The sequence below is a fragment of the Schistocerca gregaria genome, chromosome 2 (assembly GCF_023897955.1).
Source record: "Schistocerca gregaria isolate iqSchGreg1 chromosome 2, iqSchGreg1.2, whole genome shotgun sequence".
Lineage (NCBI taxonomy): Eukaryota > Metazoa > Arthropoda > Insecta > Orthoptera > Acrididae > Schistocerca > Schistocerca gregaria.
The window spans coordinates 869587647-869731825 of record NC_064921.1 but is presented as its reverse complement, the minus strand read 5'-3'; the positions used below and the strand labels follow the sequence as shown (position 1 = coordinate 869731825).

General features: G+C 41.0%; 1 protein-coding gene across 1 annotated transcript; it reads left to right on the top strand.

The window, feature by feature from the left end:
- Positions 1-32815: 32815 nt before the first annotated feature.
- LOC126335262 (sialin-like) lies at positions 32816-125184 on the top strand. The gene is made up of 10 exons (XM_049998306.1): positions 32816-32939; positions 45215-45444; positions 52052-52282; positions 54391-54475; positions 85817-86037; positions 94295-94441; positions 98344-98476; positions 101713-101868; positions 117803-117888; positions 124408-125184. Exons 1-10 carry the CDS (start codon positions 32924-32926, stop codon positions 124636-124638), a joined length of 1536 nt encoding a protein of 511 aa, XP_049854263.1. The 5' UTR covers positions 32816-32923; the 3' UTR covers positions 124639-125184.
- The last annotated feature ends 18995 nt before the right edge of the window (positions 125185-144179 follow it).

Sequence of the window (144179 nt, the reverse complement as noted above, 5' to 3'; positions counted from 1 at the left end):
TAGTCCATGCTGCACTTGGTTAAGTGATCAGTTCGCTGAAATCCTGCTTCTACTGTTCGTAAATACTTGTATACTTCAAAAATGGTTCAAATGGCTCTGAGCACTATGGGTCTTAAGTTCTGAGGTCATCAGTCCGCTAGAACTTAGAACTAATTAAACCTAACTAACCTAAGGACATCAGACACATCCATGCCCTAGACAGGACTCGAACCTGCAACCGTAGTGGTCGCGCGGTTCCAAACTGTAGCACCTAGAACCGCTCGGCCACTCCGGCCGGAATACTTGTATACTGACCATTCGTTATTTGACTAAATATGAACTACAATCTGATTCGCATATATATGGCATGGGTTAGCGCCCTCACAAAGCAATGACTAAGGGTTGGATGCCACTGAAGTCCCGTTACATTGATGGCAAGACAAATGTTCTCAATCCCCTCTATTGCCTCAAAAAACAAATGCATCTTAAGTATCAAAGGACCGATGTACACTGTCACTGCGCGTTGAAATACAGCAACGACGGCAGATGAAAATTTCTGACCGGCTTGGGCTTCGAAACTGGATCTCCTGATTACTAGACGGACGTGCTGATCACTGCACTATTTTTTTTTTAAGTTTGAGAAGACTTTCAGCACCAGGTAGGCGGAGGCAAAGAGGGCAGGGGTCGAAGACCCGAGGCCTGCCCACAATGCCTCCCCCATACCTGTCACTGAGTACCTGCATTATTCCCATGTATTCCATGTTTGCACCTGTATATTCCTTTAAATTGTAGAACCAAATTGAAGTAGTAATTAAAGTAAAATAAATTAAAAATTGCCACCTCCAATGGCGTGCGCTCCTTGTAGAACATAACTTATAACAGTGAAAATGGTGACGGAAAAATACATAACAAACATTCATTCAGAAATATATTCACAATTTAAGTTATTATGCACTGAATGCATATGACGTCTGTAAGGAAGCCATATATTTTTCAACAAATGAAACAAATTTCGGAGCCGGAGGTGTTTTGCCAAATTGTAACAGTTCTGATTTTAGAACCAATGTAAAAGAAAATTCCAGGAATATAAAAGAAAGTGAAAGAATATTATTCTGCTTCTAATCAATAAAACTGCCCACCTCTTTGTATCCCACATAAAGCCATAGATAAAATAATTTGAAACCATTCCTTATATTTGTTATTCTTCTTCAGCTTAAAATGTTCTTCTGCAATTAGAACATGTACTCTCCTAAGTTCTAAGTTTTGTTTGTTACGACCTAAAACACAAACTGTCCCAGAAGCCACGAATAACTTATTATTTGCGTACGGGTAAGCTTTCCAGTCGGGTTGTAAAGCTTCAGTTACCGGTATATGACTTTCTGCGGTTCTGTTGATAGTGCTAATTTATTCCTAGTCTAGTTCCAAATTCTGATTCTGTTTTCAAATAAGAAGATTTGCGCCACAGTTTCTACAAGCCGACATTTATCGCAGTATGGATATGGCCTCAATTTGATTTACCATAATCGTTCCGCTGAGAGTGTGGTTTCGTTTACAACGTCGCACCATGCGGCACTGACTCTAGTTGCTAGAATTTTATTGTTGATTTTCCAGACGTTCCTCGAGTTTTTTGTATGTTAATTTACCGGAATTGGTTTGTGATGACGATGTCTGGTAATATAATCATAGACTATTCTAGGGTTGGTTTGTGCTGGTGGATGTCTTATTATACAGCTCCAATCGCCATAGTACTTTCGGACGTAATCTAGGCTGGCATTCTACATTAACAGAAGCGTTCCTATCACCAGGATCTAACGAACAGAAGTTTCGTGGAGCCTGTCTTAGTGCTATGTATTAGTTTAAAAGCACGTCTTTAATTCTAAGTCCTCCGTTTTGCCTCTGCAAAGTCCTCGTGTGGAAGGATACTTTGAAGATATTTTGTTTCCACACATACCAAGAGGGTACAGCTAATATTTTATGTGCAGTGACCTGCAGTATCGGTAAGACTGCTGCGACTTGATATATATTACTAAGTATGTATGTATTTAAAACTGAACTTTCTGCAGTCGGTCTAACGATCGCTTGTCATTGTCCTTCAACAAGGTTCTGATGAGATTAAGTTTCCGCTCCCAATTGTTCGTGGCCATGCGCTTGGGATTCGCCCTTAACCACAATCCGAATTGGAGTCTCTCTTCAGTTACATCTAACCAGTGCGCGCATATTGCACTATTGTAAGAACCGAGATGCCGTATTTTGGATTTAAAATTTTGTAAATTCGTAGTAAGAACTTATGAGACCAAGCTGCTTAGGTCATCGGTCCCTAAGCTTACACACTACTTAATCTAACTTAAAACTAACTTACGCTATGGACAACACACACATCCATGTCGGAGGGAGGACTCGTACCTCCGACCGAGGGTACTGTCGCGACACAGGAGCCAACCTCTCTGCAGCACTTACCTACACACGATCCTCGTCAGACCCGAATCCCCACCTTTGCCGCATACCACATGCGCGGTACCCCCCCCCCCTCCCACTGCCTCCCCCCCCCCCTTTGACCAATATTCCACTCGCTTGCGGCCACACTGTATTCCCGGGAGGGTTCGGACGATAACGTGCGTCTAGCACTGAAAACTTTCGATGACCCGTCGAGACCCAAATAATTATACAGGATGTTTCAGGAGGAATAGTAAATATTGTAGGAGGTGGTAGTACAGACAGATTGCAGAAAAAATGGCATGTAACACCCTGTATATGGGTATATGTTTGATGTCTGATCTTTCGGAAATGTCCGAAAGAAAAGGCACTACGAACCCGGGTTCGAACCTGGTCAGGCACAAATTTTCATCTGATGCCGTTTTTCTATTTTAATGCCCATGACAGCCTGGACATCGGTCCTTCAATCTTTAATTGATTAACAAGTCTGTCTATTTCGATTCGTAGTGTCTGTTCTTTCGGAAATGTCCGAAAGAAAAGACACACACAGTTATTATTTTCCACAGTGTTAATAATTCAGGCCCTGTCATAGACAAATGATCTAGATTCAGCAGTCCGATTAAGAATGTGGTTTACCCAGTCTATCATTTGATGAGAGTGGTATTCGGATATCCACATTAAGACAGACTGGCTGAATCCGGTTAGAACGATCTGGTATCGAAATGAAATTACAGAAATCGGATAATTTGAACGTCTGTATTGCAACAATGCTGCGCACATAAATTCCTATGATGGAGTAACAGGTAGCAACTGTCTAAGAAAAAGTGTGAAATATGTCTACCAGCAGCAATGTAACATAATTATAGCCCATATTTATGTGATGGAAGTACTGAATCGAACAGTACACATCTTTTTCAGTGGTGGGAAGATACACCATATCTGATTTGCTGATGACAATAATAATAATAATAATAATAATACAAATCCAGTGTGGCCGATAGGGGAAACCCTCCCCCATATGGGTGGCAGCGAGGAAGCAAAATACTTGGGGTGAACCAAATACTAACACGAACCTGAACTGCTACTCAATCCGTTGAACACAAAATCCAGACACGTCTGAGGGAAAATCACTTCTACTCTGTTCACCGTCTGTTAGCTCAACGAGCTTAACTGAAAATATTTATTTCCAAAGGCTTCAACACCCTCTGGTCCTGTCCGGTCCTCTTGTCACCCAATGAAACACATGCAAATACGAACTATGGAAGCGAAGTCCACTTTACCCCAGGCGGTACACAACCCGCCCGTCGACAGGCGGCACCTGGATTTTCGGATTCTGGGGAGTCCAGGCTAGCACGGCAGAGAATATCGGAGATCTCTGGTAAATTTCCCTACAAGCAGAAAACATACATTTGAAAACTAAACATCGATGCATTGATACATAGATCCAAGCACGAAAACGAAATAATCTCACATAAGAAATCGACCGACAAAAAATTTTCATCCTTGCTCTTCAAGAACCACGACTAACTTACAATGAAACCGTGCATTACGGAAACCATTGTATCTTCAAGAGCAAAATACAACAAGAGGTAGCGAAAGGCGTACCAATCTTCGGCATAGCATTTCTCGAACACAGATCTACCATCAACACTGTCAAACAAATCTCACACATAAACAATCAAATGGTTCAAATGCCTCTGAGCACTACGGGACTTAACAGCGGAAGTCATCAGTCCCCTAGAACTTGGAACTACTTAAACCTAAATAACTTAAGGACATCACACACTTCCATTCTAGAGGCAGGATTCGAACCTGGGCCCGTAGCATCGCGCGGTTCCCAAGAGAAGCGCCTAGAACCGCTCGTCCACCAAGGCCGTCCCATCAACCATCGACTGATGACTATGCTCATTAGAGCCCCAATAAAAAATATACACTCATCAATGCACATGGCCCCAGCAACATCGAAAATAATAAAAACACCGAAAATGTCGAAAAATTCTGGAACACACTCGAAGATACTCTGAGCAAAATTCACCAGGATGACGTGAAAATACTAATGGGAGACTCCAACTCTGTATTTAGGACAGACGAAATCTGCATAAAAATCATTGGTACAAAGTCAACACACCGAAACGCTTAGACCAACGGCACACGTCTGACTGACATTTGCGAACAATTCAACCACAAAAGGATGTCTTCCTACTTTAGGAAAAAAAACAGTTCCCGGGTAACATACTTGGCTACCAGCTGCAATCTGCTTTCGTTCGCCTTTAGAGACTAGCTGAAAACCATATGTTTAATTCTTTTCTAGAAGAGCTACAAGCAGGTAGATACAAACTCAATAAGGGAATTGTAAGTCAATGCTCGTGCAAAATTTGTCTTGCTACTTTCCGTAACCCTAACAAGGGAACCTCCCAATCGCACTCCCCTCAGATTCAGTTATAAGTTGGCACAGTGGACAGGCCTCTCATTCCACAGCTGCTCACGCAAACCACAGGACCACGGCGCACTGGGCTCACATTCTTCTTGATGTTGCGTATCTTGCGCATGGACTACTCAGTTTGGATATTTTTTTTCATAGTTCCACACAACTACTTCCCGTTTTCTTGATTGATCAAGGCCTATCCACTGTGACAACTTATAACTGAATCTGAGGGGGAGGGGTGCGACGGGGGGGTTCCCTTGTTAGTGTCGAGCAAAAACCTTAAGGTAGTGCCAATTTCATAGTGCAATTTTTGTTTTCTTCCGACATACTTTTTATTGAATGAATACATAATTTTATCTATGAAATGCCACATTTTCATAATCCTTGCGAATGATAGAAGAAATGAAGTAAATACAGGTCTCTTCGAAGTCCAAAGTCGGTAATATCCTACCAATTCGTGTTAAAATAGGTTCAATCGTCTTAGTCCATTAATGCCCCTTAATGCTTTATTGAGATAGACTGCCGGCATGATGTTTCTATAATAAGCTGAATTTATTTGTATTAGTACAGTGAATATTTTAATTGCATTTGCCATTAGTTTACTTAACGCAACAGTAAACATCAAAGAGAAATTAATCATCAGCAGAATTTTCTTTCACAATATCTAAAACAATCTGACAATGCTAAAGTTGTTTTCAAATTCTACGCCCGTAGAAACCTACTGGTTCTAACGATGTCATTGAACCAGTGCAGTTTTAAGGGCATTTTCGTCTAGAAATGAATTTCCGTGATGGTTGATCGATCTAGAGCGGGAAAGGTAAAATTTTACGAATATATGACGAGAGGGACAAGTGCTTGAGAGAGGACTTCCCTACCAAAACAAGTGCCTGAGAGACAATTTTCCTATCGATCTGCTGGATAGTTCTGTTTCTCAAATCAACACAGTGCGTTATCATGCATTAGCACAGGTAATGTAGTTTTGTTGCTCGATTTTATTACACTGCGACCGAAAGGTGTCTCAGTTGTTGGCAACAAATTCCAGCTGTGTTGCACACACCCCTTGGGGCAGAATTCGTAGCCCAAAACACACTTTTGGAGCTATCAGATGTAAAACATTATGTTCAGTCTACTCTTTGCTCGAGTTTACTAGTTTTGGTGGAGCTCATCCTTTCATTTCTTCTTAGGAAGTTGACGATAGAGCCATCATAACATGTCACCAGTAACAATACTGCATAGGAATGCTCAATGAGCAACCTGATGACGTTCAATAATAGCCACTCCGTTGATTTTTGTTGTTTAGAATTATCCTACACCAGGCTTCTAAACTTTGCGTGTTGAATGCAAATGTCGTATGATGTTAGAATGATAATTATTACATATATCAGTAGTCGAGACTTTCTTAATGTGGAAAATCATTCATGCCAGAACGATCTTTGTTGAAACAAGAATATCTTTTTCTGGCGTATTTTTCCCAAAAGCACTCGCGCCACACACCGTTCAAATCATTCTAGCTGCCTCCTCTGTATTCACCCTTCTGTTACACCAAAAGTAAACGTTGTGTTGGAGATGTTACACCTTTTTCCACTTGCGACTCAATTTTACAATGCTTTACTGTAGTTCATGATTTTCAAGTAAGCAAACTCCAGTGATTAACTGCAAGATGATAACTAGAACTTCAAATTGGAAAATGACAGTTGATACACACACTGACAGCGCCGCACCACCTTCACATGGGCGGCGCCGGATTTCAGTCGGCGGGTAGCGTCTGGCCGATGGCCGGTAGCCGCTGGAGAGCGAGGAAACGCCCGAGCGTAAGCTGTTACGATCGCGACGCAGCCACGAGCTGTCCTGCGGAATTGTTTCTGGAATACTTGTTATTGCTGCTGGGTAGAATGGTAAGCGAACTATCTTCGATTTTCAATCAGACTCATAACATTAGACCGAAATGTGGTAAAAAAAAAAAAACAGTTGAATGCGAACTGGGGACTATAAGTCTAGAATGCACGATGATTACCACGAGACTACGGTCCACAACATACTCATCGTGAAATTGAAGTAGAAAGTGCAATACTTGGTTCCTGAGAATCTTTAAATAAACATTCTGGTTCATGTTCAAGGTAGACTGAGTGTGCAAATGTCATGGTACAAAAAACACCACAGAATGTCACGGAATCCCCTCTAGGATGAACCACACGTAACAGATTAAACATGTGATTGACTAAGTGGTACAGTCAATATCTTGTATCATTTTCCAAGAGGCAAAACTATGTCTTATTGGACCACAGTTCAGCCCATTGAAGACCTACAGCTTTGTGCACCACTGTGAGAAATATCTATTGCATGCACTTCCCTTTGCAATGTTCAACCATAAAGTAGTTTGAGATGGACATTTATTCACTGACAGCAGCAATTCCTAATGGATTTGAAACCAATTGTCATTGACAAGGCACATCACCCTTCTCTGGTCCCTAATGGTCAGGATCTTTTTATGAGCACTGCTCTTATGTCATTTTATTTGGATGTTAGTGGTACACCATTACTTGTATAAATATTTGACAGTCCATGTTGACATACTAATGAGTTGGGAAAATTCATTCACAAGGTAATCCTGGGCATGTCAAAACATAACTACTGGCTGCCATTCTGTCATGCCTCCACATTGACCCATACAATTGATTGACAAAAACTCATAGAAATGGCCTGAAAGAAGTGTTTAGCATCATAACACTTTTCCCAGGGAAGCAGATAGTATTGGGATAAAGGAATTCACACTCAACAGACCTTCCAGGACGAAAAGACAGAAATTAATATGTAATATTATCCATTTTCTGTGTGTTACAAATAATGGTGTTTGTATGTCATATAAATGCATCGCATTGCATATTTTATCTCTATAGCTTCTAATATTTTCTTATTTCCTTTGAATACCTTTTTAATACTGCATAGAGAAACCAATAGACCAGTAAAAGTAGTAGTTCAGTAACATATCAAGAAGTATATACGAAAAAGAAGTAAATAAGAGAGGTTTAAGACTGTAGACTACTTAGTCTTGTTTAATCTACTGTTGTAAAATTTTGATCAAAAACTCACAGCTTTGATGTATGAGCAAAAGTTTGGAACTCTGAATTTTTTATGGTTTGTTATTTTTTTAAACATATTTCTGCAGTGGTAAAGTTGAAATTTGTAATCAGTTCCCAAAATAGCATACAGCTTCAATGTTTTAGATCTTCTCTAACACTTACCAGGTCAATATTATGCTTTGTTGTAGTCATATGGAACAAACAGTAGCAGTCTTCAGAAAAGAATCACCCCATTTTATTATAAACGAAGACTAATGTGTAATGTAGTAATTTTGCTCACAATTGAATGTATAATTGATAGACACATTTCCATTGCAGCTCCCCATACCATGGTGTAAAATTCTTACAAACTGGCCACTGGTGGCAAATAAATTGCTTGCATGGGGCTGTATATGGGGACTGTTCTCTATTTTAACTCAAGCACCTACGTATTTTCACAATGTTCATGGGTGGAGTGTGAAGGAGGTAATTATGACCTTTACTTGTTTGCCCATTTGTTTTATACTTGTGTTCTTAATTGTTTTATGCGCCCACACTACGAAGTAATGCATATGCACCTGATTCAGTAAATAAACATATCCCATTTGCTGTAGTGCATGAAACACTGCAAATAACATTTAATGAACAAATGCATTGCACCACTAAGTGTAACAAAAATGAGATAAAGGCTATGCTGCAGGATCTTAAAAATTGAGATTAGGGTATGAATCAAGAATGAGCATCTAGAAGATCTTCCTGTAAGTTTTTAGCAAATTTCTCACAGTGCAGTGAATATTGGGTATTTTTAAGGTTAACTGAAAAAATGCATCAGTGAATTATCATCTGACTTAATATCTGCATGGATGAAAATGTAATGAAAATTAAAACAAAAATTTATGAAAGATTAGTTTTATGATAGATTGTAACAGATATCATAAAACCTTTCACAGATATTTGATTACCATGTTGCTTCTGCGCACTAATATATTCAGTGATCCAACATACTTTAAAAATTATAATTTTGATTTGATTCTGAAAACGTTATTGCTTGATTGCTGTTTTTTTTTTTTTCACTTCAGTAAGCAGGCCTAGAGCACCAAGCTTGGAGGTGCAACAGAGGTGCCACAAGTGTAAGATATCTGTATAGGATGTATAGAAAAACAGTGGCCTTTGTGGTGCCATGCAGAGAGGGTTGCCTGAGGTCTCCAGCTACAAGATCTGCTTATACTGTGTATCACAATTAGTAGTGTAAACTGACATGGGCGAAAGTGTATGAGAGAAAAGTGGAGAAGCAGTAGAGGGGCTGGGCATGAAATGGTAAATCATTTGTGTGAGAAAAATGTTTCAGACAGGTCCCATCAATAATGGGCATAAGTGGTTGTTTTCTGCCAAATTATCTTCAGAGGCAATCTTCGAAGAAATGACTGAATAAGAATTTAATTTACAGTCAACAGAAGTCTTTCATAATTATTAATACTCAGCAAGTGTAGACTGAGTGAAACATTAATGGTTTACAACTGAGGGGAAACATGTGAAATAAATTATTTCTCTGGGAAGTATCCAAGTTTTGACATAGTTAATAAATTAATGAAAACTTTACAAACAGAATGGTTAGTGAACTTTTTTGACATGTTTCCTCTTAAAGATTAGGATCCAGAATGGTCCTCTGTCTTTACTTCCATTACACCCACCTGAGTTCTTTTCACACAGGAACTGAAAGCTTAAAACTTGCTACTCTTACCTCTAGATCCCCAAAACCTCAAAGAGGCTCCCATAAACTGTTGTGGCACAAACACCAAAGGGAAAGGACAGAGCATAAATTATGGGTTTATCTCACTGCCAGCTTGTTTGTGGAATAAAGGTTGTTATTTCCTTGATCTGTAATGCACTTTGCAATACATTTTTGATAGTTTAACAGTGTGTAGTAGACTTGAATCCTGTCGCATTGCTTTTATGTCCAGTATTCAACCGTATATATTTGAATCCCTCAGTTTGAAGATTGTGAACTTTAATTCAAACTTTAGGAATTATTTGACTGTCCTCTTTCCCCAATTTTAAACGTATACACAACATTACATATTTGGTCAGTTTCCATTTCATCACTTTCAAGCAAAGAAGATTCCTAAAATTTATTCCATTCAATATTTGTCCATACTACCTGTGACAAGCTGACTGCAGTATTGAATGTTTTATTGTCATCATACATAGAGGACTTTAGTAGCTCATCCATTTTTTTTCCAGATGTGCATGTTTCTTTGGTTTGTGCTATGAATGATTCCAAAAACTTTCAGTAGATTCGTAACTTCTTCCACATTATAATTTTTTATGCGAACTTAACAGATATGCTGATGTTGTGTAAATGCATATTTGTTCCCTCTTTAGGTTGGCTTTCTCTGGTCTTCCCCATGTTTGTCAAATGATTTTAGCCATCTCAGTTGGTCATCTCTGTGACCACTTGCTGTCAAGTGAAAAGTTATCAGTTACTGCAGTTCAAAAGTTGACAGGTTTTATAAGTAAGTTAATTTACTTTGTGTGTTGTTTCCATGAGATATTAAGTATTTTATTTACTGATATAAAAAAACTAATGGTGCAGTTGAGGAAAACTCTTAAACCATTTGTTTTACATTAATTAAATAATTCATTAATCAATCAATTGTATCCTTTTCTTAACATCATAAATGAGAACCTTCATAGAAGTAGAGTCATTTAATTCAGTTGACATTTGATTTAACAAATCTTAATATACAGCAGGCTTATTAGAAGGAACTATTCTAAAATGTACATAGAATGATTTGGGAAATTTATGCAAAAATCCTGTTCTATTTGCAAAAAATTGTTATGAACGGATTCTTATCTCATTCCTTGGTAGAGCAATTTCATATTCAAGAATGAAAAACATAAATAAAACTTTGTACACTATCTATCCCAGAATGAATAAATATTTTTTGGTACCTATTTAACTTTGAACTGCATTAAATACACTTTTTTATTTTAAGTCTATAAAAGTTAGTAGCAAATGCAATAGATTTATACTATCACTGACTACTTTTGATGTCAAATAATGATTAATTTGTAATATTGCTTACCCTGTTTTATGTTAAATAGTGAGCTGTGTCATTGTATTTACCTTTCTTGCATTTCTCTGTTTCCAGTGATAACTCTGCAAGGAACCTTCATGCTGGGGTTGGCTTTCTCTGGCTGTAACTCAATTATGGCCACTATTTGTCTCACAGCAGCTCTTTCTATGAGCGGTGCTGAACCAAGTGGTTCTTTAGCTATGTACATTGATCTCAGCCCCAATTTAACTAGTAAGTATACAACCCTAAGAATGGCAATATATTTAGTTGCTTCAACGTGTGTCAGTCATTTATACACCATTTTCCATAGGTCCTGCCATGAAGTAGCACCTTCATTGCCTATTTTTAAAGTGGTACATTCTTGTTTCTGCCTGCTCTAACAGTAAATGAAAAAAAGTAGTAAGAAAGCTGTTAACATCATAAACAGATGCACCTTCCTCACTTTTAAATATTTTTCATCTAGTGCTTCTCCTTGACACACATTCTGCTCAATTTCTGAAACAATAGCAGTAACTTATCAGAATGAAGACATCCTCAGTTGTGGACCAGTTGTTGAAATTTCTGTACACATATTGATATATTTCAAGTTATGATAGACTTGTTGCATGAAACATTTCTTACAACTTGTCTCCATGTAGAGTAGGGATCATAATTTTAATTTTATGGCATTTTGTTGGTGAGAGTAATTTTCTACTATATTGTACCAACAAATTTATTCATTTTATAGCTATTGACTATGAGGAATACAGAGCATTTTTTAAGTGATACAGTAAATATTTTTTTGGGGTTCATTCCTCTTAACTGTGCAGATGTAAAGACTACATAAAGTATCTGGCCATTCACTGGCTTAGCTTACCATTTAAATTATTATCACACAATGTTGTTCTTACTCTTATGAAATTAGAAATTATTACTTTTACCTGGCTTCTGATTTTGATTCTGTCAAAGCAGGATTTATCCTGCTTGCTTAATATTTAACTGATTATTGATGAACAATGGTACTTATCCATGGACTGGACATTAATTTAGTTTTTGCATGTTGCAGCTCAACTTGATGCAGTATGTATCAGTAGGTTTCAAAATAATACATTTTCTTTGTGTAAACATGGCTACACAATTGACTGATTTTTATTAAATTACTTTCTGTACAAAGGGTGTATGGTAATGTCAGACAAATCAAAGAATAGGCCTACAATGTAGAATGTATCCTTCACATAATTACATTTCACAAACTTTAATCTACAAAATTTGATACATAATGTCTACTCAGATATTCATGTGTGAAGTAGAGGTTTTCAAGTATAAATCAAATGAAATTAATTTGGTTTTCAAACTTCATGATCTGTACAGCAAATTTTGTAAATGAGTAAAAGAATTGTGAAGCTTTGTTAGTGCCTCATTTTTTATACCACTCAATAAAACTTCTGAAAGTTTATTTATTACTCTTTTTGTTGTTGCAACTCTGTTAGGTTTAATTATGAGCACTATTTCTGCTTTATCAGTGTAAGAGAAAAGTTAATTCATAACAGCAAGAGCAACAGAGGTCGCACAATTGATTGCTGTAGAATGTTGGTAGTAATTTGTTCCCAGTCAGAAGCAGCTCCATCATGAAAGATGCAGGAAGCAACATGAACCTTTTTTATTGTTAAACATGAAGCAAATCACTGACTCATCTTGAAGCAGTACTGTAAAAAAAGGGAAAATAGGAGGAAGACCAAAGCTAAGACCTTCAAATGAGAAATACCCAGATGCCATAAGCTTGGAACATGGGGAGATGTGCAGTTATCTGCTACACATGATTTTCTTACTGCTCACGCACAATTTATTTGTTACAAATGAATTACCCAGAGGATTATTTCATCAGATAATACACAGAAAAATTATGTTAAATAAGTTAAAATTTTGCCACCATCTATATGTGTTGCCTGTGCTACCCATACAAGTAGTTGTAAATGCAATTTCATTCACTAGTTTACCAGAGAACATCCATCTTATCACGATAGGCAAAGTCTCAGACAATATTTACTCTCACACATTTTCTCAACTGTAAGTATTCAGTCACTTATCTGAATAACTTCCAGGAAATTATCATCTGACAATAAAGCATCACTGAATGCAGCAAAGCAGGTCATGGGATAGAAGTGCTATAATAGTGATATCATAATGAGAATATCTGCAAATGAAAAAGAAAGATATATGCAAGAGAGACCATGTTTTGGCAGACAGCATACAGTTTTCAGAGTTTTTGCAGTAGTCACTGTAGACCTCAGCAACTGGAATCACTGACTATGTCTGTGTGAGGGTTGTTCTTGTGTGAATTTGTGTAACTATTTCTGAAGGACTTCGTCCAAAAGTTTAAATATTTCAGTATTCACTTTCATTGCCTCTATGTGCTTAGTAGCAATTTATCCTTTGCAGGTTGTTGTACTGGCATCCAGGATTTTAGAGTGATTTGATATGCAATGGATCCTTCATTACCTGAAAAGACAACTTGTTTATGACTCTGTAGATAGATTTTTTTTAAAGTTATAAGTTGCAGTCTCTAAGGCAATAAAATTCCAGTTTGTGTAGGTGTGACTTATGTTCCACACAACTGATTGTCAATGATACCTTCCAATATTTTAAAAAACATTGAAACTGTGGAAACTAGTCTGAAGCTTGAAGGAGAATCTGTATCTTCTTTTTACACACCAGGAACATCTTAGACAATTTAACTACTTCAGGAAAATATTTTTGAAACATACACTCCTTTCTGCAATGTGTTAAGTAGTAAATAATACAATCAGTTACTTGCTCATGTTGAAAAATGTGTCATTTGTCACACTGTCTGGTGATTTTCAATTATTTGCTATATTTAGCATTAAAATAAATGAAATCTCAGAGAAATTAAATATATTCATATTATTTGATGAGCTAAAATTGTTTTAATGTGCCAGAGAGCTTCACAAATGCAGTTAAAATGTCTATATATTCCAAGTGTTGCCAGTTTACTGTCAAACTTTTTTGAAAAAATTGTGGAAGAGCAGTGTTTGTCAAATAATTTATTCTGAATTTAGACAATATGTCTGAAATCTTGTGCAGGTTCCATTCTTGTAACAGAAGTGAAGTGTTTGCCACTGAAAGTTTACTTTGTTCTTCTCGTATTAGGTGTACTCATGGGCATTGGTAACATGGTTTCGTGACTCCAGGATTTATGTTTGCTGCACTTGTTGGTGCTCTAACTTATAAAAATGTGAGTTATCTGTTTTTGATAATATGTGATAACTTCAGACTTTTAATAATGCTTTTGAAACTTAAATTTTGGCATGTAGGAAACATGTTGATATGAAAATCAGTGCCCAGCAATATCTTACACAATTTTCTATTTAAAAGGAACATGCTTATAATGCAAACTGAAATTTATTTATTTACATACATTCTATAAATGACAAATTATTCGTTATATATGAAACTAGACTCGTCCATTGAGAATGAAATCTAATACTTAACATTCTCCAGAGTTAACAGACAAAACACACACACACACACACACACACACACACACTCACACACACACACACACACACACACACACACACACACATGACAGACAAAACAAAATACATTTTCAGCATTAACATCCCTATTATATGTCTTTGGCATTAGCTTCTCCATTCTTAGCCCTTGGGCAACAACTATAATTTCATTAAGCACAAATTATTTACAAATAAATCTCAGATAGTTGCATTTCCTGACACTTCTGGAAGTAAACAAAACAAAAAACTTTTGGAGTGCATACCTCTTGTGCAATACAGCTCTGAAAATTTGTTGACTAACTCACACATTACTGCAGGACACACTGCTTGTGATTTCAACAGAGAAGCACTCAAATACTCTCAGTGCACCCATATGCTGTCATCTCATTCATTGAAAACACAAATGCCAGAGGAGTGCTGTGTGAAGACAGTACCACATTAGGCACACAGGCAAGCCGATGAGGTAAACAATTGTTGATGGTAGGCAACAAGTCCAAAGTGACAATCCAGCAGTGGAAAGGCATTATCAGTAGATACACCAGGGAGCTCATTGTAAACATCAGCTGGTGGCATGTGAGGTCTGTGGCAGCCCTTATATTGGCTACAGGTGTTTCACCAAATGATCTGGTGTGGGTGAATGTAGCCTTCACCACTGTGTCAATCTCACGAGATGTATGTATGTTTATATGAACAGATCCCTCAATACACTTGGTGGGATTACAATATATGCCAAATATATGCTTTGCATCCTTGAGTTCACAAAATGCGAGATAATTCTAGTAAATAGTTCAATGAAAATTTATGGACATTTCAAATAGATAAAACATTTATTGAAACTAGTTACTGTGAGAAAGTGAGTTTGGGTGCCCCACCCAAACTCCATCAATATGAATAAGGACTGCAGCAGGAATCTAGATAATCATAGAAATGCATGGACCATGAGATGCAAATTTGCTATGTTCTACATGATCAGATGGCAAATCTCAGTGATACTGAATTAGACATGCTTACTATTATGACTCTCTTATCCCTCTTAAGTTTTGCATAGTAAGCTGAAGCAACTTACTGTGACTTTTCGTATGGAATTACTTGAAAGACTGTTTGTTAATTTCTTTAATGTTGCATGATTTTGGACATCTGTGAGAAGGGAATGGGAAACTTATATAATTGATTCCCTGTTTCTTGGGGATATCTAATGGTAGGTGTAAGGTAGGTGTAAGGATGCTTTATGGGTTTGTTTTACTGAACAGGACAGCTGCATTGTATCTGCTATAAACCATTTTTTAGAAAAGATTTGAGCCTCCATAAACAACTGACTACATACCACCAGAATCTTTTGTTATGTGAACCACTTCTTGCTACACTGTAAACTGGAAAAAATATGGAATTAGGGGCACTGTATAAGAATGATTTAAGTCCTACCTAACCAACAAAAGACAAAGAGTGGGTATATCATCAAAGAGCGGAACTTAAACTTCAAAATGGAAAACCATTACACAAGGAGTACAACCCCAGGTGCTGTCTTAGACCCCATTCCGTTTCTGTTTCAGATAAATGATCTACCACTTAATGTTGAGTGTCACTCAGTGTTATTTGCAGATGGCACATCTGTAATCACTGAAAGTACAAGTACTAACCAGATTCCTCACACTGTATTAAATACTTTAGAAAAATTAGATACCTGGCTTGATTTAAATGGATTAAAATTAAACATGAAAAAGACCCAGTTAATGCAGTTTAAAACAAAACAAAATTAAATGCTGTGGAAATAGTGTACCACAGCTGCTTTGAATTAGTAATAAGCTTTGTATTTGGGGTAATTCAAACCATATATATTGGATATTAAAACTTCAGAAAACACTCATTAGAAATATATACAATGCAGGGTGAAGAAACCCATGTCGTCCACTCCTATAAAATGTGAGCACATTAAGTGTTACCTCACTATATATCTATGAGCTGATTATCTTTGTACATAATAATCCTTATTTATTTGTAGCAGATAATTTCCAGCATGATTACAACAACAGAAATCAAAATAATTTTATACTGCCTACCTGACCAATTAAAACTTCATGCTCAGGCTCCACAGCATATGGATATGAAAATTTATAACAATGTGACAGGAAGAGAATTGCTCAGTGTAAATTTAGAAGCACTGAAAAAATCCTTATATGAGAAACCAGAGTAGAACTGTTACAATTCAGTAGGAGAATTCATGAAGGCAACTTGAAAATCTGAGCAGGAGGGAGCAAGTACTTAGAACTATTAGTTTTTAAAATTCAGTTACTTGTTAAGAAAAGATATTAGTTGCATATTAATTACATATCCAATAAAGTATGTTATATTAATGACATTACAATAAATACTGAAAACCAATTTTTGTGTTTCGATGAGTCTCCTACACATTGGGTCAGTGACTTCAAATTGTATGTTATGAGATGATAAACTTCTATTCTATTATATCCTATCCTATCTGACATTTGTACAATTTGCTGAAAACTTGTAGAGAGAATCTATATACAGATGTATGTATAGTGTTTTGCTGTGTCTTGTAATCTTGGCACATCTTTGTTATAAAATCTTTGAGGTTCTGTGAAAAACATTAATCTAGTGAATGCTGAGAGTAAGGAAGACATATTTTATCAAGATAATATTGTAAAGTTTTGGGCTAAATGCAAATAATCAAAGGAGATACATTAATCACACACCAAATAGTTGCTGTATGGAGCTAACAATAGTGAAATTCTCTCTCTCTCTCTCTCTCTCTCTCTCTCTCTCTCTCTCTCTCTCTCTCTCTCTCTCTCCCATCTCCCTCACAGAGAGAGAAAGAGAGAGAGAGAGAGAGAGAGAGAGAGAGAGAGAGAGAGAGAGAGAGAGAGAGAGAGAGAGAGAGAGAGAGAGAGAGTGTGTGTGTGTGTGTGTGTGTGTGTGTGTTTTGTCATTTCATTTCTAATTTAGGAAGAAAGACCAGAAAAAAAACTTTTTGCAGAGATTGCAGAAATGACAGGGAAAGGACTGTGAGTAAGACAGCAAGAACATGAGTGAAATCCATTGCACAGGAAAGATTTTGGATGACCTCTTCATTACAAAAATTCTCTGTTATGTTTACATACCTTTTCATTGTTTTTCAGGGAAGAGTAACCCAAACATAAACACTAAAAGCTAGACAATGATGGTCCACTTGCAGTGACCAATAAGAAATGATATCTACATTACTTATACCCATTTTTTAGTCTTATCTACTTTTTAAAACATTTGTGATAATGTGGAATCCTGCATGAAAATAAAACAGACAATTATTGATCATGTGTAGTAAATGTTAAGCAACAAGAGTAAAAGAGAAGATGTGAGAATTCTACTAAGGCATGAAAACTCTTATTCTGCATTAGGGTGATCTCCCTTGTACCCTTACAGACTCAATGTGCATAGACTACACATATTCAAATGTATACAAAAAATCCTTTCCTGCAGCTTGCAATCTCTGGATGTTACATCTGTTATTAACCATTATTTCACCTATTACCTGCTCCCAAACCCAGTCTGATCAACTAAACCACAATCACAGCCATGACTTCTGGTACATTTTTGAGGTCACAAACATGATGTAGAACATCATTCTCATTTCCTCCAGGCTTGTATTCTGCTGACCACTTAATCTAAATAGCATTTTTGTACCACAAACTCTTCCTAATCCTTGCCAGGAGACTCATATACTTGTTGAGCACAATATGAAAAATGTATTCAATATGTCTGCCCACCACTTTCAGTTCCAGCATTTTTACTGTTACATTCCAGTGCATCAGGTAGTTATGAAGCAGGTCAGCCTCTGTCATATGGCTCTGACCATTAACCAACTGACCACTCATGTGAACAGTCACTAACAAACTATAGTGAGAGAGAAATTCTACCATTTGTATGCCATGAATGCTGCTCTCCTCTTTAGTTGATGTCACTAGCTGTTTCACAGGTAAGGCCATTTGGACTTTCATCTTCAAAGGGCATATTTTATTAATTGATTAAGTGGAAACTATCCACCCAACTGCCTAAGTTCTGCTAACCTCACACTTCACTTGTCCTTGTCTTGCTCCTACCTTTCCCCACTCCTATGGCTCCTTCCATGCTCTTTTTCTCAATATTGTCCCTCTCTCCTCCAGTTACCTTCATATTTCACCCTGCCCCTTACTTTTAGTTTTCTTATCACATTCTGTGCATTCTTTCTCGAGGCAGGTAAGGAATTAGAAGCAAAGAGTGAATAGGACATTGAATAATTCTATATTTTTGGAGTTAGTTTGTTAGTACAACAATCAACAAGCTTCCAACAGGTCATCAAATGGGATGTGTTCTGGGAGTTGTTTTTACGAACTGTCCTGGCATTAATCTCATTTATGATCCATACACTTTCTTGCAGATTGTTGTTTTACATAGCTTCAGTAACATTTTCTTTCCATCTACAGTTATCATATGTTAAAGGATCACTGTGCTTGTTTCATTCACTAGAAGGGATGAAAAAAACATTGCTTGCTTGCTTCCATTTTAAGTAAAATTGATCTAATTTGCTGTCTTAGTTATTACATAGTATGAATACAGAGGGTAGATAGTGTGTAGTATATTATTTAGTTCCTTTTACGTAAGAGGTCATTGATGTTTCATACTATACAAGAACTTTTTTTCAGCATCTCGCAGTCTCTTTTGGAACATTTCTCATTGTATGAATAACCTATTGTGAATAATGTTTCTCTCTCCTTTGAACCTTCTATCACTTCCATTAGTTTGGTTTGGCAATGTTATTAAACTTTGTTGTTTCCTAATGCACATTAGTGAACTGTGCCACTCGGTCACATTTTTTTTAGTAACTTTGATGTTATTGATAGTACACATTCAGTACAAGTAAGATTACTGTACTAGAGTAGGCAGCCACAGCATATTTGATTGACAGTTCTGTGGCATGAAGTGTTCTATTTACAGTACACTTTCTGTTGTTTTGGTCATTGTCAACAGTTACAGTTATCATAAATTACAATTAACATGGTCACTTAATTCTATAAAGTATTTGAATTCTGTGTGAAACAGAGACAAACACAATCTATAAGCTGTGTAAGCAAAACAGCTTAAGGGAGAAATAAAATTCTGTATGTTTTTAAATTAGGCAGTTAGAATAGATCATCATGTTACACTGAATTGTAGGCTGCACCTATGTGAGACACAAAACGTAGTTAGGCTTACATTTAGTTCTTTCATAATGTGTGACTGACATTATATTTGGATGATGCTGGGATTGATAATATGGATTTCGTGGGGAGTAGAATAGTACATATATTAGAGAGAGAAACTTTATGGCAATGTAAAAGTATTTCTTAAAACAAGTTTCTTAAGTTCCTTTACAAAATTCCTGTTATTAAGTCATCTGTAAGGAGCTGCATTAAGACATTTATCAAAAGTAAATTTCTGGCTAATGCGAAGATTAATTTGTTGCAGCAATCATCTGAAAAGTGGAGGAAAGTTTTCCTTATATCAGCAGGCATGCTTTTAGTTCCTGGCTTGCTACACCTTCTTGCATCTTCATCTTAAGTACAAGAGTGGAATTTCCCAAAGTCTGTGGCAAAAGAAATGAAAGATGGTGTTTCTGGAAAGGATGTGGAAGCTCAGAATTGTCTCACATCAGACTATGAAAGTAAAGATCATCAGGATTAAGAAGAAGAAAACAACCATAGACTGTGAAAAACAGTTACTTAAGCAAGTTCAAAAATATAAGACCATTATTTTATTGTTAATTTTTATACACATGTACCCGAGATGTTTAACAAACACCATTTTTACTCAGCCACTTTATGGAAAAAATATACCAGTAAGATAAGTTTTATAAATATCTATGCTATTTATTTATTGACCCATTATGTTCTGTAGATTCTATCATATGGAGAGTCTTTGAAAATGTGGAGTCAAGTTAACTTCAACAGGTAGAAGCAGTCACTGCAGATTACTACCATAAAATACACTAACAACCACTAAAACTTGTGGCTGTTTCTTTAATGGCCAACATTGCTTGGAGTACACCTGATTTTTCCATGTATGCTCTTCCTATGCTTTGTTAAATAACCCACCTAAATTCTTTCAAATTAGACTACAGGCTATAGATCTACATTTGCATCTACAGAAATAGTCTGCAATTCACATATAAGTGCCTACCATCAATCCTATATGGTAAAGATCCCATGCTGCCAAGCAATACTGTAACAGAGGTCAGACAAGCATAGCATAGGCAGTCTCTTTAGTGAGTTTGGTGCATCTTTAAGCATTCTGTCAATAAAACACAATTTTTGATTCAACTTCCTCATGGCATTATCTATGTGATAATTCCAATTTGAAGTTGTTTGTAGTTGTTATCCCTGGTATTTAGTTGGATTTACAGCCTCTAGATTTGTGTGATTTATCGTGAAACTAAAATTTAATGGATTTCCTTTATAATTCATGTGTATGATCTCATGCTTTTCATTATTTACAATCAGTTGCAACCTTTCAGGTCATACACATACCTCAACTATTTTTATTTATTTATTATGTTTGTTGTTGTTGTTGTTGTTGTTGTTGTGATCTTCAGTCCTGAGACTGGTTGGATGCAGCTCTCCATGCTACTCTATCCTGTGCCAGCCTTTTCATCTCCCAGTACCTACTGCAACCTACATCCATCTGAATCTGCTTATTGTATTCATCTCTTGGTCTCCCTCTATGATTTTTACCCTCCACGTTGCCCTCCAATACTAAATTAGCGATCCCTTGATGCCTCAGAACATGTCCTACCAACTGATCCCTTCTTCTGGTCAAGTTGTGTCACAAACTTCTCTTCTCCCCAGTCCTATTCAATACTTCCTCATTAGTTATGTGATCTACCCATCTAATCTTCAGCATTCTTCTGTAGTACCACATTTCAAAAGCTTCTACTCTCTTCTTGTCCAAACTATTTATCATCCATGATTCACTTCCATACATGGCTACACTCCATACAAATACTTTCAGAAAAGACTTCCTGACACTTAAATCTATACTCGATGTTAACAAATTTCTCTTCTTCAGAAACGCTTTCCTTGCCATTACCAGTGTACATTTTATATCCCCTCTACTTAGACCATCATCAATTATTTTGCTCCACAACTAGCAAAACTCTTTTACTACTTTAAGTGTCTCATTTTCTAATCTAATTCCCTCAGCATCACTTGATTTAATTCGACTATATTCCATTATTCTCGTTTTGCTTTTGTTGATGTTCATCTTATAACCTCCGTTCAAGATACTGTCCATTCCATTCAACTGCTCTTCCAGGTCCTTTGCTGTCACTGACAGAATTACAATGTCATCAGAAAACCTCAAAGTTTTCATTTCTTTTCCATGGACTTTAATTCCTACTCCAAATTTTTCTTTTGTTTCATTTACTGCTTGCTCAATATACAGATTGAATAACATTGGGGAGAGGCTACAACCCTTCCTTACTCCCTTCCCAACCACTGCTTCCCTTTCATGTCCTCCACTCTTATAACTGCCATCTGGTTTCTGTACAAATTGCAAATAGCCTTTCACTCCCTGTATTTTACCACTGGCACCTTCAGAATTTGAAAGAGAGTATTCCAATCTACATTGTCAAAAGCTTTCTCTAATTCTACAAAAGCTAGAAACGTAGGATTGCCTTTCCTTAATCTTTCTTCTAAGATGAGTCGTAAGGTCAGTATTGCCTCACATGTTCCAGTATTTCTGCAGAATCGAAACTGATCTTCCCCGAGGTTGGCTTCTACTAGTTTTTCCATTCATCTGTAAAGAATTCGTGTTAGTATTTTGTAGCTGTGGCTTATTAAACTGATAGTTCGGTAATTTTCACATCTATCAACACCTGCTTTCTTTGGGATTGGAATTATTATATTCTTCTTGAAGTCTGAGGGTATTTCACCTGTCTCATACATCTTGATCACCAGATGGTAGAGTTTTGCCATGACTGGCTATCCCAAGGCCGTCAGTAGTTCCAATGTAATATTGTCTACTCCAGGGGCCTTGTTTCGACTCAGGTCTTTCTGTGCTCTGTCCAACTCTTCACACAGTATCGTATCTCCCATTTCATCTTCATCTACATCTTCTTCCATTTCCATAATATTGTCCTCAAGTACATTGCCCTTGTATAGACCCTCTATATACTCCTTCCACCTTTCTGCTTTCCCTTCTTTGCTTAGAATTAGGTTTCCATCTGAGCTCTTTATGTTCATACAAGTGGTTCTCTTATCTCCAAAAGGTATCTTTAATTTTCCTGTAGGCAGTATCTATCTTACCCCCAGTGAGATAAGCCTTTACATCTTTACATTTGTCCTCTAGCCATACCTGCTTAGCCATTTTGCATTTCCTGTCGATCTCATTTTTGAGACGTTTGTATTCCTTTTTGCCTGCTTCATTTACTGCATTTTTATATTTTCTCCTTTCATCAATTAAATTCAATATTTCTTCTGTTACCCAAGGATTCCTACTAGCCCTCGTCTTTTTACCTACTTCATCCTCTGCTGCCTTCACTACTTCATCCCTCAAAGCTACCCATTCTTCTTCTACTGTATTTATTTCCCCCATTCCTGACAATTGTTCCCTTATGCTCTCCCTGAAACTCTGTACAACCTCTGGTTCTTTCAGTTTATCCAGGTCCCATCTCCTTAAATTCCCACCTTTTTGTAGTTTCTTCAGTTTTAATCTACAGGTCATAACCAATAGATTGTGGTCAGAGTCCACATCTGCCCCTGGAAATGTCTTACAATTTAAAACCTGGTTCCTAAATCTCTGTCTTACCATTATCTAATCTATCTGATACCTTTTTTTTATGAATCCATATTGTAGTGAACTAGAAGAATCTTAGATGAGTCAAAGTTACTTCCATACAGATATACAATAAACAAATGTACAATTGCAAAAATGTAGCAAATTGGTTAGTAAGCTTAAAAGTTGAAGTAAATTTAATAAGGGATGGATCTAGTAACATGACAAAAATGATTGAGAATAACTTAGTTTAGAAAAAAAGAATATTTGTATATTGGCCATCCACATTAAATTAGGAAGATGAATTATGGCACACATTATAAACAGAAAGTCTCAAAATACAATTGCAAATGACAATATAAATTTATGAAAATGACCACTGATTAATCTGCATGTACTCATCAAGAAAGAGGAATGATTTATCCATAAGGTATTTTGTTAATTAAGACTTGAATGTAGATGCAACATTAATGAGGACTTTAATACCTGATGGAAGAGAATTGAAATCTTTTGTAGCACAATGTTGAACATGGTTTTGCACAAGACTTAGGTGTTTTAGAAACCAATGTAGACAATTTTTAAACCTTGTACAGTAATCAAAGTGTGCACTATTAGATCTAGGATGAGTATGGTTATTAAATACAAAAATTATCAAAGAAAATGAGTATGGATGTGTGACAGTTAATATTTGGAGCTTATGGAATAGGCTTGTGCCAGGATATCTTGGATGAATGCTGCTTATGATTCTAACTACCCTTTTTTGTGCTATATAGATTCTTTTTGTCTGAAGTTTGATTACCCCAAAAAGTTATACCATATGACATAATGGAGTGAAAATATCCAAAGTAAGCAACTTTGATTGCATGAATATTATCAACAGGACTAATAACTCGCAGGGCATTTGTTGCCACACTGAGTCTTTTTTTAAAGTCTCGAACATGCCAAGACCAGTTTATCTTGCTATCTATTAGAATGCCCAGGAACTTAGAAAATTCGCTATGTAATATATTTTGATTATCACAGTTCAAGTAGATTACTTCATTTTCTTGCTGGGTTGCATTAAATTGCACATACTGAGTTTCTTCAATATTTAGAGTTAATCCATTAAACTTAAACCAATGTAAGATGTCTACAGCGTAGCACCCCAAGTATAGGAAGGGCCCTAAGAACCATGATGGTGTGCGAGTGGGTGGTGGAGGCATTTGGGAACCCAAGAGGATGCAGAGAAAAGTGGCTGCAAAGGTAACAAGTTATCTATTGAAACATCTGCACTGTGCAGTACACACCAGATCAGTGGCTGGCTGGCTGCTTGTACAACCGGCGATGCTGACACAGATTCTCCACAGCATGCTGGCAGCCTCATAAAGTCAGCGAGCTGTACAGAGCCCATGCCAGAGGTGTATGTACCCAATGAGCCACAACTGCTACAGATCTAGGAGGCAACTAGCTGCGTCATGGCGAGGGATGCTCAACATAATGAGACACCTGACCTGTGATGGCACAGGGAGTCATCCTCCGCCCCTCAGAATCAGCCGTGCCATTGAAGTTGACCAGCATGGCCAGATGCACCATGGCACTAAGTGTGGGAGGAATCGGGTGCCACTAAGTCCCTTCCAAAATGCTCAAATGTAAATTTTCAAATTCTAAAATGACATAATTAATAAAATATTCCAGTTTATTACACTGTGGTCAGATGTGTTTACCACTAAAACTCAATGTTACATCCTGATCTGTGGTGGACATTTTCAAGGGGGATCAAAGTTTCTTTGAATGTCCAATTCACTGTCAGTAGTGAACCAGTGTGTGATTCAGACGTTCAAAGAAGCTACAATCCCCTCGAAAATGTCTTCAACAGATGGGGAATAAATGTTGTGCTTAATGCAAAGTCCATGTAACCATGGCACAATGAACCAGAATATTTGATTAATTGTGAGTATGTGCAGTACCCCGTTCATTGTACATCTGCATTCCTTTTAAATATATAAGCAGAAACAACATTTATCATTTTGTAGTTACTAGTTACCTTAATCATTCATTTATGTTTTACATTGTAATTAACAAGGAGGAAATAATATCACCATTAAGAGATCCTAAGATCTGCTTCAGAGGGTAGTCAGACAGGGCCATATCTTCATTTTCGCATTCAGTATTTTCCATTGCACACATTCATTTTTACACCCACCTGGAGTAGCGTCTTGGAAAGTAAATATATATACCCATCGACAAATAGTCACTGAAGCACAGCTGCTGCCAACCATCTAAAGGACAACACACCCAAATTTCCCAATACAGTTTTCCATGCAATATAACATACAGAATAATTCACTCTCACAGGGCAAAATGATAAGATAATTTTCGGTAAAAAAAAAAGTAAATAATGTCAGTCACGTTCACAGCATAATAACAACAGTGTCACCTTCTATACAATGGCACATAAAAAATCAGTCACACTCATGGCACATAAGTAACAAAACTATTAGGGCTCTTTCTTTTAGAGGAAACATCCACATGCCCAGCGTGCCATCACAGAATAGCCATGTCGCACCACACTGAAACCATTTACCTTCCATGCTTAATGCATTGCCTTTACTCTTCACTGTAGACTATGTTGGACCACTCAAACGACCGTATGCTGCTGTTGGTCACTGTAACACACACTAAGTGCCACACTGCTACTTTGGAAGTACCTGTCTGCGTCTAAATCCTCTCACTCACTAAAACACACCGGTCACCCAAGTGGGTTCTTTGGGTCTGGACAGTGGACACACCACATGCTGACCTTTAGTGAGCTCGTGTGGGCCGCTCCTCTGTGTACCAGCTTCCTGTTCTCGCTCTCCAGCAATTCACTGCTCCAACTGCTTCGTGGATAAACACAGGACTGCAAGGACGAGACTGCTTACAACATACACAGGGCATCAGAAACTGCCCTTGTTGCCTGCAAGACAACTCCTGCGCGTTGCCGGTCGCCGCCGAAGGCCCCACTGCTCTGCGCGGCTCCACCTGGCCAATCCAAGGCTCCAGGTCGGCCAAGCAGACTCCCTACTGCCCCAGCCAGGTTCAAAAGACGCCAGCAGCGTTACAGGCGCCGCCGGCAGCGCCCCCTGTCCAAGTACTGTAGCTGTGATTACGGACAATGGCGGTCGAGTTTAGGCTTGCTCTGCGCACCTACGTCACCCATTTTGTGACAGCTAATGAGTCTTTAGCAGTGTGCTCAGCGCTCTGTTGTAAATGTTGTGTCTTGTATGCAATGTGATCATCATACGCGGTCATAGCGTGTTATTTATGAATGTTTGTTCAGTTTGTTGCGAGTTGTCATAGCTGGTGGTGGAGGTAAGCAACAAATTGTACACATGCAAGCGAGAGACATAATTTGCGGGATATGTGCTTTCATCAAGCGCAAAGCACTTATACGAGTGTACTGAAACTGTCGCTTGGAACCGCCAACAATGCTATACCTGTCCTTGTCTCGCCTTGTGCGAACAGCCATCGTTTGTGGATCGGACTACAGAACGAGAGGAATGTTAATGCTGCTGACTGGCCGGGGCAGGAAATGAAACGTGGAGCTCTGTGGCGCTAGACCATAGCACATTTTAGCTGGTCAACCCAGATTCTTATTTGATAGCCGCTGCATAATGCATTCCTATCACACAATAAAAGAAACAGAGCCTACAGTTTCAAGACGATGTTCCTTGTAATATTATCCCAGAATAATGCTTAGTTTGTGATGTCTCTCAGAGAAACTACAAACTCAGTATCTGTTGAATAGTAAAGTTTCTTGTATTTAGACTTACCCATTGTCCACTACCTTCTGCATGCCAACAACAAGCCTTGATCTTGTCCCTTGGACTCCTCTAGCCTCGCCTAGAGTGTCGTCATCTGACTAAGATATGGCTCCCCTCGTATAGACACATTGAAAGTTGGATGGCTATGAGGGGTGGTTATGAAGTTTTAATTACCGTCACCAAAAAAGTCAACTTGTGACAGTGAAACCTGATGATGGTCTTGGTCGTCCTCAACGTTCTCACTGTTCAATGCGATTCATTCTTCCCAGTGACGAATGACCTGGCAGAGATTTCGCTTTCAGAAGTCTGTGTTTTGGGTGTTCAGAGAAGGCTCCACACCTAAAATCGCATCATTCTGGGAATGTCTGATACATAAGGGCCATCCAAGGAGTGAGAAAGAAGTATGGGGGATGAGGGAAAAATTTGATAGCTCAATGAAATAGTGTGCGTTACTGTGTCCCGTGCGAAATGAGCTGAGGTGTTGGCATAGAGCAAAGACACCCCAATAAACAGTTTCCTGCAATGTTAATCTTGACAGCCACATGTAACATCGCCAGACGAGTTTGGTAATACCTTCCTGTTACGAGTGTGCTGTGAATCTGTGATTTGTGTCACTTGTTGTTTTATGTCCCGTGCAGCTGGCCGTGCTAGTGCTTGGACAGGGGACACGGTCAACGGCGTATGTGTGCTCTGAGCCTGGCTGGGACAGTGCCGGATGGGGAGTCTTCGGCCGACCAGCAATGGAGCCAGAGTGTTTAGTGCTTGAATGTATTTCTCATATGTAAGAGTTGCTTTTCCTCCCTCCACGTAACTGAACATCTTAAAACGATAGTTTTCATAGTCAACATACTTTTTTAAATTACTTTCGGCTTTTCGGTAGACTACAAATATTAAGAATGGTATACTAAAAATACTGAACAACTCATACTTCCATACCGCACACCGAACATGAGGCTGATGTGCCAAACAATTCAGTAAAAAATCGAACAGCTGGCAACCCAGTGACGATCACCTGAAACATGCTTACGTGATGATGATGAAGTTTGGTTTGTGGGGCGCCCAACTGCGCGGTCATCAGCATCCATACAAAGTCCCAATTTTTACCCAGTCCAATTTTTCACGCAATCCAATAAAGCCACTGTCACGAATGATGATGATGAAATATTGAGGACAACACAAACACCCAGTTCCAGTCTGAGAAAATCCTCAGTCCGGACAGGAATCCATCCCAGAACCCCATGAACCAGAGGCACCAGCTCTAGCCACTAGACCATGAGCTGTGGATATGCTTAGATGGCTTTGATTCCGCACACACTCACACACAGACACACGTGCGTAAACGCGCGCATGCGGCGGCGCTCTCTCTCTCTCTCTCTCTCTCTCTCTCTCTCTCTCTCTCTCTCTCTCTCTCACACACACACACACACACACACACACACACACACACACACACACACACACACACACATGAAAATAACCTTAACGATCAGCAAGAGGTTTCGAGTGGGGTCAGGATTTGGTGGGGGAAATACCTACCTGCACCACAGAAATTCGGGCAGCGTAGGGTGTTTCAAGAGAAATAGTGGAGATTGAAAAGGTGGTAATATATGCTAAATAGAATAAAATATGTATATAACATGTGTCCCATTTTATTGTGGTATTTCGTGGGCCCCATGGTTACTCTGCCAGGTCGCATTACTGCCAAGGATTATGTAACGGTTTTGGCTCATCAGATCCATCCCATACTACAATGTTTGTTCCCCAATGGTGAGGACAACTCCCCTATTCACATCGTATCGTCCAGGACTGGATTTGTGAGCATGGGGATGAACTGTCACATCTTCCCTGGCCAGCACAGTACTCAGATCTTCATGTTTTTGAGTCTTTGTGGTCTACCCTGTTGAGAGAAGAGTCCATGATTAGCCGCGCGGAGTGGCCTCACGGCTTCAGGCGTCAAGTCACGAACTGCGCGGCCCCTCCCGCCGGAGGTTCGAATGCTCCCTCGGGCATGGGTGTGTGTTGTTCTTAGCGTAAGTTATTTTAAGTAGTGTGTAAGTCTAGGGACCGATGACCTAAGCAGTTTGGTCCCTCGGGGAATTCACAAACATTTGATCATTTGAAGTCCATATGATCGCTGTCCACCTCCATCACTGTTGCCTGAACATGCCACCATAACAGGACCTGTGTTTGTTCAATCCGAGATGACACGAAGCTGTTTTGAAAGCCAGTCGAATTCCTGTGTTTGTTCAATCCGAGATGACAGGAAGCTGTTTTGAAAGCCAGTCGAATTCCTGTGTTTGTTCAATCCGAGATGACAGGAAGCTGTTTTGAAAGCCAGTCGAATTCCTGTGTTTGTTCAATCCGAGATGACAGGAAGCTGTTTTGAAAGCCAGTCGAATTCCTGTGTTTGTTCAATCCGAGATGACAGGAAGCTGTTTTGAAAGCCAGTCGAATTCCTGTGTTTGTTCAATCCGAGATGACAGGAAGCTGTTTTGAAAGCCAGTCGAATTAGTCGTGGTAATGTGTTCTGTTTTTGGTGTTTCAATATTTTTGTCCATCTTTTGTATGAGTGCTGGGAACTGCACTAGAACGAGCGAGGTGGCGCAGTGGTTAGCGCACCCAACTCTCATTCGGGAGGACAACGGTTCAATCCCGCGTGCGGCCATAATGATTTAGGTTTTCCATGACTTCCCTAAATCGCTTCAGGCAAATGCTGGGACGGTTCCTTTGCAAGGGCACGGCCGATATCCTTCGCTATCCTTCCCGAACACGATGAGACCGATGACCTCGCAGTTTGGTCTCCTCCCCCAAATCAACCCCAAGCCAACTGCACAGGCGTCACACAGTCTAATGAAAACACGAGAAAACACTTTTGAATATGGTACTCTGCGCTAGGGAATCATCTACCGTATTCTCTACAAGCCGCGCCAACGGTTCCACTACAAGTCTCCTACATAAGTACCATATCGACATACTCAGCATTTATAAAGACGCACTGCACGATTAAACGAATACAGCAGAATTACCTAATAAATAACAATGACAACCACTGTTGAAAAATTCATTTATCTAAATTGAAGCACAACTTAACAACTTGAACTTCAAAACAAAAACGAGAACTGGTAAACAGACCAAAGAAATTGGAGTACCAACACGCGAAATGAAGTCACATCTCCACAACAAGCTTTATCTCCCTAACCAATAAAAATTGGACATCTGTTATATGGAGTGCTTTAATGGAAATAGTCTATACTACCACCTCCTAAAACATCGATAATTTTCCACGATGAACTCCCCATATGTGTAATATACATTCATGTAAATCTATGCACAATACGTGATTTGAAAGACGACATTGTTGGAGAACGAAAGAAAATCGGAAACTACGGTCAGCCCCATCGCACGCATGGCCCTGCCAGTCACAGATCCACCAGCACTGCTGGAATCTTGCACGAGTGACCAGAAGTCGGAAGTGCATCTGGCACTCAGATGAAGCCGAAAAGCGGCCCAGGTGGCGTCGTTCACTCGTTTTGTCTGACCGATAAATCTGTGAAAGCGTTGTTAAGGAGTGGATCGTAGCTACATATTTGTGACAAGCAACAATACAAATACTGTTGCCCATTTCATTCGTAGGAATTTATGTTGTGCTCTTAGTTTCCTACTTAACCACACTCTCAAAAATCATGATATATTTTGAAAAAAAAAGTATTAGTGACAAGCAACACTATAAACATGGTTATCTCTCATTTTGCCCCCAGCAATTTAAGCTATTCTTAGATTCTTGTGAGTGAAGTCACAGTAGATAGTGTCGGAAGTTCCATGCGGCTTTTCGCGGATAATGCTGTAGTATACAGAGAAGTTGCAGCATTAGAAAATTGTAGCGAAGTGCAGCGGATAGGCACTTGGTGTAGGGAGTGGCAACTGACCCTTAACATAGACAAATGTAATGTATTGCGAATACATAGAAAGAAGGATCCTTTATTGTATGATTATATGATAGCGGAACAAACACTGGTAGCAGTTACTTCTGTTAAATATCTGGGAGTATGCGTGCGGAACGATTTGAAATGGAATGATCATATAAAATTAACTGTTGGTAAGGCGGGTACCAGGTTGAGATTCACTGGGAGAGTCCTTCGAAAATGTAGTTCATCAACAAAGGAGGTGGCTTACAAAACACTCGTTCGACCTATACTTGAGTATTGCTCATCAGTGTGGGATCCGTACCAGATCGGGTTGATGGAGGAGATAGAGAAGATCCAAAGAAGAGCGGCGCGTTTCGTCACAGGGTTATTTGGTAAGCGTGATAGCGTTACGGAGATGTTTAGCAAACTCAAGTGGCAGACTTTGCAAAAGAGGCGCTCTGCATCGCGGTGTAGCTTGCTCGCCAGGTTTCGAGAGAGTGCGTTTCTGGACGAGGTATCGAATATACTGCTTCCCCCTACTTATACCTCCCGTGGAGATCACGAATGTAAAATCAGAGAGATTCGAGCGCGCACGGAGGATTTCAGACAGTCGTTCTTCCCGCGAACCATACGCGACTGGAACAGAAAAGGGAGGTAATGAAAGTGGCACGTAAAGTGCCCTCCGCCACACACCGTTGGGTGGCTTGCGGAGTATGAATGTAGATGTAGACAAAATGGATCTCGTTACCGAGAGAGCATGTTCTTATATACCTGCGTAAATAACATTGACTATCGTGGAACATACTGTTACATGAGTAAGAAAATTCCAGAATGTGTTACAAATGCGAAGATGGAAAAAAAGTAGCAGGTACCTCACTTTGAACCTGCTACCTTCAACTCTACACCCACATGTCTTTAACAATGCTACCAGAATGAGCGCGTCGCCGAGAGTTCTTTATAATTGTTCATAGTAAATTTTCTTATGACTTATACAGAAAGTGTGTCATTTACTGATATTTAATTACTACAAATAGCATCTATAGTGATAAATTATCATTGCGTCTTTGCTTTAAAACGGCATACTTTCATAACACACAAGTTATAATACGGAAACAACCGAAATATGACAGAACCGGTATGGCATCTAATAAAGGTAGCGAGCGAGGGACGTCACATGACTGCTTTCCGACTTCAGCCGAATGCCAGACTCACTTCCGATTTTTAGTCACTCGCGAATCTGGCACTGTTCACTGACCTTACACCTCACAGACCAAAGATGTGACTGAGTCTCTGGCGCGAGCTATTGTACCGAGCATTCTCTTCCTCGTTACAGAGTCATCATTTCGGGGCTAAGCAATAAAGGTGACGAAATCATTACACAAAACAGACACAGCGGCGAGAATGCCGACATGGACACCTTTCACAAGTGTGAGTGAGTGTGGTTGTTGACTGATGATGATAAGAGTAGGGAGACGTGGTGCCACCATATAGCCTACTTCTCTCGATTAAGACCAAAACAGCTACCGAGCTTAATATCTCTTCCCGACAGATGGATCACCAACAATAGTGTCACATGCCCTCTTTCCAGACACTGAGAAGAAGATTAGAATTTCAGTGCTCTCGAAATGTTCGCCACCACCTCTTCTTTCCTAGAAGCCCAGAAACTTCCAGTGAAAAGTTCTTCCACCATCAGGTTCGAAACGACCCCCTCCACATCGAGCGGCGCCGGACAGGCGTGTGTCGACTATGGAGGCAAGCAGCGCCATTCAGACAGGGAACGTATTTGTGCTTTGCTCACGTTCTGAGTTTATCACTCCTTTTATAGCGCTGCTGCGTGTTCCTTCAGATTCGAGTCGGACACTGTATATATTTTGTCTTGACTCGCAACACGTGATGTTGGCACACTTCTACAGTTTTCTGTAGTGCCGACAGTTTTGAACACCATTTTCACGAAGCGGCCGTCACCTATGGCGCAAATGTGTGGTTAGTATGACTGCTCACTATGGCTCGGTGGCTCAGCGGTAAGTGCTACTGTGCCGTCTCGCGTAGCATCTATTACACGGCTTCGTTACGCGAAAAGTGATAGTCCTGACACTTTCGTGAGTGTGTGAAACAGTGTAAACGGCAATGGAAACCTAACCCCGGCAGAATACAGAGAAACTGGAATTCTCCAAGGACAACGAGCGGCCAACAGCTATCGAAATTCAGAAATAGGTAACTAGCTACGTGAAGCTAACAAGAGATCAAGTACACAGTGGTCAACTTAATGTTAAATAGTTAATCTACTATTTCAAACTTTGCTCTAACTTACTGCGCGAGCAAGTTAACCGTGGGTGTACTGGTAACTTTGAGTTGACATTAGTAACAGACCCTGTTTCTAAATTTACCGTTATACCAGTCAAATACAACTGAACAGATGTGCGCAGCTTTAACATCTCCATAGAAGTTCGCAACGAAATAATAAAACTCAAGCTGCAGACTTATGAAAATGTTCGTCCAATTCCGAATTAGTTACCGACCGAGGTGGCGCAGTGGCTAACACAATGGACTCGCATTTGGGAGGACGACGGATGAAACCCCCGTCTGGTCATCTGGATTTATGTTCTCTGTGATTTCCCTGAATCGCTTAAGGCAAATGCCGAAATGGTGCCTTTGAAAGGGCAGATTCCCTTTCCCATCCCCTTACGGCCTTGCGAGAGTAGCCCTGACAAAACTCTACCACCTGGTGAGCAAGATCTATGAGACAGGCGAAACACCCACAGACTTCAAGAAGAATATAGTAATTCCACTCGCGAAGAGAGCAGTTGTTGACAGGTGTAAAAATTACCGAACTATCAGTTTAATAAGCCACGGCTGCAAAATACTAACACGGATTCTTTACAGACGAATGGTAAAACTGGTAGAAGCCGACCTCCGGGCACATCACCTTAGGTTCCATATAAATGTTGGAACACATGAGGGAATACAGACTCCACAAATTAACGTAGAACATAGATTAAGGAAAGGCAAACCTACGTTTATGACATCTGTAGACTAAAAGAAAGCTTTCGACAACGGTGACTGGAAAACTCTCCTTCAAATTCTGAAGGTGGCAGGGGTGAAACTCAGGGAGGGAAAGGCTATTTGCAATTTGTACAGAAACCGGATAGCAGTTTTAAGAGTCGAGGGGAGGGCCTTGAAAGGGAAGCAGTGGTTGGGAAGGGAGTGAGACAGGGTTGTAGCCTCTCCGCGATGTTATTCAATCTGTATATTCAGCAAGCAGTAAAGGAAACAAAAGAAAAATTTTGAGCAGGAATTACAATCCATGGAGAAGAAATAAAAACTTTGAGGTTTGCCGATAACATTGTAATTCTGTCAGTGACAGCAAAGGACCTGGAAGAGCAGTTGAACGGAATGAACATTGTCTTGAAAGGAAGATATAAGATGAACATCAACAGAAACAAAACGAGGATAATGAACCGTGGTCAAATTAAACCAGGTGATGCTGAGGGGAGTCAATTAGGAAATGAGACACGTAAAGCAGTAAATTAGTTTTGCTATTTGGGGAGCAAAATAACTGAAGATAGTCGAAGTAGAGAGGATATAAAATGTAGACTGGCAACGGCAAGAAAGGCTCTTCTGAAAAAGAGAAATGTGTTAGCATCGAGTGTAGATTTAAGTATCAGGAAGTTTTTTCTGAAAGTATTTGTATGGGATGTAACCCTGTATGGAAATGGACGATAAATAGTTTAGACAAGAAGAGAATAGAGGCTTTAGAAATGTGGTGCTACAGAAGATTGCTGAAGATTAGGTGGGTGTATCACATAACTAATGAGGAGGTACTGAAGAGAATTGGGGAGAAAAGAAATTTGTGGCACAACTTGACTAGAAGAAGGGATCGGTTGATAGGACACGTTCTGAGGCATCAAGGGATCACCAATTTAGTATTGGAGGGTATTGTGGAGGGTAAAAATCGTAGAGGGAGACTAAGAGATGAATACACTAAGCAGATTCACAAGGATGTAGGTTGCAGTAGGTACTGCGAGATGAAGATGATTGAGCAGGATAGAGAAGCATGGAGAGCAGCATCAAACCACTCTCCAGACTGAAGACCACAACAACAACAGCTAAAGTAGAGGTGACAGATCGTTTTGAATGGTCACCATGTATGTGTGAACGTACAAGGGGCCTACATAATATTTACTAGAAACGTGAGTGTAGGCTTCAGTTTAAAGGCAAAAGGTGAAATAAATTACTTAATCCCACGATTCAAAATGAGATTGTTAAATTGCTTGCTACCGAAATTAGAGAGAATTTTGTTTTAGAAATTCTAAAAGTTTCATTTCTGGCAATTATTCGGATTGCAACTCAAAACCTGCCAAAAACTGACCCAGTTTTCTGTAACTTTTCGATAGCAGAAAATGATGATCCTGTGCCTGCGAGTCCTTTTTGGGATTATTAACAGTAGCTAATTGTAGTGCAGAAGGGCTTAAAACGGAAATTTTTAGTACTACAAGAGAATATGGAACTGAGTTGCCTAAATGCAGAGGGCAGGGCTACGATAGAGCAAATCTTGGGTCAGGTGTGTATGGAGTATTACATGCCCTAATAAATACCGTTTATATTCATTGTACGGCACACGCATTAAATTTAATTTTAAATGATGCTGCGGGGTGTGTTCCTGAAGTGTCAATTTTTACGATGATTTGGAAAAAAAATTACCTCTTTTGGGAATAGTACAAAACGCTGGTCACTGCTGAGTAATGATAAATATTTAAAATATAAAATTACGCTTAAGAAGATATGGTCTACTAGATGGTCTTCAAGACACGACGCTTTATCGGCTGTAAAGAAAAATTATTCATTAATATTGAAAACTTTGTACCAGATAAATTTAATTTCCACTAAAAAAGACGAGCATGACGAATGTATAATATTTTAGAGACTTAAGATTTTATAGTGCTTGTCGCCTTTTGTATTTCATTTTTTGAAACCTTTAATCCAGTTTCTAAGGCTCTAAAGCATAAAAATAATGACTTACAGAAAGCTAGTATGTTACTAAGTAATGTTTTGAATAGACTGAGCGAAATAGAAATCAAAGTTCACTTCATGGTTTGCTAAACGAGTCCAGAAACTATCAAAAGAGTGGGGGTAGCACTGTTTCCAGAAATCAAAGACGGAAGATGACGAAGCGATATTTTGATCAGTTATCGGAAGATGAGAAAATTTCACACCTGGAATCGTACTTCAGAGTCAATGTGTACTATTGCTGTTTAGATATATTAATTCCTCAAACTGAACAAAGATTCCAAAGCCTCTGTGACCTTAGTACTACATTCGAAGTGTTACACTCGGAGAAACTCTTTATCATTTTCAAATGAAATGAGAAAAATCAATGCTAAGAACAGTGAAGATATGTCATTTGGTCTGCAAGAACAATTAATTTGTTTGAAAATATGCTTAAAACTGAAATTCACTACATCCATTCCATTAAGGAACTCACGGAATTATTACTGATCAAATTCAACAGCCTTGTATCCAGTTTTCCAGAGGTAATAACAGCATGTTTCCTATTTTTGGCCCTTCCTATAACAATTGCAAAAGCTGAAAGAAGTTTTTCGAAATTAAAACAGATTAAAAACTATCTTAGGACTTCTATGAGCGAAGAACGGCTTTCAGACGTGTCAGTGTTGTATACAGCGGCAGAACATCTCGAAAAACTAAACTCATCTTCAGATATGGATGATTTAATAAGTAAGATTGTCGAAAAAAAGGGGAGAAAAATATATCTTTGAATTATTTGGCTAACTTGGCTCCGAGGAGCAATAATTATAAATAATTACTTACCTATGTAATGCACACATAATCAATAAATATTTATTTTATTCAAAATAAGAGTTTTTGTTTCTTTTGTGAAAAATCTTTAGCCTTCATTTGAGCTTCACCACAGTCGGGTAAAGCGCCACCGCGACAAACTTTGATATAGGGCCCGTCTAATGCACTGTTATCGAGCCTTGAACTATCAGTACTCATGAAGCAAATAAATGATTAAATCACTTGCATCAGTAAAACTAATATTTGCTTGCCGACAATGCGTTATTAATTCTCGATATTGTTTGCACCGGAAGCAATATTTGAAGCAGACCGGTGATCGATAGCCGGCCGTAGTAGACGAGCGGTTCTAGGCGCTACAATCTGGAATCGCGCGACCGCTACGATCACAGGTTCGAATCCTGCCTCGGGCATGGATGTGTGTGATGTCCTTAGGTTAGTTAGGTTTAAGTACTTCTAAGTTCTAGGGGACTGATGACCTCAGCAGTTAAGTTCCATGGTGTTCAGAGCCATTTGAACCATTTTTGGTGATCGATAGCGCTCTTGAGAAGCAGATGCGATGAACTGTACCTTACAGGACATCAGGAACAACATTGCAGCCGTCTAGAGATGATGATCAGTTTAATCACTTGCTCCGAGTTTAGAGAAAACCTGAACATTCACTGTGATGCAACGTCTTGTGTTTTGCGGGGTACAGGACTCTTCTGAATCATCGTGTAGCCTATTTTTTTTAAACAGAACTATAGCAACAATAACCAATGCACTGTGTGATTTTTAATTACTTTTTGTCGATTCTAGCCTTTATTTCCGTTCTACAATCTCCTTCTTAAAGAAATCGTAAGTCATTGTTGCACTAAATTAATTAATTGAAACTATTACCTAACTATGATCAGCCAGTTTGGAAAGTGCACTGACTGGTCAAAAGTACCGACACCTATAGTGGAGTGAATATGGGTCTTAATGACGGCTTAAAGTTTACTGAAGGTAATTTCAATGACGTGTCTGAATGTCGGTTGGGGAATGGTAGCCCATTCTACGTCAAGAATCTAAAGTTATCCTCTCTCGTTTAAAGGCTGAAATGTTGTAAATAAAACTTTTCTCGGTGAGTCGCGGCAACAGGAGGATATAAATCCTGAATTTTTTTTTCTAACCGTAACACCTCGCCCGGAAGAAAAACCCCCAATGACAGTGAACCTCAGATAAATTTGTAGATAAAATGTAGATGCAGATGAAGTTCCTGATGCCGGTCGATGTGGCCGTGCGGTTCTAGGCGCTACAGTCTGGAACTGCGCGACCGCTACAGTCGCAGGTTCGAATCCTGCCTTGGGTATGGATGTGAGTGATGTCCTTATGTTAGCTAGGTTTAAGTAGTTCTAAGTTCGTGGGGACTGATGGCCAAAGAAGTTAAGTCCCATAGTGCTCAGAGCCATTTGAACCAAGTTGCTGGTAATTAAGCAACATCATCTCTGATGAAGCGGTGAATGAAAATTTCTAACAAGGCCGGGATTCACACCCCAGTGTCCAGCTCACTAGGCAGATGTGCTAACCTCTGCATCACCATGGCACAAGGGCTTTGCACAATTGCGCCTTCTAACACAGCACGCCTCCCTCTTCAATCCAAATTCCTATTCACGCCTAAGACTATCTGGTATTTCCTTTAAAATCGAACAGGTTTGCAGAGTCTCTCCAGCTATACAGTTCCAGATACCTCTTCCACTCCCAAAGACCTATGATGCATATATGCACGCTGAAGCACTGAATGAAACTTTGTACCAAGATAGGGATCCGAACCCGGATCTCCTGCTCGCTAGGCACACGCGCTACCCACTACACTAACCCTGGCACATTGGCTTTGCTCATACGCACGGACTACCTTAGAACGCCTGTCTCGTCAGTTCAAATTCCCTTTCCCATTCACGCGACAGTTGGAGAGCCTCTAAAATGCTATTCGAGTTTCAGCTGAATACGAAGTGAGCTGAGGTGTGACAGGGAATTTTGACTGAGGAAGAAGGTATGTTAGGGCAGTTTATACAGTTGTGGAAAACCATGTGCTAAGATAGTGTAGTGGTTAACACATCTGCCTAGTGAGCAAGAGACATGAATTCGAATCCCAGCCTTGCTACAAATCTTCATTAATCACTTCAAACTGCATATGTACATCACAGATGTCTGAGATTTGAAGAGATCTTTGGTTCATTTGATTAAACCACCTATGCATGACTTCACGTGCAATCCGCCATTTCGTTCGATGCTGGGGTGCTAATCCACTAAACTTGGAGATTTTCTGCAATGCTTCAGAATTTAGGCGAATACCAAGAGGGCTGCGGTACGAATAGAAATTTGGAGTGAGAAGGTAGGTGTACTAGAGTAGTTCATGCAGCTGTAAAATGCCATTGTGCCAGGGTAGTAAAGTTGTTAGCACATCGGCCTAGTAGGCAGAAGATCCAAGCCTTGATACAAATTTTTATTCATTGCTTGAACTTACAGTTATACATTCTAGATGTCCGAGACGTGGAAAGGTCTCTGGAACTATACAGGGTGCATCAAACAGAATCACCCGATTTGGTATGTCTATATTTTTTAAACTAATGAACATATACAGATAAATTGTTTTTTTTGTGAATGGGAAACGCGAAAAGCTTATTTTCATAAATCAATGCGGTTTTAAAATTGTTCCCAGACTGCAGGGATTATGTCTTGAGTTACAGCTTCCACAGCTGCTGTTATGCTAAGTCGCAGTTCATTCATTGTTGCTGGTAATGGACGCACACAAACAGAGTTTTTTTATGAACCGCCGCAAGAAATAATTACATACAGTCAGATCTGGTGACCTTGGAGGTCAGCATTGTAAGGCTGAATCATTTGGTACAGTCTGACCGATCCATCGTTCAGTAATCCCTTGATTTAAAAATTCCCGCGCTTCCAGATGCCAGGTGGCGATCGATGCCCCATCCTGTTGGTAAATGAAGTCGTTGGAATCAGTCTCCAACTGTGGAAAAAGGAAGTTCTCAAGCATATCGAAATATGTGCTTCCTGTAACAGTGTTCTCAGCAAAGAAAAATGGACCATACACCTCTTCCCGTGAAACTACACAAAACACATTAAATTTTGGAGAGTCCCTCTGATGTTGTAGAACTTCATGTGGTTGTTCCATACCCCACATCCTCACATTATGACGGTTCACCTTCCCATTTACATGGAATGTTGCTTCGTCATCAAACACTAAGCGTGGAAGAAAACTGTTATCCTCCATTTTGCCAAGAAAGAAATTGCGGAAGGTCACACGTTGTTGTTTGTCATGTTTACCAAGAGCTTGCCCTAGCTGAATGTTGTATGGTTTCGTGTATAAACGTCGACGCAGCACACGCCAGACGGATATCGGGGGCATGTTGAGCCGTAAGAGCTGCACGGCCAACGGATTTCTGCGGACTCAGGAAACTACGCCGGATGCCTTCGACATCTGTGTCAGACACTCGGGGTTGGCCCGGCGATTTGCCTTTACACAGATAACCTGTTCCGCGGAGTTCTTCATGACATCTTCTAATGCTTAATGGTATGTGCTATAGGAGGATCCACACTACACCTAGCACGATAGTCGTGTTGATCGGTTATTACTGACCCGCACTGCACAAAACGTAGAACACAAAATACTTTCTGTTATCCCGACACCATTTTTACTAGAACTGAAGTGAGCGCACACTGCTTCTACCTAGCGGGAACCATGTAAAACTCGAGAGTTTGCTCTTTCCAACAGAGCGTTGTTCACACACATATCTCAAATATCATAACAGTTATGATGTTTTAATCGGATGATTCTTTTGATACACCGCGTAAAGTTTCACTTGATCATAATTTCTATTCACGGTCTAAATTATATCGTACCGGTAGGGCTACAGACCTCAAGAGAATGATGCGATTGACGACGGTATTTTTCAGTGGTAAATGGCCGATCAACGTAACAAAATTTCGCACGTAAAAAATGTGCGTAAAACCTGAAGGGATTTGTCAGGGTGGTTTCACTTAGCGACGATGAACAAATAACGAAAGTACAGGTAATGCGTCTGGTCGCTATACCACCGAACAATCTACCCTTAGTCTTTTCTTTATGGCCTCTGAGAAAATGTAGAAGTACATAAAAATTGACTTTTTCAACATATGATTGAAACAGGCCAAGTATTACAAAATAAATACACACGTCAAAAGAAGTTTTGGATCACCTTGGTTCCGAGAGCTCCGGAACCTCTACAGAAAATTGGAATAGAGATCAACATGAATATCATTTCCACACTTTTTATTGCTCATGAAAATCACACATTGCATGTTGTACCACCATACAGTGAGACCTTCAGAGGTGGTGGGCCAGACTGCAGTTCACACCGGTACCTCTAATACCCATTAGCACGTCCTCTTACATTGATGCATGGTTGTATTCGTCGTGCCATCTATTCACAAGTTCATCAAGGCACTGCTGGTCCAGATTGTCCCACTACTGAACGGCGATTCGGCGTAGATACCTCAGAGTTGTTGGTTGGTCAGGTCGACCATAAACAACTCTTTCATTCTATCCCAGGCACGTTCGATAGGGTTCACGTCTGGAGAGCATGCTGGCCACTCTAGCCGAGCAATGTCGTTATCTTGAAAGAAGTCATTCGCAAGATGTGCACGATGGAGGCGCGAATTGTCGTCCAAGAAGACGATGCCTCGCCAATATACTGCACAATGAGTCGGAGGATGGCCTTCCGTGGCCCCAGCGGCATCCGTCGGCCCCACATAATGCCACCCCAAAACAGCAGGGAACCTCCACCTTGATGCACTCGCTGGTCAGGGTGTCTAAGGCGTTCAGCCTGATCGGTTTGCCTCCAAACACGTCTCCGACGATTGTCTGGCTGAAGGCATATGCGACACTCATCGGTGAAGAGAACGCGATGCCAGTCCTGAGCGGCCCATTGGTATGTTGTTGGGCCCATCTGTACCGCGCTGCATGGTGTCGTGGTTGCAAAGATGGACCTCGCCATAGACGCCGAGAGTGAAGTTGCGCATCATGCAGCCTATTGCGCACATTTTGAGTCGTAACACGACATCCTGTGGCTGCACGAAAAGCATTATTCTACATGGTGGCGTTGCTGCCAGGGTTCCGCCGAGCCATATCCCGTAGGTATCGGTCATTCAATGCAGTAGTAGCCCTTGGGCGGCTTGAGTGAGGCATGTCATTAGCAGTTCCTGTCTCGCTGTATCTCCTCCATGTCGGAACAACATTGCTTTGGTTCACTCCGAGATGCCTGGACATTTCCTTTGTTGAGAGCCCTTTGTGGTACAAAGTAACAATGTGGATGCCATCGAACTGCGGTACTGACCGTCTAGGCATGGTTGAACTACATACAACAAGAGCCGTGTACTTCCTTCCCGGTGTAATGACTGGAAACGATGGACTGTCGGACCCCTCCGTCTTATAGGCGCTGCTAATGCACGGTTGTTTACATCTGTGGGTGGGTTTAGTGACATCTCTGAATAGTCAAAGAGACTGTGTCTGTGATGCAATATCCACAGTCTATGTCTGTCTTCAGGAGTTCTGGGAAATGTAGTGATGCAAAACGTTTTTTGATGTTTGTACAATAGACTTAGATATTAAAATACATTCTATTTAAGCCCACTATGAGCACGAAGAAACTTAAATACTTACGGTACAAGAATAAGTCGAGGAAAGGCGCAACTGAACGAAAAGAAAAAAAATTAGTACAATTCTTCCCCTGATAAAACGCTGCTCGGAGTTCTGTTCCCGTTTGAAAGCTTGACCTGCTAGCATAGTCTTTGGCCATAAAACTGAACTTTGACTTCACAACGTGGCTTATTTTATATATAAAGCGGAAAAGAATCTACATAGCATCACAATAATTACACAGTTACATAGGTATGCACAGATATTTTGTTTAATTGTTTGTATAATTTCCTGTATGATTCTTGATTATTTTTGATGGGTAACATAGGGAATGTTACAAGCCGAAACCAGATGTGGTAAGTTATTTTGGACGCTGGATTCTATAGCGAAGTCGACGTTATACCTCGTTCCATTGGGATGAGGTGGGGATTTTAGGCAGGCCAGTATGTCAGTACAGAATGTACTTCCTTCTGCATTTAACGTTTCCCAAAGCACCATAAGGGGACCACGCCGTAACTACAAAAACACCCCCGTAAATTAACACCACCTCCTCCATAATTCACTATTGGTACAACATTTTTCTTCTTCTTCCGTATCCGGATGCACCAATTATATCTTCCCTTCCCAGTAATTAGCAACGTAGTTTGCTTTGTCATTGACTTTCAAAATATCATCTTTAGTGCATGTTATAGACATATCTGGGCAAATCAGTAGGTGGTCCAAGTCCTGTATTGCTCCGCATTCACACCTATCGCTATCACTGTAACCCCATTTAAATAGGTTTGATTTGCACCCAGTTACTCCAGTACGCAGCCGGTTTAATGACCTCCAAGTTGTAAAAGGTAGTTGAAATCCTGCAGATCCCTCCTCAAGTAGTTCCATTGTGGAGTGTGGCACCATTTCTTCCCAAAGAGAAAGCCGCCTTGCGGCGGGCTTGGTGGCGAGCTCTTCAGTAGTTTCAATTAAACTCCTGCGGGATTTCAGCCGGACACGTTTTCGGTGCATATGCAACGGGTGTCGGGGATCATTCATTTGTTTTGATCTTTCTATCTCGGCGGCTACTTGTCTGCGGATAGTGGGTGGTGCTATGCCTATGATGGGATAAATGATGTCTGTGGGAGTTGGTTTGAGGCATCCTGTGGCAATACGTACAGTTTCGTTTACGGCGACGTCAACTTCCTTAGTGTGAGCAGAGTTCCTCCAAACTAGCACCGCAAATTCCGCTGCTGAGATACTCAGCACCCGACCCGTGGTGCGCAAAACATGTGGTTGAGCTCCCCACAATGAACCTGTTAGCTTCCGCAGTATGTTGTTCCTGGCACAGACCTTTTTTTTAGTGTTGTGACAGTGCTGCTTAAAAGTAAGTGCTCTGTCCAATGTTACTCCCTGGTATTTTGGGCTGTTTGTATGTTTCAGCTCTTCCCCTTGCCACATGACTCGGAGTTTCCGTTTGGCTTGTTTGTTCCTAAGATGGAAGGCGGATACTTGAGATTTACTAGGGTTTGGTTTGAGATTATTGCCGTCGTAATAGGTAGCAAGTTCTGTTAAGGCTCCTGTGAGATTCTCCTCCACTTGTTCAAAGGTTTTATCCTGTGTGGCCACTGCTGCATCATCAGCATATATGAACACTCGTGTCTGGTGGCTGATGGGAAGATCATTGGTATAGATGTTAAATAATATTGGAGCCAAGGCACTACCCTGTGCAAGTCCATTTTTCTGTGTCCTCCATAGGCTGTTTTTAGATTGTAAGGTTACATAGTAGCGTCTGTTCTGTAGCATGCATTTCAGGAACATAGAAAGGGTGTAGTCCTTAGTGACATTATACACTTTAAGCAACTTATGGTTAACTGTGTCATATGCAGCACTGAGATCCAGGAATGCGACCCCAGTTACTTCTCCTCTCTGATAGCCGTCTTCGATGTACTGTGTGAGATTAAGGATTTGGCCACAGCATGATTTTCCTGGTCGAAATCCAGCTTGTTCGTTAATGAGGGCTTTGTCCACATAATCGGCTATGCGTTTGAGGATCATTCACTCCAGCACTTTAAATAAATGACAAAGCAGTGAGACAGACCGAAAATTTTTAACTTCAGCTGGGTCTTTCCCTGGTTTTAGTAACGCAATAATAACCTAACCACCAGCAGTCTACAAGGGCAGCTTTAGAAGTGTTGAAATATCCCTGCTGGCTTTATTACTCAAGTGACGCCCAACGACATGCCCATCTTCGAAGTCACTGTACTTTTCTGACAGACATCTGCTGTTATTGTTTCGATGCTGACAATCCCCCACCCCTCCCCCGCATTTTTTATACTGGTGAATCGTCTCTCGTGACATCTAGTTGTCCATTCTGCATTACATAGGAGTGCGCGGATGCTATTGATTTGATAGTGTATCCGCTGGAAATCTCCAAACTGTGGCATCCCACAATAGTTCAGTGATCAAAGCTATTGTAGTGTACGCTTTCTAGAACAGAAGGAGAGGTCTGCTCAAGAAAGTCTTATTTTTCACCTTAAAGTTATCTAAGTGGCGGAGATGCAGTAAAGTCAGTACATATGGTGGAGAAATCTATCCAACGTTCTTCACATTAGAATCACGCATGAATTGGAATGACACTGTCTTGTCCAATAACATACGTCATCCATTACTGAATGAAACGATAAATGAGAAGATGCGAAGAGGAAACCGATAAAAGCTTACTTTGACACCAGTAGCCTCGAAATAAACGTACAGATTTTACAACAACACTCATTGTCAGGTACATTAAAAAACATTTTCTTTTGTTCTGTTACAGGATGGCTGTCATGCACCACCGTCCTGTGGTGTCTTACTTTCTTCGGCTGCGGAGTCAACTACATGATCAGGAGCAACATAAATATCGCGATAGTCTCGATGGTGAAGAAACGATCGTCAAACGCTAGTGCAGTGGTCAGCGAATGCTACCATTCTGATTTCAACGTAACCAGAAACTACACCCTCCTCGAGACACTTACTGACGTCGAACTGGTCGACGATGATGATGAGGTAATTGTTCTATGAGAAGTAAACACAAATTGACGATAACAAATTTAAACAGAAATTATTCTTAAGTTGCATCCATTTGTTGCTCACTTTTTAAATGTGAACAACGGATGTAGCGCGGACATTTTGTGGACCTTACTTTCTGTATTACAGCTAAATTCTCTAATCCGCTGTGAAATGCATGACAGACGGTAGTCCCCATTGCATCAGTATCGGGGCTTCTCCCTTCCACTCGTGGTTGGTGCTCGAAAAGAATAAGTGCTGTAAGTAGGCTGTTTAGGTATTTTTATTGGTAACGCCACATAGCGCCCTGTATAAAAACCACTGGCTGTGCTGTGTGCAGTCAGTGAGTGGCTGGTTCGCATTGTTGTAATATTCGCCATTGTAGTGTTGGGCAGCTGGATGTTAACAGCGCGTAGCGTTGCGCAGTTGGAGGTGAGCCGCCAGCGGCGGTGGATGTGGGGAGAGAGATGGCGGAGTTTTGAAATTTGTAAGACTGGATGTCATGAATTGCTATATACATTATAACTTTTGAACACTATTGAGGTAAATACATTGTTTGTTCTCTATCAAAATCTTTCATTTGCTAATTATGCCTATCAGTAGTTAGTGCCTTCAGTAGTTTGAATCTTTTACACTCCTGGAAATTGAAATAAGAACACCGTGAATTCATTGTCCCAGGAAGGGGAAACTTTATTGACACATTCCTGGGGTCAGATACATCACATGATCACACTGACAGAACCACAGGCACATAGACACAGGCAACAGAGCATGCACAATGTCGGCACTAGTACAGTGTATATCCACCTTTCGCAGCAATGGAGGCTGCTATTCTCCCATGGAGACGATCGTAGAGATGCTGGATGTAATCCTGTGGAACGGCTTGCCATGCCATTTCCACCTGGCGCCTCAGTTGGACCAGCGTTCGTGCTGGACGTGCAGACCGCGTGAGACGACGCTTCATCCAGTCCCAAACATTCTCAATGGGGGACAGATCCGGAGATCTTTCGGGTTAGGGTAATTGACTTATACCTTCTAGAGCACGTTGGGTGGCACGGGATACATGCGGACGTGCATTGTCCTGTTGGAACAGCAAGTTCCCTTGCCGGTCTAGGAATGGTAGAACGATGGGTTCGATGACGGTTTGGATGTACCGTGCACTATTCAGTGTCCCCTCGACGATCACCAGAGGTGTACGGCCAGTGTAGGAGATCGCTCCCCACACCATGATGCCGGGTGTTGGCCCTGTGTGCCTCGGTCGTATGCAGTCCTGATTGTGGCGCTCACCTGCACGGCGCCAAACACGCATACGACCATCATTGGCACCAAGGCAGAAGCGACTCTCATCGCTGAAGACGACACGTCTCCATTCGTCCCTCCATTCACGCCTGTCGCGACACCACTGGAGGCGGGCTGCACGATGTTGGGGCGTGAGCGGAAGACGGCCTAACGGTGTGCGAAACCGTAGCCCAGCTTCATGGAGACGGTTGCGAATGGTCCTCGCTGATACCCCAGGAGCAACAGTGTCCCTAATTTGCTGGGAAGTGGCGGTGCGGTCCCCTACGGCACTGCGTAGGATCCTACGGTCTTGGCGTGCATCCGTGCGTCGCTGCGGTCCGGTCCCAGGTCGACGGGCACGTGCACCTTTCGCCGACCACTGGCGACAACATCGATGTACTGTGGAGACCTCACGCCCCACGTGTTGAGCAATTCGGCGGTACGTCCACCCGGCCTCCCGCATGCCCACTATACGCCCTCGCTCAAAGTCCGTCAACTGCACATAGGTTCACGTCCACGCTGTCGCGGCATGCTACCAGTGTTAAAGACTGCGATGGAGCTCCGTATGTCACGGCAAACTGGCTGACACTGACGGTGGCGGTGCACAAATGCTGCGCAGCTAGCGCCATTCGACGGCCAACACCGCGGTTCCTGGTGTGTCCGCTGTGCCGTGCGTGTGATCATTGCTTGTACAGCCCTCTCGCAGTGTCCGGAGCAAGTATGGTGGGTCTGACACACCGGTGTCAATGTGTTCTTTTTTCCATTTCCAGGAGTGTATTTAGCTGGCAATAGTGGCGCTCCCTGTATTGCAGTAGTTCGAGTAACGATGATTTTTGTGAGGTAAGTGATTTGTGAAACGTATATGTTGATTTAGTCAGGGCCATTCTCTTGTAGGGATTACTGAAAGTCAGATTGCGTTGCGCTAAAAAAATATTGTGTGTCAGTTTAAGCACAGTTTTGTATAATTGTTCTAAGGGGACGTTTCAGTGCTCAAATGTTCCCGACTATGCCGTTATAGTTTAATCTTGTTCTTGTGGTCCATACGGGAGTCATACCTATGGAGCTGCAGTACATTCCTAAATTCCTCATTCCTGATTCTTGGGATTTTGTACATAGCCTTTGCGGAATAGTTGGCCTCTATTATCAATCGCCTGCCAGTTCTGGTTTTTCAGCATTTGCATGACATCTCCTGAATATCAAACAAACCTCTGACCACTTGTGCTGTCCTTGTTTCTACAAGATGTCCCAGAAATGTTGCGACAAACTTCTAGGGAAGGTGGGGCATATATAAGGATTGAGAAATGCGTAGTAACCCATGTCCGCAAACGTCGTCGTACACGAGAGTACTGGAGACGCCTCGATGACCATCCTGTAGGTGTGCGATTCGCGCAGTGCTTTCTGCAACAAAGTGGTCGAGATGTGCGTATCCTAGTTTATGTGTTGTTCACTGGTGAGGCCAGTTTCACTAGGGATGGCGTAGTCAATCACCACAATGAGAAATTGTGGGCACCAGAAAACCCTCTTAGCGCGCGGCACCACGAAGCACACAACATCGCTTCACAGCTATTGTGTGGGCGGGTTTGCTTGGCAACTACATAGTGGGGCTGTAACTTTTACCATCCCGCTTGACCGCAGCAGCTTATGCGTATCAGACCTTCCTGGAAAGGTTTCTTTCCAGCCTGCTTGAAAACGTTCTAGCAAACGTGAGGCGCAGCATACGGTTACAACATGATGGGACACCTTCTCATTTTGGATTGGCTATTCGCTGGCATTCGAAGAGGCTATTCTCGCGTCTATGGATTCAGCGTGGTGGATCGGTTCCCTGGCCCCCACGCTCACCGGCTTCGTCCAACATTGATTTCTTTCTGTGGGAAGTCAAGAAATGTCTCCTTTGTCGCGAACCTGCGGAATCTGAAATGGATCTCAACGCACGAATTATCTACTGCTACAGTCAAAGAAACTCCTTGTGTGTTCGGACCTGTCCGACAGTCAGTTCTCTGTCGGTGTCAGGCATGTGTGCTGTCTGCTGATAAAAACTTCGAATATCTGTTGTAACATTAAAGCAGCGGTCATGTCGTAAATCATGTGTACTCATTATGTCCAATAAATGTTTCAAACGAATCACTCCCTTGTTTGTTTTCCGATCTTTGACCTCTGCTACCCCTTACCCCTGACGTTTTGCGGCCATGGGTTGCTATGCAATTCTCAATCTTTGTGATTTGTCCCGCCCCCCTTAAGGTTTGTCGTATCATTTCTGGGACACCCTGTCTATCTTCAGTATTTCCTCTTGGTCCAGACTGGTAAGGATTAACAGCGCTGCCTCATTTTGATAGTGTAGCAGTTTCACACAATTTTCTTTTATTTTAAATGTTCTTCCTAAATGTGGTGAAATTTCTTATTCACTTTTATTTGGAGAGCGCCACTGACATTGAAATGAGTATATTGTATCTGTCCTCGTGCAATTCATGTAAGTGGGTTAATTTGCATGACTATTAGCCACTTCTTGTCCTAACCAAATCTGTAAAGTTCCAAAGCTGCATTCATACTGGAGGATCATATTTCCTATGTTTATTAAGCTGAGGCCTTTTGCACGTTCTTGTCCCATGGCGTTCCTTAACTCATTTTTAATTCCCTTTAATGCTAATAAAGAACGTTCTTCACTGCAGCTGTTGATCATAAAGACAAGTAACTGGGTATGACTATCTCTTTATTTGGAAAACGGGGTTCAAATGAAATTTCTATTTAAAATTTATAAAACTGTAGATCCAGGCGCTCGTGCATTTTGCAGTGAGTCGTGGCAATCACATCTGACTTGAGCAGCTCAGCTTGTCTGCTTGTCTTCCTTCCAAATCGTCTGGTTAAGCACTGATGGAAATTGGAGTTCTTTTCAAGAACTCTTCTGCTGTTGAAGACATAAAAGGCCGAAGTATTCCAGTTACTCTAGTCATTCGATGGTCCACTTCCATGCGTTTAGCTAATGCAGATAACACATTATCAATTACGACAATAAACAACTGAAGTTCAAAACTTTGTTTATGTCCAGGTGTTTGATTTTCTCCAGTCTCATCGAGGGCAACAGAGCCGCTAAAATGTCACCCCTGTCACCTTTGGAATTGGAAAGAGTGTATTCCAGTTAACCTGTAAACGTAGGTTTGCCTTTCCTTAACCTAACTTCTGTGAGAAGTCATAGGGTCAATATTGCCTCGTTTGTTCCTACATTTCTCCAGAACCCAATCTGATCTTCCCCAAGGTCGACTTCTGCCAGTTTCTCCATTCTTCTGTAAAGAGTTCGCGTTAGTATTTTGCAGCTGGGGTTCACTAAACTGATAGTTAGCGCTTGCTTTCTTTGGAATTGGGATTATTAGAAGGGTCGCCCCGAAAATAATGCACCGCATTTTTTTTTTCTCAGCCGAAAACAATGCAATGAATGCGAAACGTTATGTATGTATTATTTGGAGTATCCTGAGTGACCTTGCCAAGTTTCCGTCACTTACGACTGATAGCATAAATGCTAGGGCAGTTTCAAAATGGCGTCCGTAGGTGATGTACGTTACAAGCAACGTTCCGTCATTGAATTTGTCACTGCAGAGAAAGAAATTGTAGGGAATATTCACGAACGCTTGTGCAACGTCTATGGAGCATCTGCTGTCAACAGTAGTACAATTAGTCACTGGGCACGGAGGGTGAGGTCATCAGAATGCGGTTCGGCGGAGCTCCTAGATTTGCAGCGGTCGGGTAGACCATCCATCGCTGTCACACCTGTCATGTTGCAGCGCGCTATGTTGTCATTCACTAAAGAATGCCATTCTTGGAAGTCATTTTGAGGACGATGAGGAGGGGATTCCTACAGTGAGGCACTGGCTCCGCCACCAGGACAAGGATTGGTACTGACAGGTCATACACGTCCTTGTTTCACACTGGAGGAACGCCATAGAATTGGATGGAGATTACGTGGAAAAATAGTGTGTGTAGGTAAAACAACACTGTCGTGTGTGCAATCCTCATTATGCTCAATAAAGAATTGATGAAGAAAAATATTCATTGCATTACTTTCTGGTCAACCTTCATCAATTCTTCTTGAAGTCTGAGGGTCTTTCGCCTGTCTCATACTTGTTGACCACCAGATGAAAGTTTTGTCTTGGCTGGCTCCCCCAAGGCTATCAGTAGTTCTAACAGAATATTTTCTACTCCCAGGACATTGTTTCGACTTAGGTCTTTCAATGCTCTGTCAAATTCTTCACGCAGTATCATATTTCCCATTTCATCTTCATGTATGTTCTATTCCACTTCCATAATATTGCCCTCAAGTACATCGCCCTTGTGTATATCCTCTATGTACTCCTTCCACCTTTCCGCAAATGGTTCAAATGGCTCTGAGCACTATGAGACTTAACATCTGAGGTCATCAGTCCCCTACAACTTAGAACTACTTAAACCTAACTAACCTAAGGATATCACACACATCCATTCCCAAGGCAGGATTCGAACCTGCGACTGTAACAGTTGCGCGGATCCAGACTGAAGCGCCTAGAACCGCTCGGCCATCCTGGCCAGCCCACCTTTCCGCTTTCCCTTCTTTACTCAGGGCTGGTTTTCCATCTGAGCTCTTGATATTCATAAGTATGGTTCTCTTTTCTCCAAAAGTCTCTTTAATTTCCTGTAGGCAGTATCTGTCTTACCCCTAGTGTTATATGCTTCTACATCCTTGCATTTGTCTTCTAGCCATTCCTGCTTAGCCATTTTGCACTTCCTGTCGACCTCATTTTTTAGGTGTTTGTGTTCCATTCGCCTGCTTCATTTATTGCATTTTTATATGTTCTGCTTTCATCAACTAAATTCAATATCCTTTCTGTTATCCAAGGATTTCTACTAGCCCTTGTGTTTTCATCAACATGATCCTCTGCTGCCTCCACCATTTCATTTCTTTAAGCTAACCATGCTTCTACTGTATTTCTGTCCCCTGTTTTGTCAGTCGTTCCCTCGTGTGCTTGAAACGAGCCTTCGATGCATATTGCCTACTGAATAGTGTGTTCAAGTCTCATTGTCCAGCTCATGATTGATGACACGTGGAACTCTATTGGACTGTACTGAAAATGCTTTTTTCTATGCTTTGACCTCCACTGTGAACGTGGATGTAGGTGTTCAAGGTTATTAGAAAAGTGATTAATGATGAAACGCACACACACACACACACACACACACACACACACACACACATACACACACACACTGTGCAAGTCACGAGACTGCTGGAAAACGTCTTTTGAGCAGTTTATTGTGTTGTGGTTTTGAAAACTATGCTTGAAAGTATCTCAATCATATTTTTCAGAACAGATTTGACTGGGACGAACATCAGCAGAACTCTGTCATGGGAGCGCTTTTCTGGCTCTACTGGGTAGCACAGGTACCTGGAGGCATGCTGGCCCAACATTACGGCACAAAGAAAGTGTTTGGCATCGGAAACCTCATGATTTCCCTAATAGCGTTGTTAGTGCCACTTTTCGCATCACTTGACTACAGGGCTCTGGTAGCCCTCAGGGTTTTCCAAGGAATTTGTGGGGTGAGTACATCCTCTAAGAGTCTATGGTGAAATGGCTAGTCATCATGAGCAGCTGATCATATATAAATTTCAATGAATAACCTTCGTATCTAAAATAAATATAAATGTTGAGAAGAAATTTTATAAATATAGAATTTAAGAAAGCCATTCTAAAAATGAAGAACGTTTGTTTCTCCAGCCATTTCTATTCAAGACAACGAAAGAAAACTTAGTTTACAGCATAGTAGCCACTAAAAAATAACAAAGAGAAATGTGAAAAATAAGCAGAATAAATAGTTAATGAATCTCTATCTTTCTCTCTCTTCCATCTCACAGGCGCGCGCACATGCGCAAATACGCAAACCATATGAGATAATCAAACCACACACACGACCCGAACAAAAGACGACAGATAAACACTCAGCGACAATTGGCAACATTTCACACTGTAAACATAGACATGATCACACAATGGGAAGCGCAAGTGAAGTGTTGCAATAAAAATGAGCGAAGAAGAAACCTGAAATAGGCCAGCTGGGGTATGGGGACTGAATGAACGATCTCCATGGCTACATACATGGACTAGCAACATTCGAGATCATAGGCAACATCAAACGGTAATTCAGCCTCGCGGAACTTGTGTTACAAAAGTCGTTTCTAATCAGAAAAACGGGAGGAAAACTTGAGAAAAAGTAACATAATAAATTTTTGTAACTACTACATAAAGTATTTGTTACACATATATAAACAAACATTTATTATACGTCACTGAAGATGCTTCTTAAATAAAAAAAGCGAAAAGCGTATGGCAAAAAATATACTATATCCTATTTAGTTGCAAAGACGGAACCTACCTCCATGAATTTTGAAGCAACTAAGGAACAACATAACACGAAAAAAAATTACGCTATTTTTATATCTTAGCTATTTTTCTACATAGTCGCTGTTCAAATTTAAACGTTCGCTGTAGTGATTCATAAGCTCCCCTCTGCCTTTTGCACACTCAGTTGCCTCCAAATTGTCGAATCAGTTAGTAACGGCCTCTTTCAATTCGTTGTACGTTCCATAACCTTTTACACCCAAAAAATGTTTCAATTTGAGAAAATAATTGTAATTACTCGGGGCTGAGTCCGATCTGTAAAGTGAAGGTTGACAAACTTCCAACTCAAAATGCCGAAACAGAACGCGAGCGAACGTTATCGAAAAGTTGCACAGAGCTTCTGGACAATGACCCTTGCCGTTTCTTTTGAATCCGACAGTAGGCCGTTGCATTTATGCCGCTTCGTCTAGGCACGAGGTCGATGAGTAGGACATCCCTTAGATACCAAAATGCAGTGGCCATAACCGGTTTTGATGCCCAGGCTTTTTAAGATTTTGTTCCGTATCGTAAATAATGCCATTCTTTGGACTGGCGCCTTTTTTGTGCTCTTCTATGCGAAACCAGACCTCCTCACCAGTAACATCGTGGTGTGTCTGACAGAGGGAGAAAAATAAGTGAAGTTCCCATTTCTTTTATCCATCGAAAGTCGACGAAATCACTCCGTACACCACTTTTCTATAGCTCATGTCACCATTAGCAATTTTGATCGTGAAATTTCAAGAAAGTACAAGCTGAGTCCATCAGTTGTGAAACGTCTATACTGCTGATTTTTTTCCCTCAGACTTTAAGCTGGTCAGACCCAACTGAAGATCCGCCTGATTGTTCTCCATCATGAGTATTCGTCCGTCTGTCCTTAAACACTATGCACCATTTCCTAACCGAAGCTTAATTAATCACATTCCCATAAACATCGGTTATCTCGATCGGCGGTCGGTTATTTCGGTGAGGTGGACTTTTTTGCATTCAGAAACCGAGTTACACTACGAGCCTTACACTTGGAAGAATCTTTAATTTTGTCACGCATTTCTAAATCTCGCAGATAAAGAGTAAACGACCGCTCTGAGTCACTGCCCCAACGGAACGGAAGGGAGCGTGTGTAGGGGGCGGGGGGACATTTGCACGGTTCGTCAGATAAAAACGTTCTTTATTTTTAGAATAACCTTCGTTGTTGGTTACTTGTTCTATAAAACATTTACTTCCTTAATGAAATTTTTGATGAGAAACAGCGCAAGCACTTTTATCTTGTCAGGGTATCTGCTGGCCATCCCTCACCTACATGATCTCGAGATGGATACCAACCAACGAAAGGGGGAAGTTTATGAGCGCATGTATGGGTAAGAGAGAATTTAACTATCATGGTAGTAGCATTGTTTGCCTTCTGGTGCCAAGTGTGTGCAAAATTATGTTTCTCATCAGTTACATTTATAATACACTGATGGAAAAAAAGAGCAACACCAAAAAGTAATTAATGTACAGTAATGAAATTTTGGGAATACGTTTGTCAAGATATATTTAAGTGATTAACGTTGCAACATCACAGTTTAAAAATGGAAATGATCATATGGCATTGCTGGCCGGGAGGCCCCATTCGGGGAAGTTCGGCCGCCATATTGCAAGTCCTTTTTAGGTGATGCCACATAGGCGACTTGCGAGTCAATGATGATGAAGGACACACAACACCCAGTCCCCTGTCGGGAATCGAACCCGGGCCCCCTGCGTGGTTGGCGGTGACGCTCCCGTACGCTACGGAGGCGGAAGTCACAGGTTAATGTACGCGCAAGATAAGCAGCTGCAAGTGTGAAATGCTGGTACATTAATGACAGGTGTGACCCCCAGAATAGTGAACGCAAGCATGCAGACGCGTGTGCATTGTTTTATACAGGTGCCCGACGTCAGTTTATGGCATGGAATTCCATGCCTGTTGCACTTGGTCGGTCAATACAGGGAGGATAAATGCTGATTGTGGATGACGCTGGAGTTGTCGTCTAACGATGTCCCATACGTACTCGATTGGAGACAGATCTGGCGATCTAGCAGGCCAAGACAACATGTCAACACTCTGTAGAGCATGTTGGGTTATAACAGCGGTATGTGGGGGAGCCTTAACTTATTAGAAAACACCCCTGGAATGCATAACAGCACAACAGGTCCAATCACCAGATTGACGTACTGTTTTGCACGAGAGTGATTCTGCTGTCATAAGAAATTGCATCTCAGACTATAACTCTCGGTGTAGGTCCAGTGTGTCTATCACGCAGACAGGTTGGTTGCAGGTCCTCAACTGGCCTCCTTCTAACCAACACACGGCCTTGACTGGCACCAAGGCTGAAAACACAACGACCTCCACTTTGTCATCATCGGAACACCCGCTTGACACGAATAAAGTCGCAAATGACTATTGCTTGGGGCCAGTGAAATGCACGCTATGGGAGGTCTGGCTCGGAGATGCCCTTGAAGTAACCAATTTGTAATAATTCATTGTGTCATTGTGGTGCCAACTGCTTCTCAAATTGGTCCTGCAGATGCAGTGTGGTGCGCCAGAATCATATCCCTCTTGGTAATGCCACGTTGCCGTCCCGGGTCCGGTCTTCTTGCGACTGTACATTCTGGTGGCCACCGCTGCCAGCGTCATGTACAGTGGTTATATTCCTGCCAAGTCTTTCTGCACTATCACAGAAAGAACATCCAGCTTCAGGTAGCCCTCTTACATGACTTCGTCCATCACTTTTAAACTTGTTAAGGTGTTGAAAATGGCGTCTTGGTCACCTTAAAGGTACTCTTGACTAACGTCAACTCACTACCTCCAATCTCAAAGGTAACTAACGCTCACGACCGTTACAGCGTGTATTTAAAGCAAACCTGATTTTCATCCTCAATAGTGGTGTTACTGGCGCCACTCTTACGCGACTGAAGCGAAATTTGAATGGGCGTCATCTTTCAAATGTAGAAACAACTTTCGTTTATGTCGCGGAACTCCTTTTTGGTGCTGCGATTTATTTTTCCGTTAGGGTATGTTAGGCTATAGCTTGTAAATATACAGGTTCTTTAGAATGACTACTCTGCAGCAGAAATCATTTTGTGTTCTCGAGTTTGCGAAGTACAATTCCGTGATTACAGTGCACAGACGTTTGAGGTTGAGGTACCAAACTGATCCTCCGAATGGGTTGAACATTCGCAGATGGTATCGACAGTTTCTAGATACAGGATGTGTATGTAAAGGAAAGAGTCCTGGGCGCCCTCGTGTTTCTGAAGAAAATGTAGGGGACTTAGAACGTCTCAGCTGGGCTCTACGGTCACCGGATTTGATATACTCTGACTTCTTCCAGTGGGGATTTCGTTAAAGACTGCGTTTATGAACCACCACTCCCGCACAACCTGGAAGAGTTGAAGAACCGGATCTGTACTGTCATAACATGACGAAGGACATGCTTGCTCTAGTACGGGAGGAATTTGAGAATCGATGTGATATTGTTCGTGTCGCTGATTGAGGACATATTGAACATCTGTAATCTGAACTTGAGATGTTCGTAAATATGTGTGTAAAGTTTTATATTCGTATGTCTTAAACTTTAACAAATATTTGCTTTCGTAATATGTATATTCTTTTTGAAACACCCTGTGTTGCTGTTTCTGCTCCTTTACAGACGGTGTTCCATTACAATATGCTAACCCTCTCTGAGCAAACTGCTTTCAACAAAAAAATAAAAACATTATGAGCACTGCCTACAGAGAGACTGAATGCCATCTTGCGGCGTGCAGGGCGTGTGACATGACAAGGAAGGTAATTAACAGGAATGGAGAATCATTCTAGTGGCGATACTGTCCGAAAATGGGGAAACCATTGATATAAGCAACTTTGTCAAACGGCAGATAGTTGCGGCCCATCTGGGATGGTCATCCATAAAAGGGCAAAGTTGGTCGCCTGTTCGCGTGCTACTGTCGTTGGCGTCCATGGAAGTGGTTCAAGGATGGTGAAACAGCGAGTAGCCGATAAGGTTTCCATCGTCCACGCTTCATCACAGAACGCAGAGGTCGGAGGCTTGCTTGCCGTGTAAAACAGGATAGGCGGCGATCTGCGGCAAATCAGAGTACGATGCCAGTACAGGCCCAAGTGGTTTGTGGCACACGATCAGCGCACATTGTTATGTATGTGGCTCCACAGAAGATGTTCCTTACGTGTTCCCATGTTGACCCAACGACATCACGAATTAAGAGTGCAGTGGGCACTGGACCATTAAGATCGGATCGTGCATCTATGGAAACTTATCGACTCTTAGGATGACTCAAGCTTTTCGTTACACCATGTCGATGGATGTGGTGTCGTGGTGTCACTGTCTGCTCGAAACAACCAGCGCATACGGATGTAGGCTTGTGGAGCGATATTATCCTATGGGCGACATTCACCCAGGCTTCCATGTGGCCTGTTGTAGTTATCGAAGGCACTATGAAAACTATGGACCACGTGAACATTACTGCGGACTACCTGCATCCCATAATGTTTGATGTTTTCCCCGACGGCGATGGCATCTTCCAACAGGATAACTGTCCTTGTCATAGACCCAGAATCGTGCTACAGAGGTTTGAGGAGCATGGTGATGATTTTTATGTCTTGTCCAGGCGACTCGCCAGATGTGAACCCGATGGGACGCATCTGAGACACTGTTGGGTTTCAACTCCACGCCAACAACAAATTACCAACCCGTAATTTCCGGAAAATACGGGACCGGTGCGCAGACATAAGGGTCACGTAACAGTGGGAACCAACTAATGGCCTGTCAAATCCATATCGAGCACAATCGGTGCTGTAACGCATTCCGAGGGTAGCCAAGTATCCCAACACGCTTTTACGGCAGCTGGACAAAATGTTTTGACTCCTCAGTGTTAACATATCAAATGAATTCCCAATTGCGAATAACGACTACCATCAGCTGTAGAATGGAATGACGACAATGAAAAATAGTGACAGACTGGGACTCGAACCCGGATTTTCCGCTTATCACGAGCGGGGTCGCCTTACCTTTTTTTTTGCGCTAACCAATTGTTTTAGTCTGACGCCTTATCCATTTTTATTTTTATTTTTTTCTCTATTACCGCTTTTTTTTACTTTGTTGGAAGGTCTAAGCTTTGTGACCTGTAGTATATAATAATTTATAACATAATGGAATCAAAAAGAAAATAGAGGGGTGGCTTCACCGCATTAATGCCACCTCTGTGAAGGAATCCTCTGTATATACCGTGCCGGCCGGTGTGGCCGAGCGGTTCTAGGCGCTACAGTCTGGAGCCGCGCGACCGCTACAGTCGCAGGTTCGAATCCTGCCCTGGGCATGGATGTGTGTGATGTCCTTAGGTTAGTTAGGTTTAAGTAGTTCTAAGTTCTACGGGACTGATGACCTCAGATGTTAAGTCCCATAGTGCTCAGAGCCATTTGAACCATTTTTTTGTATATACCGTCTCCATCAGCACCTTATGGGTTCGTGATTTTTCTTTATTGACCTCTGTCAACTGATCGGTATTTTCCCCCGTACGCCTGAAAACTTAAAGTTCGTCTTCTCGTGTTGCATTGTTTCACTACGTTGTGTTTCCGTCGTATTTAATATTTTGGTCTCCTCTCTTTCCTTTCCTTAGTTGTCTTCTCTAATCTTTACGCTCTCCGAGTCGGTGTGGGATCCATGATCACTTTTATAAGAAAATTTGCGTATGTTGTTCTATGTGGATTTTTTTGAAGTCCATAGTGCTGTGTTTTCAGACATATCCAAAAGTCTCCAACACTACGTTCAGAATTTGTAAAAATATAATATATTGCCTGTCCTTCCAGCCATGTCACGCCATTTTGTTTCGTGGCAGGGTAGAGGTCATCGTCCAGTAAAAGTGGATTCTTAAGGGCGATGGCGTGCGGTGACGTACGTTGTAGAAATGCCAAGAGGTTTCTAACCGCTTTCCAGATTTCAAGCGCCGTACCGCATACAAAATTGTGGTCATCAGTATCTTCCACGTGACAGGCTGCACAGAGAGGAAGTGTCAGCCAAACGTATCGCATGTAATCGGGAAGTTGTGGGAAGTTTCCTATTGACCACGTAATACCACAAGCCTCCCCCCCTCGTTGGCAAATGTGGATGATGAACACTTCTCCATACGCGTTTCCAGTTTGCCTCTGGGTACTTGTCTTCTATACTGCTTCTAGCGAGCGTTGTGATCAGATGTTTGTACGCTGCTTGGACTGTGACTATGTGCGCCTCTAGCTTACTCATGCTGATGTAGCTGTAGTCAATCAAAAATTGTTTGAGATGGTGGAGGTCATTTGGTACGTGATGAACATTCACCGGCGCGTCAAGATTAGACGGCGTAAGTTCGTTCAATAGAAAAGTGGCGACGATATTCGGTGAATTCTGCCATCTTTCATATGTAGAACTGATGTACAGAGCCTGTGTCTTCGTATATACGTCGGTGAGGTTTAGGCCGCCTAACACCGTCGGAAGAATCGATGTAGAATACTTCACTTTGAAAACATGGCCGCTGCACACAAAGTGGCCGAAGGTAGGTAATAATCTGCTTCTATCGGGAGGGATAGAGGAAGCACCGGTGCCACATAGTTAGGTTTAGAAACGAGGTAAATGTTCACCAAGGCCACCCATTGTAGTTCGTCCAGGGATCTTAGTTTATGTTGACTTGTGCTAGTGCGTATTTTATTTAGTAAATATTTGTAATTTTATGCAATCTTGAGTCGTATGTCAGCAGCAAATTTCATACCCAAACACTTCATGACCGTGATCACCTTGATCCGTCCATGTATGGGGGCTCTCAATCCGCGACCGATATTCAGGACACCGGACATCATCACATTCAGCTGAGCCCCCACCGCCTTCCTATACTGCTCTACTATGTCCACCGCTGTCTGTATCTCAGCCGTAGTTCTCGCAAGAAAGGCCACATCATCCGCGCAGGCGCGGCGTACAAACGTGTGACCACACATCCCCGATGGCGACTTGGGAACCGGTATGATCAGGCCCTCGCTGAATTGTCGTGGGATGTCTTTGTCAGGGTCCATCAATTCCTGGCACATGCACGCTAGTTTAGGTAACAGTAGGCGTTTAAATGTGCCGTAGAACTCTACCAGTAGGCTGTCAGGACCAGGTGACTTGTTCTCGGGGCGCATCTTCCACTTCCTCTTCAGCAGGCTCTGCCAACAGTTGAATTGCTTCCCCCTGATCCATCTTGCGGGTTATTCCCGACAGTAGTGCCTCCATCGCCTCTAGATCCACGGGTGTAGCGGCGTATAGCGTCGCATAATAGCGCTTCAGTTCAGCTGTTATCTCTCGCTATTGCAACAGCAAACGTCCGTCCCCCATTCGTAGTTCACCGATGAGTTTCCTGAGTCGACCTGTCCGCGCCTTAAGCACATATAGATGGTTGTTCGGTTGTGACACCGTCACGAAGTCGTGCCCTAACTTGGCACCCGTGTAGCTTTTTATGTGTCAACGCCGAAATCGTGGCCTTTACTTGTTGTATGTCCTGGTGATTATCTATAACCGACGCGTCCGGGCGGTCTAAGTCACGATGGACCTGGAAATAGAACACCGTTCTAGTGTACCACTCCTTCCTCTCACGGGCGTATCTCACAAAGGCCTTGCTGATCGCCGGTTTTGCGCAAATTAGCCACCACTTCAGTGCTTAGTATATTGAGGAAATCTTCTCTCACAAGCTGCCCAAGTCGTAGCAAATATTTCATGGCACTCCAGTTCGTCCAAATGAGATACATTCAACTTCCAGTATCCTCTTCCACGGTACGTCCCTTGTCTTTGGAGATTGATTGTACAGATTGTACAGAGGATGTCGTTATCAGGAGGAAGAAAACTGGCGTTCTACGGATCGGCGCGTGGAATGTCAGATCCCTTAATCGGGCAGGTAGGTTCGAAAATTTCAAAAGGGAAAAGGGTAGGTTAAAGTTAGATATAGTGGGAATTAGTGAAGTTCGGTAGCAGGAGGAACAAGACTTCTGGTCAGGTGACTACAGGGTTATAAACACAAAATCAAATAGGGGTAATGCACGAGTAGGTTTAATAATGAATAGGAAAATAGGAATGCGGGTAAGCTACTACAAACAGCATAGTGAACGCATTATTGTGGCCAAGATAGATACGAAGCCCACACCTACTACAGTAGTACAAGTTTATATGCCAACTAGTTCTGCAGATGACGAAGAAATTGAAGAAATGTACGATGAAATAAAAGAAATTATTCAGATAGTGAAGGGAGACGAAAATTTAATAGTAATGGGTGACTGGAATTCGACTGTAGGAAAAGGGAGAGAAGGAAACATAGTAGGTGAATATGGATTGGGGCTAAGAAATGAAAGAGGAAAGGGAACAATTGACAAGAATAGGGGAAAGAAATACAGTAGAAGAAGAATGGGTAGCTCTGAGGGATGAAGTAGTGAAGGCAGCAGAGGATCAAGTAGGTAAAAAGACGAGGGCTGCTAGAAATCCTTGGGTAACAGAAGAAATATTGAATTTAATTGATGAAAGGAGAAAATATAAAAATGCAGTAAATGAAGCAGGCAAAAAGGAATACAAACGTCTCAAAAATGAGATCGACAGGAAGTGCAAAATGGCTAAGCAGGGATGGCTAGAGGACAAATGTAAGGATGTAGAGGCTTATCTTACAAGGGGTAAGATAGATACTGCCTACAGGAAAATTAAAGAGACCTTTGGAGATAAGAGAACCACTTCTATGAATATCAAGAGCTCAGATGGCAATCCAGTTCTAAGCAAAGAAGGGAAGACAGAAAGGTGGAAGGAGTATATAGAAGGTTTATACAAGGGCGATGTACTTCAGGACAATATTTTTGAAATGGAAGAGGATGTAGATGAAGACAAAATGGGAGATACGATACTGCGTGAAGAGTTTGACAGAGCACTGAAAGACCTGAGTCGAAACAAGGCCCCCGGAGTAGACAACATTCCATTAGAACTACTGACGGCCTTGGGAGAGCCAGTCATGACAAAACTCTACCAGCTGGTGAGCAAGATGTATGAGACAGGCGAAATACCCTCAGACTTCAAGAAGAATATAATAATTCAAATCCCAAAGAAAGCAGGTGCTGACAGATGTGAAAATTACCGAACTATCAGTTTAATAAGTCACAGCTGCAAAATACTAACACAAATTCTTTACAGACGAATGGAAAAACTGGTAGATGCGGACCTCGGGGAGGATCAATTTGGATTCCGTAGAAATGTTGGAACACGTGAGGCAATACTGACCTTACGACTTATCTTAGAAAAAAGATTAAGAAAAGGCAAACCTACATTTCTATCATTTGTAGACTTAGAGAAAGCTTTTGACAATGTTGACTGGAATACTCTCTTTCAAATTCTAAAGGTGGCAGGGGTAAAATACAGGGAGCGAAAGGCTATTCACAATTTGTACAGAAACCAAATGGCAGTCATAAGAGTCGAGGGGCATGAAAGGGAAGCAGTGGTTGGGAAAGGAGTGAGACAGGGTTGTAGCCTCTCCCCGATGTTGTTCAATCTGTATATTGAGCAAGCAGTAAAGGAAACAAAAGACAAATTTGGAGTAGGTATTAAAATTCATGGAGAGAAGTAAAAACTTTGAGGTTCGCCGATGACATTGTAATTCTGTCAGAGACGACAAAGGACTTGAAAGAGCAGTTGAACGGAATGGACAGTGTCTTGAAAGGAGGATATAAGATGAACATCAACAAAAGCAAAACGAGGATAATGGGATGTAGTCAAATTAAATCGGGTGATGCTGAGGGAATTAGGTTAGGAAATGAAACGCTTAAAGTAGTAAAGGAGTTTTGCTATTTAGGAAGTAAAATAACTGATGATGGTCGAAGTAGGGAGGATATAAAATGTAGACTGGCAATGGCAAGGAAAGCGTTTCTGAAGAAGAGAAATTTGTTAACATCGAATATAGATTTATGTATCAGGAAGTCGTTTCTGAAAGTATTTGTTTGGAGTGTAGCCGTGTATGGAAGTGAAACATGGACGATAACTAGTTTGGACAACAAGAGAATAGAAGCTTTCGATATGTGGTGCTACAGAAGAATACTGAAGATAAGGTGGATAGATCACGTAACTAATGAGGAGGTATTGAGTAGGATTGGGGAGAAGTTTGTGGCACAACTCGACCAGAAGAAGGTTGGTAGGACATGTTTTGAGGCATCAAGGGATCACAAATTTAGCATTGGTGCGCAGCGTGGAGCGTAAAAATCGTAGAGGGAGACCGAGAGATGAGTACACTAAGCAGATTCAAAAGGATGTAGGTTGCAGTAGGTACTGGGAGATGAAGAAGCTTGCACAGGATAGAGTAGCATGGAGAGCTGCATCAAACCAGTCTCAAGACTGAAGACAACAACAACAACAACAACATGTATGCTGCATGGTCAGAAAAGAGGGTCTGTCGTATCTCTGTCTGCAGAATTCTACGACTTAAAGCTGGCATTACGTAAATACGATCAAGTTGGTTGGCGGGGTGATTCGTGACATGAGTGAATCCTGGCCGATCGCCATTGACATGTTCCCATGCATCAATAAAATAAAAGTCCCTTGTTATAGTCGCTAAATCCGGGAAATTGTTAAAATGGGGCGTCTGGTCTTTCGGGGACAGGATGCAGCTGTAGTCGCCACCGAGTATAACGTGGTCGTAATGTCCTACAAGCAATGGAGCCCTATCTTCTTTATATAATTCTGCCCGTTTATGTCTGTTACCAGTGCCTGAAGGTGCTTAGACGTTGACAATACGAGTATCGTATATGGTGAGCGCCATGCCTCTCGCCGTTGGCAGGTACTCCACGGCAGTCGCGATTTTCCCTTCCTTTGTAAGGATGGCTGTCCCTCGGTCTTGCACAGTTCCTGGAGGAGTGAAAGCTGTATATCCACTAATCTTGTGTAGGTCTATGTTCATCACCTCTTGCAGTAGGACCACGTTCAGTTCGGCGGCGTATAACATGTCACGTAAAGTCTGCAACTTTAGATTGCTGCTGATGATGTTGAAGTTGACAGTCCCTATCTTGAATGCTTGTTCAGAAGTCATTCGAGGATGCAAAGCAGGAAGTCCTTTACCGTGACTATGTGCACTGCAGATTACTGTTCACATGTGCGGATGTTAGTCCCGTCCATGTTACCCTTGACCCCGCGCGCTATCCCTGCCCCAACACCAACCACAGGGTCGTCATTCGTGTCCCCTCCTATTGGAACGTTTTCCACAACATCGGCCCAGTTGCCTATCTCCCAGAGGCCATCTGACGTCGTGCCTCAGTCGAGTAAGGGTAATCCACACTGGGTCACCTCCCGTTCACTTCCATCTGTTTGGTGGGTGGATGCATCATCTCGGGCGATGCAAGGATGGCTGCCAGAAGGGGTACCTGGTGGATTCCATCTTTCTGTTCGACCAGTGTTCCTTCAATAGTGCGGCAATCCACTGAGCCTTGTCACGCACTTCTCTCGCCGTCTGGTCCGCGTTTGGGGGCGCAAGCCGTTGTTTTTTGCGTCTGTGCGGTGAATGCCGTGGTCTGCTCATCTCACTATCGGAAGATACTCCCTTTTCCGTCTCTTGTGGCACGACGTTTCCAGCTGCAACATCTTCGGTGTGTTCCTTGCCATCAGTGTTTACCCGTTTCTCCGGTAGGACAGTGGGTAATTCTGTCTCCTCTTTCCGATCCGTGACCATGGGGGTATCACGTTCCTCAGGAGCCGACACGCCAAGATCCTCCTCCTCCTTTACTGGTATGTGTTCTGTTGCTGTTCCTCTGACTGCTCCAACGAAACCCAATGGCAACATCTGCATAGTCGGGGGGCCTTCTCTTTCTCCCACCGGTAACTGGCCTACCCTCCTGCGCACACAGTCTGAGCGGCCATGTCTTTCCTCACCACAACCTGAACACATTCGGGGTTACACTTCATACATTACGATGGCTCTACATCTACATACGTAGTTATATGAAGGGACATGATGCTTAAGGTCAATTTTTACCTGTCTTACCCCATTGAGAACAGGGAAGGTAGTGAAAGTGGTCCACTTTTCCTCCGTATTACTTAAGGGCGTACCATACATATTAAGAATGGTATTGAACTGCCCTGCAGTCACCTCAAATGGAAGTCCAAAGATCCTGATGGTTCTGATCCCGAGTCCCACCATTTCAACCGTTACCTCCCCACGTTACTGTCACAATGGTTAAACTTGAAGTGACCTTCTGATGAGGCTATTACTCTTGCACGGCACTCGGCACTCACCATCTTCACATATACTGTTCGGCTAACTATCGACAAATGGATCCCAATCATTTTGTCAAATTGTAACTTGACAACATGTCTCAAAAATGCCTCTATTTTGTATGGCTTAGGTCGTGCATAACGTTTGTCGAAACTAAATTTCATCGTGTTTTTACGGAATTGAGATACCATAATTACCACTTGTGCATGATTAACTTTCCCTAACAACTGCTGTTCGCACCATGCTTACTCACCAATCGCCTCAGTGCTGGCCAATAGCAGCGGGGATGTAAACAGAGCACGTCCTCGCACCTCACCTGCTGCGAGCAGACTGCCCATTTGGCTATACGTACACGACTCACAGCCACACCCAAACTCCCGTATGTCGTCAACCATGTGTCTACGATCTGCACTCACACATTCATTATGTGTATTCCCTTACAAATGATTCGTTGTACTTGAAAGTCGCATACCCGGTATTGGCAGATAAATAAGATATTGCAGTGCCTGTATTATTCAGATGACGATGCACTGCGGCGACCACAGCCGTTATGAAACACATAAAATTAATTCGCAATTGCGAATAATGACTACCATCAGCTGTAGAATGGAATGACGACAATGAAAATTTGTACTGGACGGATAGCCAAACAGCAATGTGGTCGCCGCAGTGCATCGTCATCTGAATAACACAGACACTGAATATCGCCTCAATGTTAAGGTCTACAGTTATTTTTAAGAGCTTTAGGCGCCCCTGCATGTGTGACTTGAAATGTGTTATCCATCCATAAACCGGAAACTGCTTCCTATAAACCTACTAAAACTGGCATATAGATCATCACTCACTAGATTTATCACCGGAAAATACGGCGTTACCTCCCAGGCATTACGGCAGTTCACGTTTTCAACGGTGCCCTTGAAGCAACTTCACGCAACGAATTACGAAAATGTGAGTAAAAATAAAAATAAAAATATTAAAAGATCGCCTTCATAGTTGTAGGAGGACAGTGTATAAGTGGTTGCCTGAGAGTTAAGCACCCTACATCACTGGCATGTTAACTGTTATCGTGGTAGTCTGTAGCGCTCAGTGTGTTGCATATGCAACGGACAGCCTGGCTCATTACATCACTATCTACATCCATATTCCACGAGATAACGTACGGTGAGTGAAGGTGGGTGCGCCTGGTGCCACAATAACTTCTACACTCATCTGTTACATTTCAGAATGTTGTACAAGATAGCAAATGTCGATAAATCATGAACTCTAATTTTTCTGTTCTTCTCAGCGTGGTCAGTTCGAGGGAATGTGGGAGGAATTAATGTGTTACCTGTTTTCTCATATACTTCCTGGGGGTGGCGAAAGATTTCTTTTCGTTTCTTAGGTGGATAGCTATTACTGTGGTTCCTGTTAACGTAAAAATGAAGTAACTGAACAAGTTGTTAATCAACTTAGTCCACACCAATGTAACTTATAACTCGTCATTTATGTAAGTAACTCTGTTTAAAAACGTGAACGGATCGTTTTATCCGCTCACTTAACCACTCACCAGAGGGAGACAAATTATACTTGCATTTGCACTTTCATTTATTTTATTGCAGTTGAAAATAAGATGGCACCACAGATAAAACTGGTTACGTGAGCACCAAATCTGCTGTAAAATACCAGTAAATCCCATCCCCCCCGTTCTGAAGTCTGTAAAGAATCTTTTCAGAACAGCTCAATGTTTATGACATTTCATGAACCATGTCCCTTAGAATGACAGTAATCCACATGCCACCTGTAAGTTCTAAACTAAAATTCGCTTCTGTCTTCGGAAAGAAGCGTTTTGGTCCTAAAATAAATACACTCCTGGAAATTGAAATAAGAACACCGTGAATTCATTGTCCCAGGAAGGGGAATCTTTATTGACACATTCCTGGGGTCAGATACATCACATGATCACACTGACAGAACCACAGGCACATAGACACAGGCAACAGAGCATGCACAATGTCGGCACTAGTACAGTGTATATCCACCTTTCGCAGCAATGCAGGCTGCTATTCTCCCATAGAGACGATCGTAGAGATGCTGGATGTAGTCCTGTGGAACGGCTTTCCATGCCATTTCCACCTGGCGCCTCAGTTGGACCAGCGTTCGTGCTGGACGTGCAGACCGCGTAAGACGACGCTTCATCCAGTCCTAATCATGCTCAATGGGGGACAGATCCGGAGATCTTGCTGGCCAGGGTAGTTGACTTACACCTTCTAGAGCACGTTGGGTGGCACGGGATACATGCGGACGTGCATTGTCCTGTTGGAACAGAAAGTTCCCTTGCCGGTATAGGAATGGTAGAACGATGGGTTCGATGACGGTTTGGATGTAACATGCACTATTCAGTGTCCCCTCGACGATCACCAGAGGTATACGGCCAGTGTAGGAGATCGCTCCCCACACCATGATGCCGGGTGTTGGCCCTGTGTGCCTCGGTCGTATGCAGTCCTGATTGTGGCGCTCACCTGCACGGCGCCAAACACGCATACGACCATCATTGGCACCAAGGCAGAAGCGACTCTCATCGCTGAAGACGACACGTCTCCATTTGTCCCTCCATTCACGCCTGTCGCGACACCACTGGATGCGGGCTGCACGATGTTGGGGCGTGAGCGGAAGACGGCCTAACGGTGTGCGGGACCGTAGCCCAGCTTCATGGAGACGGTTGCGAATGGTCCTCGGCGATACCCCAGGAGCAACAGTGTCCCTAATTTGCTGGGAAGTGGCTGTGCGGTCTCCTACGGCACTGCGTAGGATCCTACGGTCTTGGGGTGCATCCGTGCGTCGCTGCGGTCCGGTCCCAGGTCGACGGGCACGTGCACCTTCCGCCGACCACTGGCGACAACATCGATGTACTGTGGAGACCTCACGCCCCACGTGTTGAGCAATTCGGCGGTACGTCCACCCGGCCTCCCGCATGGCCACTATACGCCCTCGCTCAAAGTCCGTCAACTGCACATACGGTTCACGTCCACGCTGTCGCGGCATGCTACCAGCGTTAAAGACTGCGATGGAGCTCCGTATGCCACGGCAAACTGGCTGACACTGACGGCGGCGGTGCTCAAATGCTGCGCAGCTAGCGCCATTCGACGGCCAACACCGCGGTTCCTGGTGTGTCCGCTGTGCCGTGCGTGTGATCATTGCTTGTACAGCCCTCTCGCAGTGTCCGGAGCAAGTATGATGGGTCTGACACACCGGTGTCGATGTGTTCTTTTTTCCATTTCCAGGAGTGTATCACCATTCGCAAGTGCGCTGCATATGTGGAAGAAGATATACACGGCCCTACTCTAAACCTGCTGTCAACCAAGAAGAAATGCAGATGATAAACTGATATTCATTGGACAAATATATAGAACTGACATATGATTACATTTTCACGCAATTTGGGTACATAGATCCTGAGAAATCAGTACCCAGAACAACCACCTCTGACCATAATAACGGCCTTGATACGCCTGGGCATTGAGTCAAACAGAGAGTGGCGTGTACAGGTTCAGCTGCTCCTGCAGCTTCAACACGATACCACAGTTCATCAAGAGTAGTGAATGGCATATTGTGACGAGCCAGCTGCTCGGCCACCATTGACCAGACGTTATCAATTGGTGAGAGATCTGGAGAATGTGCTGACCAGGGCAGCAGTCGAACATTTTCTGTATCCAGAAAGGCCCGTAGAGGACCTGCAACATGCGGTCGTGCATTATCTTGCTGAAATGTAGAGTTTCGCAGGGATAGACTGAAGGATAGAGCCACGGGTCGTAACACATCTGAAATGTAACGTGCACTGTTCAAAGTGCCGTCAATGCAAACAAGAGGTGACTGAGACGTGTAACCTATGGCACCCCATACTATCATGCCGGATGATACGCCAGTATGGCGATGACGGATACATACTTCCTATGTGCGTTCACCGCGATGTCACCAAACACGGATGGGACCATCATGACGCTGTAAACATAACCTGGATTCATCCGAAAAACTGACTTTTTGCCATTCGTGCACCCAGGTTCGTCGTTGAGTACTCCATCGCAGGTGCTGCTGTCTGTGATGCAGCGTCAAGGGTAACCGCAGCCATGGTCTCCGAGCTCATAGTCCACGCTGCTGCAAACGTCGTCGAACTGTTCGTGCAGATGGTTGTTGTCTTGCAAACGTCCCCATCTGCTGACTGAGGGATCGAGACGTGACTGCACGATCCGTTACAGCCATGTAGATAAGATGCCTGTCATTTCGACTGCTAGTGATACGAGGCCGTTGGGATCCAGCACGGCGTTCCGTAGTACCCTCCTGAACCCACCGATTCCATATTCTGCTGACAGTCATTGGATCTCGACCAACCGCAATCGCGATAGGCTATAATCCGACCTTTATCAAAGTCGGAAACGATGGAACGCATTTCTCCTCCTTACACGAGGCATCACAGCAATGTTTCACCAGGAAACGCCGGTCAACTGCTATTTGTGTATGAGAAATCGGTTGGAAACTTTTCTCATGACAGCACGTTGTAGGTGTCGCCACCGTCGCCAACCTTGTGTGAATGCTCTGAAAAGCTAATCATTTGCATATCACAGCATTTTCTTCATGTCGGTTAAATTTCGCGTCTGTAGCACGTCATCTTCGTGGTGTAGCAATTTTAATGGCGAGTAGTGTATGTTGTGGTTCTTTATTGTCATGGACATACCAACGTGAGTGTCGTCCGCCATACGGCCAGACAACCAGGAGTGATGGTGTGGGGTACCATTTCATTTTTAGCTGTAGCCCTTTTTGTTAACCACGCCATTCTTGCAGCACATTGGTACGACGATATTCTACACCCCTCATGCAAGCCATCCAGGACTTTCATTTCAGCAGGATAATGTCCGCCTTCATACGATGAGAGCTTCTACTGCTTGTCTTCATGCTTGCCAAACCCTACTTTGACCAGCAAGGTCACTGAATCTCTCCCCGATTGATAACGTTTGGAGAATTATGGGCAGGGCCCTCCAACCAGCTCGGGATTTTGACGATCTAACACTATTTGGACAGAGCCCGGCACACTGACCCACAGGAGAACACCCAACAACTCTATCAATTATTGTCAAACCGAATAACTCCTTGCATAAGAGCCAGAGATGGACCAACACGTTCTTGACTTGCTCAATTCGTGAAGCTCTTTATCTCTTTATCTTGAATAAATCATCCAATTTTTCTGTAATTCCAATGAATTGTTTGTCTGTAGTTGTAAATCGCATCTACCGATTTCCATCCTATTCGGATACTTCCTTCTTGTTGCGTCGTTTTTTTTTGTTTTTTTTTTATTAGAGTGCATTTTGGAAACAGTTTAAAAACCATGAAGATATGGTGACCACAACCGTACAGTTCAGCCCTGCATCCGCTATTCAGAAGAACTGTGACCCATTCGAGTTGAATGTCCGGAAACACATAATACAACACTCTTAGATTGGCATAAACGCTTTCAAGCTCTGAAATCCTTGGGTGAGATTGGCAAGGTTCCCACATCAAAAATTTTGCGCTCTTTCCCATCAAATATTTGCCGTCGTTGAATAATTAGATTGAGAGGCTGATATCGCGCGCACAATGTACAAAATATACGCAACGGCATATCATTCACGAGCATATTAGCACCTGCCGCAGTCACTCTTAACGTTAATTCCAAGCAAAGTCGTCCGAAGCACAAGATCACATATACCGTGAAGCCTTATTGCGTATTTTGTAAACATAGCGTTCACTGGGCACAAGACTGAAAGATAGTAAAAGATATTCAAGATATTAAGATCGAGAAATCGGCGTTTTCTTTGCCTCGGTCAAGGCACATTCTCAGATGCTGTTCGAAGACAGGAAGGGCCTCCTGCTCTTACAGTAAAGGAAGTCACCACCGATCAATATGTGATGATTCTGCCGGCCGGAGTGGCCCAGCGGTTCTAGGCGCTTCAGTCTGGAACCACGCGACCGCTACGGCCGCAGGTTCGAATCCTGCCTCGGGCATGGATGTGTGTTATGTCCTTAGTTAGGTTTAACTAGTTCTAAGTTCTAGAGGACTGATGGCCTCAGAAGTTAAGTCCCACAGTGCTCAGAGCCATTTTTGATGATTATGATCAATCTAAGCCATACCGCAGGCCATGTTAATCTCTCAGCCTCTCAGCGTTCCCATTAATAGTTCAGTGGGCAATGTCGGCAATGAGACGGCACATGGGCGAGAGCAGGCAGTTAATCCACATTCATTTGCTGAAACCTAACCGACAATCTAAACTCAGGAGCCAAAAGTCATGGAATACAGCCCACGTCGTGTCAGACCTCCTTTTGCCCGGTGTAGTCTAGCAGTTCGGCGTGGCAGGGACTCAGTAAGTCGTTGGAAGTCCGCTACAGCCATCTGCTACAGCCATCCATAGCTCCAAAAAGTGTTGCCGCTGCAGGATTTTGTGTACGTACAGACCACTCGATTATGTCCCGTAAATGTTCTATGAGATTCATGTCGGGCAATCTAAGGGCACCCCCCCCCCCCCCTCTCACCATGGGGGCCGATCGCATTGTCACCCGCGCCGACCCCACCAGTCAGCCCGCACGCTATTCGTATTCGTTCGTTTATTCAGTCAGTCGCCTCGACTGAATGGAGTTATCAAGTAGTTGTACTTTTCTATGTAGCACGCGCGTCCTCGTCATAGTACTTTATACGTTTCTGTTTGGCACATAGTTGTTGTGGTCTTCAGTTCAGAGACTGGTTTGGTGCAGCTCTCCATGCTACTCTATCCTGTGCAAGCTTCTTCATCTCCCAGTACCTACTGCAACCTACATCCTTCTGAATCTGCTTAGTGTATTCATCTCTTGGTCTCCCTCTACGATTTTTACCCTCCACGCTGGCCTCCAGTACTAAATTAGTGATCCCTTGACGCCTCAGAACATGCCCTGCCAACCGATACCTTCTTCTAATCAAGTTGTGCCACAAGCTCCTCTTCTCCCCAATTCTATTCAATACCTCCTCATTAGTTATGTGGTCTACCCATATAATCTTCAGCATTCTTCTGTAGCACCACATTTCGAAAGATTCTATTCTGTTTTTGTCTAAACTATTTTTCGTTCATGTTTCACTTCCATACATGGCTACACTCCACACAAATACTTTCAGAAACGACTTCCTGATACTTAAATCTATACTCGATGTTAACAAATTACTATTCTTCAGAAACGCTTTCCCTGTCATTGCCAGTCTACATTTTATATCCTTTCTACTTCAACCATCATCAGTTATTTTGCTCCCTAAATAGCAAAATCCATTTACTACTTTAAGTGTCTCATTTCTTGATCTAATTCCCTCAGCATCACCCGATTTAATTCGACTACATTTCATTACCCTCGTTTTGCTTATATCCTCCTCTCAAGACACTGTCCATTCCGTTCAGCTGCTCTTCCAGGTCCTTTGTTGTCTCTGACAGAATTAGAATGTCATCGGCGAACGTCAAAGTTTTTGTTTCTTCTCCATAGATTTTAATTCCTACTCCGAATTTTTCTTTTGTTTCTTTTACTGCTTGCTCATTATAGAGATTGAATAATATTGGGGATAAGATACAACCCTGTCTCACTCCCTTCCCAACCACTGCTTCCCTTTCATGCTCCTCAACTCTTATAACTGCTATCTGGTTTCTGTTTTTTTTTTTTTTTTTTTGTTTTTTTTTTTTTTTTTTTTTTTTTTTGGTCATTAGTCTACTGACTGGTTTGATGCGGCCCGCCACGAATTCCTTTCATGTGCCAACCTCTTCATCTCAGAGTAGCACTTGCAACCTACGTCCTCAATTATTTGCTTGACGTATTCTAATCTCTGTCTTTCCCTACAGTTTTTACCCTCTACAGCTCCCTCTAGTACCATGGAAGTCATTCCCTCATGTCTTAGCAGATGTCCTATCATCCTGTCCCTTCTCCTTATCAGTGTTTTCCACATGTTCCTTTCCTCTCCGATTCTGCGTAGAACCTCTTCATTCCTTACATTATCAGTCCACCTAATTTTCAACATTCGTCTATAGCACCACATCTCAAATGCTTCGATTCTCTTCTGTTCCGTTTTTCCCACAGTCCATGTTTCACTACCATAGAATGCTGTACTCCAGACGTGCATCCTCAGAAATTTCTTCCTCAAATTAAGGCCGGTATTTGATATTAGTAGCCTTCTATTGGCCAGAAATGCCTTTTTTGCCATAGCGAGTCTGCTTTTGATGTCTTCCTTGCTCCGTCCGTCATTGGTTATTTTACTGCCTAGGTAGCACAATTCCTTAACTTCACTGACTTCGTGACCATCAATCCTGATGATAAGTTTCTCGCTGTTCTCATTCCTACTACTTCTCATTACCTTCGTCTTTCTCCGATTTACTCTCAAACTATACTGTGTACTCATTAGACTGTTCATTCCGTTCAGCAGATCATTTAATTCTTCTTCACTTTCACTCAGGATAGCAATGTCATCAGCGAATCGTTTCATTGATATCCTTTCACCTTGTATTTTAATTCCACTCCTGAACCTTTCTTTTATTTCCATAATTGCTTCCTCGATGTACAGATTGAAGAGTAGGGGCGAAAGGCTACAACCTTGTCTTACACCCTTCTTAATACGAGCACTTCGTTCTTGATCCCCCACTCTTATTATTCCCTCTTGGTTGTTGTACATATTGTATATGACCCGTCTCTCCCTATAGCTTACCCCTACTTTTTTAGTATCTCGAACAGCTTGCACCATTTTATATTGTCGAACGCTTTTTCCAGGTCGACAAATGCTATGAACGTGTCTTGATTTTTCTTTAGCCTTGCTTCCATATTAGCCGTTACGTCAGAATTGCCTCTCTCGTGCCTCTACTTTCCCTAAAGCCAAACTGATCGTCACCTAGCGCATTATCAATTTTCTTTTCCATTCTTCTGTATATTATTCTTGTAAGCAGCTTCGATGCATGAGTTGTTAAGCTGATTGTGCGATAATTCTCGCACTTGTCAGCTCTTGCCGTCTTCGGAATTGTGTGGATGATGCTTTTCCGAAAGTCAGATGGTATGTCACCGGACTCATATATTCTACACACCAACGTGAATAGTCGTTTTGTTGCCATTTCCCCTAATGATTTTAGAAATTCTGATGGAATGTTATCTATCCATTCTGCCTTATTTGACCGTAAGTCCTCCAAAGCTCTTTTAAATTCCGATTCTAATACTGGATCCTCTATCTCTTCTAAATCGACTCCTGTTTCTTCTTCTATCACATCAGACAAATCTTCACCCTCATAGAGGCTTTCAATGTATTCTTTCCACCTATCTGCTCTCTCGTCTGCATTTAACAGTGGAATTCCCGTTGCACTCTTAATGTTACCACCGTTGCTTTTAGTGTCACCAAAGGTTATTTTGACTTTCCTGTATGCTGAATCTGTCCTTCCGACAATCATATCTTTTCCGATGTCTTCACATTTTTCCTGCAGCCATTTCGTCTTAGCTTCCCTGCACTTCCTATTTATTTCATTCCTCAGCGACTTGTATTTCTGTATTCCTGATTTTCCCGGAACATGTTTGTACTTCCTCCTTTCATCAATCAACTGAAGTATTTCTTCTGTTACCCATGGTTTCTTCGCAGCTACCTTCTTTGTACCTATGTTTTCCTTCCCAACTTCTGTGATGGCCCTTTTTAGAGATGTCCATTCCTCTTCAACTGTACTGCCTACTGCGCTATTCCTTATTGCTGTATCTATAGAGTTAGAGAACTTCAAAGGTATCTCGTCATTCCTTAGAACTTCCGTATCCCACTTCTTTGCGTATTGATTCTTCCTGACTAATGTCTTGAACTTCAGCGTACTCTTCATCACTACTATATTGTGATCTGAGTCTATATCTGCTCCTGGGTACGTCTTACAATCCACTATCTGATTTCGGAATCTCTGTCTGACCATGATGTAATCTAATTGAAATCTTCCCGTATCTCCCGGCCTTTTCCGAGTATACCTCCTCCTCTTGTGATGCTTGAACAGGGTATTCGCTTTTACTAGCTGAAACTTGTTACAGAACTCAATTAATCTTTCTCCTCTTTCATTCCTTGTCCCAAGCCCATATTCTCCTGTAACCTTTTCTTCTCCTCCTTCCCCTACAACTGCATTCCAGTCGCCAATGACTATTAGATTTTCGTCCCCCTTTACATACTGCATTACCCTTTCAGTATCCTCATACACTTTCTCTATGTGTTCATCTTCAGCTTGCGACGTCGGCATGTACACCTGAACTATCGTTGTCGGTGTTGGTCTGCTGTCGATTCTGATTAGAACAACCCGGTCACTGAATTGCTCACAGTAACACACCCTCTGCCCTACCTTCCTATTCATAACGAATCCTACACCTGTTATACCATTTTCTGCTGCTGTTAATATTACCCGATACTCATCTGACCAGTAATCCTTGTCCTCCTTCCACTTCACTTCACTGACCCCTACTATATCCAGATTGAGCCTTTGCATTTCCCTTTTCAGATTTTCTAGTTTCCCTACCACGTTCAAGCTTCTGACATTCCACACCCCGACTCGTAGAACGTTATCCTTTCGTTGATTATTCAATCTTTTTCTCATGGGAACCTTCCCCTTGGCAGTCCCCTCCTGGAGATCCGAATGGGGACTATTCCGGAATCTTTTGCCAATGGAGAGATCATCATGACACTTCTTCAACTACAGGCCACATGTCCTGTGGATACACGTTACGTGTCTTTAATGCAGTGGTTTCCATTGGTTTCTGCATCCTCATGTCGTTGATCATTGCTGATTCTTCCGCCCTAGGACAAGAGAGTGCCCTGAACCTCTATCCGCTCCTCCGACCTCTTTGACACGGCTGTTGGCAGAATGAGGCTGATTTCTTATGCCGGAAGTCTTCGGCCGCCAATGCTGATTATTTATCAAACTTTAGGCAGTGGCGGGGATCGAACCCGGGACCAAAGACGTCTAGACCACAGGTGTACAAATTATAAACAGTCTTCGTTCCCTGTATTTTACCCCTGCCACCTTCAGAATTCGAAAGAGAGTACGCCAGTCAACACTGTCAAAAACTTTCTCTAAGTCTGCAAATGCTAGAAACGTAGGTCTGCCTATCCTTAATCTATCTTCTAAGATAAGTCGTAGGGTCAGTATTGCCTCACGTGTTTCAACATTTCTACGGAATCCAAACTGATCTTCTCCGAGGTCGGCTTCTACCAGTTTTTCCATTCGTCTGCAAGGAATTCGTGTTAGTATTTTGCAGCCGTGACTTATTAAACTGATAGTTCGGTAATTTTCACATCTTCAACCCCTGCTTAGATAGCTAACACATATCTACGAGAATCGTTGCGGCTATTCTGGCGATCTCGATACTTATTTTGTCTGGTAGTTGTTCGAGAAAAATCGTGAATATTCTACTCTTTTCTTGCACGAAGAACCTTCGATACGTAGCGTTATAAATACGGACTGTTCGCCGAATAGGAAGCTAGTTTACGTTCAGAAGCAGAAATACTATGAAGAATGAATAAGTAAAAAATCCAAGATATAGCAAGTGCAGATATGAAGGTTAGTCAAGAGTAAGAGTGATCAGTTCACTGTGAAGGATTAATAACAGTAATTCATAGTAATTTCTGTTTACACTGAGTGACATTATGGGCAAAATCTTACGAGACCCTAGCTTGGACGTCGCGATGGCAAAAGCTGAATTAGATTAGACGCTCCCGGTGTACGACGGCATGAGAGCTAATGCTAGTAGCCACTTTGCTCGTATTGTTGAAGAGCCGAAGGCAGTTATGGAAGAGTTAGACGAGGAGATGCGTTTTCCTTGTCTTACAGGCAGACAAAGACACAGGGAAAACTGCGATCATAATGATAACGGTTATACTCTGGCACATAAATTGAATCTGTGTTTAAACGAACTACCGTTCCTTGTAGAAGAATCACTCTTTGTGATTAAAAAGAGACTAATGGGAGAGATTCTGCAATACAAACAAACGAGATTAAACGCTCTTAATGATAGTGATTCTGTTATGCAAGCGTTGTCTGTTTGTCCTAGATCTGACTATCCTCCTTTGCACACGCTGTTCAAAATATTTGCTTGATTACCGGCATCTATTGCTGCAGTAGAAAGAAGTTTTTCAACATTGCGGCGCACAGAAACATGGCTGGGGTCGACAATGAAGGAGAATTGACTTAATGGTTCAAATCTGCTGAACACTCACCTTGACATTGACTGTCCTATTGATGCATAATTAACCAATTTGCCAGGAAGAATAGGAGCATAGAATTCATAATTTAAGGAAGAGAGCTACAATTGTAACTTTTTTATGTCATAAGATGGAATTGTTTTGTATATGTGTATAATCAGTTTAAATAAAACATTCTTACATTTTGCATGTGATTTGATTATTTTTTATTATGGTAAATGTAAACATAGCTCAATATATCTTTAGCGCCCCCTCCTCGAGGTTTTTATGTATCCTTCACCATATGAGTGGCTGCTCGAGTATTCTAGAATGTTCTTGAAACCATGAATAGCGTCAAATGGTCTGCAAATAACCAAACATAACCATTTCCAGTCAGTGACCTGTTAAGTTGGAGAAGAGGACCCAGAATGAAATTTTCACTCTGCAGCGGGGTGTGTGCTGTTATGAAATCTAAGGTAGGAGACGAGGTACTGGATGAAGTAAGGCTGTCAGGACGTGTCATGAGCCATGCTTGGGTAGCTCAGTTGGTAGAGCACTTGCCTGCGAAAAGCAAAGATCCCGAGTATGGGTCTCAGTCCGGCACACAGGAAGTTCCAAGAGGACCCATTTCTAGCAGGATAATAAAAGCTTGTTCCCAAGAAATAAGTTGGATTCTTAGCCACATATGTAATAGCTCCCTGAAACAGGTTTATTTTCCCAGATAGACTTTAGTATATCATTGTTAAACCACTGCATAAAAAAGGGGATACGTCTGATGTCAACAACTACTGCCCAATCTCTCTTCTGACTGCTTTATCCAAAATTCTTGAAAAAGTAATGTATTGTACAGTAGGTTCATACCTTTGTAAAAATGAAGTTTTAGCAAAACGTCAGTTTGGTTTCCAGAAAGGTTTTTCAATGGAAAATGCTATATATACTTTCACTAATGAAATATTAAATGCTCTGAGTAACCAGAAGTCACCCATTGGGATTTTTTGTGATCTATCAAAGGCTTTTGACTGTGTAAATCATGGAATACTTCTAGATAAGCTCAAGTACTGTGGTATGAATAGGACACTGCTCAAATGGTTTAAATCATACCTAACTGGCAGAGTGCAGAAAGTTGAAATAAACAGTTCACATAATGTGCAAAAAACTGGTGATTTCTCAGGCTGGGGAACAATCAAGAATGGGGTGCCGCAAGGTTCGGTCTTGCGTCCTCTGCTGTTCTTAACATATATTAATGACTTGCCATTCTATATTCACGAAGATGCAAAGCTGGTATTTTTTGCTGATGGTACAAGTATAGCTATCACACCCGACAGACAAGAATTAACTGGTGAAATTGTAAACGATGTTCTTCAGAAAATAATTAAGTGGTTCTCTGCAAATGGGCTCTCATTAAACTTTGACAAAACACAATATATACAGTTCCACACAGTAAATGGAATGACACAATTAATAAATATAGACTTCGATCTGAAATCGGTAGCTAAGGTAGAATATTCAAAATTGCTAGGTGTATGCATTGATGAGAGGTTGAACTGGAAAAAACACACTGAGGATCTGCTGAAACATTTGTGTTCAGCTACTTATGCTATTAGGGTCATTGCAAATTTTGGCGATATACATCTGAGTAAATTAGCTTACTACGCCTATTTTCATTCTCTGCTTTCATATGGCATCATATTCTGGGGTAACTCATCATTGACTAAAAGAGTGTTCATTGCACAAAAGCGTGTAATCAGAATAATTGCTAGAGCTCATCCAATATCATCCTGCAGACACTTATTTAAAGTACTAGAAATCTTCACTGTAGCCTCACAATATATATATATATATATATATATATTCACTTATGAAATGTGTTATTAACAATCCAAACGAATTCAAAAGTAATAGCCGTGTTCATGGCTACAACACTAGGAGAAAGGATGATCTTCACTACTCAAGGTTAAATCTAACTTTGGCTCAGAAGGAGGTAAATTATGCTGCCACAAAAGTCTTTGGTCACTTACCTAGTAGCATCAAAAGTCTGACTGATAGCCATATAGCATTTAAAAGGAAATTAAAAGAATTTCTTAATGGCAACTCCTTCTCCTCATTAGATGAATTTTTGGATATAGTAAGAGGGTAATTTCCCAACCCCCACAAAAAAAAAGAAATTAAAAATATTGAGTGTCCTGTAATATTTTGTCTAATGTAATATCTTGTATAGACACCTTTTATTAACCTGACACATTCCACATCATTACGATGTGTCATAGTCATGATCTATGGAACAAGTACTAATCTGTTACCAACTGAGATCGGGATTCATCTAACCAGGCTACGGTTTTTCAGTTGTCTAGGGTGCAACTGATATGGTCGCAAGCCTAGGAGAGGTGCTGCAGGTGATGTCGTACTGTTAGGAAAGTCGCTTGCATCTGTCTTCTACTCCCATAGCCCATTAATGCCAAATTTCCCCGCATTGTACTAATGAATATGTTCGTCATACGTCCCACATTGATTTCTGTGGCTATTTCGTACATCGCTCCTTGTCTATTAACACTGACAACCGCTGCGTTCGGACATTAAGTGAAGGCCGTCGGCCACTACGTTGTCCTAGGTGAAAAGTAATGCCTGAAATGTGGTATTCTTGATACACTCTTGACTCTGTGTATCTCGGATTATTGAATTCCCAAACTATTTCCGAAATGGAGTCTCCCATGCATCTAGCTCCAACTACCATTCGGCGTTCAAAGTCTGTTAGTTCCTGTCATGCGATCATAATCACACAGAAACCTGAGTACAAATGACAACTCCGCCAATGCACTGCCATTTTATACCTTGTCTACGTGGTACTACGGTCATGTCTATATGTGCATATCGCTATGACATGGTTTCCGACTTCTCATTGAAAAAGTAATGTATTGTACAGTAGCTTCACACCAGTTCCACACACAAACTTTCATTTGTGGAAACAGTTAAATTCATGTAATACTGCTTACCAACATAATCACTCTACTATAATAGAAATAAGGTGCTGAGAAGCATAAGGGCCAAACGAACACGATCGACAATACCACATTTAACTAAATATCAAAGAAACCACTGAGACAGCTTTATGTCAAAGCCCATATACACAAAGTGGGCCTGCAGCACGGATAAACCTAACACACCATAAGATCAACAGATATCAGAAGCATGAATAAATGCTACAGTCTCCCAATCAGCAATTATGTACTTTATGGTTTTCAATGCCTCAAATGGATAACTGTATGATAAAATCCAAAACTTAATATATGATATCTCATTCATAATCCCACAAGATAGGGTTTTCTGTTAGATAACTATAAAATGCATTGATGTCTTATCTAGTTTTACCGTATAGTGTGTGAACTGGCATAGCTGAGGAGTGTGCTACCATCTAGCAGCCCATAAGTGTACTTGGTTGTGATGGTGGGCCACTAGCCTGTCATCCACCTCCAGCATGAAGTTGCACTGAATCTCCAGTCCATAGACAACTGCCAGAAACCACCACTCATAGCAGCCAAAGGTGTGAGCCCAGATGGGGGTTTCTGGAACATAGTGCATCAATGGAAGCACACGAGGCAGGTGAAGGTCGGCAGCCAGAGCTGCAACACTGTTTGCAGATGATGCCCATGTAGCAAACTCTGTTGAGCACTTCTCACCAATAGGAGGGGACCATCTGCATTTTTAAGGCACATATGAGGTACTTTACCAATCCGTTGGACTGCAGATGAAATGGGGCACCACGATGTTGTGAATGCCATGCCACACCCAAAAGCTTTGAAAAGTCTGAGATGTGAAGTGTGGCCCTTTATCCATCATGAGGGTGTGTGTGTGTGTGGGGGGGGGGGGGGGGGGGGGGGGTAACCTTCAGTGGAAAAGATCTATGTGAAGGCACTCACAGTAGACTCCACCATCAAGGAGCAGCAGTTGCAACATAGAAGGGAGTAGTATGCACTAATAAACACCCACTGAGCCTATGAAACTTCACTAACAGGAAACAATGCTACTTTTCCACTGAAGGGGCAAGTGAACAACCTAAAATTAGCAGATGGTTTGTCTACTTGAGGGAAGCGGATGTCCACCATTGCATTTACACCATAATTAGCATGTTATAAGTTCATCAAGTGGCCAATGAATCTCAGTCAGTGAATTATGAAAACAAGCACATTAACACTTCAAAAACAATGGATGTAATGATAATAGTTCACATTCAAAGATTCATCAACATGATATTATTCCAAGCACAACTGGAAATGGTCACACGTCTGCCAGTGCATGAAAGCAGTTTGCTGACAAGTTATGTATAAGTGAATCCAGGAAAGACATTGCTTGGTGCTCAAAAGATGACCAGCTAATGGTATTTCAGAAGAACTGAAACACATTTCAGTCCTAACATCAAAATATTTCCAAAATGCCATACTCAGCTCACCTACCCATGCAGCACTTCACCACCTAAACAGTCTTATCTAATTGGTGTCCACTGGCAAAAGACTACAAAAACCTCTCTGCATGCTCTCAGACCCGTAAGTTGCATGACCACTGTCCTAGTCAAATCTCCATCTGTGACCAACCATGTTTGGTCACACGCAGTCAGTTATGTTCAATAATTAAATCTCATTCATTAAAACTACTTATCACAAAATTTAAAATATTCTTCAATTCATAATTGGTATAAAATTCACTTTTTTTGTTTCTAGATCATTACATCCTCAGAATCCACATACATTAGTCAAGAATCTTGCTATATTTTTTGCTTCCATATCAGTACTGCGTCATTCAAAAAAAAATTTTTTTAACACCAATTCCTAACATCTCACTCAAAACACAGTCAAACCTTATATGAATTGAAGTAGAACTGTTTCATTATGGATGACTTGTAATGACACTTATTTCTTCTAAATCACTTTTCTCTCTCATCAGAAAATTGTTGGGGAAATTTCCCACAGTAAGTTAAGTCTCAGCAGACAGTGCCACAGCTGTGATATGTATTATAATGCAGCAGTGCCCATTATCTTTCACAGTTGATCATGTACAGGAATGAGGAGTATGCATCAATGACGCCCTACCAAAGTGCATCCAAGAAAGGGCCTCCAAAACCCAGGTGGATGCATTTCCATGGCTGTGTGGATGTAGGCCATTGCAAGTAACATTGCTGTGGAGTGGCCTGGTGACCTGCACATTGGGATGCACAGGAACTAAGTTTTCAATTTCCCAGTCAACACTAGGCCAGCAGACATAGCGGTGAGCAAACTTCTTCATGTGTAGTACCCCACAGTGGCCACACTGCAAGAGGCAAAGTTTGTTTCGCTGAAGGTAAGCCAGAATGAACAGGTACAGCAAGTTGCATTGTCAAGAAGGTCACGCCACTGACAAGAGTCAATCTCTGGCACAGCACAAAATGATCATGGACTGGGTTTGACACTCAGGTCAGAGATCATTCTGGCCACCACCGCTGGATTGTTGCTGCACCTGGCAGAGAACAGGATTCATGCTGATAGTGTGAGTGATACATGTTCTTGTAATAGGAAAGCTGTCCATTGCCTGCTGAGCTTCCCCATCAAGACAAAAGCAAAAGATTTCCTCCTAGTGAAGCCAAGTTTGGGACCCATAAGGAGATGTGAGACAGCACATGTTGGAGTGTTGAGCCATCGGACTCCCACAGTGATGTCAGGAAGACCAATGCTTGAGTCAGTTCAGTTGGTCATGTTGGGAAAAAAAGAAAAAAGGAAAAAAAAAACAAGCAACACATGAAGGAAAGGGCTTGTGGGAAACAGCCCACCATGTTTGTGTGGTGTGTGGCTTATTGGCATGCTGCACCATGGCGATTTCCTGTTCCAAGTATGTGCCTCATTGTGAGTGTCCTATCCAACATGGCCTCGTGTTCCTATTTTTGTAATTCATAACCTTCTCTCCCAGCTACTACTGCAGTAAACTTTGAAGCACAACCTCCAAGAAAATGCTGGAAGTCATCATCAAATCTGCAAGAATCATGCATGAAAATCCAACTGCCATCATTACCAGTTGTTTACAAATTCCACACACAAATAAGAACATACATAAAGTTCTAACCACTCTAATTTGAACTCAGTTCCAAAATAGCATTGAAGTCCAGAGTATAAGGCAGGCCAAGTCCATGATACAAATCACAGTTTCTTCTGACAGACAAGTACAAGTTACTACAAGGAAGTACAATAGCGAATTGAGGAGTGCTCTCCACTCTGGGGTCAAATGGAGGTATTTGTTGATCAGTGTATCAAGTTGGTGCTGATAGCACTATTACTTTCCACATGTAAATAATCTAGTGGACAACATTATATTTCCTATGAGACTTTTCATGGTGATACTGTTGTGTACAGGAAGTCACAGTACTAGAAAATTGTAACAAAATTAAGGAAGACCTGCAGAGAATTAACGCTTGATGCAAGGATAGGAGTTGACTCTCAACATAAACAAATGTAATTGTCTATGCATAAATAAACAATGTAAATCAATGTAATACTTTCTGCATAAAGTGCAGAAAGTCCCATTATTGTATGATTAAATGATTGCAGAACAATCACTGGACACAGTCTCATCCAAAATATATGTGAGACTATCTGTGTACAGCAGTTTCAAGTGGAACACAAAACTAATTGCAGGTAAGGTAGATATCAGACTCAGATTCGTTGTAAGAATCCTTTAGAAAATGTAGTCTACAAACAAAGGAGGTAGCTTACAAAACTCTCTCTCAACCAGTGCTTGAATATTGTGCACCAATCTGGGGTCTATACCAATTAGAACTGATAGAGGAAACAGGGGAAATTCAAAGGACCACAGCATGTTTCATTACAGGTTCTCTTGGTAAGTGTAAAAGTGTCATGGAGAAATTAAGCCAACTCTGATGGCAGACACTGCAAGAGGGACATTTTGCATCACCATATGGTTTAATGTTAGAACTGAGAGAGTACATTTCTGGAACAGTCAATCAATATATTGTTTCCTGCCATTTATATTCTGGAAAAAGACATTAAAGATAAAATGAGAGAGCTTTGAGATCACATGGAGACTTACTAACAATCATTCACACTGTGGACGATTTACAGCTGGGGCAGGAAATGGTGAAGGTAACAGTGGTACACAAACTAATCTCTGCTGCATACCATCAGGTGGTTTTTGAAGTACAGATGTAAATGTAGTTTAAATCAAAACAAGAGGTAAAATTAAACTTAAGATGCAACACTGAAAAATGCAAGTAAATGTTTCTTGGTGTTTTAACAATAGACCTAGATGCAAGACCTGTCCCATACATCTTCCCACCACACCTACTCCAATCTGGTCCCTAACATCACCTATCCCATCAAGGGCAGGGCTACCTGTGGGACCAGCCATGTGGTCTACAAACTAAGCTGCAACAACTGTGGTGCATTCTATGTAGGCATGACAACCAACAAGCTATCTGTCCACATGAATGCCCACCTACAAACTGTGGCCAACAAACAAATGGACCACACTTGCTCAACACACTGCCTTCAAAGGTGGGAACTTTCCTTGCAATACATCCCACGTTCCCATAACCCTCCTGGCCTCAATCTTCATTAGTCACAGTCCTCACCCACCCAACCCCTTCCCTGTTCCCAGTGCTACACAGCCATCATTCCACCACCACACCTGGTCTTTTTATTTCTCTCCTTTTCTGCCACTTAACCCCCTCCCCCCAACCCCACCTCCTCCATGCCCTCCAACTAACTTGCAGCACTTCACTCTCTGCCACCTCCACCATACTAGCCCTCTACCTCCCCTCCCCCCCCCCCCCCCCCCCCAGCCACCTCCTTACCCCCACACAGTCACCACTCCCTTCATCCAATGGTGTTGCTGCTCGCAGTATGGTTTCAGTTACCAGAGACTGCATTCATGTGTGTGAGTTGCAATTGTGTGTGTGTGTGTGTGTGTGTGTGTGTGTGTGTGTGTGTGTGTGTGTGTGACTCAGCATCTCTGCTATGTGGTGAGTGCAACTTTCGTTCCCATAATATTGTTACATTCCATCCTCGATTTTCCATTGTTTGTTTCTGGGTGTTTTGATATTTATCTGTTGCATTATCCAGCATTCATATTCAGAGTTCTGTAAATTGTTGACACTGTTTTACTCTGAGTGAAAAAAAATTTAACATCAATTTTCCTTTACATATGTTATAATGCTGGATGTTAGTGTTTGTATGATTTAAGGTGAGCTTTGTTATTAGTTCTTTCAAAAATATTACAGGTAGTTCTGTGGGTGCTGCATTGACCTTTCCTCTATGTGGAATGATCATTCACTTTCTCAACTGGCAGGCAGTGTTTTATGTCACTGGTACAATTGGAATATTGTGGTTTATCAGCTGGTGGTGGCTTACGTATGACAACCCAATAGATCATCCCAGAATTAGTGAATCAGAGCTCAAACACATCCAAAATGGCATTGGCAACAGTATTTCTGAAAAGAAGGTGAGTATTATTGTAGCATAAAAATTAGTATCAGGAAAGGTTACATCACATACTGTTTTGATTTGAGACTGATGTACATATTGCTTTGGAAAATTTGGAAATTTGTGGTAAGGTTCTACGGGACCAAACTGCTGAGGTCATTGGTCCCTAGGCTTACACACTAATTAAACTAACTTACGCTAAGGACAACACACACACCCATGCCTGAGGGAGGACTCGAACCTCTGAAAGGGGGGCAGCCGTGCAAACATATTGATTTCATATATGTATATGTGAAAAACTTGTGTGTATGAAGTTAAGAATTAGTTAAGGAAACGCATTATTACCATTCATTAAGTCATGTAAATTCTGTAGTGAAAGGGAGCCTTTAGGTATATGTAATCAGTCAAATCATATACAGGGTGTACTTAACGTCCGAAACACTTTCAATTATTTATTGCAGAAGAACTAAACATTGTACAGATGTCATACATATTATATTATGAAGAGAAACTCTGAAAGTGTTTTTACTAACATTTGATATATGAACCATAAGTGACCCAGTAGATGTCAATACAGTAATCGAATTCTTGCCATACCCATCCCAGCATCGCATCGTCGACTGTGGCAGTTGCTTCTGTTTTCTCTCCTGGAGCTCTGCTACATCACATGGCAGAGGTGGTACATACACCAGAGCTTTAATGTGTCCCCACAGAAGAAGTCGCACTGAGTGAGATCTGGTGATCGGGGAGACTATTTCATTAAACAGTTGTCCCCTTCAGTAGCACACCCATCCATCATTGTGGCAGCTCCATGTTCAGGTATCCATGAACTTCACAATGAAAATGGGTTGGAGCCCCATCCTGCTCCAATTTAAGTGGTTTCATAGACAGCTTCCGTTGCAGGACTTTCCACACTGTCATTGGAGCCAATCTCACGGGATGGACGACGCACCAATTTCTCTGGACTCATGAATGTCTCTCGTATGTGCTCCACATTCTCTTTACTCACACTGGGATGTCCACTTCTCTTTGCCAGGCACAAACAACCCATCATAACGAATTTGTTGTGCAAGTGGTAAATGGCCCTTCTTTCTGGTGGCTTCTTACCGTACTTGGTTCTAAGCATTCATTGAACAGCTGTAACACACTTGTTTTTGTTGAACTCCAACACACAGAAAGCTCGCTCCACACCTGAACTATGTTTGTGACTAGTGCTGACTATTGGCAGATTACCAAACTCACTTAATAAACAAAGTATGCACACACATTGGTTTATCAATGAAAAAACTGTCTAAAATATCACCATCATACTTAACTTCAACCCAAGTAACCATAAACATCCTACATGTCAAATCATTATGAGGAGAGTAACAGTCCAAACCGCTCAGTAACCAACACAGAGCTGCATCTACATGAACATTTGCAGCCATAAGGCATGTTTCACCAGAAATAACAACTACACTAGCTAAGACAAAGTTGAGCTGACCACCACAAAATACAGTTTGATAATGAAGGACATCAATTATTTTATCACAATCATTGTTCATATTATAATTCATCTCATCATCAATAACCGATTTATAGATGTTAGGATGTCTGTGATAGACATGATGAACACATCTTAGCTATATTTCAGTGAAACAGTAACTCGCAGCTGTGTGGTTGTTTCTATGGGATTGTACAAAGAGGATGACATCAGCTAGAGGCAAATTAAGCATGCAAAGTTGAAACTGGATGCTTATTCCAGAAGTGAAAATAAAGTTTTCTAGATGCAACTGCTTTTTCCTTTTCTGACAATGATAGTTATATTGAGGTCTACATCATTTGAAGCAAGAATACCTCTCACAACCATTCCTCCTATGCATACACCACCTTCATTGGTTTTCATCCCAAAACAGGCAGTGGACATTTATGGAATGCAAGCATCGCAGTGTTTCTGTTTGGCTCCCCAGCAGCTTCTCAAGAAATTTCTGTCTTGCCTTCAGACGGTCACAGTCATTCCATCCATTTCAGTTGGTTTCACTTCCGTGCCTGCTGACCCATGCAGCACATGTGGTCAACGCTTTGCCTACCCACACCCCTCCCCACACGGGGACCTTGGGTGACACACTGCACTGACCTCCTTTCTCACATGGTGTTCTCAATCAATATCTCATGCTCACAACTGTGGAGGTACCATTGCAACCAGCCACATTGCTGTCCCTCTTCTGATGTATATTGAGCCAGCGAACTTCTATGCAACATGTCCCAGTGGGTAGATTTCCCAATTACCACAGCTCCAAAAGGAAAAGGCAAACATGTGGTACACTCTGGTTGATAAAATTTTCAACATATATGGCATCATAAATAATGACACTTGATTGTTATGTTTGGTCATCCACCTTCATGACCATAACAACCTCATTAGTGACCTGATTTTGAGCACTTCTGCACAATCCAAACATGCTACCACAAAGCCAGTTATCATTGAACATCTGTTGCATCCTCCCACAGAAGCAATTCATCATATCATCAATGAGGAGCAAGTCAGCAAACAGATCGCCTTCACAGTTGTGGTGACATCTCTGGGCATGAGTTGGTTCAGAGGTCAAGCCAGACATCACCCTGTGTACATTATGGCTTTTTAAGCTATGACATGATATACAAGTTCAGCTGCTCTAACACTCAGCAGACCCCTTAGAAGCTGCTGGATCAGGCGCACAGAATTGTCCATCATCAGCAGCTACTTCCAACCATGAGCCCTTTGGTGAGAAGGTTGGTAAGAGTGTTTACATCACCTGTTCATCTCCGATTGCTCAGCTGGCAGAGGTTGCATGAGAGCTCACACAGTACAGCAAAACACCCTACTGCCATGTGGTAACTGGTCACTAGCACAACCTGTGCTGGTTCCCCCTTCCACACCATCTGCCAACCCCCCACCCAATCACATGCCACATCTCCTGCGTAGCAAAACACATAGTGTGGGTGGCAAACACATTTTTTTAACCCGCACTGTCCATCTGCTACAGAGTGCTGTTACATGTAACAGTCGCTGAACATGATGGTCTCTCCAAGCCAAAGATTTTGTGTCTTAGATGGCACTAACTACCTCCTTTGGTGACTATCAATAGTCCACAAATCCTCTACGATGACAAATGTCAAGACATTTGGGCTCCAATTCCTGCTATCCTGTCACAAAGTAAGCTTGTGGTCTGATGTACACAGTTTATTTACACATAAAATTCACATCCTTTCCTTTCTTTAGGTAATTTCTCTTACCTCCAATGAGCATAGGGATACGTACCCACAACTTCATCTAGTGCTTCAGTTGTTGTAGTTTTGTGCAACAGGCATGGTCACACATATTTACAAGAATACTGTGGAAATTAATGCATCTTTTATTATAAAAAATTACAAAAACATGATGGATTCACAGAGATTACAATCTTTTAATACACTCCTGGAAATGGAAAAAAGAACACATTGACACCGGTTTGTCAGACCCCCCATACTTGCTCCGGACACTGCGAGAGGGCCGTACAAGCAATGATCACACGCACGGCACAGCGGATACACCAGGAACCGCGGTGTTGGCCGTCGAATGGCGCTAGCTGCGCAGCATTTGTGCACCGCCGCCGTCAGTGTCAGCGAGTTTGCCATGGCATACGGAGCTCCATCGTAGTCTTTAACACTGGTAGCATGCCGCGACAGCGTGGACGTGAACCGTATGTGCAGTTGACGGACTTTGAGTGAGGGCGTATAGTGGGCATGTGGGAGGCTGGGTGGACGTACCGCCGAATTGCTCAACACGTGGGGCCTGAGGTCTCCACAGTACATCGATGATGTCGCCAGTGGTCGGCGGAAGGTGCACGTGCCCGTCGACCTGGGACCGGACCGCAGCGATGCACAGATGCACGCCAAGACCGTAGGATCCTAGGCAGTGCCGTAGGGGACCGCACCACCACTTCCCAGCAAATTAGGGACACTGTTGCTCCTGGGGTATCGGCGAGGACCATTCGCAACCGTCTCAATGAAGCTGGGCTACGGTCTTGCACACCGTTAGGCTGTCTTCCGCTTACGCCCCAACATCGTGCAGCCCGCCTCCAGTGGTGTCGCGACAGGCGTGAATGGAGGGACGAATTGAGACGTGTCGTCTTCAGCGATAAGAGTCGCTTCTGCCTTGGTGCCAATGATGGTCATATGCATGTTTGGCGCTGTGAAGGAGAGCGCCACAATCAGGACTGCATACGACCGAGGCACACAGGGCCAACACCCGGCATCATGGTGTGGGGAGCCATCTCCTACACTGGCCGTATACCTCTGGTGATCGTCGAGGGGACACTGAATAGTGCACGGTACATCCAAACCGTCATCGAACCCATCGTTCTACCATTCCTAGACCGGCAAGGAAACTTGCTGTTCCAACAGGACAATGCACGTCCGCATGTATCCCGTGCCACCCAACGTTCTCTAGAAGGTGTAAGTCAACTACCCTGGCCAGCAAGATCTCCGGATCTGTCCCCCATTGAGCATGTTTGGGACTGGATGAAGCGTCGTCTCACGCGGTCTGCACGTCCAGCATGAACGCTGGTCTAACTGAGGCGCCAGGTGGAAATGGCATGGCAAGCCGTTCCACAGGACTACATCCAGCATCTCTACGATCGTCTCCATGGGAGAATAGCAGCCTGCATTGCTGCGAAAGGTGGATATACACTGTACTAGTGCCGACATTGTGCATGCTCTGTTGCCTGTGTCTATGTGCCTGTGGTTCTGTCAGTGTGATCATGTGATGTATCTGACCCCAGGAATGTGTCAATAAAGTTTCCCCTTCCTGGGACAATGAATTGACGGTGTTCTTATTTAAATTTCCAGCAATGTAGCTGTTAGTTGCACCTCATTTTCTCTTTACTTCAGATTGTAGTGCAATTTATGTAAATAGGCTTACAGTCCAGTCACACAGTGGCCGGAAACAGTTTAGAAAATTTGCCCATTTATATTTTTTGGGTTGTTATTATGAACATCAATTTTGACATGTGCATAAAAAGATGAAGTTACAAAAAGAAAAAAAAGGCATATTTTCTTCAAGTTTCTTGTTCTTAGCTTGAAAAAGATGCATTTTTGAGTAAGATCATTCATCACTAAATTAAGCAGGGCTTAATTCCCCACAGTTACGATCCTGAGAATTTTCTTTGACTGATGCATCATTTTGGATGAAGCACACATTGAAATAATAATGAGCTGGGAAGCATTGTTTGGAATCTGCACTGTTTGCTTTTTATTTCTGCATTCATCCATTCATTCATTCATTCAAACCAGTCACTCCCTTCACTCTCATTATCTTTCTCCCTGTCTCAATGTGTGTAGCTTAAGCCTCTCACTAGACTGGTACTTGGGGCTCTTTTGTCTGATTTCCTCACCTTTCCCTCATTATTTTCCATCAGGCTTACCTTAGTTTCAAGAATGCTCATTAGCTATTCTTGCTCTCACTCTCATTGTACTCACTGGATTGGTTTTTATGAAATTAAATATCAAAGAAAGTGAATCTAAATCATTTTATTTGCAATTTTATTTCACGAGGGTTAGGTTACTGAAGAGTGTATGGGATTCTGGATACAGATCGTAATATACTTAATGAACAGTTCCCAGGTTTCTATATACACATATATATTTCACCATAAAGACTGATACACGTGAACAGTGCATGAAGTACAAAGGCAGACTGAATTAAACATGGTGGCTCATCACAGCAGTTAATATTCCTAAGATTGTAATTTGTGTGGTCGATGTGACCTATCGATGCCATAAGTGGAAGTAAAGTAACAGAAGTTAAATAAAACAGTTATAAATATTTTTAGAGAATGTTTGAAAAGAAAGGGTGGTAAGAATGTTTATTTCAATATGAAACATGATTAATGACAAGGAAATACTAACCCCCAAGAGACATCACACTAATGAGTAAGGTGGTGTAGAGCTGGTCACCTCAAAATGTACCAACTCCCACAGTAATATTATTGAAATGAAGGCAGCTTTAGAGAAAATAAACTTTGTTATTGCACTTTCATTCACTTAATTGGAGAAGAGCATGTTAAGCTAATAATTTTAATGACTTGTCTTAGATGCATTGTCTAGAAGAGATTTCCTCTATTGATGTCATCATAACTATGACCCACATTCTGATTTCAAAATTAAAACACACATCTTCTTCTTGACTGTTTATTTCATTCAAAAATAACTAGTTCACATTGAACATTGACACTGGCTTGCATTTCAATATTAGCAATAGTCAAACTCCACTTGTGTCTACTACTCCATGACTCATTGTCAGAACATACTATTTACAAAAACTGGTCATAACATGTCTCATAACTACAATTGTTCACATCTGTTTGCTTCATATGTTACCGAACTTGAGACCAAAGGAAAACCTACATCAAAGATAAAATTCAAAGAAGTAACATTGGTCTGAAAAATATAAACTGTGATGAGAACAGTGTGTAATAAAAATTAGAAATTCATGTGTTATTATGAAATACATGTTATATTGGTATTTATACATCCTATTTTATTATTTCTGTATTTTTAAATATCCTTGTATGTTCCAGGGGTGTCTTATTATATTTTCATTCCGGGCTTACCAAATGTTCTTATTGACATTACCTCTGATAAGGGAACAGTAATAAATAAAAAGTGTGTTTTTAAACCAAGCTCACACAAAAAGCCGAAAACTCCACAAATCAACCAAAAGGGGTATCAGGTGGATAAATTTTGAGAGACTGGTATCAATGGATTCAATTTTGAAAAGAGAGAAACAGCCCATGAATGTTACAAGCTCTGTCATTGATAATAAACTCAGTTTGATGAGGAACGGCATCCAAATTTCTTCAGTTGTAGTGAATCCATCTGAAGCCATTCAGTGATGATCATAAAGAGGGGAAGTTGATTTCTACACATCACCTATTATTCCAAGAAGTTCCAAAAATTAGTGATTTATAAGGCCAAACGAGGTGTGATACAGTGTCTGGGTGTTTTTCAAACCAGGAACGTATGCATGGACTCTTGTGAAAATGACTGCTGTCGTCTTGGAAGACAAGAGTGTCCACAGTATACCCACAATGAAAATGTGGTAGAAAGTACAACACTGGTCACTGATAATGTTGAAATAAATAACCTGGTTTACTTTCACAGTAACCTGAATGAGTGAGACTAAGTCATGTTGGATAAAACACCCTTAAAGCGTGACAGAACCACCTCTGGCCTGAAGTACATGCTCCTCACACTGTGTGCTAAACACATCATTGGCACAATAAAACACTCAATGTATTACATCATTTGAGAAGGGGCAGCTTGTGACTCACTGGACCACAGTAACTGTCTCCAGTTAGCTATGTCCAAATTCTGTGTTATTTAGCCCACTGAAGACATGCAGATTTGGCCATGCACTTCCCTTCACAATGATCAATTGGAAACTGATTGAGATGTTCCAGTATTCACTGAAAGCACCTATTCCTACGAGTTTGAAACCAGTCATCATAGACAAGATATGACACACTTCTCTGCTCTTGGTCAGTTAGGATCTTTTGATGACCACTGTTCTTAAGTCATATTATGTGACTAATGACAGTGTCTAGTGACAATTAATTGTATTAATTTGACATCTGCATTTTAACTCCATGAGCCCACCACTACACATGTGTCTGTATGCCACAGATGGAGTAATATTCATGGAGGGTGCTGAACTCAACAGAGGGTGCCCATTTAGAGGCTGCCTTTGCACATGGACTGCCACACCAATTTTTTATATAAAGTTAGTAATATGAACTAGCAATCTCTAGTGCAAAACACTCTTCTTAAGATGGCTGAGTAGTTACCAGCCAAAATATTGAGGCAAGAAGTTAACGTCACCCAGATGAAATCCTGAAAAACTTCGTGGAATACTCTTTAAGCCATAAAAATTTCAATAATCACAATAGAAAGATGTTACTCAAAAAATGCACAGCTTTGAAGTTATGAGCAAAAATTTTGAAGCCTGAATTTTTTGTGGATCTTTCTATCTTTTTTGTATTTGTGAGGTGCCATAGTTGAAATTTAGAGTCAGTACCACAAATACCATTTGCAAAGTTTCAGAGTTTCTCTGAAACTTGACAAGTCCATTTTATGCTGTTCTGTTGTCATTTGGGACAGGTAAAAATAGTTTTCAGCAAAGAATGACCCCCATTTCATAACAAAAAACTAATGTTTAATTTAATAATTCTTCCTCATATTTGAATATGTAATTGATAGACACTTTTCTCTTGCAGCTTCCTATTCCCTGGTTTAAAATTCTTACAAATTGGCCACTGATGGTGAATATATTGCTTGCATGGGGATGTTTATGGGGAATGTTCACCCTTTTAACCCAAGCACCTACATATTTCTATAATGTTCATGGATGGAGTGTACAGAAGGTAGTAATATGATCATTATCTGTTTTCCATTTTATGTGATATTTGTGTTCTTAATCATGTGTCCATATTATTAAGAAATACATGCAAACACACTGCACTGCTGCTGTAACTAAATGTACACCAGTTACTGTAGTACATAAAACATTGCAGATAATATTGAATGAACAGATCCAAACAAATATACCACACTCCTAAACATAATACAAATATGAGACAAAGGCTATTACTTAGGATCTCAAAAATTCAAGTCAAGTTGTAAACCAAGATTGAGCATCTAAAAGGATTTTCTGTAAGTTTTTAGAAAATTTCTTGCAGTGCAGTGAACACTGGTAATCTTATAGATTACCTGAAAAAAGAGTGAGTGATTTTTCATCTGATCTGAAAACTGTGTGGATGAAAATACAATGAAAGTTAAAACATCACAAAAGATTAATTTTCTGAGATATTGTAGTAGATGTCTCAGTGCCTTTCACAGTTATTCTGATTACTGTGTTGCTTCTGCACACTAATATTTTCACTGATGGAATGTACTCTAAAAATTCTAATTTCCGGTGGATTCTGTAACATTTAATGCTCAATTGCTGGTGTCCTCTTCCTCACTTCAGTGGCAATATTAGGCATGTGTGATTGGTTTCCAGTAATGTATCTTCAGAGATAGCTCTTTCAGAAATAACCTAATAAGAATTTAATTGATAGTCAATAAAGATGTTTCTTAATTATTGATATTCAGCAGGTATATGTTAAGTAAAATAGTAATGGTTTACTAAATAAGCGTAATTACCATAATTTTTATCTGTTTTTATGTTTCTCAAAAGTACCCAAGTATTTATGTGGTAAGTAGATTAATGTAAAATTCACACACAGCTTGAACAGTGAATGTTTCTTAAAAGTTAACTTTTAAGATCAAGGTCCAGAATGGTGCTCTGCCTTTCACAGACATTGTTCTCTCAATACATCCATCTGATTTGTCTATATGGATGGGTTTGGAGTCTAAACTTTCCACTGTTACCTCTAGATTCTTCTATACATCACAGAGGCTTCCCTAAGCCATTGTGGAACTAACCACAATGGGGAAAGGGGAGGGCAGGGATTATGAGTTTACCTCACTGCCAGATTGTGCCTGTAATGAAGGCTATTATTCCTCTGTCTGTAATGCACTCTGTAATTCAGTTTTGATAATTCAAAACTATATAATAAACTTGAATTGTGATACATTGCTGGAAGTCCAGTGTTCTACTGTATGTGCTCAAATGCTTCAGTTGGAAGATGCCATTAAAACTTCAACATTTGAGTTCCAATATTTTTTTGGTGCTTTATATTAACATATCACAAATCCTCTACACAATCTATAAAGAACTAAAAGTAAGATCTTGTAAATTGATATTGATGAAGTGTTGTAAATTTATTCCGCTTATTTTGACCCAGGCATAGGAAATGAACACAAAAATATGCAATACTCTTCTGCCATTTTCACAAATGAGGCATATTTTGAGTGTTGGTCTTAAAGAAGTACTTCAGCAATTATGAGTTAAGAGAACAGAACTAAGAAAAAGAGATTATTTAGCAGTGTTATTAACATTGAAAAATTTTTCATTTTTGCATTGCATTTTTTGAGTAACACCATAAAAAATACAGGTTATTATAATTAAAGTTAAACTTTCAAACCGCTGTAGAAATAACGCCACTGGTCAGAATGATGTCAAATTGCAATGGAGTATTATCAAAGAAAGGGGAAACATATGGCAGAAGAAAAATAAATAGTTACAAAATGTAGCAATAGATGTTGCTGTAAGCATCACAATTTAATAGTGGTCAACTACAAATGACAAATGAATCATACAACAATGCCTAAGGTGTATGTTTGACATTAAACAAACTGTACTACTCAGTATGCTTGGGTGTACAAGTGTGATACCGTTAGTTGGGTAAGCCCATCTGGCATGGCAAGGTCATGCCACATTGGATGGGAAAAATCAGTTTGTAACTGTCCTGAAACCAAAAATCACATAAAAAGCAGCACTCACATCGGTTTTTAATTGTTGAGGCCAAAAACCACATAAAAAGCATCAATCACATTGGTTTTTAACTGTCCTGAGGCCAAAAACTGCATAGAAAGCATCACTCAAAATGAAATCAGATTATTAATTTCCACATGACTGGTGCAAAACCTGTTCAATATTCTGTCCACAGTTTTCTGCAACATGTTGAAATCAAGAAACAGCATGTTGCACAACTGTCCGGAGTGTTTCCAGGCCACGTTCAGAACGTGTTGTGCAATGCACGCCTTCAATGCAGCTAAGTTTGCAATCGGAAAACTGAACACAACATCTTTTAGATAGCCCCACAGCTAGAAGTCACACAGATTAAGATCAGGTGATCAAGATAGTCAGGCTGCAGGGAAATGGCGGCTGATAATTCTAGCATTTATGAACTGGCACTTCAGCAGCTGCTTAACTGGATTTGCAATGTGTGGAGTGCACTATCTTGCATAAAAATGATCCCAGCCACACATCCATGCTGTTGGAGAGCTGGAAAGATGGGATTGCACAAAAGACACTCATAGCGCTTACCATTGATGGTACAGGTAGCAGGACTAGAAGCACCTGTCTCTTCGAAAAAATGTGGCCCTATGATAATTGATGCCATAAGCTGACAGCACACAGTGACATTTTCAGGATGAAAAGGTACTGGTTGATTTGTGTGTGGATTTTCTGTTTCCCATATTTGACAATTCTGTGTATTGACATATCCTGTCAGATGGATGTCACAAAATCTTCCATGGCCAATCATTGTCCACTTCCACCATGCAAGCAAAAAGTTCTAAATCAAAGGTATCTCTTACTCGCCCATCAACAGGAAGCAACTTGTGCACATGCTTGATTTTGAATGGATAGCAAAGAAGGATATTTTGTAGGATTTTATGCACCCTGCTAATGGGTAAGTCCAATGTTCGGGCAATTCTCTGTGCACTACATGTTTGCACACCACCACTCATCTCCTCCTGCATTGCTGTGGCTATTGTTTCCACTGATGTTGAATCAGTTCGTTTCCTCCCTCTATCAAGTTGCACATCAAAAGAACCCATTTTTAGAATTTCTGAATCATTTTCTCCTGATCCCCAGCAGTTATCAGACCAACACCTTTTTTCAAACCCTTCAGTGCCCAGAACTTCTGCAGAGCAATGTGTGCACAGTCATCATTCTTGTAATACAGCTTCACAAGCAGAGCATGATCCTGCATTGAGACAGTCATGGCAAACATTGCAGACATGAAAGGAGGAAAAGCTGTGCACCCAGAGTGTTTACACCAACTTCCACAGGTCGTGCGTATGACAGGTGTTTTCATTTACATATTCTGACACATACAGCACCATCTATTGATCAATTTTCAGACTTTTTTTTTCTTCTGCCATATGTATTCTCCCTCCTCTGATAATATTCCATTACAATTTGATGTCATTCTGACCAGTGGTGTTATTTCTACAGCATTTTGAATATTTAACTTTAATTATAATCACCCTTCAAATGAACATGTGCAAGAAGTGGAACGTAAGACTAAGACTACAAAATATGTGATTTAGAAACTTTAATCCAAAGATTGGAAATTATTTGGTTGCTGTCTTTTCAATATTTCAAAGATTTTCTCTATGTTATATGTGAACATTGAAGATATTTCTAAAATTTATTCAATATTTGTCCACATTACCATCTGCAAGCTCACTCAATACATAGAAGACATTAGTAGATCTTTCACTTACCCCAGACTCAAGTGCTTCTTTGGTTTCTGCTGTGCACGAGTCCATATAAGTTCAGGATACTGGCTACTTTCTTCACATCATGTTTCTTATATGTGCTTAAGATATTTACTTGTGTTATGTAAGTGCATATATTTTGCCTGTTTAGGTTGGCTTTTTCTCTGGTCTTCCCCATATTTGTCGAATGATTTTAGCCATCACAGTTGGCCATCTGTGTGACCACTTGCTGTCAAGTGGAAAACTATCAGTTACTGCAGTTCGAAAGTTTGCTGGTTTTATAAGTAAGTAAATCTATTCTTTTGAGTTGTTTCTATGAAATATTGAATTTCACATTAATATTGATGCTGATATGGAAAATTTTTATACCCATGAGGAAAGCTCTTACACTATTTATTTTATGCTGGTTAATTAACTAGCCCCCCCCCCCCCCCATGAACCATAGACCTTGCCGCTGGTGGGGAGGCTTGTGTGCCTCAGCAACACAGATAGCCATACCGCAGGTGCAACCACAACGGAGGGGTATCTGTTGAGAGCCCAGACAAACGTATGGTTCCTGAAGAGGGGCAGCATCCATTTCAGTAGTTGCAGGGGCAAGAGTCTGGATGATTGACTGATCTGGCCTTGTAACACTAACCAAAATGACCTTGCTGTGCTGGTACTGTGAACAGCTGAAAGCAAGAGGAGCGAAAAGCTATTTACAATTTGTACAAAAGCCAGATGGCAGTTATAAGAGTCGAGGGATGCGAAAGGGAAGCAGTGGTTAGTTACGGAGTGAGACAGGGTTGTAGCCTATCCCTGATGCTATTCAATCTGTATATTGAGCAAGCAGTAAAGGAAACAAAAGAAAAATTCGGAGAAGAAATAAAAACTTTAAAGTTTGTCAATGACATTGTAATTCTGTCAGAGACAGCAAAGGACTTGGAAGAACAGTTAAATGGAATGAACAGTGTCTTGAAAGGAGGATATAAGATGATCATCAACAAAAGCAAAATGAGGATAATTGAATGTAGTCAAATTAAGTCGGGTGATGTGGAGAGAATTAGATTAGGAAATGAGAAGCTTAAATAAGTAAAGGAGTGTTCCTATTTGGGGAGAAAATAACCAATGATGGTCAAAGTAGAGAGGATATAAAATGTAGACTGGCAATGGCAAGAAAAAGCGTTTCTGAAGAAGAGAAATTTGTTAACATCGAGTATAGATTTAAGCGTCAGGAAGTTGTTTCTGAAAGTATTTGTATGGAGCGTAGCCATGTATGGAAGTGAAACATGGACGATAAATAGTTTGTACAAGAAGAGAATAGAAGCTTTTGAAATGTGGTGCTACAGAAGAATGCTGAAGATTAGATGGGCAGATCACATAACTAATGAGGAGGTACTAAATAGGATTGGGGAGAAGAGGAGTTTGTGGCACAACTTGACTAGAAGAAGGGATTGGTTGGTAGGACATGTTTTGAGGCATAAAGGGATCACTAATTTAGTATTGGAGGGCAGTGTGGAGGGCAAAAATCGTAGAGGGAGACCAAGAGATGAATACACTAAGCAGATTCAAAAATATGTAGGCTGCAGTAGGTACTGGGAGATGAAGAGGCTTGTACAGGATAAAGTAGCATGGAGAGCTGCATCAAACCAGTCTCAGGACTGAGGACCACAACAAACAACAATTAATTAGCCGTGTCCGGTTCTTTGCATCATGAAGGAGAACTTTAAGAGATGTGGAATGGTTTTATTCAATTGACACAAGGTCACACAACGCTGTAATAAACACTTTTGAAACAGAATAATGAAAAGCACCAAAGAATGAAGCCACATATTATTATTATTATTATTATTATTATTGCTCTTATTGTGAAACAAATACATGAGAATTTACTCCATGAAAAAAATCTTAACTAAGAGTAGGAATGTTACAAAGAGCTATTCCAGAATGCACCTAGAATGATTTGGGACAATCATGGAAAAATCAAATTTGTACAAGCAAAAAGAGTGTTAGAAATGAATTCTTCTCTCATTCCTTGGGAAGAGCAAATTCTGGCCATATTCAAAAATGAAAAGCGTAAGTGGAACCTAATATTCTATCTATCCCCAAATGAATAGATATCTATGATATCTGCTTAGCTTCAAACTAAATCAGCAATAATTTTTTTTAAGTCTGTAAGATTTTGTAGCAGATGTAATGGACTTATACTACACTGAATTGCCAAAGAAACTGTTACAGGCATGTGTATTCAAATACAGAGATATGTAAGCTGGCAGAATATAGTGCTACCATCGGTAATGCCTATACAGGAGTGTCTGGCACAGTTGTTAGATTGGTTACTGCTGTTACAACTGCTGGTTACCAAGATTTAAGTGAGTTTAAATGTGGTGTTATAGTCAGTGCATGACTGATGTGACACAGCATCTCTGAGGTGGTGATGAGGTGGGGATTTTCCCGTTTGACCGTTTGACTAGTGTACCATGAATATCAGGAATATCGTAAAATATCAAATCTCTGACCTTGCTGTGACCGGAAAAAGATCCTGCTAGATCAGGACCAATTACAACTGAAGAGTATCATTCAGTGTAATAGAAGTGTAATGCTTCTGCATATTGTTGCAGATTTCAATGCTGGGCCATCAGCAAGTGTCAGCATGAAACCCATTCAACAAAAATCATCGATATGGGCTTTTGGAGCCAAAGGCCCTTGGTGTACTCTTGATGACTGCACAATACAAAGCTTAAAACCTCGCCTGGGCCTGTCAACACTGACATTGGACTGTTAATGACTGGAAACATATTGCCTGGTTGGACAAGTCTCGTTTCAAATTGTGTCAAGCAGATGGATGTGTGCAGGTATGGAGACAACCTCATGAATCTGTGGAACCTGCATGTCAGCAGGGGACTGTACAAATTGGTGGAGGCTCTGTAATGGTGTGGGATGTGTGCAGTTGCAGTGATGTGGAACACCTGGTATATCTAGATATGACTCTGACAGGTGACACATACATCAGCATCCTATCTGATAACCTGCATCCATCCATGGCCATTGTGCACTACGACAGACTTGAGCAATTGCAGCAAGGCAATGCAACACTCCACATGTCCAGAATTGCTACAGAGTGACTCCAGGAACACTCTTCTGAGTTTAAATTTCTCCTGCTGGCCACCAAACTCTCTAAACATGAACATTATTAAGCAAATCTGGGATTCCTTAGAACAAGCTGTTCAGAAGAGATCTCCACCCCCTCACACTGTTATGGATTTACAGACAGCCCAGCAGGATTCATGGTGTCAGTTCCCTCCAGAATTACTTCAGACATTAATGGAGTCCATGGCATGTCATGTTGCAGCACTTCTGCATTTTCGTGGGGCCCTACATGATATTAGGCAAGTGTACCAGTTTCTTTGGCTCTTCAATGTATGACTGACTACACTTGATGTTAAATAATGAGCCTTATATATTATTGCTTATTAAGTTTTGTTTTCAATGGTGAGCTGTTTCACTGTATTTACCATTATCGGTTTTTCTCTGTTGTCAGCAAACACGCTGCAAGGCATCTTCATGCTGGGTTTGGCCTTCTCTAGCTGCAACTCAGTTATGGCCACTATCTGCCTCACAGCAGCTGTTGCTATGAGTGGAGCTGAACCAACTGGCTTTTTAGCAACATACATAGATCTCAGTCCCAATTTCTCCAGTAAGTATACCATTTGTAAATGGTAATGTACCTAATAGCTGTGACAACTATCCACTTAAATACAATATTCCACAGGTACTATCAGGAAGTAGAATCTACACTGTCATGATAAGCATTAACAGAGACAAGAAGCTATCAGGACTAATTTTATAGAAAATATTACCTATACTTAAACTGTTTTTTTTCTTTTGTACTGGTTGCTCTAACTGTAAATGAACCAAAAGCAATAAAAAAGCTGTTTCTTTGTAAATACATGCTGCTTCCTCACTTAGTAGTGAGGAACTGTTCATCTACTGCTTTTCCTTCACATAAGAGGTGTGTTCAATGTGTTATTTTTTTCTCAGCCAGTTTCAGTTTAAAAAAATGCAGAATTCAGCAACAGTGAACTTACTTTATTAAATAAAGGTCTGCAACATAATCTTGCAGCAAATCTCAGTAATCGCAGTGTTAAAAATCTCATAGCCTGCACAAAACTTGCATGTGACACAGCAAAACTAGACACATGTGAGAAAAATGCACTCACATACATGGCAAATAAACTGGTAATGAAACAACTACAAACAAATAATACTCGCCAAAACAATGAACTGAAAGATTTGAAAAATATTAACAGTAAACTATCTGAAAGGAAAGCACTCATAATAAAGGCTGACAAAGGAAATTCTTTAATCATAATGCATGAAAGGGAATACATAGAGAAATCCTTACAATTTTTCTCTAGCAACAATATTACTGAAATAAAGTCAGATCCTACAATAAAACTCTAAATTAAACTCTGTAAGCTACTACAAAACTGTAACTTTTTACTGAACAAATATGAAGTATGTAACTGTATAACAATGAATCCCTCAGCATCAAAACTGCATGCACAGCCAAAGGTTCACAAAGAAAATTGTCCCATTTGCCTGATTGTTAACTCAAGAAACAGCCCTGCATACGTCATAAGTCGTGAACTAAAAGACCTCATTACCAGATACTACCGGTATACATTTGAAAATACCTACACCACACAAAACAGAAATGAACTCATAAGCTTAATTAAAGACATCCACATCCCACCAACAGCTAAATTACCATCACTAGACATAGTCAACCTATACACGAACATCCCTGTCAAAGAGACTATTAACCTTATAAGAAACAACCTGCCTCAATAAAAGAAAATTAGTATTGCAGAGATCTATGAACAAGAAATACTTACACTTATTCTAGCGCATAATTACTTTAGCTTCAACAACAAGCTGTACCAACAACATTATGGTTTGGCAATGGGAAGTAGCTTGGCTGGGATATTGGCTGATATTTACATCAACCATATAGAACAAAAATTCTTCTCAACCAACCAGCACATCTCAAACAAAATAATCTACTTCAGAAGATATGTTGATTATACAGTCTTTCTTTTTGATGGTGCAAACAATGAAATTGATCTATTAGCAGTAGATCCAAGCAAAATGTACAAAAATATTAAAGTCACAGTTGAACATGAAACTAATAAAAGCATTAACTTTCTTGACCTGAAGATTTGTAATAATAACCACAAGTATTTACAGAAAACCTACCACCATGGATGTCAGTATTGACAACTCATCTTGGCACCCCCGCCAACCAAAAATGGCATATTTCAGAGCCATGGTACATCGAATTAAAAAAGTAACTACGAGTGACACAGACCAACAAAATGAAATCAATATAATTAAAACAGTTGCTCATAATAATAAATATAAACCCATAATAATAAAAAAACTCCACAACAATATGCAAACAAAAACCACGGATCCACTTAGGAATCCACACAACATGCACTTCAAACCATATCAGTGCGCCACAGAAGTCAAACCCAAATATGCTGCTCTCCCATTCATAGGACCACTATCATACCAAATAGCAAACTACTTTAAAAAGAAAACTGTCACAATCAGCTTTTCCACAAATGCTAAATTATAAGAAAAAGTAAGCCATGATGTAAACACCTTCAAGAGCCCCTACAGTAAATCAGGATAATACTATCTCAAATGTGATACATGCCCGTAATTCTACACTAGACATACAGGCAGAAGTTTTGAAGTTAGATACAAAGAACATATTGATGCTTTAAGACTTGGCAACTTGAACAAATCTGCATTTGCAGCCCATATTGCTGAAGAAAACCATTCAGTGAGAAACATTGAGAACAACCTAAAAATTTTACATCTGGCAGAAAAGGGAGGCACTATAAATATACTGGAAGAAATAGAAATATACACACACAAGAACAGCACCCCATACTATATCCTTAATGAACAAACTCAGTTGGCTAACACCCCTTCCCTGAAAAATTTCCAAAAATTATTTTCCACCTTCCAAAGGAAATAGTATTCCTAAATCTTTAACATGGAACATCGTTATAATTAGGGTAGCAATATTTGCTCTGATATTCTAATATTCAAAAAATCACTCTCTCTATACTGGTGTAAAAGGCGTTTCAGTTACATAAGTGAATATATGATCTTTTTCCAAACATGGGACATTTTTATAATGTTATGATATTTCATAGCATCTTTGACATTCATATGTTTGTAAACACTTTGTATCTACCAAAACATAGGGTTCATGTTAAAAGTCTGTTCTGTGACAAAGCTAAAATGCTCAGTGATACAAATTTATGTGTGAAATGGTAGGAATGTGGTGCAAATGTTCTCAGTGGCAAAAACTATGAACGCCATCTTCTGGATGAAAACTATGAAAACAAGTACTCCAAACTGACTGGGAGTCATATCCCAGAGCAAATCTGTAATGCAACCATCTGTGTGACATGCTTATAATGATGTATTATTTATATTTTAGGACAACTAATCAGTAAAAACTCCACCTTATGTTCTAATGAAAGCATGAAAGCTATCTGACAATGAATTGTAATGATTTGAAATTGGTAACCATACCTTTTGAATAAAGGAACTTAAAATAAATTTGTGGCTGGTTGCTGTCTCATCACTATCAACATTTGAATGCAGAATTTGTTGTGGGACATCCTGGAATATACCTACTTTAGCCCCTATAGTTTCATGAAGTTCCAAGCGATACTAGCACTATCTGTAGGCTCCGGAAGTGTGTTCCAAGCAGAGAGCTGTGACTGAGTTTCTTCTGGCAGAAACAGAGCATCACAGATATTCATAGGTGCTTACACAATGTCTAAAGAGAATGGCTGTGAACAAAAACATGGTGAGCCATTGGGCAAGGTGTCTGTCATTATCTCAACAAGGTCGTGCAAACCTGTCCAATCCCCCATACACCAGCCAGTCGCACACAAATGTGAATCCTGCAATGTTGGCATGTGTGCACACTCTCATTCAAGGTGATCAACAGATCACAATTAAACATGTTGCTGCACAATTGGGTGTCTTTGTTGGTAGTCCTGACACACTCGCCTACCAGTTGGGGTACTCAAAACTGTGTGCCTGCTGGATTCCACACAAGCCTAACAGAAGATCATAAAAAGCAACAAAGAACCATCTGTGCAAAATTGATTGAATGTTACAAGGCTGTTCATGACAATTTTTTGTCAAACATCATCATAGGTGATGAAACAGGGTTCATCACTTTGAATAGGAAACAAAACTGCAACCCATGGAGTGGCACCACACCATGTCTCCTTTGATGAAAAAGTTCAAGGCCACACCCTCAATCAGCAAAGTAATGGTGACAGTTTTCTGCGACGCTGAAAGAGTAATTCTATTTGATGTCCTCCTTCATGGTAAAATGATCAACTGAGAAGTGTATTGTGCTACCCTCAGGAAATTGAAGAAACAGTTTCAGCATGTTTGTCATCACAAAAATGCAAACAAACTTCCACTTGATCATACAATACTATACAGTGAAAACTTCCACTTCTTCATGACAATGCAAGGTCTCAAACAAGTCTATGCGCCTGATATGAGCTCATAAAACTTCACTGGACTGTGCTTTCTCATCTACTCTACAGCTGAGATCTTGCACCTTCTGACTTGCACCTGTTTGGCCCGATGAAGGATGCACTCCACAGGCAGCAGCTCATGGACGTTAGGGAGGTTATTGATGTAGCAAGATGTATGGAGATTTTGTTGAAAAACGGTTTTTTTTTTAGCCAAAAGAGTGGGGAATAATACGGTGTACTGGAATCCTGAATGATACCAATCTGCTTTCAGAAAAAATGTGTTGGATTAATTATTAAATTATCTTTGTGTGTTCTGCTCAGTTTTTGAAACATTGGAATTCACATATCAGAAAGAATGTCTGTCTACAGGCATGACCAGCTGAAACTTCCTGTCAGAATAAAGCTGTGTGTTAGACCAAGACTAGAACTCAGGACCCTTGCCTGAGTTTGAGTCTCAGTCAAGTACATAATTTTAATTTGCCAGGAAGTTTCAAATCAGCGTGCACTCCGCTGAGAGTGAAAATTCTGTTCAGTTGACCAGCTGATTTACAGCTATGACCATGTTTTTAAACTAAACGTATCCTGCAACTTGCCTCTGTGTAATGTGTTGGCAGTACATAAAATTTTATGACATATTGTAAGGGAAATAATTATCTGCTGTATTTTATCAAAGAATTTATTATAGATCCAGTATTTACACAAGGGATACACAGCATTCATTAAGTGATACACTAAAAGGACCCACATCTCATCACTGTTCAGACAAAGGGCTATATAGAGTATCTGGCCCTTCACATTTTAACTTACCCATCCTCTGCAAACCACAGTGACATGCATGACAAAGAGTATGACCCTTTCAACCAGTTATTAGTGCTTTTTCCCATTCCATTCATGTATGGAGTGCAGAAAGAATGATTGTTCAAATACCTCTGTGCTTGCTGTAATTAATCTAATCTTGTCCTCATCATCCATATGGGAGCAATATGTATTGGGTTTAGTATATTCCTAGTGTCATCACTTAAATATGGCTGTTGAAACATTGTTAGTAGACTTTCTTGTGACAGTTCCTATCTGTTTCAAGAGCCTGACAGTAAAATTCTTTCAAAATCTCTGTGATACACTCCTGTGGGTAAAACAAACCTGTGACCACTTGTGCTGACCTTCTCTGTATATGCTCAACATCCCCTTTTAGACTATTTAAATCGTTATTACACAATATTGTTATTGATCTTATGATGTTATAATTATCTATTTTTGTATGTTTTTTTATTTCAATTTCAAGTTTCACATAATTATACTTAAAACATACATACTATTCAACATTAAACTGGAACTGTACTATAAGCCAATTTTGTATCTGAGAGAGTGTGAGGAAACGGGCGAGTTGAGGGGCCTGGAAAATATTCTAAGTTCGGAGTTGGCATGGCCGCAAGGACACGGCTCATCAGCAACCGCGTGGTGCTGTACATTAGCCAGAGCAAGAGGGGTAGCCCCAGCACATGGTCCAGACCGACCATGTGGCTGGCAATTCCATGTTAATGCTGTGTTGCAGAATGAGCTTGTGTTGAGGAAGGAGATTTGTATGCTGCCGAGTGCCAAAGATGGCATACTTTGCAAAGCCATAATGGCAGACATTACACAGCTCATGTAGAAATTAATAATAGCCAAAGGAATCATGATACCTTAAAAATAAACATGTACATTACCATTATATGCTTGACAATTCTGAGGGTGTGATCAGATTTTCAATATCTTTATTAGTTTAAAGTTCAGTGTCTGGTAATAAATTATACAAGTAACACCCAGTTACGAATTTCCAAAATCTAAATGGTTCATCTGATTTTGTCAATCAACTTGTCTTTGAAAGCTATTAGTGTAAACCTAAATTTGTATAAATCACAGATATGTAACTTGAATAGTATATGACTTATTGGAGGTCAAAGTGACCGATTCATATCAATCGCGTCAGGACATAAGTACTCCACAGTTACATGAAAAAACGATAGCAGCATGCTTATAAATATATTTATTCATCTATGTCTTTGTTTATATCTGATATATACTATTCATGAAGAAATTGGTCAATTATTTACTGTTTTTTAGAAAGCACAGAGACATTAGGCTACTGGCTTACTTCTGTTCTATTCCTTTGATATATGTTTATTGAGTTTGTTTATGTATATGATAATGTGTGTTAGAGCATGTTTAAAGTCCAGTCACAGGAATATTTATTTAATTTGAAGTTATTTAAATGTAAATCCAGTATTTCGAATGTGTTTCATTATGTTTGTGAGTGTGCATTGGCTTGGAGACAGGGCGGGAGCACTCTAGCCAACCACAGTGATCGTTCCAAAAAGGACACGTGGAGAGACTATATGGAAGTGGGGGAGGAGCATCATTTGGAGAGAGAACAGAGGAGTTCTGGACAGAATGAGAGAGGACACAGGAGAGTCCTGGACAATACAGTGCGACAGTTGCGGTAAAGACTTGGAGAGTGGGGCAGTTTGCGTGTGGTCACAGGAGATAGAAATATTTCATAGTGCCAACTTGTGCACTTGTGAGATTTCCATGGCTTCTGCAGTGCAGACATAGTATGTGTTTAGAAGTGAATATTTCATGAGCTATGTTGTTGTTCATAACTAATTACATGAAGTGTTTCCCTGTTAATCAACTTATATTTTATTTAATTGTTGGACCATTGACACCAATAAGTGTTTTACAGTAATAAAGGACATTCTTAAAGGTACTTCTGCCATTGTACTCATCACTTTAAGTTGTTAAAAGAGTACCTACAGAATTTATTTAATTACAGTCTTTCATTTATAGATGCCTATATTACGTTCAAAATTCTCAATTGCTGAGTGATAGGAACCTTCGACCATTCAACTCATCTGTATATTCATATTGTATACTGTAGACTCAGCAGTATCTGGTTTGTAATGCAGCAACTACGTATCCCAGCCCCTAGACCATGAAACCAGCCAAAACTTTTAACATTTCATCTCTGAAGCTCTGGGTTCGTAGTTGAGGGCCACCACCAAACCATTTCATTTTGTATTTGAAAGCCCTCAAGGGGGAGGGGGCAATGGGGGTGTGATATAATTAAATGCTAGGAACTTAACCTTACTTGAATAGATAAAAAAAAAACTTTGAATCTCTACCCATAGCATCAGTATTGTCAAACAGCTTGTAAACTAGCCAGATAATACTGAAGATAGGTTTTTAATATTATACAAGTTCTTCAGTCACTCTGCATGTCGTGTAATGTGAAATAAACAAGCACAAACTTTAATTTCAATGTCAGTTCTTTATTGGTCACGTTAAGCCAACACAAATTTACACCACAAACAGCAACAGTAATGCAAACTATTAGAAAATATCCATTTCAAGCTGTCCACAGTGTGTTCAAATCACAACTCTTTCTCTCTCTGTTAGAACTCTAATACGGCTGACAACAATGCTTATGTGCTGAAGGTGTGCAAAACCCAAAGACTCCTCTCACCTCTGTCTTGGATACAACATTTCTATCCATATTTTGGGAGCACCCCCTCTTTGGTATTCTCTGTCTCCCTAATTTCTATTATTTACTCCCATTCCGTGAACTCCACATTGACTTCTATCATTGAGTCTATGAAATCTACCATGGTTCCTTGGATCATTGCTGGGATTCTTTACTGGATTCTTTACAGAATTTTTCTGTACTTATTCTGAATTCTTTACAGGAAATTAATAAACCTCTCAACAATATTTCTAGGTGATGGAACTACCACTTCCCTTACCTATATAACTACGAAAATAATCAGTTATTGATAATATAATGTAAATGGATAGATAAAAAATCTACTCACCATGTGGCAGCAGAGGAACCACACACACACACACACACACACACACACACACACACACACACACACACACACACACACACACACACACACACAAGTCTTTCTTGCTCATCCTGTCTCATAAGTCTCTCCTGACCCAGGATTCTGTGTGACGTTTCTGAACTGTATCCCTTTTCCTAAACCTCTCCAGTCCTTTTCCTTCACCCCTCTTCCTTCCTCTTCAACTCTTCTGCGAGGAGAAGGGGTCACTGGCTCTGAAAGCTTGTAAAAGTTAAACCCTTTTGTGTGTGTGTTCCCCTGCTACCGCTTGATGAATAGATTCTTTATCTAGCCATTTACATTATACTTTCCTTACCTAGGTAGGCAATTTATTCTTAAGAGCCAGAACATCTACTCCAGCACCTCTTCAAGCTCTCTCTCTTAAGGTTGTGTCTCTTCACTTGTGTGAAACCCCTCAATATAGATTGCTGTTTATCCTTAGACCAAAATTCAGTCAGGATCTTGGATTCCAACTCTGATAATGACCTACCAAACTCTACCTCTTCTGATGCCCACCAATATGCATCACTATCAAAATATGACACTCTCTTTTTATTCAGCCAACAACTGGGTAACACATTACTAAAATCTTTCACAAACTCTACAGGATTCTCATTTCTCACAGGATTAGATCTACAAAACATTTTACATTTCACAAGCACGCTTTCTGCATGCATGCATGGACTATTACTACTACTACCACCATTAGTTTCCTTACTACATACTGCTCTAACATACTTTTCAACATTTGTTCATTTATTTTCTACCTCCTGGGACAATTTTCTTCCTCCTTCTGCTTTAACTACTTCATCGTTCTCATCACAATGACTCTGTATTACTATAATATGTTTTTCTACAAAGATTCCAATGTCATTACATTGCTGGCCAACTCTTCAGGACTGTTATTGAAATCATTACATCTACATCTACATTATTACTGTGCAATTCACAGTTAAGTGTCTGGCAGAGGGTTCACTGAACCAACTTCAGGGTATTTCTCAATTGTTTGATCCTCAAATGGCACATGGAAAAAAGAGCATGTAAATCTTCCTTGAGAGCTCTGATTTCTCTTATTTTATCATGATGATCATTTCTCCCTATGTAGGTGGGCACCAATAGAATATTTTTGCAATCAGAGGAGAAAGTTGTTGTTGTTGTTGTTGTTGTGGTCTTCAGTCCTGAGACTGGTTTGATGCAGCTCTCCATGCTACTCTATCCTGTGAGGAGAAAGTTAGTGATTGAAATTTTATGAAAAGGTTCTGCTGCAATACAAAATTCCTTTGCCTTAATGAGCCATCCCAACTCACATATTATGTCAGTAGCACTCTCCCTCCTATTTTGCAATAATAAAAGATGGGCTGCCTTCTTTGAACTTTTTTGATGTCCTGTGTCAGTCTAACCTGATGCTGATCACACACCACACACTCTGGAAGAGGGAGACAAGTGTGGTGTAAGCAGTCTCTTTATTAAACCTGTTGCACTTTCTAATGTTTGGCCAATAAATCACTCTCTTTGGTTTGCTTTCCCCACATCATTATCTGTGTGATTCTACCAACTTAAATTATTCATAACTGTAACCTCTAAGTATTTAGTTGAATTTACAGCCTTTACATTAGTGTGGTTATGGTGTAACCAAAAGTTAGTGGATTTCTTTTAGTACTTATGTCAATGAGTAACTCATTTTGTCTACCATTAGGGATCAGTCCTATCTCTTACTAATTATATGGTACATAGCTCTCTCAGTTGTTGTTGATATTATTTCTTTGAAATCAAACCACATTTGGCCTGTATGTAGATAACCAGATTGAAAGGAGGTATGAAGCAAATTTTTATCTGTTTTTTAAAGTAAATTTGTCTTGCATTTATTTTTGGTAGCTTTGGATGTACAGTATTCAGTATCGTTAGAGCAACCTTGTGGTCACAATCCCTGTATCCACCAGGATGTTCCCTATTTGCTCACTATTATTTGTAGCTAAGAGGTCAAATATTTACATTTTGTGTGGGCTCCTGAATTAAATGTTCAAAATAATTTTCTGAGAAAGCATTCAGTACAATTTTGGCTGATGTTTTACGCCTACTGCCAGCTTTAAACATGTATTTTTGACAACTTATCAAAGGTAGACTGAAGCCACCATTTGGCTACCCTGGCTTTCAGTTCACTATTTCTACTGATACATTTGGTTTTGAAAGCATTTGTATCCTCCTTGACTTTGTCTCTAACGGAATTCAGCTGCAGTTTAACAAATTTAACTGAATCCACACCAGTTTTCATATCTAATTTAACTGAACTTACGTCAGATTTACATGAACTAGTTTAGACTTAACTGAACCAACTTCAGATGTAGCTGAATCTACCTACTTCCCAATATTATCAAGCATCTCCAACAAAATATCCCTTTTTTAAAAATGCTTGCACTTCCCCAACATTATGATCATAATCTCGTTGTATTAGGCCCTGCTGTTCATCACATGATGTGCACAAACCTTTCAACCACTACCATCTCCATGACACAAAAATTGTCATCAGAGATACATGGATACATGGATGTATGGATGGCTATGCGTGTGTGTGTGTGTGTGTGTGTGTGTGTGTGTGTGCGTGCGAGTATATACCTATCCTTTTTCCCCCCTAAGGTAAGTCTTTCCGCTCCCGGGATTGGAATGACTCCTTACCCTCTCCCTTAAAACCCACATCCTTTCATCTTTCCTTTTCCTTCCCTCTTTCCTGATGAAGCAGCCGCCGGTTGCGAAAGCTCAAATTTTGTGTGTGTGTTTGTGTGTTTTATTCATTGTGCCTATCTACCGGCACTTTCCCGCTTGGTAAGTCTTGGAATCTTTGTTTTTAATATTTATTTATTTATTTATATGATTATCAATGAGAAATAACTGTTATCTATTGGCTGGTCATTAAGGGGATGGGGATGGCAAGTCATCTGCTACACAAAATTTTCTTAGTATTCATTCATAATTTATTGGCTACAAATGAATTACCTAGAATAAAATTTCATCAGATAATAGGAAGAAAAATTATGTAAGAAAACTAACTTTTTTGTCTCCTTCTATGTGTGCTACCTCTGTTGTTCAAAGAGGTTATTGCAGGTCCAGTTTCAAAATCAGTTTGCCAGAAAACACTTCTCTTTCCAACATAGCCAAAGTCCTAGATAATATTTACTCTCTAATGTTTTCTCAAACTCAAGTATTCAGTCTAAGTAAGTTGCAAGAAATAATTATCTGAAAATAAAGCATCATGTAATGAAAGAAGCATGTCATAGGGTTGAAATATTATAATAGCTGTATCACACTGGGAATGTTTGACAATGAAAATGAAGATATGCAGAAGAGAAACAACGTTTCAGCCAGCATCATATAGTTTCCCACAGTAGAGGCCCCACAACACATACACTCTCTTATGAAGTTGAGCAACAAACTACAATTTGGAATCCTTTAATATCAAGGGTCTGTGCATGAGTCCCAGTCCAAAGTAGTGCCATCTTCTACTTTATTCCTATTTTTACAGACCATTATTTTGACAATGAAATGAAATGTCGTGTGGCGAGGGTCTCCTGGCAGGCAGACCTGATTACCTGGTGCAAGTCTTTTGAGGTGACACCACTTTGGTCACTTGCACATTAATGAGAATGAAATGATGGTGATGAAGATGACACATTCACGCAACCCCTGAGCGGAGAAAATCTCCAACCCAGCTGGAAATTGAATCTGGGCTGCTCAGCATGACAAGCTGGCATGCTGTCCGCTCAGCTACAGTGGCGTACATTTTGACAATAAATAGCAAAGAAGCCAATATTCTTGTCAAATAAAAACATTTTATTTCAATCCTGGATGCAGATGTCATGAACCACTAAATATAATAAGATGTTATTCAACATTTTCAACTAATTTTGTCATATTCCTTCAATATTATAACTCTTTTTACTAAAACACTAACCAGTTGAAACCAGAGTGCCATAATTTAAAACTACCACCTTCAATTACATAAGTGTTTTACTACAGAAAATTCATATCCTCTTTCAGGTAATCATATTTTGACATCGACTTACCAGTGCCTCTTATACTCTCAAATCCTTTTGCTTTTCGAACTTGTTGACTGAAAAAATGAAATTGGAAAACCAGCTACTGCAAAGAGAGGGTCGACAACACCTTCCTATAACATCGCTGCACCTCATAATAACTTACACATCTCATATTTTTCTTTATTACTTCATTAACTTCACCACTGCCTATCTTTTATCATTACTTCATTGTCTCATTTCTTCATATCACTGCTTCATTACCATCTAATTCTCCATTACATAAATGTCATTGCTCCGTAAACCCATCACTTCATTACCTCATAATTACTTCATTAATTAAACATCAAAATCCTTGCTGCACTTTACTCATAAAAATGACTCTACTGAATGGCAATCAATAGCAACAATCAGGTACTAACAAAACTTCCTTAATGAAACAGAGACAAAGGAACATGTACTTCATGTATTAATTCATTTTAATCAACATATTTCTCATTCCTCAAGCCTTTAGACCTATGTAATGACTACATTTGATTGGAATAATCTTTATTATAGTCAACATTACTTATTTTTACCTCAACGTCCTTTACCTTGGCCTCAAGGGCTATAATATAGCACACTTTTACTAAAGATAAAATTTCACACAGGCAACTAAAATTTATTTCACTTGAAACCTATCAAATGAGATTAAATTGCTTCAAATGATCAGGGTGGAATGTCAACAATGCAATTAAACTTTAGACTGCTACTCACCGTAAAGATGACACACTGTGTTGCAGACAGGCACAATGAAAAGATGCTTACACAACAGTGTTTGGCCAAATCCTTCTTTAGAAAAGGAAACACACACACACACACACACACACACACACACACACACACATGAGCAAGCACACCTCATGCAAACATGACTGCCATCTCTGGCAGCTAGGACTAGAATGCCAATTCCTCTTTTTCACCGTACAGATATCTTGTCTAAATCATTTCCCAATTGATTTTGATCATCTGATGACTGTACAAGACAGCAAATGATAGTGTTATCTGCAAACAATCTAAGAGGGCTGCACAGAGTGTCTCCTGTGCTGTTTATGTAGATCAGGAAACACCAGATATTACTTATAAAATCATCAATTTTTGACACTATAATGTAATTGAATAGATAAAAATTCTACTCACAAAGCAGAGGTAGGAGAACACACATATACTATCTGGTAAGTCTTTTCTGAACCTGAGTTCTGGGTGACTTTCCAGAACTCTACTCCTTTTCCTAAACTTCTCCAGCCCTTTTCCTTCACCCCTCTTCCTTCCCCTTCAACCCTTTTGCTGGAAGAAAGGGCCACTGGCTCTGAAAGCTTGCACATGTAAAACCTTTATATGGGTATTCTCCTGCCACCACTTGGTGAGTAGATTTTTTTATCTATCCAATTACAGATGTTACTACTGTTTTGTATGATGACTTTCCCACAATTGCTATGAACTGTAACCTTTCTGACAGTGTCTCATGAATCCAGTTGTACAACTGAAGTGATACTCCACAGGTATGCAATTCAATTGGAAGCCACTTCTGAGGAATGGTGTTAATAACCTTCTGGAAATCTGAAAATATGGAATCACTGTGACAGTCCTTGTGATAGCACTCATTAATTCATGAGAACAAATAGCTAGCTCTGTGTCACAAGAATGATATTTTCTGAATCTGTGCTGACTACTTGCCAGTTAATTGTTTTCTTCGTGGTAATTCTTAATATCTGAAAAAGTACATGTACCAACATCCTATTGTAGATGGATTTTATCACTAATTTGACTGGCAATGGTTTCATCACAAGACGCACTCTCCTCTAACCTTATTCTGCTATCATAATCACTTTCATGGTTAATCTTCATGTTCCATTTTTCACTAAAATATACTTCTCAATTCCCATCTTCAAACACACTGTCATCACAAGTTTCAGTTTCAGTCTTTCCCACCTGACCCTCATCATGGTGCCATTTTCCTCTTTGTCAGTAATATTGACCAGATAATATACAACACTAGTTTCTGCTGTCAAACTTCTGATCAGCAGACCCCATTGCTGTGTAAGTTGTAGATGGATTCTGCATTGTCTGGCTGTTTCCCACAGAAGATCAGCTGATCCCATCCTCTCACTACCTGAATACATTAAGTCCATTATGGCAGTGTCTGTTTACTTTTTAATCTGCATAGTTCCATAGTTGCACTGTTCTATACATGTTCCTGTCCCAAAGACGCCAAAAGAAAGTTTGTCTATTGTTCACTACCATTGCTATTTGCACTTAACTCATCCCAATGTTTTTTTACCATTAATGTCACTGTACACAGTTTCTGCCACTTATCCTAAATCCCATTTTCACAGATTCTAGATTCCATCACACATCGCCCTTCATACACATTTCTTTATCAAACATGAATGTTCTTTACAACATTAATCAACCATTTATATTTTCCAGTCATTTTCAAACTAAAGCTTACTGTGTATCAGCTCATAAATTTCACCACACATCACTATCTTTAACTATGTGAGTTTGTTAACACAATGCTTCTACTGCAAATGTGCTCAGAAAAATAAATCACCAAATGGAACATTGTGTACCTGCCATTTTATACTCTGCCCTCAGTGTCTCTTTGGTGGAAGATCACAATACTGCTGGAAGCCAGTTTTATGGAATGTTATCCAGTAACATATGTCAAAGCACTTTAAAGGAATCTGGCTATCCATATTGTTTACTGTCATTGAAGTCAGTATGATGATGAGTCTCAGAACTTCCACAGAAGTTTCTCAAAGCCAAACACTACATAATCCTAAACAATAGTGTGACCATCATGATGTAACCACAGTGCACTTCAACAGATGAAGATTGACAGTATATCTCAGCCACAATATTCCTCAATGCTCACAGTTTATAGACACATCCAGTTTCCAGAAATGTAATACAAATACACTGTCTTTCATAATGCTGACACAGTTACGTAACTGCTATAAGTGTTGTCTGTCAAGTGATTTTGAAAAGCTGAACACTGTACATATGACTGCAAAGATGCTGATTGTAGAAATGTAAAAAGGCAGATTTTAATGAAGATTTTACATTTACTGGCATTTGATAATATTAATATGAAGATGTTAACAATATGAGAACTAGCCACTGATCTACTGCTTTGAAGTGATGTTCATCTAATAAATATTGGCATCAAGCTATTTTGTATTTTTGCAAAACATAATCATTTGAAAAAGACTAGGTTAAATTTTATGGCTTTGGATGGAAAATGTATTCAGACTATAATCTGGTTTATGAAATATGTTGTGGGTCAGTAAATTAGCAAAGTTCATGAAACCATTTTATGTATCTGTACTGGAATTACCCTAACTACAGATATGGCAGTGGTATTAAAATTTATAATGCTGTATATTAATTTAATAACATTTTTAATTAGTGGCTTAACTGCTTAATGAAAGGTGCCATTCGATCCAGAAAAATTAGATCTACGAGAATATAAAGATTAACTTGAGATTCTAATACCTAGGTAATATGAAAACGAAAATAACAGTAAGTGTAGCTTGTACCAAACTTCCATTATAAATATGTTTCAAGTTAACTAGTTTCCGGCAAATCAAAACATGTTCTAAGGGAGAGTGGAATGAATGGTTTTGAGTGAATGGTGACACTATTTTAGATTGTACTGACTGCTAAAAAATGTTTTCTCATTACATTTCATAACTGTGACTGAGATTACTTACAATGTTTAGTCAAGAAGGCTTTCAGTCAAACTAAATGTACTATTACAACAGTTATCGGAAGAGCAATAAATTTTTATGAATTATGGCATAAATGCTATTTTGATAAACCTACATTCACACTGCTTATACATTACATGTATAATTAATTTTTGATGAAAATTTTTAACATAAGAGCCCCAGAAACATAATAGATGGGAAGATCAAACCCAGTTATTCACAAAGTGTAATTTTTTTAGCAGTGTTGTAGAACAGCAATGTTTGTTGAATAATTTATTCTGAATTTTTACACTGTGCTTGAAATCTTCTGCAAGTTTTATTATTGTAATTGAATTTAAATGTTCTTACTGAAATTTTACTATTTTCTAATTCTACCAGGTGTACTTGTGGGCATTGGTCATATGATTTCTGTGACCCCAGGATTCGTGTCCGCTGCAGTTGTCGGTGCTTTGACATACAAAAATGTGAGTTATACTGGTCTTGCTATGTAATAACTTCAGTTATCTGATGTTTTAACAGGGCTTTTGAAACGTAAATTTTGCATTGTAGTAAACAAGTGTCAATTTGAAACTCAGGCCCTGAAATATCTGTATGTATGTATAGTTATCAGGAGGATACAGATTTATGTTGGTGATCATTATTTCCATAGGCACACTCAACAAGAAGAGGCGTTTCTGTCAAATGTCACATAGACTTGAAGAAAAGAGTTGCCTTGCTTTTGACTACCTGGTTTGAGGCAAATTGTTATGAGGCTCTCTCTCTCTCTCTCTCTCTCTCTCTCTCTCTCTCTCTCTCTCTCTCTCTCTCTCTCTCTCTTTGTGCCATTGTTCTCTGACAATACCTCCAATCTACCAGCAGAAACTCGAAACTGACACATGGCATGGTAACATTGGGGCAGCTTTAATAAATATACTACGAGGAAAACACATAAAAAGATAAACTCTTAACTTGCCGCACTATAGATGTACATCAGCCGAAAGGTGTGGATTGACTCACAAAGTTTTCTGTGCACAGTACACAGTGGAATAACAATCAGTTACTCTGATATTTTTACGTATGTCAGCAGAGAAAACATTATAGGCTGTCCACGGAGTATAACACACTTTTGCGAAGAAGATTTTAATCTTAGTAACATGAGTCTTTTTCGTTTCTACACTGACGGAAAAAGTGGAAAAACCGAGGAGGAGATCAGCAACACAAATGAAAGTTGTTAGGCGTGTTCCTACATCTTAAATATTATATGTCAAAAGTTCACGCCGATAGCATAAGTACAGCGCTGGTGGCTCCACTGTGAATACGCAAATATGAGTTCTTTAAAATACACGCTTTAACGGTCGTGAGGGTCACTTTTAAGTTACTCTAGAGACTGGAATTGGTGAGATGACTTAGGCAAGAATGCCTGTAAGGCAACAGAAACGCCGTTATAACATTTCATGAGTTTGAACGAAGGCGGTCATAGGTCAACGACAACCTGTATACTTCGTCTACAATGTTACAGAAAGACTTCAAGGGAATGTACTCACTGTACATAATTGCCGGTAGCGGTCAGTAGTGGGGCTAAGAGAATTCTGATGCTAATGTATTCAAGATGGCGGATCCAAGAAGGCGGCCATAGACGTGACAACACTGCAGTGACATCACCGTGATAAATTCAAATTGTATCAGGAAAATATGTCAGTTGGGCCTTCGTCAGTAACCTAATTGCCCCCACCCCTCCTCTCACTCCTATTCACTACTATGACGTCACCTACCCCTCACCAAACCTACCATACATCTCAAAATGGTGGTAAACTCTCAGTCTCTGTCCAGCTGCAAGACAGGAAGGTAAGATTACTGTATATTGTTCATCTTATTTTGGTGGTAAATGTGTTCGTTGGAGTGTCATCCGGCTGGTGAATAGTCCACACACTCTGCTGCCTCCCCCCTCTAATCCCCATTTTCAGCTGCCCCAAGGAAAACATGCTTATAATGGAAACTGTAATTTGTTTATTTAACTACACAGTGTAAATGACATAAAGTAATATCAGTGTTAGATGTTCATATGTCTGACAAACTATTTATTACTCATGTAACTGGACAGTGTCTATCAAGATTTGCTGCTCCACTCTAGCCATTGGTGACAATATACGAGGTGTGTTTGGAAAGTCTTAAGAATGGGCTTGTACTTGTAGAATGGTGGTACTTACATGCTACTGTGATGCATCTCCTTCAGAATAGTCCCCTTCTGACTGAACACATCAATTCCAATGGTGGTTTTTTTTCCTTTCTATCTCTCTCTCTCTCCCTCTCTCACTCACTCTCTCTCTCTCTCTCTTTCCCCCCCCCCCCCCCCCCCCCCCCCCATCAAGATGTGTTAAGGACACTCTCCGCATTTGCCTGGATGTCTTCAATTGACTCAAATCGCTTCTCTTTCAGTGCAAATTTCAGTTTAGGAAATAGATAGAAGTCCACAGGGGCAAAATCAGGGGAATCTGGTGGTTGTGGAAGCACAGGCATTTTGAATTTGGTCAAAAATTCAATGATGGAGAAGGCATGATGAACTGAAGCATTGTCATGGTGCAGCACCCAACACCTGTCTTTCCACAATGCAGGCCTTTTCTTCTGCAGCTTTTTGCGGAAACGCTCAGGGACACATTTGTAGTATTTCTGGTTACTTGTCTGACCTCCAGCGGTAAATTCTTGCTTACTTATTTATCTGTGGCTTGGGCCTTAGTGACCACATGCCTGCTCCACTCTCCTCCTCCATCGGTCCCAGTTGTGAGCCTCCTGCCACCACTTGCCTGCTCCTAGTCCTATGTCCTTGGTGTCCTTGCCAATATTGTTCTTCCATCTTGTCCACGGTCATCCCCAGTACCTCCTTCCAGCTACAGTTGCCACCTGTCCATCCCAGGTCAACCTTCTTCTTGTTATTCTTTTTTTAATATTAGGCTGTGTGTAAAGCTCTTTTAATTCTTGGTTTTTTTGAATTCTCCATTCCCCTGTTTGTGAATCTATCACAGGACCATATATTTTTTGGAGAATTTTTCATTCAAAAGCAAGTAGTTGGTCTATTCTCCTAAAGGTGAGGCTTTCACAACCATACATAACCACAGGCATAATCATACTTTGGCACAGCCTGATCTTAAAACTTCTTGACTGGGATATTTTCTTCAGCACATCATGAAGATTAAAGTATGCTCTGTTGCCTCCAACAATTCTTGTGTTTATTTCAATTCCACAGTGGTTCTGATCACTTCAGAGACTACCAAGGTGTTTGAAAGTATTTGACCTTTTGAATAGGAGACTGTCCACCATGAACAGGTCCACATCTCTCACTGACTTGCTCAGGACCATGTATTCTGTCTTATCTTCTCTGACTTGCAGGCCCACCCTACTTGCAATCTTGCAGTACGAGCCTGCCATTCTTTTGATATCTTCTCTACTACCGCTGATTAGGATTATATTTTTCACATATGCCAGTCGAGTCATTGACGTGTTATCTAGGGGCATTCCAATGGAGTCCGTTTTAATAAATTCTTGGTCTATTTTTTCTAGCACAAGGTTGAATAATATAGGGGAGAGGGCACCTCACTGTCTGAGGCTGGTTCGAACTTCAAACTGTTCTGATAGACCGGTACTTGTCTGCACTTTACAGAGTGTTTGTTCTTGCCACATTGCCACTAGGCAGATTATTTACGATGGAAGCTGAAATTCATTTAGTACTCTGATTATAGTACCCCTGTGTACACTGTCATAGGCTTTATTGAAGTCAATGAAGAGCATGTGCTTGTTTGCATTATATTCCCAGCATTTCTCCAGTGTTTGAAGTAGGGTAAATAGGTGGTCCACTGTTGATCTGCCATGTCTAAACCCACATTGGTAGTCACCTACAGCTTCTTCAGCAAGTTGTAGTATCCTTTTTAGGTGGCATATATATAGTTCTTTATGGCTGACATCTAGGAGAGATATTCCCATATAATTGTCTCACACCAGGGGGCCATTCTTTTCCAATAATGGGTAGATGATGCCCATTTTCCAATCTTCTGGGAGACTTTCTTGCTCCAAGACCTTCCGTGTGAGGCTTTTCATGGATATTACAAGGTCAGGTCCCCCATATCTCATGAGCTCTGCAACAATTTGGTCTTCCCCATCTGCTTTGTTGTTTTTATAAATTTTTTGAGTATTTGTGTAACTTTAAATTCAGTGGGAGAAGTCACTTATGTGTCCACAGTTTGTGGGGCCTCAAAAGGAAGAAGTTATGTGAGGTCTTTGATATTTGGGAGCTGGGAGAAGTATTGTGCCCCATCTATTTTCTATTCACTAGTATTCTTCCCTTTTCATCTTTAATCAACTGTTCTTTCTTCACATACTTTTTGGTACATATCTTCACATCTTGATACATTTGTGTAGTCCTGTGGTGACTGAGATCCTCCTCTGCTCATTAAGTATGTCACTGTAATATTTCCTTTTTTCCTGTCTAAGAACTGATAATGTTTCTTTCCTCATTCAAGTAAAGTTCTCTTTTAGTTGTATATTGCTCATGTTTCCTAACCTCTCCTTTCTAGCTCTCCTTCTTTGCTCAATTTTTCTTTCACATATCTGGTTGAACCATACGCGATTAGGTTTCCTGTTCTCCCAAAACTTTTTTGGCTGCTTCATTCAGGGTGGTTTTGATTTTTGTCCAGTCTTCATTTATGTTATTGTGACCAGACTCCATTTGCTCCACATTTGTTATCTTCCCAGGTAGTTCTGTCACAAACTGTTCCTTTCTTTCTGGCTCCTTTAACATATTTACATTAAAGATTACTCTTTTGGTCATTGTCTTTGTGACTTTCTTAAATTTTACTGTCATTTGAGCTATAACTAGGAAATGATCAGCGTCACAGTCTGCTCCTCTTTATGACCTGGTGTCCTTGATGCAATTTTCAAAACGTTTTTGCATACATACATGATCTACCTGGTTCACAGTTTGGCCATCAGGTGATGTCCATGTTCCTTTATGAATATTTTTATTGGGGTACATGGTACTAGATATGCATAAGTTGTGATCTGTAGTGAATGTAATCAAACAGCTATCATTGTCATTACTTTTTTATGTAAACTGGCATTTACAGTGACAGGCATGTATGTTGTCTCTCTTCCTGCCTTAGCACTGAAGATCCCAAGTATTATTTTGATACTATGGTTTGGCAGTGAGTCATAGGTGAGATTCAGTTGACTATAGAATTCTTGTTTCATGAGTTTATCTTAGTCTTCACAAGAAACATGTGGATTAAGAAAGGTCACATCCATGCTCTGTCCACCAATGGTTATGTATGAAATTCTGTTATTTATGGCTTTGAATTCTTTTATCAGGTTTAGCACTGTGTTACTAACGTTAAAGCCTGTTCCAAATTCTTGGTGGCCACCACAATCTCCATGCAGAATACTTTCTGTACTTGTTCTTACAGACCCTGTTCCTGGCCTTCTGATTTCCTGCAGGGCTACAATTTGTAGTGTGTATTTTTCTACTTGGCTGACTAGAGTTTACTTACTTCCTGGCCTGAACAAACTTCTTACATTCCATAAACGAAATATTAAGTCCGGTTTTCATTTCCAAGTTCTGTTCCAATTAAGACAGTTCTGTTCCCAAGGCATGTGTAGAGTGTCCTGACCAAGTCTTGTTTTCCATGAAAGGGGAGGTAGCCCTCTGCACAACCCCCAACCTGGAGGACCAGAGACCTTGTATTTGGTGGTCTGCCCCAGGAACATTGCCTTCTCTATGGCTCAGCGACTTGTCGTAGCCATGCTAGTTTTGGATCATCCTGCGTATTCTATTTCCCCAGTACCCACCATATCTGGAGAGTGTTCCCCTATCCACCACCTGGGAAGGTGCCCAGTGGGGGACTAGCAACCCCACACGGGTAGATACCACTGGTAGAATCGGAAAAAATCACCAACGATGTCTTCACGTTCAACCGACTTTGCAGTGCCTTTTTTGGTCGTGGTGAACCTGTAGCCTTCCACTCCGAAGACTGCACCTTAGTTCCAGGATCTTATCCATATACCCACAATTCGTCACCTGTAATTACTCTATTTAACAAATGTGGGTCATTTTTAGTCCAATTAATCAGTTCTTGGCATACTTCAAGTTGATATTGTCTCTGGTCACTTGACAACACTTTTGGAATGAATTCTGCAGACACTCAACACATGTTCAGATCTTCAGTTAAAATTAAATTCATCAGCCATCTCCCTAATTGTAAGCCTACGATCAGAGCACACTAAGTCATGAACTTTCACAACATTCTCATTCATTTTTGAGGTGGAAGGACACCCAGACCATGGTCCACCTTCAAATGATTCGCAGTCATTTCTAAATCAGTTGAACCACACAAAAACATTTGACTGGCTCATTCAGTTATCTCCAAAAGCTGTTTTTAATAGTTGTAAGTCTCAGAAGCTGATTTCCCAGTTTTAAAACAAAATTTCACACAAATTCATTGCTCCATTTTTAGTTCCATTTTCATACACACGGAATCTGGCAAGAAGCCCTAACACGCACATTCAACCAAGCTGTAGCTGTTCACTTAATTCTATAGGAGATTTGAATTCTGTGTGAAACAGAGTCAAATACAATCTGTAGGTTGTGCTAGTCGAATAGTTTAATGGAAAAATGCTACCCAGCATGTTCTTGCATGCGAAGGTTAAAATAGATACTCATATTACAGTACATTGTAGGTTGCAACACATATGTTAGATGCAAAACTTAATTCAGTTTTCATTCAGTACTTGATAATGTACCATAGCCATTCCATGTAGGTAACACTGGCCTTAATGCTGTAAATTTCCTGGGAGGAGATGGTGTATACATGGGATTTTTTGGTAATCTAACACTATTTCTTAAAACAATTTTCTTAAGTATCTCTAGAATGTCTGTCATGGTAAGATTCCTGCAGGCAAGTACAATAAGATACTTATTTGGAATTAATTTTTGCACTAACTTGAACAATAATTTGTTGCAGCAATCATCTGAACAGTGGAAGAAATTTTTCTTTATATCAGCAAGTATCCTTTTAGCTCCTGGCTTGCTACACCTCTTGACATCATCATCCAAAGTACAAGAGTGGAACTTCCCAAAGTCTATGGCAAAAGAAATGAAAGATAATATCTCTGATAATGATGTGGAAGCTCAGCACAGTCTCACATCAAACTATGAAAGTGAAAATCATCAGGACAAAGAAGAAGTACAATGATGGAATGTGAAAAAATACATAAGCAAGCTCAGAAATATAAATTCATTGAGTATTACTTAATTTTTATATACATGAACTTGAGAAGTTTAACAAATTACATTTGTACTGAGCTGTCTTTTAGGAAGAAGTATATCACTATGATACATTTTAAAAATTTCTATTTAACTCATTCATTCATTCATCTGGTTGAGCAGAGCCTTCACAGATGTGGAGCCTAGTTATAACTTTCACTGGCAGACAAACTCACTGCAGGCTACTTCTGTAAAATGCACCAACAACTTGTAAAACTAGTGGTTGTTTCTTCCATGGCCAATGTCATTCAATGAAAACCAAGCTTTTCCACATACCAACTTCCTGTTAATTATTAAAAAATCCATCAAAATTCCTTCAGATTATTATATATCCATTTCTTTTTGTCATATCGGCATACCAACTTCCAAAATAACTCATTTGTCTCTGTACAAACTTCTTTTAAGCACATAAGAACTGTCATACTAATATGTAAGGGACAGTGAAATGAAAATAAGACAGATAGAAAAAAAGTAAGTACACCGTTTATTATTTGAAAAGCAATTACCATAACTGTTATCCCTCTGCGACAAACGTGGGCAATGTCTTCATGGGAAAAATGTTTGGAGTTGCCTACAGTGCCCAGGCATGCAGCTCTTCATCTGAAGCAAATCAACTTCCACAAATGTCTTCCTTCAGTGCTCCAAAAATGTGGAATTTCTGTGGGGAAAGATCAGGACTGTAAGGAGGATGTCTATGGGCTTCCAAGAAAAAGGGTCTGTAGTGTATTCAAAACAAACTTGGCACAATGTGGTCTGGACATATAATGTGTTCCAAGATTGTTTCAAGTGTGCTGTGGAAGTTTCAAAATGTAAATCAGGTCTATGATATAGGTCAAAGATTCTGGATAGATCTTAACATGTAGTATAGTCTTTTCAATACTTTCCCAGCTGTTAATTTATATTTGTTCACTTTTTTTCAAAAATACTGAAGAATGTTAGCCTTTTAACCCTGGTTTCTCAAATTTTCTGTTTCCGTAGACAGTTTGCAGTGCAGTTAAATACTTGGAGTACAATTTGTCAAACTCCTTCACTGTGTCAAATGCAGTCTCCTTGCCACTCATAAATTTACATTCCTTGCTTGAAACTGTTCCATGAGGTGAGATTCTCTTCATCCCAAGTATACACCTTCTCCATTATAATTTTTGCTTTTGAAGGCACTGTATAGCATTTCTACATTTACATGCACATTTACATTTGCAGTTTCCAGTTTTTTGCATAGTCTTCTCCATCAAACACTGGTATCTTAATGTTTGCTATGTTCAGTTTCACAAAGTACACTTTTCAGATAACAATCTTCTCTTTAGTTTACAACTGATCACTATTTCCTCTTTTTACTTAACAACTACGGTCTATTACCATATTAAGAATATTTATTAGTGACAATGTAAATACAAAGTACATCTCCCTGCACACACACACACACACACACACACGCACACACACACACACACACACACACACACACACACACACACACACACACACACACAAACAAACAAACATGGCACAGAACTGACAGACTGTTGTCTACTAAATTATGAAAATGATAAGAGTGCCACTCACCATACAATGGAGATGTTGAGTCATGGACAGTCACAACAAAAAGACTAGTAAACAGGTACACTTTTGGTCGCACAATCTGGCTCAGCAGTCAGAGACAGCAGTCATGTGTGGGTCTGTGAGCAGTGTATGCATGAATTTGTGTGTGTATGTTGTCTGTTTCAGAGGAAAGCCCTCTGGCAGAAAACTTACTTGTTTAGTAGTCCTTCTGTTGTGGCTGTCTGCAACTCCGGATCTCTGCTATATGGTGAGTAGCAGTCTATCCTTTTCATAATACTGTCAATATTCCATCCTGGGTTTTCCATTGTTTGATTTTGTTGTTTCTACTAAAAACATATGCAATATACCCTTTGTTGAGAGCTCACTCAACACTGTCAGTACTACTGATACAAATGAAGACTATTTCAACAAATAAATTACTATGTCACAACAGGAATGTATCTTCCACAGTTAACACTAGTACAATTTAGAAATACACAAGGATTAAAATCATATAATGATAATAGCAATAACCAGAACTGTTGATTTGTCACATTAAAAAACTCATTGAGGCAAACAGGTTTGCATGTAGAAGCTGAGATAAAAGTTCAGCTTAATGTGATAAGGAAGCACAGTTCTGGAAATACATTCTAAAGGAGTAGATGATACTGCAAGAAGGGTGGGATTCAGAAGATGACATCACACATAATATCTGGATGTAAAACCCTGGCACTCACCAAATATTTGCAAAGGCTTGGTAACATAACTCATGATGGCACTAAAATAATCCATCATAAATTGGTACATTAACAGCACTAAGATTTTCCTATGCACAAAAGATATGATCGTTTCACTCTCTTAGGAAATTGAAATGTCTGAAACTTGGACATAGACTGACTGTCTCGGGACCAAAAATTGGGCCCTTATATATCCTAACAATAACAGGTACTGAAACTACATATTGGAACTATAGCATAACCTATAAAACAATTCAACTTGGCATAATAATGACAAATAAATTCAAAAGTGATAAAGAAGTGATGAAGAAATTTTGAATTTAACTGATGAAAAGAGAAAATATAAAAATGCAGTACATGAAGCAGGCAAAAAGGAATAAAAATGTCTCAAAAATGAGATCGACAGGAAGTGCAAAACTGCTAAGCAGGGATGACTAGAGGACAAATGTAAGGATGTAGAGGCTTATCTCACTAGGGGTAAGATAGATACTGCCTACAGGAAAATTAAAGAGACCTTTGGAGGAAAGAGAACCAATTGTAGGAATATCAAGAGCTCAGATGGAAACCCAGTTCTAAGCAAAGAAGGGAAAGCAGAAAGGTGGAAGGGGTATAGAGAGGGTCTATACAAGGGCGATGTACTTGAGGACAATATTATGGAAATGGAAGAGGATGTAGATGAAGATGAAATGGGAGATACGATACTGCATGAAGAGTTTGACAGAGCACTGAAAGATCTGAGTCAAAACAAGGCCCCTGGAGTAGACAACATTCCATTAGAACTACTGACGGCCTTGGGAGAGCCAGTCCTGACAAAACTCTACCATCTGGTGTTCAAGATAAATGAGACAGGCGAAATACCCTCAGACTTCAAGAAGAATACAATAATTCCAATCCCAAAGAAAGCAGGTGTTAACAGATGTGAAAATTTCCGAACTATCAGTTTAATAAGTCACAGCTGCAAAATACTAACACGAATTCTTTACAGACAAATGGAAAAACTGGTAGAAGTTGACCTCGGGCTCAAAAAATGGCTCTGAGCACTATGGGACTTAACATCTATGGTCACCAGTCCCCTCAACCTCGGGGAAGATCAGTTTGGATACCATAGAAATGTTGGAACACGTGAGGCAATACTAACCTTACGTCTTATCTTAGAAGAAAGATTAAGGAAAGGCAAACCAATGTTTCTAGCATTTGTAGACTTAGAGAAAGCTTTTGACAATGCTGACTGGAATACTCTCTGTCACCTTCCAAAGGTGGCAGGGGTAAAATACAGGGAATGAAAGGCTATTTACAATTTGTGCAGAAACCAGATGACAGTTATAAGAGTCGAGGGGCATGAAAGGGAAGCAGCGGTTGGAAAGGGAGTGAGACAGGGTTGTAGCTTATCCCCGATGTTATTCAATCTGTATATTGAGCAAGCATAAAGGAAACAAAAGAAAAATTCAGAGTAGGTATTAAAATCCATGGAGAAGAAATAAAAACTTTGAGACTTTGAGATTTGCCAATGACATTGTGGTTTTGTCAGAGAAGCAAAGGACTTGGAAAAGCAGTTGAACAGAATGGACAGTGTCTTGAAAGGAGGATATAAAATGAACATCAACAAAAGCAAAACAAGGATAATGGAATGTAGTCGAGTTCACTCAGGTGATGCTGAGGTAATTAGATTAGGGAATGAGACACTTAAAGTAGTAAAGGAGATTTGCTATTTGGGGAGCAAAATAAATGATGATGGTCGAAGTAGAGAGGATATAAAATGTAGTCTGGCAATGGAAAGAAAAAGCGTTTCTGAAGAAGAGGAATTTGTTAACATTGAGTATAGGTTTAAGTGTCAGGAAGTCGTTTCTGAAAGTATTTGTATGGAGTGTGCCCATGTATGGAAGTGAAACATGGACGATAAATAGTTTGGACGAGAAGAGAATAGAAGCTTTCGAAATGTGGTGCTACGGAAGAATACTGAAGATTAGATGGGTAGATCACATAACTAATGAGGAGGTACTGAATAGAATTGTGGAGAAGAGGAGTTTGTGGCACAACTTGACAAGAAGAAGGGACCAGTTGGTAGGGCATGTTCTGAGGCATCAAGGGATCACAAATTTAGCATTGGAGGACAGAGTGGAAGGTAAAAATGGTAAAGAAGAATACACTAAGCAGATTCAGAAGGATGTAGGTTGCAATAAGTACAGTGAGATGAAGAAGCTTGCACAGGATAGAGTAGCAGGAAGAGCTGCATCAAACCAGTCTCAGGACTGAAGACCACAACAACAACAACAACAATGAAGTGCTACTCACCACGTAGAAAAGCTACTGAGAGAAGACAGGCAAATTAAGAAAAGACTGTTACTTTATTTTCTGTCAAACTGAGTTTTTAATCACACACATTATTACACACATAACTTAAACAAACATAGCAACTATTGTCTATGGCACTAATGCTCAACTGTGATGTGAATGTGTCTAAGGTGAGCAGCAATCATTTCTGCACCAAGTAGTGGGGATACAGAAGAGATGTGGGGAAAGGTGTGATGGTTTGCCTACTTTATTTCTTCAGTTGTTGTCCTAGGTGTCGATGTACTGCATTGCTATACTGGCTGAAAAATTGGTTATATGGCCAGTGCACTATTGTTTAACTTTCGATAATTCTCATTAATAGACTGCAAGAAAACATCCACAGACTGCTGTTGTTCATCTACGAGCAGTAAAAACCTAACCACAAGCCTTGCAGAATATTACAGTACATATTGAACAGACACTGTCATTGTTTTATCACACAGCCTAATTGTTCTACACTTATTTCACAGTTAATTTGATGCATTGTCATTGTTCTAACCAACACAGTTTCTTGTCTGAAACTTGGCCATGGACTGACTGTCTCGGGACCAAAAATTGGGCCCTTATATACCCTCACAATAATAGGTAATGAAACTACACATTGTTCGAAGTTTAAATTACAGACATTACAATTAAAACTAAACTCATTAAATGAACTGAATACATCTAAAAATTGGTTCTTTTTAACAGTTTCTTCTATTACAAAAGTTTAGCCAAATTACTTGTTTAAATGATGAAATTAACAGATATCATTATGCGAACAATATTTTTGACAAAGCTGTTAATTATTTTGGAATTATTTAAGGACTGGCTTTGCTAACATGTTTTCAAGTAGAGCCAAAGAGATCATTTAAGAATACTATTAGTTGTTCTTCCAAATGTTTATAATTAGTACAGAATTTTTATTTGTTTATACATGAACAACAGAATTTAAGTTATGAAACGATTACTGATTTCACTCTATAACAAAAGATACCAACTAGAAATACTCTAAATAAATTAGAAACTCAATTACATACATAAAACTAAGTACAAAATTAGATCTGGTGTTATATTCTTTAAAACTGAGGGCCAACCTTTCTTTTAAGAATGCAGATTATACTCACGTATGATAATGGTAATTAGTTAAGAACAAAATGAATTTCAAGGAGGGAGATGGCAAAACAATGGGGGAAGTAAAATTATCCCAGCTTGCTTCATCACAAAGGAGATAGTAGATTGAGGGAGGGGGGGGGAGATGGTAATGCTACTATTGGGGAGGGAGGTGCAAAGGGGAGAGGAGACAGGAGAGGAGAGAAGGAGAAGAAACTAAAGGACTATGCAGGTTTCCTGACAGGCAGAAAGTGTGTGATGTGCTAGAATGGTGTGGGGAAGAGGATAGGCAGGTGGAGGTCAGGGGCTAGTGAAGTCTGAGGCCACTGGGACTATAGGAACAAAGGAAGTGTTGTAGGGAGAGTTTATACTTGTGCAGTTCAGGAAGGCAAGTGCTGGTGGGAAGAATCTAGTAAACAGGGCATCCCAATGTCTCTTGTCCACAGTTTGACAGTGGTCCCACAGAAGTATCTCCAAGGGCCTTACCTTTTGCCCCAGCCCCAAATTCAATCAAGCTGGATTATTTAAGAAGTTTTCCTCCTTTCCCTGGTTCCTATAATGGAAACACTTTTCCACCACTAACCCTACTAGTCAGACTCAGTCCAAAACTAATAATGATCCCTGCCTTACTCAACAGACTCCTCCATCTACCTGTTACCCATGCCCACTGCCCCAAATCATTCCCTGTTAATGTGCATTGTGGCTGCATGCCGGAAATTTAATGGACTGTCTCCTATTAACTTTCCAGAATTTCCTTGCCTCACCGTCATTCCCCAAATGTTTCAACAAGAAAACAAGCAAAGAACCACAATATCCTATCTAAAAAGTGATCCCGATCTTATAATGAAACCTGCTAACAAAGTCTCCCCCACAGTGAATTATATTGTGTATGTACGCTGCTAGCTATCAGACATGTCCATTTGCAAGCCTTGCCACAGTGACTACATTCCAGAAATCCAGTAGGATTACCAGCCCCTCCTCAAATCCATAGATCCATCCCATAACCTCTTCCCTGCGCCCATCTCCCTCCTCAGCCCCACCACTCACCACACCCATGGCTTCTACATGCTTTCTAAAGTACACAGACCCACCCAACCAGCATGTCCCGTGTGGCTGGTTGCTTCACATCCCGCAAGGAGAATCTCTGCACTTCAGCTTATTTGCTGTAGCCTACACGCCTATAGAAAAGACAACAACCATTTTATGTACAAAATCTCCACAGTTAATGTTTTTTTTACTACCTGGTATCACTGTTGATGACACCTTCTTTCAAAAGTCCCACTGCCCATGGAATTTCCACAATTGAAAACTACCTTTCTCTACACCTGAGTTGCTCAAAATCGACAGCTCCTTCCATGTCACCAGCTAAGAGAGCTCACTGCGCTAGGAAAGTAGGGTTAACTCATAAATCTCGCGGATAAACTGAAAAGCTAGTTCCCTACTTTTACACCTCTAACTCTGCCCAGGATATATTCGCCTTTTTCGTGATATGATAGGGGCATTTTTCATTCTAGTTCCCAACTTTTACTCCATCATAATTTTGACATTATCCTGGCTCAGGAGACGACTGAGTCGGTATACGTTTGTTATTGTCTTTCGAACTATGTTGTTTGTATTGTGGCAACGGATAAAGCTTTCACAAGGATGACCATTAATTACATGTATTTGTCTAACTTCTTACAAAATTTGAACAAATTCTATATGAAACACAGAAGTGGTGCGCGTCGAAACCCCCAAAAATGCGTCTTTTGCACGTAAAAGCCAAATGATGCTAGATTTTTAAAGCGGTTCGTCGTTTAAACCTTGCTTAATATATTGTGTAACAACATTCTATAAGCAATTTGACGAGGTGAAGACTTGAAAAACCAAGAATACGTTTCTGACAACAAAAATTTCAAATTACGGGGCAAAGTTTCAGCTATTGCAGAAGGTACCGCCAGCTGCAAGGAATGGCAGATACGATGAATTACGACAAGATGAGGAATTTCTCTTTGCAAATTCTGATACACACCATTATTGATGCCTACCATAACTGCTGCATTGTCAGTACCCAAACCGCGCATTGAGTGAGCGTTCAAGCCGTAGTCATTAAGCAAAGATTTCAAACCATTGGTTACTGCCACTGCGTTGCCTTCTTCTAACTTTACCATTCACAAGAATGTGGAAACAACGCGACCTTGGGCCTCAGAAAAGTATATCCCCATACGCAGCTAACAATTTACTGGCACTAATGTCTGTAGTTTCATCCAAAAGTACACTGAAATATCCGTCTCCTTTGCCCATTTTCAGACTGGCCTTGAAATGTGGGTAAAGAGAGTTTCTAATCACACCACTACACTTGCTTCTACTCAAACGCATCTGAGAGACAGGGTCAGCACGTATAAAACTTCTTTTGAAAGGCTGCTGAAGTGACCCACAGATCTTATTGCGGAATGGTTAGCTACAAATTAACATAATGCAGCTTCTGCAACATAAACTTCATTGGACTGCCTAACTACACGTGCATTTAGTTTCAACTGCCCCTGAGAAGAAAAGGGTGCCGCAACTTTTACATGCTTTTTGATTTTTGAATGCTTCAATAAATCCGACAGATGCGAATTTAAATTGCACTGGCAAAAATCGACATCGCACACTAGGAGGGTCGGTGGGGATCTCAAGAAGCCAGTCTTTCAATTGTGCGTTGCTAAGCCACTCTTTTCTAAACTTTTGGGTGTATTTTTTGGCCTTTGGCTTAGACATTTTGATGATACACCTAATATAAATATAATCACTGATTACAACGCGATTAACTGCGCCATAAACATTAACAATTCAACACTATGTACTGTAAAGACTTCGGTTCACGGAAACTCGTAACTGCAATGCAAAAAGCAAAGAACTAAGACGAATGGATTGTTCTGTGGTGTTGAGGCACAGGACACACTATTTCGAAATCTGATTATTAACTCTAGGATGCCTAAGGAGGGCGTTCGTTGAACCCACAGTTTTTTTAAGTCCCCTGCTTTTGCCAAAGTAAGTTTCATACTACATATTCCCTTTGAGTTATTGTTTGTTGGCTATTTTATGAAACATTAGTGTCAATATATTTTACATAAAATTCCTGCTTTTAATGAAAACATAAATAAACTTGTTATGGATCCAACAACCCCCCCCCCCCCTTTAGGCTTCCATACTATAGAAAATTTCCCTTAGTAGGATTTCGTATTTCTCATCTCTACAACAATGCAAGTTAGTTTCTTGTAAGTTGGTATTCTTGATATTCACAACAATCGGTTTACTTTCAGAGGAATTGATTGTTGATGTCAGTCAGCTGTTATTCATTTTGTAAACTTGCAGTGAGTTAGTGCAGTTCCCTACTGTTCACACCCAGACTTAGAAATGAGTAAAAGAATACGTGACGACTATTCTGACTCGGGGAGTGAAAGTGAATGTGAGGATGGTGTTATGGAGTATGATTGAGATCGGGAAAGTGATGTGGATGTTAGAGAAGATGAAGATAGCGCAGCTTCAGGCAGTGTCCATCAGGATGTTATTATGGCCAAGTCTGCGTAACCACACAGCCTAGAATTCCTCAGAGGTCTGTTGCTAATGTAGTAAGAGAGCAGGCAGGAGTAACTCCAGCTGGTGTTTACCATTCATCTGGAGAAGCCTTGAAGTTACTTCTTACACCTGACATCATGGATGCCATAGTAAAACATTCAAATGAAGAGGCAGTTAGGCGAAATGTTACTTTGACTAATGAGAAAGAATTGTATGCCTTTATAGGAATCCTGATACTTATGGGGGCAAATTAGGACAATTCTGTCAGTGTACACTATGTCTGGTCAGACCTAATGGGTCAGCCAGTTTACAAGGGTATTATGGCAAGAGAACGTTCCAAGGAACTTATTGCAATCATAAGGTTTGATGACAAAAGTACCCGCCAGCTAAAAAGGGAAGCAGACAGGTTCACAGCAATCCGTGATGTTTTCAACAAAGGGAATGATAGGTTTCCACTACTGTATAAACCAGGGGTCCTACCTCACCATTGATGCTATGGTCAGCTTGTTTAGAGGGCGCTGCCCCTTCAAAGTATTTATGAAGGATAAACCGGGCAAGTATGGCATCCTAATACTCATGATGTCCGATGCAGTTGGCAGATACACCTTGAATAAGGAACCCTATGCAGGTAATGTTCAGAATTTGTTTAAAGGAGAACGGGGTTCAGCAGCTGTCGTCAAATGTCTGGTAGCACCTGTGAAAAATACTGGCCGAAATATTACTACAGACCGGTACTACACATCGGTGGACTTGGCGGAAGAGTTATACCAAGACTACAAAGTTACTACATTAGGAACTCTCCAGTCAAACAGAAAGCATATTCCAGACATAATGAAGAAAACGTCAAATCGAGAGCTATATTCATCAATGTTCTTGTTCACAGACTCATCAACGGTAGGCCTCCAGTAACTTTGGTGTCCTACATAGCAAATGAAACCAAGTAAAAACTTACTGAAAATGCCAACAATGCATCAAGGTAGAGGCACTGTTGGAGGAAAGAAGAATACATCCAAGATGGAATGAAAAGAAACACAACAAATGGAAAATCTATCTTCTGTAAGCTGGGATGGAACTAGTGAAATTGCAGGTAGAAGAAAGAAGTGCCAATGCAAGAGGGTTATCTAACCAAATTGTTCAATCAATGGAGAGCATTCTACAAAAGAAAATAAAAAAAGTGACAACAGAAGCACGTCAGCCTCTTGCAGGGAAAGGTCGGTGCCATATTTGTGAAAGATAGGCTAAAACAAAGAAAAGAAGTACAACAATCTAAGTAAACCAAAACAGTATTGTGGACAGTGTCATAAACAAGTGTGTAACACACATTCAGAAAAAATTGTGAAGTGTGTCTCTTGCCTTGAGGTTGAGGACTCAGAGTAGTCTATCGTATATGAACACATCTGTATTTTGTTTTATAATATGTCAATTTTTTATTCACTCAATCCAATATTTATAACAATTAACAACATTTATAAACCGATGCCTTAGTTAAAATACATAAACCATTTTGAAAGTTGTAATTTTTCGTCAGTAAACTTATTTAATACCTGTGGGTTCGCCGAACCCCCCCTTAGGCACCCAAGTTAGAAAAAAAGGCTTGGGCGTCCTAGAGTTAAGAGTTAACGGGAGCCAAATTGATGCCAGTTTCGGATTTTTCACGTTAAATATAATTCCAAATTTTATAAACGAAAGGCTGAATTAAACGGAAAAATATTGTTGCACACATCAATCCACAAATCCGTTAAAAATTCGTTGACCGCTAAATGCAAAATTTCACCTGCTGACAATGAGTGAAATACATTAAATTTAGCGGAAACTCCATTAACTTGGAAACCATCATGGTTGAATAGCAATAAAAATGCCGCTGTTCTGGACTGAAACAAAACCTTTTCACCCGATGTTCCGAGCTCCAGTAGGAACCGAGCAACAAGACCTCCTCCCTCCAAACCCTGATTCTGTGGGTGGCCTTTCCAATCACATTTGTTACAACACTTCCACAGTGTTACAGTTACATAATCTTAATTTCAGACAGCTGTAATAGTACGGATTTGGGTGTTTGTAGTTTGATACTGACATTTTGACAGAAAACGTGAATCCACTTTTCACACAATCGTCCAGACTCTGGAAACTTGTCGTACTTCAAAGCACCTGTAAATACCACAATTCGGCACATAAACAAAGAGTAAAAAGCTTTACAAGACTGACTTGCGCAGGCCATCTGAACTAGAGACTTGTTTCACGTTGCATTGGAGAGAGAAGCATGCGCAGAAGTACACCCTTGTTTCCTGTAGTCATGGCAGGGCAAAAAATAAAAAAAGGAAGATTTGGTTTTAACGTCCCGTGGACGACGAGTTCACAAGAGATGAATATGTGAATGTGGTCACCTTAGGAATGACTTACGGCTACTCGAAGCAGTTAGTGACTCAAAGTCTTGTTGAGCTGCCAACATCGCTTATGTAGATTTCTGTTTTGAGCCGAGAATCTTTTTGTAATCGTAAAACGCCTCATATTTTCACTGAGCATCAAGACTGATGACTGGAATCCTTCTCATTGATGACAGCAGCATAGCAACGCTTTCGACAGCAAACAACAGCCCAGCGCGATCTTTATTGCGTGTGCTTGTTGAAATTGCTTTATCAGTCAGGAGCTTCGATCTTCCAAAGTCTGTCATGACTGCTTGTGATGATTGCAAGAAGTCCCATCCAAAAATAACATTTTGACCACATTCTGATAAAATGATAAATTCAAAGGGATGTATTCTGTCACTGATAGTTGTTCTTGCAAAACATGTCCCATTCGGATAAACGTATTTCCCATTTGCGACTTTCAGATCAGTAGCTTTCACATCGTGGAACATAGTCTTCACTATCTGACAGCAACAAGTGTCCGAATTTACGGAAAAGGAAGCACCTGAGTCGACAAATATCTGGACAGGTTAGCTGTCGATGATGACATCAATGACATTTACGGGCATCTTGGTGACCCTCAATCGTGGAGGATTTGCATCTCCCCTCGATAATTTTTCCAGAAGTCGGCAGACAGGCAAGTGGCGATGCGAAATGACTACAGCGCACTGGGGAGCGATCTCTTCCAGGGTTACAGCATATGGACTTCGTCCCACATGTTGACTGTAATAGTGCAGCTGACTGGCGTAAATAGAACTGTGGTTGACGTCTGCTGGCACGGTAATCGTCGAAAACTCGCTTTCTTTCTCTACAGTAGCATGCAAATCGTCCAAGGCATCTGCAGTAGAAACACACCAGGGTGTAGTCGTCAGTCTTCTGAAAGTCTGTTCTTCTAGGGGCGTCATATTTGGGTTAGGAGATGGTTGCACCTACATTGATCAGGTACTGGGTTGCCGTTTGAAGACCGTGGCATAAGTTCGAGTTGGTGAAGTCCACTCTTTCTGGCGCATTCAGCTGGGTCAGAGATCGCTGCTAAAGACCAGTACACATCTTCTTCAACATTCTGTATCGCCTCCTGACATATCGGGTCAGCATTCAAGGCTGTTATCACTTGTGCATATGGCTCAACATTTCTGACTGCCGTACACTGCTGTATGTCTTCTCTCATAACCTGGCATAAGAAAGAATCGAGCTTATGGTGGTGTCCCATAACTGCCTAAGGGACCGAATTCGCCGGTTGGTCATACTTCTTTTGTTCGATTTCTTTTCTGTTGCATGTCCTCGCTGGCACCACTTAATAAATTCCTCCGTCATTGCGACATCTGTTACCAGAAGACTTTGGTACGTCTCTTCTGCGACTCCTTTCGTCAAGTGTGAGATTTTGTCCTCTTCTGGCATGTTAGGAATCATGGTGTGGCATAGTACCAGCCGAAAACAATGCTACGGATGCGAAACGTTACGTATGCATTATTTGAAGTCTCTTGAGTGAGCGCGCCAAGTTCCCGCCACTTCCAACAGATAGCGTAGCTGCAGGACAGTTTCAAAATGACGTCTCTAGGTGACATAGGTTACAAGCAATGTGCCGACAATGAAGTTCTCACAGCAGAGAAAGAAATCTTGGATAATATTCACAAACACCTGCAAAGTCTATGCTGTTGACAGAAGCAGGGCCTACAGTTAGTCGCTGGGCGCATAGGGCGAGGTCATCAGAAGGCGGTTCGGCGGAGCTCCGCGATTTGCAGCTTGCGGGGAGACCATTTACCATAAAGCTCTGACCTAGCCCCCTCGGACTTCCACTTGTTTCGCCCATTAAAGGATCCCATTCGTGGAAGACCTTTTGAGGACGATGAGGAGGTGATGCAATCAGTGAAGTACTGGCTCCACCACCAGGACAAGGATTGGTATCGACAGGGCATACACGCCCTTGTTTCGTGCTGGTGGAAGGCCACAGAACAGAATGGAGATTACATGGAAACATAAGATGTGTAGATAAAACACCATTCTTTCTTTATGTTCAATAAAGAATTGTTGAGGAAGAAAAATTTCGGTGCCTTACTTTCTGGGCAACACATGTGTACAACTGCATTCTTTCCCAATGAGGATGGGTCCCGTTCTTCTATTGTGCTTCTGCTACACGAACTTGCTGATTGTCACTAAACATTTTCTTCAGTCAGGCCTAGAATTTGTGCCAGCTACTGAGCTTCTCTTCTCTGTTCTAGTACCTTCCGCCGCGGAAGTCGAAAACGCGACAGAACAAATGGACGTGGTCAGCCCATACAGGGCTCCGCCTCCGCGGCGGCTATTCCGCGCAGCGGCTCTCGCGCAGCGAGGGCGACACCGCTACGCCACGTGCAGACAGCGGCCAATAGCCGCTCCCTCCGGTTTCGTATATAGGGACCCGCTCTGCCCTAGTCCAGTCAGTCTGGTACTCGATCTGGATTTCGTTTCTATCTCGGCGGTACTGCGTTCTTGTCGTTGCTCGTTGTTGACATTTGCCTAGCTCTGGTTCTGAGTGGATTTGCGGTTGGTGTTGTGGTTTTCACAAGCCTCTGTTGTTTATCTTTTCGTTGTTGTGTCGGTCATAGTCAGTCATGGTCGGTTGTTGTGTTATCGTTGGTCAGTCGCCCGACTCGTCCTGTGTTTACCCGGTTGTGCGTGCTCCACCGCCGGCGGATTCCCCGCCTGTCGGCTCCGATCCGTAGCCCAAGGCGATCCCGCAGTTGGTTTTGGTTACTACGGCTGTTCTCGAAATACTGCTGGGCTGTGCTTTCCTAGTGAAAGTGCACATTCACCAAACAAATTCTGTCATCCCACATCTTGTACATGTGTGTCAGGCAAATCCTTTCAGCTATTTCATCGGGTCCTGACCAGAGTCTCCGGAAAACACTGATGGATGCCTTATGTGCAGCTGACTTACTGCTGTTTTGGAATTCATCTATCGCCTGAATATACAGATATTTAATTAGTTATTTGCTTGAGAAAGGAGTCTTTCGCGGCGGCAGTGTTATACAAAACATTCTTGGACTTCATGCCGCGTCAGTTCACTGCAAAAACTCGAACCTTCGACGATTACCTCCTTCGGCTTCATCAGGAGCAACTGACAGTCTAAACAGCTGCTGTGATGGCCTTATACAGCCCACAGACAGCTTGCTATTGGTGGGTAATTACGCAAGCATATCGCAGGTGGTGTCAACGTCCGCGCTGGTGGTGCCACCGCTCCCGTTAGAAGAACGTTCCATAGATAATTTGAATGAATTTTTTATCAAATGATGTGGAACGAATCATTTTACAGGATATCTACACGTTATTGTTGTTAACATTAATGAAAATATAATTACTTAGTCCTTATCATGCCACTAAAACTAAAAACTAGTTCTTTTCAGGCTACCAGTTTTTAAACAATGATAAAAAATTGTTGCTGCATACTGAGCTACTTTCAGAGTCACTGACAGGTTTAACAATGCATAATAAAGTCATTTTCTTCCTCTAGTGTTGAGGGTATGAACATCTCCATTCTTCCTAAACCGTGTCGTATTATTTATGACGAATTTTTGTAGCGATAATATATATTGCGATTTCCCCCCCCCCCCCCCCCCCCCCCCTGCGGGTCCGGGGGTTAGAATAACAGGCCCGAGGTATTCCTGCCTGTCGTAAGAGGCGACTAAAAGGAGCCCCTCCCCCTCAAGGGGGTAGTTAATGCCTGCGTCCGGAGACGGACGGTTCCACGACCTATATTAGCGGTCATTTTGGTTTTTCACTTCTTTTGGTTTCTTCCTTCCTTTGGTTGGTTCCTTTCTTTGTTCTTCTCCATCTCACTGTCTTCCTTACTCTTCTCCTTACCTTTTTCTCCTTGCCTTCTTCTCCTTGCCTTCTCTGGTCTCCGCCTCGGCGTTTGAGACAGTATGTCCTTTCTTTCCCTCTGTCCTTTCTTTCCCTCTGTCCTTTCTTTCCCTCTCTCCTTTCTTTTTCCTCTTCTTCCTTCCTCCCTGTGCATGGCTGAAGGCCGACCCACGCGTTCGCACGCGTAGCCGGTGACGGGGTAACGCGTAATTCCCCGCCCTGGGTAGACAAGTAAGGCACGCACGTACCCCCTGGTAAAGACCAGGCCCAGATAGGGGTGATTGCCTGAGCTGACACCTTCCGACCATGCCGATTGGTCCCTCCGTCCGTTTCTCGGGAGGTGTGAACAATCACCTAAGGCGGGAGTGCCCTCTGAGAGGGTCCCCACAAGGAAGAAAAGCGCCATCGGAGACGCTGGCAATCATGGGGGATTCCTCCGCAATGGATTTCTCTTCTTCTTCTCTCTCGACTTCTGCCCACAAACGGAAACTTGACCAGCCACCAGTGACAAAAGTACTACCGCCTGCCCCACAGTTCCTCGTAGTTTCTCGATCTGAGGACGGAAAGGATTTTTCCTTTGTCAACCCTTTCGTTATCCAGAAGGGCGTAGATGCCGTAGCAGGATCGGTCAAGTCTTGTACCAGGTTGCGTAACGGTACCTTGTTACTAGAAACTGAGAGCACCTTTCAGGCACAAAGACTGCTTCGGGCTACACTCCTGTACACGTTCCCTGTCCAGGTGGAGGCTCACCGCACTTTGAATTCGTCTCGTGGTGTGGTCTATACTAGATCACTCGACGGATTGACTGACAAGGAGATTCAGTCTTTCCTCGATGAGCAGGGCGTGACGGCTGTCCATATGGTCATGGAAAAGGTCAACAATGACCTTGTACCGACCCGGACACTTTTCTTGACATTTGATAGTGTTCAGCTGCCGTCGCGCATCAGAGCGGGCTACGAGGTTATTTCTGTTCGCCCCTATGTCCCGACACCTACACGCTACTACCAGTATCAGCGTTTTAATCACACTCGCCAGTCTTGTTCTAATGCGGCTAAATGTGTCACTTGTGGCAGGGATGCCCATGAGGGTGACTGTCCACCTCCGTCTCCTCGTTGTGTGAACTGTCAGGATCACCATGCAGCGTCCTCCCGCGACTGTCCCATCTACAAGGAAGAACGCTTTATACAGGAAATTCGGGTCAAAGAGAAAGTCTCCACCTCGGCTGCTCGCAAGCTATTTGCTAGCAGGAAGCCCACGTTGCTCCCAGCGGGGAAATACAGTACTGTCCTCGCCTCTCCTCGGACTACCAGGGAGGTGGCGACGCAGACATGCGATCTGACCTTCAGCACTACGGTCGTCCGTTCGGCAAGTGCTAAGAATGCCCGGTCGACGTCTCCTCTTCCTCCCGTCACCCCTCCGACACAAGCACCTTTATCAGCTTCAGCCAAGACGAAGACCCAGAAGTCAGGTGCACGGGCCTTCAAGAAGGAACCGTCTCGTGCAGACTTCATACGTACCTCGAACTCCCAGCCATCGACCAATACTTCCACAAAACGACCTTCCAAGAAGGCTCATAGGAAACACAGTTCTCCTTCCTCGCCACGGCACATTTCTTCTCCTGCACCACCCAGCAGTTGCCACCCCAGGCCATCATCCGTTTCGACTGGCCGCACCGCTGGTAGCCGAACATCTGGCCGTTCACCAGCGGAGCAAGCTCCCCCTCCCGGCCATCTTAACAAGATGGCCGATGAACCTATAGAATAAATGGACGATGTCTGTCCGCCTACTGCTAGCGGCGGCAGTGTTCGCTCGAAGCCGGGCCCTTAGCGGCCTTCGAGGTGACCCATCTTCTTCTTCTCACGATAGCACTTATTCACTGGAATATTCGCAGCATTCGCTCCAACCGAGAGGAATTGAAGTTGCTGCTCCGCTTGCACCGTCCGCTCGTCGTAGCCCTCCAGGAAACGAAGCTACGCCCATGCGATCAAATTGCCTTGGCACACTACACCTCTGTGCGTTTTGACCTACCCCCTGTGGCAGGTATTCCGGCTCATGGAGGGGTTATGTTGCTGGTCCGGGATGATATCTACTATGATCCCATCACATTGCACACCGGCCTGCAGGCAGTTGCCGTCCGCATTACTCTCTCCACTTTTACATTTTCCATTTGTACCGTTTACACTCCATCGTCGTCTGCCGTTACCAGGGCAGACATGATGCAAATTATTGCTCAGCTACCTGCACTATTTTTGTTAACTGGAGACTTCAATGCTCACCATCCTCTTTGGGGCTCTCCAGCATCCTGTCCGAGGGGTTCCCTGTTAGCAGACGTTTTCAACCAGCTCACTCTTGTCTGTCTCAATACTGGCGCCCCTTCTTTTCTTTCAGACACATCTCACACCTATTCCCATTTAGACTTCTCTGTATGTACTACCCAACTTGCACGCCGGTTTGAGTGGTATGCACTTTCTGATACATATTCGAGCGACCACTTCCCGTGTGTTATCCATATCCTGCATCATTCCCCCTCTCCGTGCTCAGCTAGTTTGAACATTTCCACAGCAGACTGGGGGCTCTTCTCTTCCAGGGCGACCTTTCAGGATCAAACCTTCACAAGCTGCGATAGTCAGGTCACACACCTCACGGAAGTCATTCTCACTGCTGCTGAATATTCCATCCCTCACACTACTTCTTCTCCAAGTCGCGTACCGGTCCCCTGGTGGACCGCAGCATGTAGAGACGCTTTACGTGCTCGTCGACGTGCTTTACGCACCTTTAAACGCCACCCTACAGTGGCGAATTGTATCAATTATAAACGATTACATGCGCAGTGTCGTCGTATTATTAAAGAAAGCAAGAAAGCCAGCTGGGCTGCTTTCACAAGCTCCTTCAACAGTTTTACTCCTTCTTCTGTTGTCTGGGGTAGCCTGCGCCGGCTATCTGGCACTAAGGTCCACTCACCAGTTTCTGGCTTGACGGTCGCGAATGACGTCTTTGTGACCCTGAGGATGTCTCCAATGCCTTCGGCCGCAGAGGTTTCGAGCTCCGCTCATTACCACCCTGCCTTCCTCCCCCGAAAACAGGCAGAGGAGGCTCGGCCACCTAACTTCCGCTCCTCGAATCGTGAAAGTTACAATGCCCCATTCACCATGCGGGAACTATAAAATGCACTTGCCCGGTCACGGTCCTCCGCTCCAGGATCTGATTCTATTCATATTCCGATGCTGAAGAACCTTTCTCCTGCGGGTAAAGGTTTCCTTCTTCGTACTTATAATCGCATCTGAATTGAGGGACATGTTCCCGCATGCTGGCGCGAGTCTATTGTTGTACCGATTCCTAAGCCGGGGAAGGACAAGCACTTGCCTTCCAGTTATCGACCCATCTCGCTTACCAGCTGTGTCTGTAAGGTGATGGAGCGAATGGTTAACTCTCGTTTGGTTTGGCTGCTCCAATCTCGACGCCTCCTTACCAATGTACAATGTGGATTTCGTAGGCGCCGCTCTGCTGTTGACCATCTGGTTACCTTGTCGACCTTCATTATGAATAACTTCTTGCGGAAGCACACGACCGCGGCTGTGTTCTTTGATTTGGAGAAGGCTTACGACACCTGTTGGAGGGCGGGCATTCTCCGCACCATGCATACCTGGGGCCTTCGCGGTCGCCTCCCTCTTTTTATTCGTTCCTTTTTAATGGATTGACAGTTCAGGGTACGTGTGGGTTCTGTCTTGTCAGACACCATTCGCCAGGAGAATGGGGTGCCACAGGGCTCAGTTTTGAGCGTCGCTCTCTTCGCCATAGCAATCAATCCAATAATGGATTGCCTCCCAGCTGATGTATCAGGCTCCCTTTTCGTTGACGATTTTACCATCTATTGCAGCGCGCAGCGTACATGTTTCCTGAAGCGCTGTCTTCAGCGTTCTCTTGACCGTCTTTACTCCTGGAGTGTCGCCAATGGCTTCCGTTTTTCTGCAAAGAAGACGGTCTGTATT

Excerpts from the sequence above, each read along its gene's own strand:
- LOC126335262 (XM_049998306.1), top strand. Across the intron at positions 86,038-94,294 it reads ACAGTATTTCTGAAAAGAAG|CTTCCTATTCCCTGGTTTAA; the intron begins GTGAGTATTATT and ends TTTCTCTTGCAG. Across the intron at positions 98,477-101,712 it reads AAAGTTTGCTGGTTTTATAA|CAAACACGCTGCAAGGCATC; the intron begins GTAAGTAAATCT and ends CTCTGTTGTCAG.